This window comes from Hemiscyllium ocellatum, chromosome 7 (assembly GCF_020745735.1).
Source record: "Hemiscyllium ocellatum isolate sHemOce1 chromosome 7, sHemOce1.pat.X.cur, whole genome shotgun sequence".
Lineage (NCBI taxonomy): Eukaryota > Metazoa > Chordata > Chondrichthyes > Orectolobiformes > Hemiscylliidae > Hemiscyllium > Hemiscyllium ocellatum.
Genome location: NC_083407.1, coordinates 91,217,152 through 91,361,330, shown reverse-complemented (window position 1 = coordinate 91,361,330; position 144,179 = coordinate 91,217,152). Strand labels below are relative to the sequence as shown.

At 41.8% G+C, this 144,179-nt stretch overlaps 1 protein-coding gene across 4 annotated transcripts; it reads right to left on the bottom strand.

Moving 5' to 3' along the window:
* Positions 1-34,905: 34,905 nt before the first annotated feature.
* LOC132817207 (collagen alpha-3(VI) chain) lies at positions 34,906-117,838 on the bottom strand. Of its 4 annotated transcripts, XM_060827495.1 has the most exons (13): positions 117,321-117,838; positions 107,957-108,565; positions 105,879-106,496; positions 102,756-103,373; positions 95,358-95,975; positions 82,346-82,984; positions 78,255-78,893; positions 75,307-75,900; positions 66,986-67,615; positions 63,203-63,790; positions 55,753-56,391; positions 51,739-52,317; positions 34,906-35,637 (listed from the first exon to the last, which is right to left on the bottom strand). In XM_060827495.1, exons 1-13 carry the CDS (start codon positions 117,508-117,510, stop codon positions 35,624-35,626), a joined length of 6,975 nt encoding a protein of 2,324 aa, XP_060683478.1. In that variant the 5' UTR covers positions 117,511-117,838; the 3' UTR covers positions 34,906-35,623. The 4 variants fall into 4 exon arrangements, with proteins under 4 accessions (XP_060683478.1, XP_060683479.1, XP_060683481.1 ...); XM_060827496.1 differs by lacking the exon at positions 82,346-82,984; XM_060827498.1 differs by lacking the exons at positions 55,753-56,391; positions 63,203-63,790.
* Between the last annotated feature and the right edge of the window lie 26,341 nt (positions 117,839-144,179).

The following is a 144,179-nucleotide window of genomic DNA, read 5'->3' as shown; positions in this document are numbered from 1 at the left end:
ATCAAGACAGTATATGATCAACAAAAACTGCAATTAAATATCCTGAACCACAACAGTGGAACACTGGAAAAATGAAAATGGAATGAATAATGTCATGAGTCACACGGTAACTTCATGCATCTGACCAGGTAGTAAGTGTATTCCTGACATGGTACAAATATTTAATCTGGCTCTAAATATTCCAAATTAATTGAATGAATGCATTTAGTTCCATGAACTAATAAAATTCACAGTCTGCACTTCAAAAATGGAAAATGCCAACAAATGACACTATCACTCATATGTGCCCAAGAATGATTGGTGTGAAAATCCTCACAAATTTGATCTCTTCAATCTGATGGGCACATAGGTTAGCCCTGCCACCTCACAGCACCATGGACCTGAGTTCAATTCTACCCTCAGGCCACTGTCTGTGTGGAGTTTTAACATTCTCCTTCTGCCTGCGGGGTTTCCTCTAGGTGCTCAGGTTTCCACCCACAGTCCAAAGATGTGGAGGTTGGGTGGATTGGTCATGCTAAATTGCCCATAGTGTGTGGGAATATGCAGGCTAGGTGGATTAGCCATGGGAAATGCAGTGTTGCAGGGACATGTAGAGGGTTTTGTTCTGGGTGGGATGTTCTTTGGAGGGTCAGTGTAGATTCAATGGACCAAAATGCCTGCTACCACACTGTAGAGTTTCTATGAGTATGTTGTGGGGAAAATCACCAACCTTGGAGACAGAATCAGAGTTCAACAACAGAGTTTATTGTATATGGAAGTACTGGAGCTCCGGAGAGAGAAAGATACCAACAGCACAGTGGGGGAATTTACCCTCCCGGCCACCGCCACTACTCAAGTTCCACCATTCTCCCACTGACTGACAGGGTATCACAGTTACTCACAGTGTCCGTGCTCACCACCTTGTTAACATGCACTCCGCTGAGGTTTGGCTCTTGGTCAGACTGATCAGCTCCTCTTCCTCACCGCATTGAAATTACAAGTACAAACAGCACCCGACTTTTAACTAAACTCTAATTGGATTCTGCGTTGTTCACGCCTACAGAGTCCAGTGTTATCTGACTTTGTTACTTGTGCTTCACAACTCCTAGTGCCCTTAGGGCTTCAATTCCCACTTAAATCCTCAACCACCACGTTGGGGGGCTACCCATCTTAACAACCGGTTTAGGGCAGGGTTTGAGAGACAGGCGCTACCTTGTCCTCTGGCTGTTTCAGCACAAGCAGTAGTTTCTTACAATAGTTCTGTACTACATCCTCAGGAGAATTCATACTCTCAACAAATAGTATTTCAACTCCATCTCAAGCATCAAAAACTGTAAGTACAACAAACTTTTATCCACCCACCTCCATAATCAGCGCTCCTCAAATATTCTAGAAGATTCCCCTGGCCTCAGAAATGCCATTAGCCATGCGGCTGATGCAGCTTCCACCCCCACGCTGATTGATGATGTCACTTCCGCCCCCATCATGGCCACTCCCACAACCACTTCCGCCCCTCACAATTCCTCATGCATCACACGTGACATCACACTTCCGGCCCTCACATCATTGCTGATGTCACACGCTCAGTGACTTCTGCCACCCCTACTGCCGTGGTCACCACCACTTCCGCCCCCAACAGCGCCACTCACCTGCATTCTGCTGACACGCCCCCCCACAGACCCCACTGTCACTAACCCCTTCCCCCCAGAACCCTGAGGGGAACACTACTCCTGCTCATGACTCCAACCCCATTCCCCCCACCATCACACCCACTCCAGGTACTGGCTCAGACCCCACTCCCAGCTCCACACCCACACCAGATCCCAGTTCCCAGCCCTGCCGAGTTTTCACCATCCCTCCAGACCTCCCCCTGACTGAGGATGAATGATCAGTCCTCAGCAAAGGACTCACCTTCATCCCCCTCCGTCCACGCATCAATGAATTTAATACACACCGTGTCGTCGAACACTTCTTCCGTTGCCTCCACCTCCGAGCTTCCTTTCACAATCAGGTCTGCCGCCAACCTTCCGAGGACCCCTTCGCCCACCTCCAACACACTGCATCCACCTGGACACCCCACGCTGGCCTATTACCTGTCCTCGACCTCTTCATTTCCAACTGCCACCGGGACATTAACTGCCTCAACCTGTCTACCTCCTCCCCCACACTAACCTCCCACCCTCACAACACGCAGCCCTCCAATCCCTCTCCTCCAATCCCAACCTCACCATTAAGCCAGTGGATAAAGGGGGCGCAGTGGTAGTCTGGCGCACTGACCTCTACACCACTGAAGCTAAACGCCAACTCAAAGACACGTCTTCCTACTGCCCCCTCGACCATGACCCCACCCCCCATCACCAAACCATCATCTCCCAGACCATACAGAACCTCATCACCTCAGGAGATCTCCCACCCACAGCTTCCAACCTCATAGTCCGGGAACCCCGCACTGCCCGGTTTAACCTCCTTCCCAAGATCCACAAGCCTGACCACCCTGGCTGACCCATTGTCTCAGCATGCTCCTGCCCTACTGAACTCATCTCTACCTACCTCGACACTGTCCTATCCCCCCTAGTCCAGGAACTCCCCACATACGTTCAAGACACCACCCACGCCCTCCACCTCCTTCAAGACTTCCGTTTCCCCGGCCCCCAACGCCTCATCTTCACCACGGATATCCAATCCCTCTACACCTCCATCCGTCATGACCAGGGCCTCCAAGCCCTCTGTTTTTTCCTCTCCAGACGTTCCCAACAGTACCCTTCCACCGACACTCTCATTCGTCTGGCCGAACTGGTCCTCACCCTTAACAATTTCTCCTTTGAATCCTCCCACTTCTTCCAGACCAAAGGGGTAGCCATGGGCACACACATGGGCCCCAGCTATGCCTGACTCTTTGTTGGCTACGTAGAACAGTTGATCTTCCGTAATTACACCGGCACCACTCCGCTACATTGATGACTGCATTGGTGCCACCTCGTGCTCCCGCGAGGAGGTTGAGCAATTCATCAACTTCACTAACACATTCCACCCTGACCTTAAATTTACCTGGACCATCTCTGACACCTCCCTCCCCTTCCTGGACCTCTCCATCTCCATTAATGACGACCGACTTGACACTGACATTTTTTACAAACCCACCAACCTCCACAGCTACCTGGATTACACCTCTTCCCACCCTATCTCTTGCAAAAATGCCATCCCGTATTCCCAATTCCTCCGCCTCCACTGTATCTACTCCCAGGAGGACCAGTTCCACCATAGAACACACCATATGGCCTCCATCTTTAGAGACCACAATTTCCCTTCCCACGTGGTTAAAGATGCCCTCCAACGCATCTCATCCACGTCCCGCACCTCCGCCCTCAGACCACACCCCTCCAACCGTAACAAAGACAGAACGCCCCTGGTGCTCACCTTCCACCCTACAAAACCTTCGCATAAACCAAATCATCTGCGGACATTTCCGCCACCTCCAAAAAGACCCCACCACCAGGGATATATTTCCCTCCCCACCCCTTTCCGCCTTCCGCAAAGACCGTTCCCTCCGTGACTACCTGGTCAGGTCCACGCCCCCCTACGACCCACCCTCCCATTCTGGCACTTTCCCCTGCCACCACAGGAACTGTAAAACCTGCGCCCACACCTCCTCCCTCACCTCTATCCAAGGCCCTAAAGGAGCCTTCCACATCCATCAAAGTTTTACCTGCACATCCACTAATATCATTTATTGTATCCATTGCTCCCGATGCAGTTTCCTCTACACTGGGGAGATTGGGCGCCTCCTAGCAGAGCACTTCAGGGAACATCTCCAGGACACCAGCACCAATCAACCGCACCGCCCCGTGGCCCAACATTTCAACTCCCCCTCCCACTCTGCCGAGGACATGGAGGTCCTGGGCCTCCTTCACTGCCACTCCCTCACCACCAGACACCTGGAGGAAGAACGCCTCATCTTCCGCCACGGAACCCTTCAACCCCAGGGCATCAACGTAGAGTTCAACAGCCTCCTCATTTCCCCTTCCCCCACCTCATCCTAGTTTCAAACTTCCAGCTCAGCACTGTCCCCATGACTTGTCCGGACTTGTCCTACCTGCCTATCTCCTTTTCCACCTATCCACTCCACCCTCTCGTCCCTGACCTATCACCTTAATCTCCTCCCCACTCACCCATTGTACTCTATGCTACTCTCACCCCACCAACACCACCCCCGCCCCCCAACTTATCTCTCCATGCTTCCAGCTCACTGCCTTTATTCCTGATGAAGGGCTTTTGCCTGAAACGTCAATTTCGCTGCACTTTGGATGCTGCCTGAACTGCTGTGCTCTTCCAGCACCACTGATCCAGAATCTGGTTTCCAGCATCTGCAGTCATTGTTTTTACCTCTTACAATAGTTAATGCAAGTTAACACTTATTCTCCACAGACATGCAACAAAATTTTTTTAACTCAGTACTGTAGCAAGTTAGACATTACAATCAGTATAGCTTTTAAACTGTTTCTTTGGCCCGGTCTGACTCTTCCCATTTGCAGAGTCTAGATTAGAGTGGTGCTGGAAAAGCACAGCAGGTCAGGTAGCATCCGAGGAGCAGGAAAATCGATGTTTCGGGCATAAGCCCTTCATCAGGATTGAAGGCAGAGAGCCTCCAGAGAGGAGAGATAAATGGGAGGAGGGTGGGGCTGGGGAGAAGGTAACAAAGGGTACAATAGGTGGATGGGGGTGGGGATGAAGATGATAGGTCAGAGAAGAGGGTGGGGGAAGGTAGCAAAGAGTATAATGGGTGGATGAGGGTGGGAATGAAGGTGATGAGTCGGAGAGGAGAGTGGAGCGGATAGGTGGGAAGGGAGATTGACAGGTAGGACAGGTCATGGGGACAGTGTTGAGCTGGAAGGTTGGAACTGGGGTAAGGTGGGGGGAGGGGAAGTGAGGAAACTGGTCAAGTCCACATTGATGCCCTGGGGTTGAAGCGTTCCGAAGCGGAAGAAGAGGCGTTCTTCCTCCAGGCGTTGGGTGGTGAGGGAGCGGAGTGGAGGAGGCCCACTGGTTCTTATCCCGGCTCCCTGTTCGCGGCCTTTGACCAGGGCACCAGTAATAAGAACCCTGCTCACAATGCCAATTGTGAGGAAAATCACCAGCCTCGGAGTCAGAGTCGGGGTTCAACAACAGAGTTTATTGTACATGGAAATACCGGAGCACTGGAGAGAGAGAACGACACCAACAGCACAGTGGTCAGCTGCGAGTCCTCTCTCCATATTGTGATCTGTCAGCCATCTTGTGTGTCCGTGTGTCTCATGTCACCCTGCCCCATGCCATCTCCCACTTCAGGTAAAAACTGTATCTTGCAATCGCGAGCATAAGAGTGGTATTTCTTTGTTTCAAATATAGGACTGACTGTGTGTATATCCTACTGTCTCTCTTTCTGTCAGATTCTTGCAGTCTGGCTTAGGTCTGTTAGGTTCAATGAAACCTTCAGAATCCTTGTATCTGAAATTTGCATTGGCTAACTATGAACTCTTTTCTTCTCAAAGTCCATGCAATGTGAATAGCTGGGCCTTGTATCCAGGTGTAAGGGTCAATTTTCTGCCCTGCAAACACAGTGAGTGATTCAGGTCTGGAATACTCTGCCTGGAATTGTGGTGGAGACAGGTTCAATTGAAGCATTCAAGAAGGCATTGGATAATTGTTTCTGTTTAAATAACGTCCAAGAGTATGGGGAGAATGACAGTAAAGCACAATGCTCATGTGGAGAGCTGGTGCAGCCACATTGGGCTGAATGGCTTCTTTCTGTGATTCCCTCAGTCCCATTCAATCTTGGAATTAAACAGATAATTTAAAGTATAACTGTTTATAAAATATGACATTGCTAAAACGTCCTTATGATACTGGGAATTTTCTCATCTACCCTTTGTCAGCAATGATGCTGCTCATATTATTTACAGGTTTAAAGAATTTGTACCTTCTCAGCAAGTTTTTTGACTTGAGCCTCTCTTGTGAACAAAGGAACCAAGTTCCCAGGCTTGTTGCCAGGCAGAAATTAGAACAGCTTTGATGAGTCCCTTCATTCCTTCAATTTATACTAAATTCAAAAGATGACCTCAAAACATAACAACCATATAAATGTTGTACTTGGAGCATGAAAGGTACAGAAACTCAGCTCTGTGCCTCCAAATTATGCAGGTGGATAGAAAATTATGTGCAGGAAAGAAAACATACATTTATACCTGGATACAGGGCCCAGCTACGGTTACTTATGGCCCAACAATTCAAGTCTGAATGTTTTCATAGTTTGCTGCATATGGATACAAGTTTCTCCTGAGGGCTCCTGAATGGTACTGATCACTATCAGGAAACAGTCTAACCAATAATGGAGGTAGATCATGAAGCAGCTGAAGGTGTTCAGGCCTGCAATACTGTCCTGAGGAAATGAAGGTGCTCTTTTGATATGGTGTTAGTGTCTCCAACTCTGCACCAGGAGGTCTGGGTAATAACATCTCTGAACAGACTGATTAGACCATATGTATTCTGAGGAAATGTGATATCTTGGGACTGGGATGATTGGCCTCTAACAATCATAACCATCTTTCTTTGTGACATCAACTGTGGAGTTCTTACTCCCAAGTCACAATAACTTCAATTTTGCTTCCAATCCTTGATGTGACATTCAGACAGATGCTGCTTGATACCAGAGGCAATCACTCATACCTCATCAATTGAGTTTACCTGTTTTATTCATCTTTTCACAAAGGATGTAATGCATTCATGAGGAATGAGTGAACCTGACAGACCCCAAACCAAGCATTCTTGGAAATGATCTGTCTATGTTAAGTACTGCTTTATCACATGTTGATACCCATCACTTTGCTATTGATTAAGAGTAGAGATGTTACTGCATACCTCCAGAACAAGTAGCATTTGAAACTGGGTCTTCTGGCCCAGAGGTAGGGACGCTACCAGTGTGCTGCAAGAACATATAATTAAGAGCAGATGGGGTGCAATTGGATTTCTTTTACTGGGTCTTTAAAGGACATATCTGCGCAATTTTCCATATTGTCATGTAAACGCTGGTGTTGTAGCTGCATTGGAACAACTCATCTCAGGACACAAACCTTCAGCACTATTGCTGGGATGTTGACATATCCCAGAGCCCTTGTAATGCCTAGCATCTTCAACTATTCCTTGATTTCATGTGGAGTGAATTGAATTGGGTGAGAACTATCAGTCATTCAGGGGATCTTAGGTGGATCATCAACTTCTCACTTCTGCCCTAAGCTGTTTGCAAATGCCTTAGTTTTTTTTCCACTGATGTGCTGACTTGCCCATCTTTGAGGGTGGGGCTATCTGTGGAGCCTATTCTTCCCATTAAGTTGTTGAATAGTCAAGCATCATTCATATCGTGTTGTGGAAGAACTGCAGAGTTTTGGTCTCAACCAATGGTTGTGGGATCCCTTTGCTCTGACTGTTACACACTGCCTCTGCTGGCTTATGCCAGGCTGGGAAGTTATAGATTGTGTTGAATACAATGAGCATACTTTTTTTTATACAACAAACCATTGTGTGCACCCTCTGGTTACTCATCTGCTCTGGCTGCTGGTGTCTGCAGATTTGGATGTTGAACTAGATTATGGTTCTGAAATGGTTAATGTTAGAGCCTACATTAGACAACAACCAATCTGAAGATATCATATAGTCATGGGTGGAGATACAAGGAGTCCAGTTCAAATCCCAGTGGGGTTAGATGTGATATCAGTGGCTGTAATTATGCACAATTAGCCAATGCAACTTGTTATCGTAAGTAATAAGCTATGTCCTGTTATTCTGCTTATGTTGTCTCTTAACAGTCACCTGTGGTTCATCATCTACCACTGTTAACCCCAACAGGCCTCAGAGCCAGTAGAGAAAGGAGGATTGGGAACTCATGTGGTGCACTGGTAGTATCCCTAGCTCTGAGGCAGGAGAATTGGGTTCAAGTCTCAACTGCTCTGGAAGTGTGTGATAACATCTCTGAATAGGTTGAATAGAGGATATGTGAAACTGTAATTGAAAGATAGTCACGATAATGGCAACCATTAAACTGTCATCCAGAGAAGAGGAGAAAGGAGAATTAGTGTCAGCACTCTACCCCAACCATTGGCTGGTAGTGATTTGTCACACAGTTCATTCTTTATAACATGTGTTTCATCAATGCAAATTCACTGTAACGTGATTGACTAATTGGGGACACTGTTTCTTTAGCATAAACTTATAAAATGTGTTGGCTGTAACATGATTACATCACCAGCATTTTAAGACTGTTTCTAAAGCATAATTTTTCTACAATGGAGGGGTTGCACAAGAACGCAACCACCATATTACAGAAGAACTGACTGTACAACACAACAGGGATCTCATCTGAGCGTCAAATTGGACCCGCCTTGCTAGAAACAAGGAGGTTAAACTTCTGACACCTCTGCACTCAGGTCCTCCATACATTTGTTCTGCCATCACCAGCTGTAGATCAGCTTGCTTTGACTGGGTGACCCATTCCTTGAGAAGAATATGCTTCACTCTCTCTCTCTCTCACTATCATCTGCATCATCTCAGAGACGGCATAACTGAACGTTAGAGCTGCCTTGCAATGGATGGCTAGTCTCTGCCTTTCACACTCCTTCCTTCTTCTGGCTAAAGCCTTCCAAGGCAGCAGCCACAATAAGGATTGACAGCATGTGTTTGTATCGGGTCCATATCCCTTCGCCTCCCACCTCATTCTCACACTCATCACTACTAGCTGGATGCCAAACCCATGCTCTAGCCAATTCAGACTACGCAATGGGAAAACTGGATCTTATGACAGCTTCCCTCACACCTCTGTGGCTCAAGAAGAAAAATATCACTTTTTAAAATATTTTAAAAATACATGTTTATGTCGTTTGTTTTAATGCGAAAGTTTGTTTAAAGTGAGGCAACAAGTGTCTGCTTTTCACAGGGGTGCTTTTTTGATGGCGTATGGATCAGATCTAAATAAAGTGGGTAACGTTCTAACCTTCTGTCCAAGCATGAAACAAGCATTACAGATTAACAGTTCAATGGAAATCAAAACTGGAAATGGAAACCTGGCAGTTTATACATTAGCCATCAATTTGAAATGTCAGTTTTGTGCTCAGGCAGGTTGAGAAGTTGCTCAACAGGCTCACAGTGGAGACTTTGTAATGGTCATAATTTCCATATTCTCCACATGTCTCCTTCCAACTTCATTATCACAGATTTTAAATTCTGATACACATTCCTGAGTTTAAAAACTAGTCTTGCCTTAAGGAAGAAGCAAAGCCTGTTTTTAAATTTTATAGCCTGACAGGCACTTAGATTCTTTAAAAACTGACAATTTCATAAAAGGAGAAGCAAAGCTTTCTCATTCAGTGCTTATTTGTCAATGTTTTGTGACATATTAGACATCACACTTTGCTCCATTGACTTCGACCTGTGTGAGGTGGCTTACATCAAATTACCTGATTGACTCCTATTGGTATTTATATTCCATACAGATTTCAGATAACTTTAATACCATAATGTATTCTTCCACGGGGCGGCACAGAGGCTCACAGTGCCAAGGATCGGGTTCAATTCCAGTCCTAGGCGACTGTTTATGTGGAGTTTGCACATTCTCCCCATGTCTGCGTGGGTTTTCTCCGGACGCTCCGGTTTCCTCCCACAGCCCAAAGATGTGCAGGTCAGCTGAACTGGCCATGCAAAATTGCCCGTAGTGTTAGATACATTAGTCAGGGGGAAGTGGGTCTGTGTGGGTTACTCTTCGGAGGGTCAGTGTGGATTTATTGGGCTGAAGGGCCTGTCTCCACACTGTAGGAAATCTAATCTAATCTTTTTCTATTCAATGATTCTCCAACCTTCTCTTCAGTGCATCCATGCCATTCACCATAACTATTCCCTGAAGTAATAATTTGATCCATTGTGTGGGCAAAGAAATTTGTGTTAAATTCCTTATTCAAATTGTTTGCAATTATTTTAAATGTACAAGTCCTTGTTTTGATTGTCCCCATGAGTTAAAACGTGTTATCCAGGATTATTCTACCAAGCCTTTCATATTTTTGAAGACTTGGCCAACTATTAGATTAGATTACTTACAGTGTGGAAACAGGCCCTTCAGCCCAACAAGTCCACACCGACCCGCCGAAGCGCAACCCACCCATACCCCCACATTTACCCCTTACCTAACACTACGGGCAATTTAGCATGGCCAATTCACCTAACCCTAATTAGTCTTGTTATTTTGGATTTCCTACTGCCTGATCAAAGGAAAGCTTTAACACCGGCTAGGTGTACTGCTAGATTGTCTAGTGGAGTTAGGAGGTTGACTTGTTTACTTCCCTAACAGAAATGCTCTGGAGACAAGTGTCTTCCCAAAGTGACAAGTAACCTTTGAGGTGGGGGATTCTAATTGCACCAAGGAATAGTTTTGTAAGCATGCAATGGGTCAACTCTATCCCTTGGTCCAGATCATCAGAAATCCAGATCAAGAGAAACTGCAAAGTTTGAACTTCGGATTGTTCAGGGACCTCTGAAAAAGTCTCTAAATCTAAGTTAAAAAACAGATATTGGACAGTTCCAATATACCATGAAATGTTAGACAGAAGGAACCTAGTTGAACTCTTGCATAAGTATAGTGAGCAATGCGGCTGTGGCACTACTGATGAGTTGGTTGGGTCCTGAAAGACATACCTCCTAGACTGGGTCTGTGGCAGGTGGTGTGGGAACCAACAAGAAGAACAAACATATTTAACCTCATCCTCACCAATCTGCCGGCTGCAGATGCATCTGCCCATGACAGTGTCAGTCAGAGTGACCACCACGCATTCCTTGTGGTCCACGCAGTTCTACCTTCACATTGAGAATAAGCTCCACTGTGTTGTGTGGCACTATCACTGTGCTAAATGGGACAGAATTCAAACAGTTCTAGCAACTCAAGGCTGAGCATTCATGAGGTGCCATGGGCCACCAACAGCAGCAGAATTATATTCCAGCACAATCTGTAACCTCATGGCCTGGCATATCCATCAAGCCAGGAGATCAACTCTGGTTCAATGGAGAGTGCTGGAGGGCATGCCAGGAGTAGCACCGGGCATACCTGAAGATGAGGTGTCAACCTGGTGAAACTACCAAACAGAACTATGTGTGTGTCAAACGGCATGAGCAGCAAAAGATAGACAGAGCTAAGTGATCCCACAACCAATGGATCAGATCTAAGCTATGCAGTCCTATTACATCCAGTCGTGACACCAAACAATTAAACAATTCATTGGAGGAGGCTCCACAATTATCCCAACATATGGAAAATGATGGAAAAGCCCAACATATCAGTGCAAAAGATATGGCTGAAGCATTTACAGCAATCTTCTGCCGCAAGTACCAAGTGAATGATCTATCTCAACTTCCTCCAATAATCCCCAGTATTACAGATACCAGTCTTCAGTCAATTCAATCCACTCCACCTGATATCAAGCGATTGGAGACACTGGATACTGCAAATGCTATGGGCCCTGACAATATTCTGGCAATAGTACTGAAGACTTCTGCTATGGAACTCACCTCTCCCAAAGCCAAGCTGTTCCTGTACAGTTGCAACATTGACATCTATGTGACAATGTGGAAAATTGCCCACGTATGTCCTGTACAGAAAATGAAGGATAAATGCTGGGTGGATTGATGGCTCAGTGGTTAGCACTGCTGCCTCACAGCGCCAGGGATCCAAGTTTGATTCCAGCCTCGGGTGACTGTCTGTGTGAAGTTTGCACATTTTCCTCGTGTCTGTGTGGGTTTCCTCCAGGTGCTCTGGATTCCTTCCACAATCCAAAGAGGTGCAGGTTAGGTGAATTGGCTGTACTAAATTGCTCATAGTGTTCAGGGAAGTGTAGGTTAGGTCCATTAGTCAGACGTAAATGTAGAATAATAGGGTAGGGGAATGGATCTGGGTGGGTTATTCTTTGGAGGGTCAGTGTGGACTTGTTGGGCCAAATGATCTGTTTCCAAACAGTTGGAATTCTATGATTTCTATGAAATCCAACCTGGCCAAATACTGCCCCCTCAGTCTACTCTCAATTATTAGTAAAGTGATGGAAGGTGTCATTAGCAGTGCTATCAAGCAGCACCGCTTAGCAATAACCTGCTCAGTAACACCCAGTTTGGGTTCCACCAGGGCCACTCAACTCCTGACCTCATTACAGCCTTGGTTCAACACGGATAAAAGAGTTGAATTCCAGAGGTGAGGTGAGAGTGATAGTCCTTGACATCAAGTCTGCATTTGACTCAGTGTGACATCAAGGATCCCTAGCAAAACTGGAATCAATGGGAATCGGGGGGAAATTGTCCACTGGTTGGAGTCATACCTGAACACATAGGAAGATGGTTGTGGTTGCTGGAGGTCAGTCATCTCAGCTCCAGGACATCTCTGCAGGAATTCCTCAGGGTAGTGTCCTAGGCCCAACCATACTCAACAATGACCTTCCCTCAATGATAAGGTCAGAAGTGAGAATTTTCACTGATGATTGTACAATGTTCAGCACATTCACAACTTCTCAGACACTGAAGCAGCCCACATTCAATTGCAACAAGATTTGGACAACATTCAGGCTTGGGCTGACAAGTGGTATGCTACACCCATGCTACACAAACACCAGACCATGACCATCTCCAATAAGAACCACTGTTCCTTGGCATTAGGTGGTGTTGCCATCACTGATTCCCCACTATCAACATCCTGGGGATTGCCATTGACCAGAAACTCACCTGGATTCACCATATAAGCACAAGGGCAACAAGAGCAGGTCTGAGGCAAGAAATTCTGCAGCGAGCAACTCACCTTCTGACATCCAAAGCCTATCTACCATCCACAAGGCACAAGTTCACAGTGTGGTAGAATACTCCCCAGTTGTTCGGATAAGTGCAACTCGAACGACACTCAAGAAGTTGGACACCGTCCAGGAAAAAGCAGCTTACCTGATTCGCACCACATTCACAAGCATCCAGTCCCTCCACACTGACTCTCAGTAGCAGTAATGTGCTTATTTACAAGATGCACTGCAGCAATTCACTTAAAAATCCCAGGCAGCATCTTTCAGCCCTTGACATCAAGGCTACATTCAACCGAATGTGGCATCAAGACACAACTACTTCCATTTAGAAGGAAAAAGACAGCATATACAAGTGAATGCCATGGCCTGCAAGTTCCCTCCAAACCACTCACCATCCTGACTTGCTATTCCTTCACTGTCACTGGGTCAAAGTCTTGGAATTCCCTCCCTAAGAGCACTGTTGGTCAACCCAGAGCATGTGGACTACAGTGGTACAAGAAGGCAGTTCACCACATATTCGCAAGGGCAACTAACGATGGGCAATAAATACTGTTCCATCCAGCAATGCCCATGTCCCCATGAGTACTTTTAAAAAGATATGGGGTACACCAATCCCAATCACTCACACTGACCAACCAGAACTTCCCACTTGGTTTCCTGGCTGCCTCACTGAACCCTAAATACCTAACTCCCCCAAACTGACAAAATTACCCGGCCTACTCAATCCAACCATCCTTGACCTGACTATCCCTAATCTATCTACGTGCTTCTCCCCCATTCACTTCACACACCTACTCATGTCACCAACTCTCACCCTACTCATTCCTCTCATCTATCCCTGCCATTTAGTCACTTACTTCAACCGCCTAGTCATCCACTGCATTACCCCTTCATGAACATCCATATTGGACATTTAAATGTATCTTATATCAGGATACAGACTAAAACAAGAGCGTAATTTGTCTTTTCCCCCAGTGCTGTTTCATATTACAATGGACTGTCCATGAGAGTGATTGCTCCCTGTTCCTGAAGAAGCCAAGATCGGAGGGCTAAGCCAGAAATATGGAGAACCTTCAGGATAAAGAAAAGTAAGAGAAAAGTGGCAATCCAACAGTGATTGTTTCTTTGCAGAAGATCAGGGCCATTAGAAATGAGGATTCAGAATTAATTTTGATGTTTTCAAATCCTGTGATACCATATTACGAATCCAGAGGGCAGCAAACACATGACTACATCAAGTCTTCGACAGAATTAGAGATAGTTTCATCCAAACACTGAAATTGTGTCTTTATACTTTGCAGCACAATAGTTACTGGGAACAACAATGAGAAGGAGCTGCCGAAATGGCCAGCCTCTGGAAAGCTGATTCCGGATGGGATGATAGTCTCAGTGGGATGCTGAGTTGGTGCCTTTGGGTTGAAATGCAAATGAACCAAAGCCAGTGATGTTTTTATGACTGAAAGTGGGGTTTACACCCCTCAGTACGGGGCGGCTTAAAATTTGCAGCAGATACTGATGTTTTGGGTTTGCAAGTAGCAAATGATTTGCCATGTCATTCATGGATGACATGAAAATTGGCTTACATGGTTAACAGTGATGAAAAATGCTTCAGAGTTTTAAACTAAACAGAGTCTAACAGAAGAAGATACTATGAAGAATATTGGGGCTGTGATAAGAGTGAAATTCATAGCTGAAGCTGTGTCTCAGGCAGGAAGAATCTATTAAGGTCGTCATCATGAGGCTTTATTCACTGAAGTCCTGGAAAAGAATGGGGACTGTTTATTAGACCATCAGTTAAATGATCTGATTTGCCCAAATGCCTTTGTCTATATAAGTTGGAAACCTTTGTTTTACACATGCAAGATTGGGAGACCTCCATTTTGAATTTATCAATGTATAAAACATCTTTAAGTAATACAAAGGCGCTACAATGCTATGTCACAGTGTTTCAAAGACTTTAAGACAAATAAAATGAAGCAGCATTGCTGTACTGCAGTTTACAAGCTTTTAAAGCTAAAAATAAAAGCAACATACTGAAGAATTAATAACTTAGGAACTAAGTGGAATGAGTAATTACATTAGGGAGAAAAGGAAGGAGAAAGAGTACTTCTTGGCAGATATAATTTCAGATGTGGGTCATAAAGACCAAATAGACTACAGTTTTGAACATCTTGGAGAAAATGGTTCTTAAGATACAGAATTATTTCCAAATTAAGACAGTAAATCAGCTACACTACTATATTCAACATTTATCCATAGCTGATGACACTACAGCTTGTCAAAACATAAAGTGGACAGATATTTTTAATTAGGTTCTGTAAGCTTTTGACAATTACTTTCTTAATTGAGCTGGATTTAACTGAAGATTTCAGCATGCAGGGGAATCTACAAATAATTTCACTCACAGTCTCTACTGATTGGTGGAAAACTGACTACGGAGCTTTAAATCAGAATTCGTAAGAGGCAGAACGGTTGATGCATGCTGGTCAAGTAGATTCCAGTTCAAAGAAGAGCTGAAAGAGTTGCTGGAAATCAGCAGCCTTAGAATTCCCAAACAGAAAATAAGGTGTCGTTCTTCCAGCTTGCACTGAGCTTCCCTGGAGCACTGCTGCAAGCCTGAGACAGAGATGTTGGCCAGGGAACACGGTGCTGTGTTGAAGTGGCAGGGAACTGGAAGCTCAGGGTCCTTTTTGGAGACTGTAGGTGTTCTGTGAGGCCATCACCCAGTCTAGGCTTCATTTCCCCAATGTCAAGAGCACATTTGGAGCAGTGAATACAGTAAGCTAGATAGGGTGAAGTGCAGCCTTTTGGACTCAGGATAGAATTCAACAGTTTCAGGGTTTGAGGTGCCTTTTCCCATGTCCTTACCCCAACTCCCACACACCAGGCCTTGTTATCACAAGGTTTGTTATTACACTCAGCCCATTGTTAGCGATTAATTGACACCATTCGTAGCTATTCATTCTCTAAAGCTGATTTTTATCCACTCCTTTGTCTGTCCAACTGTTCTCTGTTTTTAGGCTCTCTCTCCACCTGTCATTTACTCCTTACTCCCTCCCCCACCCTATCTTCTGCATAAAAATCAGCTTTTTCCTTGCTACCATCAGTTCTGAGTAAGGGTGACTGGATCGGAAACGTTAACTTTGATTTCTCTCTTACAGACGTTGTCAGACTGGCTGAGCTTTTTCAATAATTTCTGGTTTTGTTCATGATTTCCAGCATCCTCAGTTCTTTTGGTTTTTATTAAAGAAGAGTTGACTTGGGGGAAACAAAAGTACAGAACAACCTTGATTAGCCAAACGAGACGGGCGGGGAGTATTTTGTGTGGATAACTGATTGTTCGGACAACTGATTGTGCTGCAAAGGTAGAGATAGAAGATGGAGAAAGGTTGAGAAGAGAGAGCTTCACGCGGCACACAGATCAGGATAATTAATGTCAGGAAACAAAACAAAAAGCAGGCACCAGGCAGGATTCAACGTTTCCTTAAATCGTGCAAGGATCAAAAGATGACCAGAGAACCGTGCAGCCGCAGTGCTTTGTGTGATGACATTGACATCCCACTTCCTGCCATCAGGCGGATGGAGGGCTTGCAGATCCAGAGTTGAGAGGGAGGGTGCACACGCATGAGCAGCCGGCAGCGGTGGCGGCTTTAGTTATAGCAAATGTTGCCTTGTAAATAAAGTGGAGTAGTCCTGGCGACTGTAACCCACCAACAACTGCTCACAACAACAGCACCGAGGTGAATATTGTTAGTATTATTATATATCTGTCACTCCTCTCAGCCCCAAACTGCTCTTTCTCCCTGCTTCATCCCACTCCATGAGAAGTCGCAAACCATCAATAGCTTCATTAATGAGGACTGAAGGAGGTGTCGGTATCACCATGTCACTAACACCTCTTTGATGTAAGTTTTACAGGACCTTGAGATTTTGTTTGGATAATCCAAAATGTGGATAATTGATGTTCTGTTAACCGAGGTTGTTCTGTATTCAAAATGTTCTGGAAGTAGAAAGCAGGGTAAATCACTGAGGAGAAGGTCAATTGTATCACAAGAGCAACAGAACGCATTTGGCTTATAAAGTATTAAAAATCCTAAAGGCACACATAACAGGCAACAAGAAGAGCAGGCCGGAGAGCAAATAATAGCAGTCAGTATTTATGCTGTGGAACAAAGAAACCTCACAGGCCTAATCAGTGCACAGTTATTAAAAAAGACTGCTATATCTGCAAAACTGTAGGTAACTTAGAGTCATACAGTCATAGAGATGTACAGCACAGAAACTGACCCTTCAGTCCAACTTGTCCATGACAACCAGATATCCCAATCCAATCTAATCCCACTTGCCAGCACCCAGCCCATATCCCTCCAAACCTTCCTATTTATATACCCATCCAGATGTCTTTTAAATGTTGCAATTCTACTAGCATCCACCACTTCCTCTGGCAGCTCATTCCATACACGGACCACCCTCTGAGTGAAAAAGTTGCCCCTTAGGTCTCTTTTATATCTTTCCCCTCTCACCCTAAATCTTTGCCCTCTAGTTCTGGGCTCCCCCACCCCAGGCAAAAAAAACTTTGTCTATTTATCCTATCCATGCCCCTCAAGATTTTATAAACCTCTATAAGGTCACCCCACAGCCTCCAAAGCTCCAGGAAAAACAGCCCTAGCCTATTCAACCTCTCCCTATAGCTCAAATCCTCCAACCCTGGCAACATCTTTGTAAATCTTTTCTGAACCATTTCAAATTTCACATCCTTTATTGGTCAGAGTATTGAATACAGAAGTTGGGATGTCATGTTGCAGCTGTACAGGACATTGGTTAGGCCACTGTTGGAATATTGTATGCAATTCTGGTCTCCTTCCTATTGGAAAGATGTTGTGAAACTTGACAGGGTTCAGAAAAGATTTACAAGGATGTTGCCAGGGTTGGAGGATTTGAGCTATTGGGAGAGGCTTAGGGTGAGAGGGGAAAGATATAAAAGAGACCTAAGGGGTAACTTTTTCATGCAGAGGGTGGTACGTGTTTGGAATGAGCTGCCAGAGGATGTGGTGGAGGCAGGTACAATTGCAACATTGAAAAGGCATTTGGATGGATATATGAATAGGAAGGGTTTGGAGGGATATGGGCCAGGTGCTGGTAGGTGGGACTTGATTGGGTTGGGATATCTGGTTGGCATGGACAGGTTGGACGGAAGGGACTGTTTTCATGCTGTACATCTCTATGACGCTATCTTTCCAATAGGAAGGAAACCAGAATTGCACACAATATTCCAGCAGTGGCCTAACCAATGTCATGTACAATTGCAACATGACCTCCCAACTCCTGTACTCAATACTCTGACCAATAAAGGAAAGCATACCAAATGCCTACTTCACTATCCTATCTATCTGTGACTCCACTTTTAAGGAGCTATGAATCGGGACTCGAATGTCTCTTTGTTCAGCAACACTCCCGAGGGGCTTACCATTAAGTGTATAAGTCCATCTAAGACTTGCTTTCCCAATATGCAGCACCTCATATTTATCTAAATTAAACTCCAACTGCTACTTCTCAGCCCATTGGCCCATCTGATCTAGATCCAGTTGTAACCTTCTTCACTTTCCACTCCACCTCCAATCTTGGTGTTATCACAAACTTACCAACTATACCTCTTATGTTCACATCCAAATCATTTATATAAATGCTGAAAAGTCGTGGACCCAGCACCGATCCTTGTGGCACTCCACTGGTCACAGGCCTCCAATCTGAAAAACAACCCTCCACCACCACCCTCTGTTTTCTATCTTTGAGCCAGTTCTGTATCCAAATGGCTACTTCTCCCAGTAATACATGAGATCTAATCTTGCTCACCAGTCTCCCATGGGGAACCTTGTCGAGCGCCTTACTGAAGTCCATATAAATCACATCTTCCACTCTGCCCTCATCAATCCTCTTTGTTATTTCTTCAAAAGCTCAATCAAGTTTGTGAGACATGATTTCCCATACACAAAATCATGTTGACTATTCTTAATCAGTCCTTGCCTTTCCAAATACATGTACATCTTGTCCCTCAGGATTCCCTCCAACAAATTGCCTACCACTGACGTTAGGCTCACTGGTCTATAGTTTCCTGGCTTGTCCTTACCACCTTTTCTAAACAGTGACACCACATTAGACAACCTCCAGTCTTCTGGCACCTCACCTGTGACTATCGATGATACAAATATCTCAGCAAGAGGCCCAGCAATCACTTCCCTAGCTTCCCACAGAATTCTGGGATACACCTGATCAGGTCCTGGGGATCTCTCCACTTTTATGCATTTCAAAACATCCAGCACTTCCTCCTCTGTAATATGGACATTTTTCAAGATGTTGCCATCTATTTCCCAACATTTTATATCTTCCATGTCCTTTTCCGCAGTAAATACTGATGCAAAATACTTGTTTAGTATCTGGCCCATCTCCTGTAGCTCCACACAATGGCTGATCTTTGAGGGGCCCTATTCTCTCCCTAGTTATCCTTTTGTCCTTAATGTATTTACAAAAATTCTTTGGATTCTCCTTAATTCTATTTGCCAAAGATATCTCATGTTCCCTTTTAGACCTCCTGATTTCCCTCTTAAGTATACTCCTACTGCCTTTATACTCTTCTAAGGATTCACTCGATCTATCCTGTCTATACCTGACATATGCTTCCTTCTTTTTCTTAACCAAACCCTCAATTTCTTTTGTCATCCAGCATTCCCTATACCTACTAGCCTTTTCTTTCACCCTAACAGGAATATACTGTCTCTGAACTTTCATTATCTCATTTGTGAAGACTTCCCATTTTCCAGCCATCCCTTTACCTGCGAACACATGTCCCCAATCAACTTTTGAAAGTTCTTGCCTAATATCATCAAAATTGGCCTTCCTCCAATTTAGAACTTCAACTTTCCAGAAAAGTTGTCGAAGTAGGACATAATTACAGAGCAACAATATGTCAAATGGCTACTTATACGAAGATGATAATGTGGTAGAACCACTGCTATTAGGAAAAAAATACATTATGCTTCTGAGGGGAAATTGGTGATGACAAATGATCTCGGTTTGATAGAACCTGTTTATGTCAATGGACATCTCATTCATGTTAAGCCTGATGGAGTGGATGTATCACTATCCCATGAGATCATTTGCCATGGGTGCTGAATCAGACGTTACAGCCTGCAGAGCTGAAACTACATAGGACAGGAATAGACCAGTAAGGCTGCCCAGCTTGCTCCATTATTCAAAATGATCATGGCTGATGAAATCATTCAATAGCTTTTATTCACCCTCTACTCATTGTGCTGTGCATCAATAGAGATGTATCAGTAGAATGAGCATAAAAATTTGCTGACAGAGATTGAAAACAAAATGCAAAGAAGTCCGTGAGATGACCAACGTTCGCACGTTCAAGAGACAGTGGGGCAGTGATAAATATCATTGACTGCATTAATAGCTATGGGGGATAAATAAAAACTCAGCAGAGGTGTATGAGTTGTGGTTGTGAAAGTGTTAATAGTACAGTTACATTAAGTTCCGACCTAATCCAGTAATGTCATTTGGACTTGGGGTAGGAAATAGGCAAAGATCTTCGAATTTTGTAGGATGAATGTTTACATCCACGGTCTCCTTATTGGGTGAAATGTGAAAGTGAGAGTCTATCTTCCTCCTAGGTAAAAATCAAAATTTCTAAGACACCAATCAAAGAGCAATGAGTGATTTATCCACCGTCTTGACCAATACATAGTCCTTAAACATCCTCAGTAAAACAGATTATCCGGTGGCTAATACATTTCTATTTGTGGGAGCTCACTGTCAGCAATTGGCAATCAATTTTCCTTCATGACAACATAAATAAAGCATGAAAAGTAAGTCATTAACTATAGCAACTTCCTGAGGCTGAGAAACTCACCAGATGATTCTAAGTCTTTACACTCCCTGCATTACAGGGCTCTGCTTGGATTGAAGAAATTGGCACTCAGGGTCTTTGCTGTCTTATTCCAAATGAATAAGAAGGTGAATGAGTTTCTTGCTGCCTAATCACTTATGCTGCCTTTCTCTGGCACATTAGTTTACTCTTGATCATTAGTAAATTCACATGATGTAAGGGCTCATTGACAAAGCTATTAAACAGCACTTCATCAACAATAAAATGCTCACTACCTTCTTTCAGGACCATTCAGCTCCTGATCCCATTATAGCCCTGATCTAAACATGAACAAAGGATCTGAAGTGTCTCCAACAGGAGAGAATGTAGTCATCTCCCATTGACAAGCAATGGCACTCCCATTGCTGAATACCCTTCCTATCAATATTAGGAGCTTGCCATTGCCTAGAAAGTAAACTGGACCAGCCATATAAATAGCTGTGTATACAAAGGTCGGAGAGGTTAGATATTCTGCTGTAACTAATCACCTAGTTTGTCAAAGCCTGTCCACATTTACATGATTATGGCTGTAAACAGTTTTGGGCCCCTAGTCTAAGGAAAAATATACTAGAATTCCAGGTGGCCTGTAAAAAGCTCAGTGGCCAATATTATGTATGGAGGAACCGCCTTGAATCGTTGAGTATATAAGGCCTGTACTCTTTGGAATTTAAAAGAATGAGAGGCGACCTATTTGAAACATATGAGGTTCTTAGAGGATGTGACTAGGTAGATGCAGAATGGTTGTTTCCCCTCATGGAAGTGTCTAGGACCAGAGGGCGTAATCTCAGAAAAAGGGGTCATACATTTAAGTGTGAGATAAGGAGGAACCTCAATTCAGTGTAATGAGTCTGTGCTGCAGAGAGTTATCAAGGCTGTGTTATAAAGTATATTCAAGGCTGAGACAGAGTTTGAATCATTAAGGGAATCGTGGGTTATAGGGAGAAGGCAGGAAAGTGGAGCTGAGGGTTATCTGATCAGCCATAATTTACATTGAATGGCTGAGTAGGTCCAATGGGTCAAACTGCTAACTTGTGTTTGTATCTCTAGCTCCTATAACCTTATCATCTTAAAAAATTTGACATCATCAAGGACAAAACAGCTCACTTGATAAGCAGCCCATTCTCAATCTTTAACATTTACTCCCTCGATAAGTATCACAACCGAACTGGCATGGAAATATATCCCTACACTTCCACCGTAACTGGGTCAAAATTGTGAACACTGTTACTGACAGCACTCTGGGTATCCTTGCCTCTGAAACACTGCAGCACTTCAAGAAGACAGCTCATCACCACCTTCTCAAGGGAAATTAGAGATGGCCATCAAAATGTAAATCCGGTTAACATGCAAAGTAAAGTTTACTTTGGAAATGTTTATTTAGTGTTATGAGTCAAGTGGGCTTGTTGCCATTGACATTGTGAGGTGTCGTTGGGTCTGTACACCCACATGTAGGTTTTGGGGTCACCTTCTATTTCTCTCTTCCAGCTCCCTCAAGCACTATGACTTGAATGTACAGGCAGATTGCAACCATAACAGCAGAGCTGTGCACGCCAATGGTAAAAATTTTCTCATCCTGCACTGATCAATAGAATTAACATTTGAATTAAAAGATGAAGAAGATTCCAAAGATGACATTGGAGGTAAAGGATTTACTCAGAAGCTAAAACTCCCAATACTGACCAATATCAACCAGGAACAACACCTGATAGGTTTTTGTTTAAAAATGACCCTTGGCTCACAACAAGGTTACACTGGAAATCTTTTTTGGCATCCTCAAATCAGTGATTCAACCACTTGAATCAATTGAGGAAATGTTGCAATGTAGCCCAGCCAAAAGTTCCAAAGTTTTGGTTCTGCTGCACTCAATGTGGAAGTCCGATTAATGGAGAGAAAGGGTGAAGAAAATCAGCAGAAAGTAGAAGGTGATGACAAGGCTGACCACAAGAGGGAGCAAGTGGCTGTACAATAAGTAGTTCAATCTTCCAGATAAATGCAATGACATTTCATCAGTCAAGATTTTAAGTGTTCTTATAATGCCAAGTTAAAAAATTGTCTCCAGAGGACCCAGTTGTACATCAATTCCCTTGAAAAGGACAACATTTTCCACCAACAAACTTAATGTGTTTCCTGTCAAAGGATACATTCCAGCATCAGTCCAGCAGCCCTATATTAATCCTCTGAGTACATAGTGCAGCTGTCTTTTTCCTTTGCTTCCTCTGAAGGAATGTAGTTTTCTGTTCATGTCCTCCTACACTGTAAGAAGGAATATCCATGGCAGAGCTCTGGAAAAAGCAATGTGGCACTAATGTTGTGGCTTTTGGTTGATGTTAATCTGATCTCAAACAAAATGAATTCAGATCACTTTAACGGCACTGGTGCTAAAACCGTCCTGAGCACCAGCTGAATGATTTGGGAGATGGTTGCATGCAGCTCCTGCAATTTCTATGATCTTGGCTGTCTATTTATAGCTTTGGAACAGGAGATTCAGAGGAGATTCTCCAGATAGCTCGGTCTGGAGTATCCATGGAAGTTGGTTAGTCTACTATGTAGTGCTGTATTAGATGTAGTAGCTGCCCCAAACTGAATCAAATGCCCGAGGTACTGTGCCTATCATATCAGTCTATATGTGTTTCTCCCAGTCGTTTGATTACTCACTGACACAAAAATTGGCAAAAAGAAGAGAAAATATGCAAAACAGAAGTTGCTGGAGAAACTCAGCAGATCTGACTGCATTCGTGGAGAGAGAAACAGAGATAACCTTGCAAGTCCAGCGTCCCTTCTTCAGAACTCATTCTGAACAGAGCTGTGAGGAAGGGTCACTGGATTAGGAAATGGTAACTCTGTTTGACCACTATGAGTGCCGCTGGATCTACTGAGCATTTTCTGGCTTTGTGTGTTTCAGATCTCCAGCAGCTGCTGTTCTTTGCTTCATTATATCTAAAAAGTAAGTTGCTTTTATGTCTCAAGAGACAGGTGAATGCACACTGCAACAGTTATGATCTGGCTCATTTCACTGTTGTCACAGACTGAGTTTACTCGTTCCTTCACTGCCTGTGACCCGAGTGTTTTGCGATGAGAGAGATATACATTTCCTTCATCTCAGCATGTGTGAAGCAATTAAATTTTTTGAGCAGGGGAATTTTGCAAAAATAAAAATAAAGAAAATTGTTCATTCCAATTCAGTTTCCCAACAGAAAAAAAACCCAACTCATTCACTGTTCATATTCTCACACACAAAAATGAGATACAGATGAAGGAATTAATCTGTTACAGATTTTAAGTATCTCAGTCTCTTTCATGGCAGGCCTGTTAGGCTGGATCTTAGGTTATCGAGGTTTGGTGGAGTAATTCTCGCTGTGGGCCTGAGTAGATTTTCTTGTAGTAACTTACCAAACTTACCAATGTTGTGAACTGGTACTTCAGCTTCATATGTGGTTTCTGGGCACTGCCAAGGTGGTCATTTACAGATCCAGGTTGCTGGTGTGCACCAGGGTGTGGCTGGTGTGGGAGGATGCGGTGTCTGTTAATATGTGGAGGCCTTCTGTACCCAGTGGGCGCTTCAGAAATATCATTTCAGTTTGAACCATGAAGCTTGTTGAAAGCTTTAGTTTGTTTTTTGTAGTAGTGAGCCTTTCCAAATGGGCCATTTTATTGCCTATGGAAGAGCAACAAAAACTTCACCGATCCCGAATCATGGATCCCACTGCAGTTTTCCATTTGATTATTATTCATTTGCTATTACCTCCATATTCAGGCATCACCACTTGCTATCATCTAACTTCTACCCTGTTCCTCGATAATGGTTAGGACTGCAGGATGTCTGATAACCATTGCTTTTCACTTTTTTTTATGCCTCTCTCGAGTTTAAAAATACTAATTTTGAGAAAACAAAACTCAGTGAGGCATTTCATTTTAGCCCATGTACTCAGTGTGGTGCATTTCTGAGTGCTCAAAACCGCATACTTAAATCATCAGGACCTTTTTTTTTGCTTTTTTTTCTACCGCCTACTGCAGTAGTGCCTATATTTTCCCCAGCGCCCATGTTGTGTGTTTGCGTGCGTGTGTGTTATGTGTGTAGGCGTGAGACACAGTGAAAGACAGCATGTGTACAAATCTTTATTCAAATTTCCACCACCAGGAAGAAAGGAAACACACGAGTGGCCAGTGACAAGCAGTGCCCTTCACATCAAACGGCGATGCTGCGTGAACAAAAACGTGAGGGGAAGGACAGGGATGAAATCAAAATAGAGATGGAAGGGGAAATAAAACACTCTGCTCCCTGCGGTGCCCACCTCTCCCTGAACAGCTTGAGGGAGTTGGTAGATACTGTGTGATCCTTCTCCAGGGACGCCTGGGCTCGGACGTAGAAGCGAGGCAGGCAATCGGCCTTAACGATCCCTTCCGTGGCCCACAGTCTGGACCTATTTATGGTCAGTTTGGCCAGGCCCAGGATCAGACCCATGAGGAGGCCCTCCGACCTACCTCTCCCCTTTGCATAGAGTTCCCAAAGATAAGGGGGTGGGACTGAAGTGCAACCAAAAACAGAGAATAAGGTTCTTAAGAAAATCAAAAGGGGAGTGCAGGCACCCACACCCAATATCCACATGGTCCACAGACTCCATAGCACGATAGAACAAGCAGTTGGGCTGGGAATCCGTGAACCACCGCAATCTGCAGTTGCAGGGGACTGCCGCATGCGGCACCCTCCACCCTAGATCCCTGAGAGAAAAGGGGAAGACTCCCACATAGAGAGCCCTCCACTAGGGATCTCCACAGGTCGGTTGCAGGACCTTGTTTTATGTGGGCAAAAGGAAGTTGTACATATATTACATGCTTTATGAGAAAAGGGATCATGAAGACAACCAATCGTTGTTGCATCCCCATGGCAATATCCTGACCAATCAGAATCTCTATACCTGGTCTGAGAATTAAGATTGACAGTTAACTGTTTGTGTTGCATCTCCATTCCAGTTGTGGCTCAACCAATCAGCACCCTCTTCTCATTCTCTATAAAATGGCTTCTTCCACCAACACCCTTGAGCACCTTGGTTCAGGGAGAGGTAGGAGCCGCAGGGGGTAGAGTGCATTATTCCCCCCCTCCCCCACCCCCCCCCCCCCCCCCTCCCCCCACCCTCCCCCCCACCCCCCAACTCTATTTTGATTTAGTCCCTGCCCTCCCCTTCACTGTTTGATCGCACAGCATTGCCCTTTGATGAGAAGGACACTGCTTGTCACTGGCCACTCGGGTATTTCTTTTCTTCCTGGTGGTGGAAATTTGAACAAAGATTCATGCACCTTGTGTCTTTCACTGTGTCTCACCTGCACACACACAACATTGGTGCAGGGGAAAAATAAGCACTACCACAGTTAGGTGGTAGTGTGGGGGCAATGAGAAAAAATAAATAGAAAAACATAAAATAAAATGGCGTCTTTTCCTTCAAATCTCTTCCTTGCATGTGAGTTCTGATGAGTGCAGGGTGAAAAACTTCACTGTCTAGTTTCCTTTGAGTAATTTTCTCTGACCAATCATTTATTTATAAAGTATACCTTCTTGATCTGCCTGAAAACAACTAAACTTTTGGCCACTTACTCAATGGAGTCTTGGTTGAGTATTTGCTGAGTCCGATCCATATGTTTGTTGGGGAGGTGTATAGGCTAGATTAGCCTGCTCCTTGTGAAATCGCTCATGAAAATTAAGACTTGGGGCTGTGGAGGGGAATAATATTACCACTGGCAATCTGCAATGTGGCCATCTCCAGGTCCACAGTGTGACAAATAATACCAGCTCACCAGTACATATTTGGAATACTACATTCAAATCTAGTCTCCCTGCTATAGGAAGGTTGTTGTGAAACTTGAAAGGGTTCAGAAAAGATTTACAAGGATGTTGCCAGGGTTGGAGGGTTTGACCTATAAGGAGAGGCTGAATAGACTGGGGCTGTTTTCCCTGGAGCATCAGAGGCTGAGGGTTTACTTTATGGAGGTTTATAAAATCATGAGGGGCATGGATAGGATAAATAGACAAGGTCTTTTCCCCAGGAGAAAGTGAGGGCTGCAGATGCTGGAGATCAGAGTCAAAAAGTGTGGTGCTGGAAAAGCACAGCCAGTCAGACAGCATCCGAGGAGCAGGAGAATCAACGTTTTGAGCAGAAGCTCGGTCTTTTCCCCAGGTTGGGGGAGTCCAAAACTAGAGTGCACAGGTTTAGGGTGAGAGGGGAAAGATTTAAAAGCAACCTATAGGGCAACTTTTTCATAGAGAGGTTGGTGCATGTATGGAATGAGCTGCCAGAGGAAGTGATGGAGGTTGGTACAACTACAGCATTTAAAATGCATCTGGATGGGTATATGAATAGGAAGGATTTAGAGGGATTTGGGCCAAGTGCTGGCAAATGGAACAAGATTAATTTATAATACCCCTCAGCATGTATGTGTTGGACTGAGGGGTCTGTTTCCGTGCTGTACATCTCTATGACTCTGATTCTAAATATGGGGTCATGGGAATAGGGAAGGGGTGGTCTGGGTAGGATGTTCTTTGAAGGGTCAATGTGGACTCAATGGGCTGAATGGCCTGTTTCCACACTGTAGGGATTCTATGATTACACATAGTGACAGTGTGAGGAGCTTGCCATGAGCCCATTCTGCAGCCTGCCTCATTCTGGAGCTTCCCAAATCACCTCGCAGGACACCCTGCCACTCTGGAGTAAAATTCCAACCTCTATGAGCTAGGTTTTCCCCTATGAGTCAGGTTTATGTAGCTAAGAAATGTCCCAACCCTATGTTCCCAAACCAGGAAGAAAAATCTAGGCCATGGAATCAATCCTCTGCTTCCCATTCCACCATTTCAAAGATGTGCTATCCCTCACCGCAATAGAATAGAAACAAAATTGACCCAATACTGTGACTGAAGTCTAAGGTTACACACATGGAGGAAATTATGTGTTTTACTTTCAGAGAATTGTCCGAGATCCCTGTTCAATTTAGTTACAGCTTTTCAAAGTTGCAGAACTAAACAAGCTGTTCTCTCTGGCTCAGTATTAATATTTAATATTTTCTTTTCCGTGTTGGGTGAATGTATTTTTAGTATTTTTGGCCCACCCACAACTTTTTGATGTTAAAAGCATGTTGTTAACACACGCCCAATCCCACTGCACATCCACATCTGCCTGGAGATGTTGAATGTTCTTAAAAGTTCATATTTTCACACATGCTTCGGTATCATACAGAAATCTTGTTGGTCATTCCAATTATACCTCTGTTCAGGTGCACAATGAAAGTAGTGGATAGCAAATATTAAAACACCAATTCCTCTTGGCAACCAGTCTATCAGCATATCCAAATTAGTTGGCAGCAACTTTCTACCAATGATTATTTAGTCAATTCTCAATTAATCAGTGATTACTATTAACTCCCCTCTCAATGTAGGTTGCCATTAATACCTCAAGCTTCTGTCCTGTAGAAAATCTTTTGTATGAAAGGTTTCTACATGGTCCAGGCAGACAATATCTATCAGGTTAATCTATCGAGGAATTTTCCTGCTCCTCGGATGTTGTTTAACCTGTTGTGCTTTTCCAGTACCACTCTAATCTTTACTCTAACCTCCAGCATCTGCAGTACCGCTTCTCCCCAGGTTGATCTTTTGCCAATCATTCACAAAAATAAAGCAACTTCAATCAAACCAAAGCATCACTTCAAATCCTTTGAGGTGAAAATTAACATGGCAAGAGCTTTTTTCTTTTCATCTGCGCACAGCTTTTAGTGGTATGTACATCAAAATCTCCTTGACCCTGCAAATACTTGTTTTGGGAATTTGTCAGAACTAAATTAAATGGCTCCACTCTTTCCCAGATTGAACTTCATCCATTTCTGATGAAGGGCTTATGCCCGAAACGTCGAATTTCCTGTTCCTTGGATGCTGCCTAACCTGCTGTGCTTTAACCAGCAACACATTTTCAGCTTCATCCATTTCAACCTTGTCCATTCAGCCCTACGCTGTCTTGTCACTTTCTGTTCCATTTACACAACATATTGACCTGGATTTTGTTTTGGGTGGGCGGGAACAGAGAGTATTTTATGCAATTTTCTTAAGAGTAGCTATTAACAAACCACCCACAAGTGGCAGGGTTAATCGGAGCACCAGGCAAGGTGGTCACTACTAATGTAGATTAGAGATTATGTGGATCCCTCAAATTAGAAGCACTCTTTCAAGACTTCTATAATTTTTTTTATTCAAGTGAGCAACAGCAGCAGAATCACACTCCAGCTGCAATCTGCAATCTCATGGCCCAACATCTCCCAGATTCAACCCTGTTTTAATGGGGTCTGCAGGAGGACAGGTCAGGGGGACCAACAGGTATGCCTAAAAATGAGCGCCAACCTGGTGAAGCTACCAGACAGGAGGAGAAAGTGAGGTCTGCAGATGCTGGAGATCAGAGCTGAAAATGTGTTGCTGGAAAAGCACAGCAGGTCAGGCAGCATCCAAGGAACAGGAGATTCGACGTTTCGGGCATAAGCCCTTCTTCAGGAATGAGGAAAGTGTGTCCAGCAGGCTAGGAAAAAATGTAGGGAAGAGGGACTTGGGGGAGAGGCGATGGAGATGTGATAGGTGGAAGGAGGTCAAGGTGAGGGTGAAAGGCCGGAGTGGGGTGGGGGCGGAGAGGTCAGGAAGAAGATTGCAGGTTAGGAGGGCGGTGCTGAGTTCGAGGGATTCGACTGAGACAAGGTGGGGGGAGGGGAAATGAGGAAACTGGAGAAATCTGAGTTCATCCCTTGTGGTTGGAGGGTTCCCAGGCGAAAGATGAGGAGCTCTTCCTCCAACCGTCGTGTTGTTATGTTCTGGCGATGGAGGAGTCCAAGGACCTGCATGTCCTTGGTGGAGTGGGAGGGAGAGTTAAAGTGTTGAGCCACGGGGTGGTTGGGTTGGTTGGTCCGGGTGTCCCAGAGGTGTTCTCTGAAACGTTCCGCAAGTAGGCGGCCTGTCTCCCCAATATAGAGGAGGCCACATCGGGTGCAGCGGATGCAATATATGATGTGTGGAGGTGCAGGTGAATTTGTGGCAGATATGGAAGGATCCCTTGGGGCCTTGGAGAGAGGTAAAGGAGGAGGTGTGGGCGCAAGTTTTGCATTTCTTGCGGTTGCAGGGGAAGGTGCCAGGAGTGGAGGTTGGGTTGGTGGGGGGTGTGGACCTGACGAGGGAGTCACAGAGGAAGTGGTCTTTTCGGAACGCTGATAGGGGAGGGGAGGGAAATATATCCCTGGTGGTGAGGTCTGTTTGGAGGTGGCGGAAATGACGGCGGATGATACGCTGTATATGGAGGTTGGTGGGGTGGTAGATGAGAACCAGTGGGGTTCTATCCTGGTGGCGGTTGGAGGGGCGGGACTCAAGGGCGGAGGAGCGGGAAGTGGAGGAGATATGGTGAGGGCATCGTCGATCACGTCTGAGGGGAATCTGCTGTCCTTGAAGAAGGAGGACATCTGGGCTGTACGGTACTGGAACTGGTCCTCCTGGGAGCAGATGCAGCAGAGACGAAGGAATTGGGAATATGGGATGGCATTTTTACAGGGTGCAGGGTGGGAAGAGGTGTAGTCTAGATAGCTGTGGGAGTCAGTCGGTTTATAGTAGATGTCCGTGTTGATTCAGTAGCCCGAGATAGAAATGGAAAGATCTAGGAAGGGGAGGGAGGAGTCTGAGACGGTCTAGGTGAATTTGAGGTCGGGGTGGAAGGTGTTGGTAAAGTGGATGAACTGTTCAACCTCCTCGTGGGAGCACGAGGCAGCTCCGATACAGTCATCGATGTAGTGGAGGAAAAGGTGGGGGGTGGTGCCAGTGTAGTTGCGGAAGGTGGACTGTTCCACATATCCCCTGAGGTGATGAGGTTATGGATGGTCTGGGAGATGATGGTTTGGTGGTGGGAGGTGGGGTCATAGTCAAGGGGGCAGTAGGAGGAGGTGTCTGCGAGCTGGCATTTGGCCTCAGCCGTGTAAAGGTCAGTGCACCAAACTACTACCGCGCCTCCCTTGTCTACCGGTTTGATGGTGAGGTTGGGGTTGGAGCGGAGGGAGTGGAGGCTGCACGTTCCGAGGGTGAGAGGTTGGAGTGGGTAAGAGGGGTGGACAGGTTGAGGCGGTTAATGTCACGGCGGCAGTTGGCTATAAAGCTACCAAACAGGACTATTTATAAGATAAACAACATAGACAACAAGTGATAGACAGATCTAAGCTCTGCAGTCCAGTCATGAGTAGTGGTGGACAATTAAACAACTCACTGGAGAAGTGAGCTCTGCATATCCACCTATTCTCAATGTTGGAAGAGTCCCACACATCAGTGCAAAAGATAAGGCTGAAGCAATTGCAACAATCTTCGGTCAGACGTGCCAAGTAAATGATCCATCTCGGCCTCCTCCAATGGTCCCCAGCATCACAGATGCCAGTCTTTAGCCAATTTGATTCACTCCATGTGATATCGGTTTGAGGCACTGGATACTGCAAATGTTATGGGCTCTGGCAACATTCTCACAATAATACTGAAGACTTATGCTCTAGAACTCATAGTTGTCAGAACCAAGTTCTTCCAGTACAGTTACTGGCATCTACCTGACAATGTGAAAAATTGTCCAGGTATGTCCTGTACATAAAAATCAAGACAAACCCAATCCAGTCAGTTACCATTAGTCCACTCTCAATCATCAGTACAGTGATGGAAGGTGTTACCAACGGGGTTATCAAGCAGGACCTGCTCAGCGACAACCTGTTCAGTGACTCCCAGTTTGGTTCTTCCAGGATCACTCAGCTCCTGACCTCATTACAGCCTTGGTTCAAACATGGACAAAAGAGCTGCATTCCAGAGGTGACGTAAGAGTGACAGCCCTTGACATCAAGACTGCATTCCACCAAGTGTGGCATCGCCGACCCTAGCAAAACTGGCATCATTGGGTATCAGGGGACAAACCCTTCACTGATTGGAGTCATACCTGACACATAGGAAGATGGTTGTGATTATTAGATGCCAGTCATCGCAGCTCCAGGACATCTCTGCAGAAGTTCCTCATCTTCAGCTGCTTCATCAATGACCTTCCCTCCATCACAAGGTCAGAAGTGGGACTGTTTGTCAATGTTTGCACAATGTTCAGCACCATTCATGACTCCTCACATACTGAAGCCACCCATGTTCAAATGCAACAAGCTCTGGACAATACCCAAGCTTGGGCTGACAAGTGGCAAGTAACATTCACACGACACAAACATCAGAGTATGACCATCACCAATAAGAGACAATCTAATCATCGCTCCTTGAAATACGATGGTGTTACCATCACTGAATCCCCCACTATTAACATTCTGAGGACTATCATTGACCAGAAACTCAACTGAACTTACCACACAAACACAGTGGCTAAAGAGCAGGTCAGAGGTTAGGAATACTACAGCAAGCAACTCACTTCCTGCCTCCCCAAAGCCTGTCCACAATCTATAAGGTATAAGTCAGGAGTGTAATGGAATACACTCCACTCACCTAGCTTAGTGCAGCTCCAACAACACTCAAGAAGTTTGACACCATCTAACAAACAACCGCTTTGTTGAAACCAAATCCACAAACATCCACTCCCTCCATCCACCGACATTCAGTAGCAGCAGTGTGTACTATTTACAAGCTGCAGTGCAGAAATTCACCAAATGTCCTTCGACAGCACTTTCCAAACCTGTGACAATTTCCATTTGAAGGACAAGACCAGAAGATAAATGGAAACATCATAATCTGCAAGTTCCACTCCATGCCACTCACCATTCAGTGGAAATATATCGCCACTCCTTCAACGTTGCTGGGTCAAAATCCTGGAATTGCCTTCCTCAGGCCATTGTGGGACAAATTGCAGCATGTGGACTGCAGCAGTTCAAAAAGGGAGTACATCGCCACCTTCTCAAGGGCAATTAAATATGGGAAATAAATATTGGTCCAACCAGTGACACCCATGTCCCATGAGTGAAAAAGAAATCAAACCAGTTGATGTTCCATCCTTTCACAAATCATTTTTTGAAAAATTGCTAAAAGGTTGTGCACATTGTGAATCCATCACACCTCACATCTGTGTAGAATTGCTGGCATTCTCACTTTCTAATGCGCCTGCCTAATAAAATCTAGCACTCTGACTCTCCCAGTGTAGTGCATTATGCTAAATGTGAAATCCAAATCTGTATTCCCTCATCCAAATATGTGTTGAAGTATGTGTTGAAGTATGTTGCCCTTGTCATATCCTGCAAAGTAAAAATGTTTTCTAGACACTTATTGCCAATCAATTAATCACCCAGATTCAAAGTTATATCCAATACTATAGGCTCTCATTTTTGTTAACTTTGTTTTGTGTGAGACCATTACAACTGAATTCTAGAAGTCTACATAGTGTAGGAGATATGTTTTCCAATTGGAAATTGAGTTCGAACATCTCTACTCAGAGTGTTCAGTATAAGGACCCCACAAAATGTAGCACAGGGGGATAACATAGACACATTTACAGGATGTTAACTAAATACTTGTGGGAGTGAAGCATAGTGAAGTGATGGGATTAGAGAAAGAAGGGTGGATAGAGGGTCATGTGAATCATAAACACATTTTGGACAAAATTATGCTGTTAATACTACGTGATAGACAACATCCATAGTTATTCTCCTGTCCAATATGACAGTGACCTTCTTAGGAAATGCTACTCAATTAACCAGACTTATAGAGCCATAGAGTCATAGAGATGTACAGCACGGAAACAGACCCCTTGGTCCAACTCATCCATGCCGACAAGATATCCTAACCCACTCTAGTCCTATTTGCCAGCACTTGTCCATATCCCTCCAAACTCTTCAAATTCATATACCCATTCAGATTACCCATTAAATGTTGTTATTGTACCAGCCTCCACCACTTCCTCTGACAGCTCATTCCATACATGCACCACCCTCTGTGTGAAAAAGTTACCCCTCATGTTCCTTTTAGATTTTTCCCCTCTCACCCTTAACCTAAACCTATGCCCTCTAGTTCTGGACTCCCCCATCCTACAGAAAAGACCTTGTCTATTTACACTATCCATGCCCCTCATGAAAATATAAACCTCTATGAGGTCACCCCTCAGCCTCCGACGGTCCAGGGAAAACAGCCCCAGACTGATCAGCCTCTCCCTATAGCTCAAATCCTGCAACCCTTCAACATCTTTGTAAATCTTTTCTGAACCCTTTCAAGTTTCACAACATCCTTCCAACTTTAGATTAGATTAGATTAGATGGAAACAGGCCCTTCGGCCCAACAAGTCCACACCAACCCTCCGATCACCTAACACTATGGCCAATTTAGCATGGCCAATTCACTATCTATTTAATATTGTTGCAGATCTGAATTTATCCACTAAAGCTGATTTATTTCTCTATGCCTTCATTATAATTAACAATGAATATGGCAATTTAAATAAGAACCTTGTGTGGGTGAAACTGATCGACTGGAATAATTGAGTTCTGTACATCCATAGGTATAGCGTTTTCTGATCTAAAATTGACTCTAATTCTGTTTCGTTGTGTCATTAAATTAAATTGCTCTCTCATTGGGTGCTTGTATCTTCAGTTGCCAAGACCCCAAGCTCTGGATTTCCATTCTTGTATTCCTGCCTCTCCATCTACCTCTCCGTCTCCTCTGTTAAGTCACTATTTGAAACCAACCTCTTCATGTAGTTAAAACGTGTTTTAATCCTCATGTTTTGCAAAATTAAAGACATTAAATAAATGCCAAGCAGCATCTGTACAGAGAGACAGAGTTAATGTTACAAGTCATTTGATGAAACATTCACTTTTCCACCTCTCCGGTCTGTCCCGTTGAGTATTTCAGGTATCTTCTGTTTTTATTTCAGGTTTTTAGCACCTGTAGCATTTTGCTTCTCTGTTGTTTGTTGCCTGCATGTATTACAACCTGTGTTTTTCCTGCCGGTCTGACAGCTTATATAACCTCATTTCTCCTGATAAGAAGGTGATCTATGACCTTTAACCTTGGCGGGTTTCCAGAGGCTTGTAGATGATTCAGATATAATCCAACATTATGCTGTCACAATTCCATATTCATATTCTCCACCGAAAACGCACAAGCAACGGAGCATTGAAATGATTAATTAATAAAAGTCAGAACTATTTCATTTTAAAATCAACTTTTATTTGTTACTTTAGAAATTCCTGATGGAATATAGAGGATTTAAACCCAGGTTGGTTTGTGAGAGCTACTTTCAAATTTTGATGGAACTTTGGCAGCCATGCAGTTAGAAAGAGATAATTTGGTGGGAACAAGAAATTCTGATCATTTCTTGAGTAGACAGATAGCTGAGAAAATTGGATTTGGAAATATACATACATACTAAGCAGTAGCTGATCAGAGTTGGTGTTTATATGCAACCCAAACAAAACAAAAAATGAGCGTAACAAAAAAAAATTGCTCATGATAGAGATAACTTAACATTCAATCATGCCCTGTCCCTGTTTAACCATAATCTCTCAAACTGCTAAAAGGTGCTGGAGTGTGGAGCAATGAAATTGAGTAAACAGCGCTGTCTAGTTCCTTTATATTCTGCCCATGTTTATCCCAGATAATTCTGTTGACTATAATTTGTAAATAATTTTATAAAATATGCCAGATATATAGATATAATTTTACACTGATAGTTGAACACACTAAGATAAATCAGAAAATTATTGTCAAAAGGATGGCTTCCAAAGATAGTCAGTCTTCATGTTGCTCTGATTGCAGTGATTTATTCATGACTATTGTTCTTCCTTATTCTTCTGTAGTTTTAATCTATGGAGAGGAACTTGAATGGTGCAATACAAAAATCCACAAGCACAACAATCATATCATTCATTGAGGCTGATCTGTGGGAAAACAAAAGAATAAATGCTTAAATCTTTAATGTCCTTCACAACAAAGTTAAATTCACAATGGTATATTACAAATTGTGATACGTACACAATTAAAAGTAACAACGCTTTTCTGTATTGGCAATCTTTTCAAAATCAATAACAAATTCATGAATACATTTCTATATTCAAAGTAGTGATTTTGCAACAAATAACAAAATAAAACCTCCCTCAGTCCATTTTGTCTTTATGTCATCTTCTGTCTATTTGAGAATTTATACCTATCTCTATTGTAGTAAGAATGCAAAACTGATCATTTGACAGGGAGCAGAGGATAATAGAGAACAACTGGTTTTCAGAGTGGATCAAGTTTTATGTGAATGTTCTATAGGGGTCAGTACTGGGAACATTGCATCACTAAGATGCAGACTGGCAGAATGGGTTAACATTGACAAAGGAAATTTGACAAAGGAAAGTTTGAAAAATGAGAAGAAGCAATTTAAACTCTATAATTCTACTCATTGGTTTACAAGTAGAGCGGCCAGGCAGTATGTGTGCATAAATTATTGAAGTTAACAGGACAAGATGAAAAAGATTTTTTTAAAAAGGGAACCAAGGCTCATATAGAATTTAAGTGTTCAAAGGCAAAATACGTCACAATGGATCCTTCTAGAATTAGAGTGTTGTAACCAAAGCTGGGAATTTTAACAGGTTATGATGGCCTTAGAAAGGGTTCAGCCAAGGATGATTTTCATTGTTGTCTTTTCAGGCTAGAGAATTGCATCTTAAAAAGCATAGTTCAAAGTCACTCAAGTTCCTGTATCACTCCAAAAGAAACAGTGTGAGCAAAGTCAGACAAAATCTTTGTTGAAATTCCTGTGTCCTTTGTTCTGGAGTCAAATGAGGTGATAACTTTGGCATTACTGCAACTAAAACCACCTCAAGCTTGTAATGCATTGGAACTTAAACTAGCTGAAACATTGATGTATCACTGATCACATATAACACTGCTGTCCATCAACAAAAGTCTGTTGATGTTACCTTGCTAAATAGAGAAACATAAAACAACAGAACACTTTTTAAAACAAAAAACTTGAATTCCATTGCAAGAATTTTGTATAAGATTTGCAAAGAAACATGAAGCAACCACAATCACCTAAATAATATTATTGGCTTTGTCGAAAGAGTTATTAGGCAAGGCATCAGAACTTTGGGTAGAGTGAATGTTCTGAGCCATTTCAGCAATGGGTTGAGAGACAAGAAGGCTAGCAATATGGTAGGTGTAGACTTCAAAGTAGTTTACCCTTGTTATGACAAATTGACAGAAGTAGCAATCTGGGTGTCGATTTGCCAGTTCAGCCATTTGAGCAACCAATCAATTGCCATTTCCACAGATAATTGCTCTATGTCAGAAAATCCAGGGGGAGATGCCAAGTAAACCCTGGAGGCCTCCCAACAGGTTTTTAGCTGAGAATCTTTTAGACGGGCATTTCCACAGAGGGAGCTCCTCAGGCAGCAACTGACAAACAGTGCTTCATTCGCCATGATTGAAATAATCCCCTCGTCACCTACCAGCTCATTCAGCCAGCTGGCTGAGCCACGGCCTGCCCCAGTCAAACAAACTAACCAATGGTTTTGCATTCCATTTACATACAGCTTAAGGGAGATAAGTGTGAGTCCAGGACTACTATTTTGAACTTAAAGAAGAGAATTCATGAGGATGTGAAAACTGAGCTAGCAAAACTGAACCGGCAATTAAAGCTATGGGATAGGTCAATAGAGGTACCGTGGCAAACATTTAAGGGGATATTCCAGGGAATCACAGAGAGGCTATTTTCCAAAAAATAAGAACATTTCTAAGGGACAGGCCTAAGGTTAACTAAAAAAGTCAAAGATGGTATCAAACTCAAAGACATATAATTCTGACTACATGAGTGGAAGGTCAGAGTATTGGACATAATCTGAAAAACTGTAAAGAATTACTAAAAGATTAATAAGGAGGGGGAATTAGAATATGACAGAAAGTATGGCAAAAGTATGAAAACAGACAGGAGACGTGTCTTCAGATATTTTAAAATAAGAGCTCACAAACTAAGTCTTAGTCCAATAGAAATGAGTCTGGGGAATTAAGACAAAGATAACGGAAAAAGAGATGACAGACGAATTGAACAGATTTTTGTGTTGGTCATCATGAGAACTGTAAATCAGGAATTGAAAGAGAAAATTAACTTGAGAAAATTACAATTGCTAGGGAAATGGTACTGAGTTAATAGTTAGAACTATGAGTTCACAAGTCCCCAGGTCCTGATGGATTTGATCCTAGTATCTTAAAAGAAATAGTTGATGCATTGGTTTTAATTTTCCAAAATTCAGGGAAAATTCCTTTGGATGGGAAAACAGCTAATGCAATCCCTTTCATCAAAAAGGGAGAGAGGCAGAAATCAGGAAATTATGGGCTGAGCATTTGCCATGGGTAAGATGTTAGAAACTATTAATCAAGACATTTTTAACAGAGCTTGGAAATGTTCGATGTAATCAGACAGAGCCAGCATGGCTATGTCAAAGGCAAATCATATTTAACTAATTTTTTTGAGTTCTTTTGAAGAAATAACTTGAGCTGCAGATAAAGGGGGACCAGTGGATGTATTGGGTTTGAATTTCCAAAAGCATTTGATATGGTCCATATTCATGGTCATTGTGGAAAATAAAAGTTCATGGTGTTGGGAATAACATTGGCATGGATAGAAGATTGGCTTGCTAACAGGAAGCAGAGAGTAGGAATAAGTGGACCTTTTTCAGGCTGATAGGAGGTCATGAATGGAGGGCCACATGGGTCAGTACTGGACACTCAACTCTTTCCAAATTATATAAATGATTTGGATGAAGGATCAAAGGTATGAGGGGTAAATTTGCTGATGAAATAAAATGGATGGGAAAGTGAGTTGTGAAGAGGAGTTAAGAGCCTGCAAGAGGGTATAGCTGGGTTAAGTGATCTGGCAAATAGAACACAATGTGAAACATAGGAAATTGTCCATTTTGGCAGAAAAAAAATGTTGTCTAAATGGTGACGGGTCGCAGAGCTCTGAGATGCAGGAAAATCTGGGTGTCCTAGTGCATGGAGCACAGCACGTTAGTATGTAGGTATAGCAAGTAATCAGGAAAGTTAATTAAATGGCATGTTAATTGTGAAAGGAATTAAAAGCAAGAATAGAGAGCTTAAGCTTCAGTTTTACAGAGCATTGGTGAGACCTCATCAGGGATATGATATACAGTAGTTGTCACTGTACTTATTGAAGGATGTTAATGCCTTGGAAGCAGTTCAGGGAAAGTTTAAATTAATAAATTGGCTTATGAAGAAAGGCTGGAAAGGCTAGACCTGCACCCTCAGGAATTTAGAAGTCAAGGATGAGAGAACTTGACAGGGTGGATATTGAAAGGATGTGGAAACTTTGTTTTCTCCCAAAATATTGTGAATTCCCTACCTAAAAAGGCAGCGGGTGCAGAATCTTTATATATTTTTAATATGGAGATAGATAGAACTTTGATTACCAAGGCAATGATAGATTATTGGGGATATGTGAGATTGTGGGGTTGAGGTTAAAATCGAATCAGCCATGGAGCAGGCTTGAAGTGCTGAGTAGCTGATCCTTGTTCATATCATCGTAATACTCAGCTCTAAGGTGCTGCCCCTTGACAATGAAGCCTTGGCACCATCCACTGCTGGCATAGTGGAGACTGCCAGGTGACTGTTAGAATTGCAGGCTAGTCTCAATTGAATGGCAGCCCTGGCAATAGCAGCAGCCTGTTACATTGCCACTGCCAACAAAATAGCGGGCAAGAAACCCATTGCCCTCTGGCGCAGGGTTGGATCATACTTTCAGCTCCCGCAAGAAGGTCTGACCATCCCCTGAAATATTTTTCCAAAGGAATTTGGGACAGTTAAGTGTGTTTCTGGACGGAGATATCATGAGCAATATTGTAACAAGGTGGCAGGTGCCGTTAAACCATCAAAGGGCATTTTCCTGCTTATAAAGATTTCCATGAATTTCCAGTTCTCGTTTCTTGACATTAGCATTTGTCTTTTCTCCATAAATGTGCGTGTTAAGCTGGTGGGTTATTTTAGTTCATAGTCTGGATGAGTTATAGCTGTTGGCTTTGAAGTTGGCAGTGTGCTATTATTTAAGTAAAATCAAAACAGCATCCCCTCCCCCATCCCTTTCAAGAATACATCTCCAATTCAGCGAGAGGCCCTTTCACTGGCTTTAATTAAAGGGACTGGCCTGTTACAGTCATTCCAATACTGTATAACTATGGGCAAGAGTTTTAAAGGAACATTGTTAATACTAATATACAAAACCCCCGCGGATAGCAAAAGACCAGCTGTGGTTCTTTATTGCTGGCAATGACAAATGTGTTTTTAACCAATTCACACCCTCACAACTTTCTCTCATGACAAAAAATTATGAGAATCTATATCAGCTGTTGCTGAAGATGTGTCACCCACTTATGAACAAAAAGAGGTATCAAGACAACCAGGAGATAACTGCCTTAATTAGCTAAAGTATAGAGGTAACATAAATTAGCCTGAACTCTGTGCACTTTAATCTTGTTTTCTAACTTACTGTATGCAATTTTATCAAAAGCCTTCTGAAAATCCAAATACACCACATCCACTGGTCCTGCCTTATCTCTTTCTCTCTTGTTCTTGCTTTCTCTCAAGCATTACAATGCATGACAGGATAAATGAAGTGCTTCTAACTAAAGATTCCTCTGTCTGTATAGGGTACCGCAGTGCACAGTTCCTCATCTAACCTAGTTCCATCCTTACAGAAGGATTAGTCCGTAACTTTATAAAATCAAAATCTGCAAGAAATAGGAACATGAGTAGGCTATTTGGTCCCTTAAGCCTGCTCCAACATTCAATATGACCATGGCTGATCCAACACTCCTCTTGTCCAATTTCTTGCTCATTCCCCAGAACCCTCGAATACTTTACTAATCAAGAATCCATCTCAGCTTTAAATATATACGATGATTCTGCCACATCAGCTTTCTGTGGCAACGAGTTCTAAAGACTCATAACCCTCGAGAAAAGAAATTCCTCCTCATGTCAGTCTTAAATTCACGTCCCTTTATTCTGAGACTATGCCCCTCTAGTCTGAGACTCTCCCATACATGGAAGCATCCTCTCAGTGCTTATTCTGTCAAGTCCCTTCAGAGTCCTATACTTTTCAATCAGATCACCTCTCAGTTTTCTGAGCTCTGGTGAGTAGGGTCCCAATCTGTTTAACCTTTGCTCATGCCACCATCTCTCCATACCAAGGTATCATCCCAGTGAACCTTCACTGAACTGCCTCCAATGACATGGGATCTATCCTTAAAGAAGGATTGCTCAGCTTGCTGAAATGATGGCAGATGGAAACAATCTGGATAAATGTGAGACATTTCATTTGGTACAATAAACAAGGGTAGGGCTTAGGCGAAAATGAGGACTGCAGATGCTGGAGATTAGAGTCAAGATTAGAGTGGTGCAGGTCAGGCAGCATCCAAGGAGCAGGTAAATCGACGTTTCAGGCAGAAGCCCTTGATCAAGAATGAGGCTGGGAGCCCTGGGGGGTGGAGAGATAAATGGGAGGGGGTGGGGCTGGAGACAAGGCAGTTGAGAGTGTAATAGGTGGATGGAGGAAGGGGTAAAGGTGATAGGTCGGAGAGGAGCGTGGAGCGGATAGGTGGGAAGGAAGATTGGCAGGTGGGACAGGTCAGGAGAGTGGTGCTGAGCTGGAAGTTTGGAACTGGGGTAAGGTGGGGGAAGGGGAAATGAGGAAACTGGTGAAGTCCACATTGATGCCCTGGGGTTGAAGGGTTCTCAGGCGAAAGGTGAGGCATTCTTCCTCCAGGCATTGGGTGGTGAGGGAGTGGCAATGGAGGAGGCCCAGGACCCACATGTCCTTGGCAGAGTGAGAGGGGGAATTGAAATGTTTGCCCACGGGGTGCTCCTGACCAGGTAGTCACGGAGGGAGCGGTCTTTACGGAAAGTGGATTGGTGTGGGGAGGGAAATATATCCCTGGTGGTGGGGGGTGGGGGGTTCTGTTTGTAGATGATGGAAATATTGGCAGATGATGCAGTTTATGTGGATGGTAGGTCCTTGTTGCGGTTGGAGGGGTGGCGTTTGAGGTCAGAGCAGTGGGACGTGAATGAGATGTATTGGAGGGCATCTTCAACCACGTGGAAAGGGCAATTACAGTCTTTAAAGAAGGAGGACATCTGGTGTGTTCTGTGGTGGAACTAGTCCTCCTGGGAGCAGATACGGCGAAGGCAGAGGAATTGGAAATATGGGATAGCATTTTTGCAGGAGGTAGGGTGGGAGGAGGCGTAATCCAGTTTGCTTTGGGAGTCGGTGGGTTTGTAAAAAATGTTAGTCGTCATTGATGGAGATGGAGAGGTCCAAGAAGGGGAGGGAGGTGACAGAGTGGTCCATGTGAATTTAAGGTCAGGGTGGAATGTGTTGGTGAAATTGATGAACTGCTCAACCTCCCTGTGGGAGCACGAGGTGGCGCCGATGTAGTCATCAATGTAGCGGAGGAAGAGGTGGGGAGTGGTGTTGGTGTATCTACGGAAGATGGACTGTTCTATGTAGCTGACAAAGAGATAGACATAGCTGGGGCCCCTGTGAGTGCCCAGGGCTACCCCTTTTGTCTGTAGGAAGTGGGAGGATGCAAAAGAGAAATTGTTGAGGGTGACGACCACTTCAGCCAAATGAATAAGAGTGTCAGTGGAAGGGTACTGGTGGGGGCATTGGGAAAGGAAGAAACGGAGGGCTTGGAGGCCCTGGTCATGACGAATGGAGGTGTAGAGGGATTGGATGTCCATGGTGAAGATGAGTAGTTGGGGGAGAAACGGAAGTCTTGGAGGAGGTGGAGGATGTGGATGGTATCCTGAATGCATGTAGGGAGTTCCTGGACAAGAGGGGATAGGACAGTATCCTCAGTATAAGGGACAGTATAATGGTAGGGCTTATACAATTAATGGTAGGGCCTTGAGTAGTGTTGTAGGACAGAGGCACCTAGGGGTGCAGGTACATAATTCATTGAAGTTTGTGTCACAAAGAGACAGGGTGGTTAAAAAGCCATTTGGCATACTCACCTTCATTGCTTGGTCCTTTGAGTATAGGAGTTGGGAAGTCACATTGAGATTGTAGAGGACATTGGTGACACCTCTCCTAGAATACTGTGTCCAGTTCTGGTCACCCAGTTATCGGAAGGATATTATCAGCTGGGGAGTGTTCGGAAGGGATTTATCAGCATGCTGCGAGGTATGGAAAGTTTGAGTTATAAAGAAAGGCTGGACTGGTTGGGACTTTGTTTCACTGGAATGTAGGAGGTTGAAAGGCAATCTGATAGAAGTGTATAAATTAAGGCGAGGTATAGATAGAATTAATGGTGGTTGTCTTTTCCCGAGGATGGAGAATTTCAAGACTAGGGGGTGCCTTTTTAAGGTGAGAGGAGTGAGATTTTCAATAAGACATCAGGCAACTTTTTTACATGGCGGTGGGGGGGGGGGGGGGGGGGGGGGGGGGGTGGTTCTTGTATGGAATGAATGTCCTGAGGAAATGATGGATGTGAGTACAATTACAACATTTAAAAGACATTTGGATAGATACAATAATAGGAAATGTTTGGAGGGATATGAGCCAGGAGAAGGCAGGTGGGACTAGTTTAGTTTGGGATTATGTTCAGCGTGGACTGGTTGGACCAAAGAGTCTGTTTTGTGCTGTATGACTCTATGCATTCCTTCAAAGGCATGGGGGATGGATTGCGTTTTTGTTGTTATTTAAATAATAGCACACTGCCAACTTCAAAGTCAGTAGCTTATAACTAATCAAGGCAATGATCTAAAATGACCCTTGACCTTAACACACACATTCATAGAGAAAATGAACAACTTCACATTTACTCACATTATACTCCATTGGGTAATGTTTTGCCCATTTTCTCAACCTATCAAAATCTCTCTAGAAAGTGTTTGTATCCCTCTCTCAACCTACCTTTTGTTTTTGTGCCATTTGTAAATTTGGCTACTGTACATTTGTTTACTTCCTCCAAGTTATTATTACACGTTGTAAACAGCTGCAATGTCAGCACTAATCTATGTGGAATCCCATTAGTCACAAGCTGTCAAGTTGAAAAAGAACTCTTTATCCCCAGTCAGTTAACTCCATGCCAATATACTACCTCCAACTCTGTGGGCTCTTATGACATAACCTTTCATCAGGTACTTTGTCAAACATCTTTTTGAAGTCCCAATGCAACACAACACGGTGGCTCAGTGGTTAGCACTGTTGCCTCACAGCGCTAGGGACCCAGGTTTGATTCCAGCCTCGGGCAACTGTCTGCGTGGAGGTTGTACATTCTCCCCGTGCGTGGGTTTCCTCCCATAGTCAAAAAATGTGCAGGTTAGGTGAATTAAACATGCTAAATTGCCCATAGTGTTCAAGGGTGTGTAAGCTCGGTGCATCATTCAGGGAAATGTAGGGTAGGGTAGGGGAATAGGTCTGGGTAGGGTCGGTGTGGATTTGTTTGGCCAAATGGGCTGCTTCCACACTGTAGGGATTTTATGACATCTTCTGGGTCCACTCTGGTTAAAATTTCCTTGAAAATCTCTACTAAATTTGTCAAATGTGATTTTCCTTTCATGAAGCCGTGCTGAATCAGCTTGTTCAGATTATGATTTTCAAAATGTTCTGCTATTACTGCCCTATTAATTGGTTCCTACACTTTTTCAACAATAGATATGAAAGTAATCAGCCTAACGTTGTGAGGTATACCAATAAGGATGGAAAAGCTAATAGAGAAATTCAGAGAAATTAATATTGGATACAAATGGAATAATTATGACTCTCAATGCAGGACAGATTATTTTTCATTTGATATCAGGCAGCATACAAACATTTGAGTGAAATCAATCTTGTGGACAAATTAACAGACGAAGTATGTCAAGTGGTTTTATTGGATGAGTTTTGAATTCATTAGGAAGAGCTGCTTAAATTGGCAAAGGGTAAATCCATTATTTACCAATGTCATTAAGAGTTGATAAGGTCTTTAGAGGCAACAGGTTTCTCAATTCACAAATGGCTAAACATTATAAGCAGGTTGTAACATTTGAGACTGCTCCAGGTTTACAAAAGCTTATGTTTCTGATACTGTATCATAATCATTAGACAGGGACAGCCAGATATTTGGAGAATAGAGTCAGGAAAGTTGCAATCTTTCATTTTTACTACAAAAATGGATTTTCCTCTTCCTTCCTGACATCATGCCATTTCATGAGTCGGGAAGGCCTTGGATTCTGATCACATATGTCTCTCCTGAAGTCAGGGTTGCCATTGTGAGTCGTAGAGCAGATTTGAACTTGCTCCTTCCAGATTTTGAAGGCTTAAAAACCTTATCCCATTGGGGAGTCTGTAACAATGAGAAAGCACCTGCAGGTGAGTCAAAAATATACAGACAAGTATTGGGAATGACAAATGTTGCTATTATATGTTGTATTGCATTGCAAATGTCTTTTAACTGCAGTAATTCATCATAGGCCTCTGTGCTGAAAAAGCTATGTTGGCCATTACATTGATCAGTGTTTTCCTAAGTGTTCAGATGCATTACAGTACCATTCCTTGTGTAGAAAGAGACTCAATATATTCAAAATAACAGAACAATATGTTTCCATGATTCCTATTTTGTTTTTGGCTGTCAGTTTAAATGCCAGGAGAACTTTGTCTTCAACTAAAATAGCTCAACTGTTCCAAATAAGCACATGCTCCACTCCATTGACTGAAGTGGAAATGAAATGCCATCTTATCTGGAAAAAATGGTGGAATTGCAATAAGCTCCATTGTTTAGATTTACCAGAGTTCTGTTATTATAGTGGAATATAACATGAATGATTTACTATCTTTCCAATGTTCCAGAGCCATTTATCTCAGCAAGTCACGTGCTCACGGTTTAACTGAAAGGTTTACATTGTTGTTAAAGAATTAGAGTTCTTTGATGTTGTTCATGTTTGTAACAAATTGACACTTTGACAGCATTTATGTTGTTTTGAATGGCTATTTGAAATGGGAGTTCTTTTCATTACGAAGCATTTGAGTGAAAGCCCTTCTGACTCGTTAAAGTTTATCATTTTACTGTCCATATCAAAGAGATTCTTTACCTACAAATAGTAGATACAGTGATACAAGGAGGGGCTACCCAGTCACTCAGGAGTTATTGAAGGGCATGTAGCAGGGTGATTTAAGGTGGCATAGGTTGTGTAAGGGAATGAAGAGTGAGGATTGTAGGGCATTAAGAATAATATTGAGAGCTCTGCTGCAGTCCTTTAGAGTGAAGGCAGCTTTCTGAATAGTTCAACTCCACATCCAAACTATAATACAGCTCATAAAGCATCAGTTTGCCTTATCCATGTCTCTCAGAGACAAAAATATGACAGGAAGTAGATTCGGAGGAGGGCTCAGTTTTTACAGAGCCAATGCTTTTCTTTGGCCGTCGAAGAAAATCCAGCTAAATGAGTCCTGAGATGTACATTTAAGGAAAAGTTGTCCTGATTGCAGTAATGAGTCAATAAGTAGATTTATATGAATTACTGAATCGTGCATGGCAGAAATGTGCTGGGTGAGATTATTGGTAATGGGAATGTTATAAATTATAAGATAATTAGATACTGGGGCCAAAATGAAGATTGTATTATATTCAATAAATACACTGTATATTATCAGTCTGAGATTTTGGTACTAGTGAAATGCTTTTTTTGTTTGCATTTTTTAAAAAATGGGATTTCTCTTTATGGCTCATTTTTTCCTTTGACAACTCGAAAAACAGCCATGATATACACACAACATCCAAGAGTGTTTCCTGCTTTTATCACACCCTCAATAAATTTTGCATTTATGTAAAACAACAAAAAAAAAGAAAGATCTGGTGAGTCCTGCCAGAAAGATAAATCATACAATTGAATTGAATGAGAAACCTGTTGTCCTGAAGTTATCTGTCACAGAAGTGGAAGCTTGGAGCAGAATTTTGAGTATCAGACATTAGATATTTTTCATTTTGTTTTTGTATCCAAGTTACTAGCACAGCAAACTATCTTTACTTTCAAGTTTCTTCCATATCATAATTAGCAAATGAACATTGAGAAACCTGTCAGTCATTAACACTGTTGGCCCTGTACTTAAATAGTTGTTAGTAGATTATGTGACTTGGAGATAAAATACTTTTCATTGAAAGGAAAGCTATTTGAAGGATTTGTCATATCCTTTGCCTTTTATTAGGAGTTAGCTGTGTTTAGCATGATCACCAGGGTCTTGTTGTTTTAGTTTTAATATTAATTCAGCCCAGAGACAAAAGAGATGTGTGTATATATGCCAGCACAACTGCATGTGTGTGTGGTCCAACTGGCTGGTTCCAGAGATCAGGCTTTCATCACCACCCCCCACCAATTTCAATGGAAATATCAATCTCATTCCCTCTTAAAATAAACTTGGCTTTGTATCAGGGCCAGTTATTGTGCCAAAGTTTTTTCAACTTGAAGCATATAATCAGATCAACAGCCTAAGTAAAACATAGTAGCAATCTAGAATAAGTTACTTAATTAACCTATAAAGTCATTGAATTACTAAAAGGTAAGATAATCACTGTTGTACCTGTCCTAGGAACTGAAATTAATGAATTAATTACAAATGTTTTCACATATCACGTTATGGAGTTCTAAGCTCTAAATCCAGCCAACTCACCACAGCATCTAAAACTCATTGTATTTTGAGGTATGTGATGGATTGGAAATGTTACAAATGTGTTTGAAGCAAGCAACATTGTATAATATGAAATTAGTGCTTTCAAGGAACACTTTTTCAGAATAGCTGGTATATTGCAGATTTCAGCTTTGAATCCGTGCAGTTCAAGCCACAAATCAATTTCTTGACATAAATATACATTCACCCAGTTATGTGTGACTTGTCTTTTAGGAGGACAGCAGCTGGAAAGCCAGCTGTTTTAAGTCAAAGTCAAAAATTACTGACATTGGCAGAATGACCCTGTGTCACCTAACATGTGGTTGCAAGATAATGGCTAAAACAAAGGGCTCGTTTTGGTACCTACACAAATTTAGAAGTATTTACTGTCAGGCTGCTATTCCTGTTTTCTAAAGTAGAATCCCTTTCTGCAACTGAGTCAGTCATGGCCCATTTAGTCGACCAATTGCCTCTAAACCATAAGGTTCTTGGGGAAGTGCAGTTTTACAGATGAAATATTCAACCTCAACCACATCTTGGTGAATGTTAAAGGGAATTATCTCAAACCAAAGCAGGGACATTACCCCACAGAGACCTGACGGATGTTTATCCCTCAGTCAATGGCACACAACTGCTTATCTGATCATTCCTACGATTTTGAATTTGGGGAGTTTAGTGAATGCAGTAGCTGTCATGATCACATTTCAAAAAGCACTACATTGCTTGTGAAGCACATTGAGGCATCTGCTGGTCACAAAAATTATTATGATATAAATGCAAGTCTTTCTATAACCTCAATGTATTGAAATGAAAATCGGATGTCATGCCTCCTAATTAGATTGATTCTCTTTCATGAACTGTATAATTGTTTTCTTCCTGTTGCATTCAAAAGTCTAGTCTTCCTTTTGCAATGATTTAATCAAGAGAGTACGCCAGGTATCAAAGTAACAAAGGATTGGGGTCGATGAATGGAAAGTCCTTATGACCAATTGAACTCAGCAGTCAGGAAATAGGTAGATAAAGCAGACAATACAGCAAATGACCAGATAGCAAAAAGAAAAGCCCAGCAGAATGGGAAAATAATTGGGCAATCTCTGGTCAATGCTACTCATTTGTGCCAACTGTGAAAGGAATCACCACTTAATTTGGCTTCTACAGCCACAACTGATGATGGTCAATCAAGAAATGACACACATACTGGTAGTAGTCCATCTCTTCAGAGTAGTGTGATCTAACATTCCTGCTTGTTGGAAGTACAGCAGATTCTACAGTGAAGCCAATAGTTGTCTCTCATTCAGGGCAATGAAGGGTTATTCAAGGATTAAGTTATTGTGTGGAGAGCAAACAACAAGGTAAGGGTAACCCAATCAATTTTGACATTGGTTTATATCCTAAATTTGCTTGCAGCTTATTGTTAAGGATAATTTTTTTAGTTAATAATTTTACCAAAGTAAACTCTGACCTACCTGGACAATGCTCCTTGGTCACCCGATGGCTTTTGAATGGTGTCAGTGAAAATAACAAGGTGATATACCCTACTAACTTCTTGTTTGCTTTTATTTTAATTCTGTGGATCAAGACTTGATTGCAAGGTCCATTATCAATGGAGAATTTTTATCGAACCATCAATTAAACTGAAGGTGATCATGCTCTTAGCCCAAGGGAGCTTTGAACAAATATAATATTGTTAAGAACATTGATCATCTCTATGGTTTGAAATGAGATTACCTCATCCACCACAAATGGTGGTCAGATTGCGTTACAGATGACAGCTCTCTGGGTTAAGAAAATCCAACAGGGGACTGTAGAAATGAACAAGTAAATTGGATGAGCTAAACAATGACAATGTTACAGAATTGTGTGAGGTTTTTCTAGAGGTTTGTCTACTAAGGAACTAAGAATAAGGGAATGAAGAGAAGTTGAACAATCAGCAAACACATTTAACTCACGATCACATGATGATGTCATGGAAAAGCTTCAAGATGCAACAGCCTCTATGATGAAGATCCCAGCACAGCACAGTTTAAGAGTGAACAGAAAGGCCAGCAATGAAGTCAATTGTCCTACGGAGTTCTCCAGAGAATATGAAGAAGAAATAGCCGCTAGAAAGATTCATTTAAAAGTCTACTGCAAAGAACCCTTCAAAGGATGCTGCAAAGAGTCTTGACGCTCTCCTCATAGTATCCTTTCCAGTAGCCCTCCAAACGTTCCTCCCAATCTCCAGTGAACCCACCTCCACAACCTCTCGTCCATGTGTGAGGAGAATGTGAGGCTTCATATTTGGTGAGATCCAAACCTTGTGTTTTCTTAGATTTCCCACATTAGGATTAATTTATTATTGATGTTTTCTAAGTTTTCTTAATATTACAATGTAACTGTGGATGCGTGGGATAGAATCTATTTCTGGGTCAAAAGTTCTGGATTTGAATCCCATGCCAGGATTTGTTGGCCATGGACAGTGTGGTCCAACAGGTTTATTATTAGCCTTTAAATCCTTCTCATATGCTTGATGGCAGATGGCAATAGCAGAGAGACTGCTGGTCAGCTAGCTTGGCTTACTCCAGAAGGTAAACAGCTGCAGTATATTGGGTATAATTATGGAAGTCCAGGGTACGACTCTCATAAACAAGGACAGGAGAAAAGATTTACAAGCAGAATGTGTATGTTCTGATAGAAACAGAAACCGCTGGGCGGCGCGGTGGCACAGTGGTTAGCACTGCTGCCTCACAGCGCCTGAGACCCGGGTTCAATTCCCGACTCAGGCGACTGACTGTGTGGAGTTTGCACGTTCTCCCCGTGTCAGCGTGGGTTTCCTCCGGGTGCTCCGGTTTCCTCCCACAGTCCAAAGATGTGCGGGTCAGGTGAATTGGCCATGCTAAATTGCCCGTAGTGTTAGGTAAGGGGTAAATGTAGGGGTATGGGTGGGTTTCGCTTCGGCGGGTCGGTGTGGACTTGTTGGGCCGAAGGGCCTGTTTCCACACTGTAAATCTAATCTAGTCTAATCTAATCTAAAAAATTGTGAGGTCGACAGTAGCACAGGTCATGTCAGCGAACCAGTAACCTAAAAGCCTGGGTCTAATGAGCATCTAAGGTTCAGGCTATATAGATGTTAAAAGGGATTGACAATGTAGACGTAACATGGACGTTTCTTGTGGTGGGACAATTTTGAGCAAGAGATCCTGGTTTTAGATTAAGCGGTGGCAAATTTAAAATAAACATGAGGAGAAATTACTTCTCTCATAGGATTTTGAATCTGTGGAAGTCTCTGCTCTAGAGTGTGGTGGAAGTCCAGACATAGAATAACTTTAAGGAGGAGATAGACAGATCTTTAAACAGTGACGGGCTGAAGGGTTGTGGGGAGCTGCAGGAAAGCAGAGTTAAGGCCAATATGAGATCACATTAGAAGATGGAGCAGGCTTGAGGAGCTGGATTGTCTACTCCCACTCCTAGTTCTTGTGCCCTGTAGTTCTGACTGCATGGCAGAGGCTGGAATTTAAATTCAATTAATTAAATCTGGAATTGAAAGCTAGTCTCACCATTTGAAAAACCCATCTGTTGCACTGATGTCCTTTATTAGGGCAGAAAATCTGCCTGCTTTGTCTGGCCTACATGTGATCCAGATTGACGTACTTGAGGTGACTCTTGATTGTTCTTCGAAAGGGCGCAGCAAGCCACTCAGTTCAAGAGAGTTCAGGGATGGACAAACAAATGCTGGCATTGTCAGCGCCCTCAACATGCCATGAAAATACTTTTTAAAAGTACATTCCAAAAGCCTTTCCCCCCCAGGAATGTTACCCTGCTTAAACATCTCATCTATGTTTTGCATCATGTTTCTTTTCTAGTAACCAACTAATGTTGTTAAGTGACGATTTTTGGTAATACTTTCTTTGACTTCTTTCCTTCTTCTTTCTCTAACTTTTGCTTACACATAGGTTATTGAGAGTATGGAGAAAAGTATAATTGAAATCACAATCCGATCAGCCATGGTATTATTGAGTGATGGATCAGGCTAGAGAAACAGAATGGTTTAGTAATGCTCCTAATTCATAGGTTTGTACGTTAGTACGTTCCACGTTTGTTGATGATGTGTACTATGGATATTAGGTTAGTTTTGTTTTGGTGACAATTATTGCACAACTCAAGAATGACCAATTGCTACCTGCAAAATACTACATTCTCATCTTTTGTGCTAAAACTTGAGATTGAATTTGCAAATGCACCATGTACTTGATTCTGTCTTTTCTATCAGCTTTAAACAAACATTCTTCTTATTTGATATTTTGAAAATTCTTTTCTGTTGCTATCAGCAAATTGTAATGTATTGTTAAATGATCCTTACCGTCAAGTGGTTCAAGAGAAACTGATTTCAGTATCGATATCAACTGTTGTTGGATTTGTGCTATAGTCTGAAAGGTCTTTTGTATAAAGATGAAATCAGGAGAATAAACTATCTGTTGTAGCTCTGCAGAATGGACAGCTTTGGCTCCAATAACAATGGGCACTATACCAGCTCTCTTTAAAGCATGTGCTGCCTGTCCGACATCATCCCTGGACTTGCCAGCAGTGATCAGCACCAGAATCTGTGTAGCTCCCATATCTTTTCTGCTCCCAGCAGATGCGATAAAGACATTTCTTGTAACATAGTTCAGTGCCGCGCCAGTGTTGAGGGCTCTTCCTGTTTTCCGTCTGAGCAATGTTGTTGCAGCCAATACTTCATCTTTACTTGCGTAAGTATTAAGTCTGAATTCAGTTTTTGAGTCATGACTATATTGCACCATAGCAATTTGATCTTTGTCAGGGCCAATGTCGAGTTCCTGGATTACTTTAAGCAGAAATGCACGAACTAGGGGAAATGCTTTACCCATTCCAAGTGTGCCATCAATAAGGAAGACAATATCTGTTTGCCTGGCTGCAGGAGCTAAATAGAAATGTAAGGAAAGAGCAGAAAATCATAATTTATATAATACAGCAAAAGATTTTATACTAATATAGCAACTTTAACACCACAAAACATCCCAAAGCATTTCACCAGAGCATAACCAGAACAGAAATATATTGAACAAGGTCTTTTTCAAAGGTTCTGTGAGAGGTGGAGAGGTTTAGGGAGGAAATTCCAGAGGTTCTGCCTCAATTCCTGGAGGCAAGGCTGAAAATAGAGCAACAAAGGAAGTACTCAATGCATAAGGCCAGATTAGAGAAGCACAGGGCTCTTAGAGGATTCTAGATCTGGAGAAGGTTACAAATGTGGGGGGGAGGAGTATGACATTATAAAGGGATTTCAACAGCAAAGTTAGAATTTTACAGGGAGCATAACTGTGAACAAAGGGTGATGAATTGACTCAAGGTTATAGAGCATGGAGGTTAATTTAATGGTTGCTAAAATTCAAAGCATTTCTCTTTCTACCCCAACAATTTGCTAATTAGTTTGTTAATTGCCACAACTTGTCACTTCACCATCATATTGAATATACGCATAACATAGAGAAGAATAAACCAACTCTTAGAATCTAAACCACTATTATTCAATTACCAGTTAGATAGGTTACCAATACTGAAAGTTTTCTTCACAACTTTAACATAAAATTCCATGTACAGTAGTAAGTTCCTAATACAATGATAGTCTATATGTTTGGATGAAATTGCTGGGGGGACATATTTAGACTCAGGAACTGATTACAAGAGTGCATAGTGAAATGGGAAATATACATTTTTAAATAATTAACTGTTCAATTATTTAATTACAGCTAATAGTAATTAGTAATTTGTGGAAGTCTTTCAGTGTTGAAACACATTTAGAATCATGTGGAATCTGTTGTGATTTTGAGGTTGATACACTTTCTTGGCTACAAAAACAATGGGCATTATATTGTCCTGATCGTATCAGCTAAACTCCAAGGAAGATTCACTGATTTTCCCAGGAGCGATGAGTGCAAAATTACTGAAGCTGCATCTGTGATCAATATATTTATCATATAGTTCCATGCACCATCTGTATTTAGGAATATTCTTGTTATAGTTGCACCTTTTTAAAAACAAAATTGTGTTCAAAGTCCAATCTTCAATCAAGAATATATTGAAACCAAATTCAATTATTGAATTGAAATTATATAATACCACAACAATCTGATCTTTGATCCAACATTGAGTTCTTGAATAATTTGAGTAATTCTTACTGTTAACTACTTACAGTTGAATTACTGTTTATTCTGCCTGTTCTATAATTTTTTGTTACTCATTCACAGTGATATTAGCTAGTCCAGCACTTATTGTTCATCCCTGATGGTCCTGGAGAAGATGGTGGTGTTCTTAAGTCATTTTCATGTTTCTTCACAAGTCCTACAAATGTTTAGTGTTTCTAATTGCAAATGTCTGCACAGAATAGACTTGGGCAGCAGGCACTTAAAGTTTATTTAGAAGCAAAAGGAGAAAATGCTCTAAAAGCTCAGCAGAGCTGGCAGGATCTGTGGAGAAAAATCAGAGTTAATGTTTTAGGCTGAGTGACCCTTCCTTAGAACTGATGGTAGCCAGGAAAATGTTGGGTTATACACAGAAGATACGGTAGGGTGAAGAGATTAAGGAGTAAACGTTCGATGTGGATAGGGCCCAAAGAGAGGGAGAACAGCCAGACTGACAAAGGGGTGGATATTGGTCTGGCTAGGAAGGTGAATAGTTATTAATGGGGACTGATAGTGGTTAACAATGCATTGTGTGTAATAGCAGACAGTGTGCTAACAAAGCAAGGGGTAAGGACATTGAAGTTCTCAAGCCTCTTGCATATAAATTTAATATTTTTCCAGCTACCATTAGTTCTGAGGAAGGGAAACTGGACCCGAAATGTTACCTCTAATTTCTCTCCACAGGTGCTGCCAGACCTACTGAGCTTTTCCAGCAATTTGTTTTCATTTCTGATTTCCAGCATCCACAGTTCTTTCGGTTTTTACTTAAGGTTTTTTTGCTGACTCCAAGACTTTGGAACAAACCACATCTGGCTTCATTAATAAGTAGTCCCCTTGAAATTCAGCATAATTGCGAGAATTGAAAGGGGCCATTAAGGTCTGACACTCTGCTGGGAAAGGAAGGAGCAGTAAGAGGAGGAGAGGTTCTAAGCTGTATGCTGTATCCAGCCAAGGATGTTGACGGATTAATTTCCCTACATGAAGCTCTCAGGCTAACAAAGTTTGCGACATCTGCACTTCAGTAAGGGTGTCTTCACGGAAATTGCAGCAACAACTGTAATTGCAATAAACTGTGGCAATATACATTTCTGTGCCCGCCAGTTTGGAGCTGAAGATATGCACATCATTGTTTGTAGTATTTCATCCATTGTTGTGTAAGGGAGGTCAATGCGCCTCTCTCGTCTCTGGAAGACAACTAGCTATATTTCACTCTCGCTTATCAGCAGAGAAAGCATGGTGTTTCACAAGGAATGCTGATCTCCCCATGAAGTAGAGTAGCATTGACTATATGTGTATCGCTCTGTAGGCGCTACCTATTAACTCTGTCCTGTGCCAAAACTGGATGTGATTCCACTCCCTCAATCTCCAACTGATTTCTGAGCACAGTCAGTGAATTACGCAGGTCAATGCCTGGCAGTAGTCATGAAGTCTTCCTCACCAGCTCTGTTTGGCCAATCAAGACAAAGCTCAAAGGTGAGTGCTGGGTGACAGTCGAGTTGATGACACTCATGGTGATCCTGGTGTTCAATCCATAATCATGTGTGCATGTCAAAGCATTGGCGCATCCAATCAGCATCTCTGTAATGAGAGGTCGCAACACAGCAGGCCGAATGGCAGATGGCACCACCCTTGACATTCCTATAGCACGTTCATAAAGCAATAGAACAGGAAAGAAAAAAAGCCTAACAATGCCTCAGAGAACGTTCTCTGTTATTCAGCAAATTTAAGAGAACAATGTTGCTCTACAGTAGGCCAATGATTACTGATGACAGATAACAGTGCTAACAGTCTCGGTTTCTTCCCTGCTAAAACAAGGAACCCTGAAGTTAACTGCCTCAAAGGAAAAATGGCTTCCAGGGTTAAACATTCACTGAGAGACAGAAGTGAGCTAAAATGTTGATTGCTGAAGGGAAATAAAGTGATTTACAGGCAATAAGGCAGACAACGCTACACCATGAGAAGCACACATTATGTGTCAAGAGGGTATAGTTGAATATTGCACTGCCACTCTGAGAGTATGGTGGCCTGCCTAGAAGAAAATACTCTTGATGTTTCAGGGTTTATAAATACCAACAAATGTCCAACTAATCTTGTATAATCTTCTTTCTAGAAGACTAAACATCCTAAGTATTAGAGAAATGCACAAATAAGTAAAGCACAAAACCCAGTTTGTGTACCTTCTTCACTCGTAACCGCTGATTCACCAGCAATTACATTTGACTCTTTAGTTGTTGCTGTTGGAGCAGTTAGTATCGACAATGGTGTCATCACCCTTTCCTGTACATGGGGTAGATTTCGGAATTCCTTGACACTGAAAACTAAATTGGGGCCAGTTGCAATTTCTTGTAACTCAGCTGAATCTGCGTGTCGTACTCCAACGGCAAATGTCGTTACGGCAGCTTGCTTTAGTTTATCTGCAAATGGTTTCACAGCATCCATTGATGTACCTCCAGTGAACAACACCAGAAATTGAGGAACCCCTTGCTCTTTTCTGCTTCCAGCACGACTAGTGAAGTGGTTCCTCAAGACAAAGTCCAGTGCTGTGCCAGTATTGAGCATTGTGCCACCTTTTAACTGGAGTCCTTTGACATGACGCAGAATGTCAGCTTTTGATGAGTAGGTGTTAAGATAGAATTCTGTTTCTGCATTGTGACTGAACTGTGCTAGACCCACTCGCACTCGGTCACTGCCAATATTTAGATTCTCAACTATATTTCTGATGAAATCATGGACAAGATGTAAATTTGTGTTTCCAACATTCTCTGATCCATCTATAAGGAACACAATATCTCTCTTGTTCACTTCTTCAGGTGAGACTGAAAAAAGAATATAAATGCAATTAGCAGCAGATCATGTAAGAACAGATAGCCATTATATACAATGAGTTGAATATTTTGCTCTTATTATGATAGATACATATCACCTCAGGTGCCATTAATTCAACAAACTTTAGGAGTTATGCAATAGACAGAGTGACAATAAATGAAACCATAGAATCACAGAATGCTTGCAGACAGAAGGAGACCATTTGTCCCATCAAGCATGGAGGGTTCCCTTTAACAGCCATTTTGCCAGATGCATTCTTCAATCTTTTCTCTCTAGTCCTACTTTTACCTTCCTTTGGACAGCCAGTCTATTTCATTTGAAAAGCCATGTTGAATTTGCCTCTGTTATTCTCAAACAATGCATCTGGATCCTAACCACTTGCTGCACAAAACATTTTCCTCAGGTCATCTTTGGTTCTTGAAACCTGAAACTCCTTCCTCTCAACCTTTCTGTCGCAAATTTCTCCCTATCTATGTAACTAGATGCCTCACAATTTCAACACCTCAATCATATCATATCTCAACTTGTTTTTTTTTAATCCAAATAAAGGACAACCCCAGATTCTTCAATTTATCTACAAAACCAAAGTCCCTCATTCACATATCCATTCTCAGAAATCTTATCTGCATGTTCCTCAAAGTCTTTGCATCCTTCTGACAGTGTGGCACTCAGAATTATACACATTACTCCAGTTGAGAACCAACCAATGTTTTATGAAGATAAGTCAGTAAGCTTCTTTGTAATCTGTACTACTGTTTATAAATCACAGCAACCATACACCATCTTAACATTTTTAAAAAAACTTTATTGCCATTTTCAACAATTCTTTAACAATTCTTTCTGTGTTCCGGAGCACCCCCTCCTCTCTACCACTCCTTCACAATTATACCCTTTAGTTTATAGTTCCTTACCCCAGTCATTTCACAAATCTCTGTTAAATTGCATTTGCCACAAGTCTGCCCATTCCACTAGGCTTTTTTTTTGAAGTCTAGAAGTCTATCATTAGCTCCTCACAACTCTCAATTATTTCAAAGTTCTGTTATCTGCAAGTTTTGAAATTTTAACCTGCACATCCAAGCCAAAGTCATGAGTAAATATGATGAAAAGCAGTGCATTGAATACTGACTCTAATGGGAACAACATTGCATATGTTCCTCCAGCTTGAAAAAAAAAGTCACCTCCACTCTATCTCTGTTACTCAGACCACTTTGTATGTTCCTGTCCTATAATTCAGCTGTTGGACTATAACCTGGTGTTGTGAGATTTTTAACTTTATAATTTAGCTGACAGCCTATTCTATCAAAAGCTCCTGGAAGTCCACATCAATCACATTATCATCATCTTTGTTCAATTCTTTGTCATTCACAACCTATATGAAATTTGACAATCTATATCTGTCTCTATCATTTCTCATTTGTAAAAAGAAAACTGAAATCGATCAACAAAATTAGATTCACAGCAAGTAATCCAGGAGGGAAACATAGTGGATCAAGGAAACGTGCGTAGACTTTAATTTAAAAGGCTTCCTCAAATGCTTTTCAATTGGACTCTAACCCTATGCAGATCATAGCATACAGGTGACATGAGATAAATGTTGTTGATGTATTTTCAATCTGAAAGAAACCCTTCTCAGATCAGTACATTCATGTTCTGTGGGGTTAATGCTTTCTCATTCCAGCAACTTTGAGATCAAGATAGTCATAATATTATCTTCATAGCATAACTGTAACCATTCCAACTCCCACAAAATAAAATCTTTGCAGCCTATAACCATTTCACTGAATACATTTAACTTAAGATCATTCAGTAAAGATTAGACTTTCATCCTCTTTGTCTAAATTGATAGTTGAAACCAGAGTGATGACAAGCAAAGACCTTAACTGACAAGATTTGTATAACTGAGCAAGTTAAAGCATTTTTCCAGACATATGTGTGATTTGATAAAACTGAGGATTTAATGAAAATATTATATAAGCATTTTGGATTCAGCTTCAGAAAGGAAGTGGATGTTGTAAAATTAACACTAAAAGTGGAAAATTTGTGAAGGAAAGATTTGCTATCTGAATTAGCATTACTGAAAATTGGGAAATCATCTGGTCCAGATGGAACACATTCTAGGTTGCTGAAAGATGCAGAATGTAGAAATTTCAGAGCCATCAGCCAAACTTGTTCAATATTTGTTGGCGTATGAATAATGTCAGAGGACTGGAGGATTGCAAATGTGATATTATTAATCAAGAAAGAGTCAGGAGAAAAGAACAGAAACTACAGACTACTATCAGCTTAACATTAGTGATGAGGAAATTACCAAAACCATTCTCAAAGACATAATAAACTTTAATTTGGAAAGGCATACATGAGTCAAAGAGATCCAATATGGATTTGCTAAAGACAGTTCGGAATTATTTAGTTGATTGAATTCTGCAGGAGGTATATAATAATAATAATAATGAGATGTTTTGGACATGTCTTTTTAATTCAGGGTAAAATGGTGGAGGTCACATGAACTTTCTGAGGGCTACTTCATCCAGATAGTTAATTATCAAAGACAGGCTCAGACAGTGTTGCTAGGTGATGCTATACAGTAATAAAAACTGAAAGAACTGCAGATGCTGTAAATCAGAAACAAATACAGAAGTTGCTGGAAAAGCTCAGAAGTTCAGGTGGTATCTATGAAGAGAAATCAGAGTTGGCATTTTGGGTTTTTCTGAGGAAGGGTAACCGGACCAGAAATGTCAACTCTGATTTAGAGTCATAGAGATGTACAGCATGGAGACAGATCCTTCGGTCCAACCTGTCCATGCCGACCAGATATCCCAACCCAATCTAGTCCCACCTGTCAGCACCCAGCCCATATCCCTCCAAATCCTTCCCAATCATACACCCATCCAAATGCCTCTTAAATGTTGCAATTGTACCAGCCTCGACCATATCCTCTGGCAGCTCATTCCGTACACATACCACCCTCTGTGTGAAAAAGTTGCCCCTTAGGCCTCTTTTATATCTTTTTCCTCTCATCCTAAACCTATGCCCTCTAGTTCTGGACTCCCTGACCCCAGGGAAAAGACTTTGTCTATTTATCCTGTCCATGTCCCTCATAATTTTGTAAACCTCTACAACGTCACCCCTCAGCCTCCGATGCTCCATGGAAAACAGCCCTAGCCTGTTCAGCTTCTCCCTGTAGCTCAGATCCTCCAACCCTGGCAACATCCTTGTAAATCTTTTCTGAACCCTTTCAAGTTTCACAACATCTTTCCGATAGGAAGGAGACCAGAATTGCACGCAATGTTCCAAGAGTGGGTTAACCAATGTCCTATACAGCTGCAACATGACCTCCCAACTCCTGTACTCAATACTCTGACCAATAAAGGAAAGCATATCAAACACCTTCTTCACTATCCTATCTACCTGCGACTCCTCTTTCAAGGAGGTATGAACCTGCACTCCAAGGTCTCTTTGTTCAGCAACACTCCCTAGAGCCTTGCCATTAAGTGTATAAGTCCTCCTAAGATTTGCTTTCCCAAAATGCAGCACCTCACATTTATCTGAATTAAACTCTGTCGGCCTCTTCTCAGCCCATTGACCCATCTTGTCCAGATCCTGTTGTAATCTGAGGTAACCCTCTTCACTGTCCACTACACCTCCAATTTTGGTGTCATCTGCAAACTTACTAACTGTACCTCCTTATGCTCGCATCCAGATAATTTATGTAAATGACAAAAAGTAAAGGGCCCTGCACCAATCCTTGTGGCACTCCACTAGTCACAGGCCTCTAGTCTGAAAAACAACACCACACTCTGTCTTCTATCTTTGAGCCAGTTCTATATCCAAATGGCCAGTTCTCCCTGTATTCCATGAGACCTAACTTTGCTAATCAGTCTCCCATGGGGAACCTTGTCAAACGCCTTACTGAAGTCCATATAGATCACATGTACTGCTCTGCCCTCATCAATCTTCTTTGTTACTTCTTCAAAAAACTCAATCAAGTTTGTGAGACATGATTTCCCACACACAAAGCCATGTTGACTATCCCTAATCAGTCATTGCCTTTCCAAATACATGTACATCCTGTCCCTCAGGATTCCCTCCAACAACTTGCCCACCACTGAGGTCAGGCTCACTGGTCTATAATTCCCTGGCTTGTCTTTACCACCCTTCTTAAACAGTGGCACCACGTTTGCCAACCTCCAGTCTTCCGGCACTTCACCTGTGACTATCTTTCTTTCTATCCACAGATGCTGCCAGACCTGCTGAGCTTTTCCAGCAACTTCTGTTTTCGATGCTCTATGGTGTTCAGGTTGAATTTATTATGCTAGTGTCTGCTTCTCAAACTTCTGGAAATCTGTTTAAGGTTTTGGCGGTCAAGATTAACTAATTGGCATTCCTACCTACAAACAAATCTAATGTGATGCTCATAGGGATGAATGCACAGGTGGCCATTTTTGAGATGAGGTTACAACAATTCAGAGCATTTCACTGCATATCACAAATAAGCAGCTATTTTTAAGTTGTTAACAAGTTGTCACTGCTTGGCTTAGTGAACTACCACAGCCAGATGTGGGAGAGAAATGATCTCTAGTCATAGAAATACATCCCACGGGCATCTAAGGCATCCAAGAGATTTATACTTTTGGTCAGAGGGGAAGAATCATCAGGACAGTCATTACTATGCTCGCGAATTTAGGAAATTCTTTGAAAATCAAGGGAAACACCTGAAGTGAATCATTCACTGAAATGGGGAATCATTAAAAATAACAGAATTAATGTGGCCCCTCAACTGTGCTCTGTCATTCAAATAAGGTCAAGTTTTTCCATTAAAAACCTGGTTAACTCAGCCTTGAATACATTCTACAATATTTAGCCTCTATTGCACCACTGTGAAAGACAATGCAAAACACTAGCAAACCATTGGTAGCTGGTAGAAACTGTGAACTGTTTGCAATACTGACTGTAAATCTGCAGAGAGAGTGATAAGAAGTCACCATAGGTTAGCTCTTTCATTAGAGACAGATGGCTAGTAGTGGTTTAACCTGAGAGTCACAACACCTCAAGCGAGGGGGAGAGGTCGAGAGGGAGAGCCCTTCATTATAAAGGCTGAGCAGGAACTGAACCCATGCTGTTAGTGTCCCTCTGCAATGCACACCAGCCAACTAAACTGACTGGCTCCACCGAGAGACTGATGCATGATCAATATGAAGGGAGCATGTCCCTTTCTGTAACTTAAAGTATATGTTGCCTACAAAAAGAAAGGTTGAGTTCATATTGTTCCTAGTCCTTTTTTTTAAACAATAAATGTTTAAAAAAGTGATATCTTGAAGTGTCATTATTTCAAGAATTAACTAGAAATTCATATTACTTCAAATTATTGTTTTCTGTGTTGATCATAATGAGTATCAAAGAATGTTGATCTTTTAAATTTATTTGTGGAATGTGGGCTGACCAATATTTATTGCCCGTCCCTAGTTGCCCTTGAGAGTGCCTCAAGGCCATGTCGTAAATGTTTTATACTTTGATATTCAGAAAGCATTTGAACAAGTGTTACACAGGCGATGTGTTAAGTTCAAAGTTCATGAAATTAAGGAGTCTGTTGGGGCATGGATAAAAATTTAGTGCAGTGCCCATATAGAACATAGAGGTTTAATTATTATAGACGGGGAGATGGATTGCAGAGCAATTCCCTGAAAGTCATTTGGGTCCGTTGTTATCCTTGATTTTTAAGCACAGCATAGACTTGGGCATAGGGAGCAGAATTACAATACTTCCTGATGATTCAAAAGTTTGCAATGCACTGGATAATTATGAGGATGGTTATGAATTTGTTATGAAATTGCCAAATATATTCCAGATGCCAATCAGTGTTAAAGTTTAATTCAACCTTTACTTTTATAAAGTGCTTTTCTTATCCTTGTGATCTGCTAAAGTGCTTTGTCACCAATTGTAATATAGGACCCCATCGAGCAGCCAATTGGTACACAGGAAGCTCCCACAAATAGAAATGTGATAATGACCAATCTGCTTTTGTGATGTTGATTGAAATCTAAATCTTGACCTGGACACCAGTAATAACTTCCTTGCTTTTCTTTGAAACAGTTATACCGAGTCTTTTTATGTCTATCTTAGAAAGTGCCTTAGAATGAGAGAGGTTTAACATTTTGCCCCAAGAAACATCACTTTCGACAATGCAGCAGATAATGGCTGGTATCTGGATTTCGTGTGACGCACTTTAGGAGAGCTAATATTGATAATACTAATAATAACTAATGCATCTGTGGAGAGAAACAGTCAACATTTCAGTTGAGGAGATTTCAGAAAAGTTGGAAGATTTCTCCCCCAAAAAAACAGGTTAAGACTTGGACATTTCCAAAGTATTGATCTGTTCAATAGTGTAATAAGAGAGAAATATTTCTCTCTGATGTGTGGCTCGGAAACAGAAGTCGTAAATGTTAAATCTTTGGAAAAAACCTAGAGGAGATATTTCACTGAGAATTATCAAGATGGGAACCATTGTACATGAACAGGTCATGAAAATTAAATGCACGAATGACTCTAAAAAAGGAGTTAATAAGGTATTTGAGGAAAGTTAACTCAGAGGATTACAGACAAGAAATGGTGAAATGAGACTCAGCATGGCTTGTTCTTTTAAAGTGCCAATACAGGCACACAGGATTTCTGGCTTCATTCAGGGTTTCTGGTTTCTATGAGTCTATGGTTTCACAGGTTCAACTTCTATTAACTTAAATTTAGAGCATGTTGTGTAAATTGATGGCACAGATTAAACATAATTGATCAAAGGCTTCTTACCTTCAGTATTAACAGTAGTTATTTCCTCAATAATGAAAACGGTTTTAACTTTAGCTACCAACTCCTTTTGAATACTTTGTAATTCCTTGAAATCTCCCAGTTTCAAAACAAAATTCGGTTCATAAACGATCTTATGAAGCTCTGCTGTTTCGGCCATCTTGGCTCCAATAGCAATGGGCACGATACCAGCCTGCTTCATTGCATCTGCTGCCTGTCCAACATCATCTTTGGATTTCCCAGCGGTGATGAGCACCAGGATTTGCGTAGCTCCAGCAATGCCTCTGCTCCCTGCAGATGGACTGAAGACATTCCTTGTGACATAGTTCAGTGCAGCACCGGTGTTGAGGGGTCTCCCTGTTTTCAGTCTCAGCTTTTGTACTGCATTGAATACCTCATCTTTGGTGGAATGAGTATTGAGGCCAAATTCAACTCTTGAGTCAGAACTGTATTGTACCACAGCAACTTGGTCTTTGTCAGGTCCAATTTCAAGCTCCTGAACTACTTTCTTAACAAAATCACGGACTAGAGGAAAGGATCTTCCCATTCCAGGAGACCCATCAATTAGGAAGACAATATCTCTCTTCCTGGCTGCAGAAATTGAGCAGAGATTTACATAAATATTATTTAGGTAGTTATCTTACAGAGTCAGCTAAGTAATCAGGAATCTGATGTGAACATTAAAGTATACAGTTTTTGTGGAGTACTCTATAGAGGACCTGAATGCTGGGTTGAGTATTTAGATTGATGAGATTCAACTGGAGTGCTTACCCAATTTTGAAACATGTGCACCCTCAGAGATCAGTGAAGTGCCAGCCCTGCTATAGGGCATGGAAAAGCACAGCAGGTTAGGCAGCATCCGAGGAGCAGGGTTCCACAATCCTCGTTCCTGATGAAGGACTCATGCCCGAAACGTTGATTTTCCTGCTCCTCGGATGCTGCCTGACCTGCTATGCTTTTCCAGTATCACACTCTTGATTGTGATCTCCAGCGTCTGCAGTCCTCACTTTCTCCTGCTATAGGTCATTTCAGCTTATCAACCTCAAGATGTTTCTTTCATCTTGGGGTCCAGCTGAGAGTTCTTTACTTGTGTTCCTACCTCACTACTGTGGGCAATGATAGGGAAGAAAAATCTATTCGAAATACACGAGCACAAAATTTGTCTCCATAATGCCTTATAGTGTTGAAGCTACAAATGCTTTTGCAGTACCAACATGGTGTCATATTGTGTGCACAAACATCGAGCACAGCCCGGTCTGGGTGCCATTTTAGTACGGGCATTAACATTGACATTAGGAATGTCCAGAGCAGACAGATTGTGATGTCAGGCAACATGCAAAGGTGATTTTTGAGACCGGTTCTGTATTTCTCTCCTTAGAGCTCCAGTTTTCTTTCTTAACTTCAAACAGCTTCATCTGTGCTCACCAGCAAGAAAAGAGGTCCACACCAACCAGCAGCTTTTTTTAAACAAAAGATCGTTAACTACATTCAAGTCATTTGCTGATTGAATTTTACGTGCATTTTAAAATTTTGTAGAAATGCTATGAGTTTTCTAACACTGTTTGAAGTTTATAAAGTTGATCTGAGATGGTGATGTGTGTGAGGAAGCCTTTGATTGTGACTTCAGTTGATGTGCATGAACTGACTCCTTACTTTCAATCATGGGTGCTGTAATGACCATCACCTTTTGCCTGCACATGAGAGGGAGATTGAGCAGCGACATTTCAGAAGAGGGCATGGAGCTGAGTGAGGAAAAGGAAGGGCAGAAAGCCGCTTAGCAGCAGCCTTTTCTCGCCAATGTCTTCAGGTGAGCTTTTCTCTCACTTCAGTCTGAGCAAGGAGGGGCTCAGTAATATCTGCCATCTCTCACAAGCAAATCTGCAGTGTCAGAGCACAACAAATGCAATGCTGTCAAAAATCATTATAGCAATGTATCAGGATCTTTTTGACCTGACACAGATACATTGCTAACATCAGCTTGTTTGTATTCCACTACGGCTTAAGAAATGCTTGTTATTCCAGGAGAGCAGAGTACATTGTTGTTCTCTCTGAATAGACAAAGCATACATGGGGCTTTTGCAGGATAGTCAGTTTCTGCGCAGGCCAGGCTGCCATTAAGCTGCACACACCCGATTCTTCTTTATGTCACATCTAAATGAAGAGATGTTTCATAGCCACAAAGGGTTCCACTCTCAGAATGTGCAGTTAGTCCTAATCACACCATGCACGTCAGTGGCCAATGTCCTGGCAGTGGTCACAATGTCATTACTCTGCTGTCTGTCTCTTCATTTTTGAGGCACCAGGTCAAGTCAGATTGTGGTTGTTGGGTGACAAGGGCTATCTGCTGGCTACCTGGCCAATGACACTGATGTATAACCTAACAACTACATGGTCAGTATGTACATAATGAGAGTCAAGCTCCCACATGAAACATCATTGAACAGACTTTCAAAATTCTCAAGTAATACTTTCATTGGTTATAGAATTGTGGAACAACTTTGCAGTCCTCAAAGTGTGTGTCAAAAATCACTGTGGTCTACGATATATTACTCGCCACACTGAAGGCACATTTTTGCCAGCAGACATAAAGCAAGCAGCATTTTCTAAATCTGCAACGTCTACTATCTAGAATAACACGAGCAGCAGATTCATGGGAACACTCCCACTTGGAAGTTCCCCTCCAAGCCAAATAATATCCTCACTTGGAAATATATCACCTCTCCTTCATTGTCACTGTGTCAAAATCCTGGATCTCCCTCCTTAATAACATTGAGGCATACCTGATCACAAAACTCACCACCTCAAGGTTAATTAGGAATGGGCAACAGATTCTGGCCTAACCTGTGAGCCCTCCATCCTGTAAAAGGATTTTTAAAATGTAGAACTATGAATATTACGCGCGTGTTGTGGTTCATAGAGAATATCTGTAGTTGAGTCAAGGTGAAGCGATGAAGTAAGCAGTGTGTAAGAGGCAGGTAGTTTCTTTATAAGGGTATTTATACATTTAAAGAAGCACTCATTGATCATGACCACCTGTGTGGGATCATTAAACTCCTTCATACACTCTATCTAGGTGCACCGCTGAAATTGACAGTAGTGGCTGTCTCCTCCCAGTGCCTTTGTAATGTACAGTTGGAGATCAAGGTATAGGTCAAGGATTTGTCTCTCCTCCTGTCCATCTCCTGTGCCAGAGTCTCTTATGCTCACTTTTTTTGTCCAGCCATATCATTTTCACTTTCCCTGCAGGTAATACAGTCTTCCTCAGCCACTTCCAGCAATCGGTTGCAGTCAGGAAGCACTTCATCCTTAAGAGGAAAGCAAAATACTGTGGATGCCAGAAATCTAAGATAATAAAAAGCAGAAATGCTGGAAAAGCTAAGCAGGCCAGGTAACATCTGTGAGAAGGGAAACATAGTTAACATTTTGGGTGAACATTCTTCAGATGCTGCTGAAACGGTTATTTCAGCATTTTCTCTTTACACTTCCCTTTAATGGTACAAGCTGCCTTTAAGTTGGACATGCTAACTATGAGCGGTGCTAATCTCACATGAATAAGGACCCCTGCAGAGCAATGTGTTTAGCACAGGTCTACACAATCATCTTTGTTTTTTAATTTACCGGCAGCCTAAAATCGATCTGTATGATGATGAACATTCCACAGATTAATCATGTGTTGTGACCCTCATGCTATTTTTTTTGGAATTCATCCAAATTTTCTTCCTATTGGTAACTCTACTGGGAATGCATTGATATCTGCAAAAAAAAGATAAAACTTGACTTGTGTACCTTCTGTTGTAACCACTTTGTCTTCAATAGTTATTGGTTCTTCGATAACTGTTGGAACTGCCAGTGTGGTCAGTGGTATTATCATCTGATTCAGTAAGTCTGGCAGAGAGTGGAAATCATTTACACTGAAGATCAAACTTGGGTCAATTGCCATCTCTTCTAACTGGGCTGGGTCTGTGTGACTGACTCCAACAGGAAAGGTCATTACTGCAGCTCGTTTCAAAGCATCTGATGGTGCTTCTACATCATCATCCGATCTTCCACTAGTAACAAGTATCAAAAACTGAGGGATGTTTTCTTTTATTCGACTTCCTGCAGAACTAGTGAAATAGTATTTACTGGCAAAATCCAATGCTGAACCAGTGTTGACCGTTGCCCCCCCTCTCAATGTGAAGCTTCTGATATGAGACAGAAGGTCAGCTTCCGAAGAGTATGTGTTTAGATAGAATTCAGCTTCGGTGTCGTCACTGTACTGTGCCAGACCTACTCGCACCCTGTCATTTCCAATGTCTAAGTTCCGAATTATTCTTGTGATGAAGTCCTTGACATAAGGTAAATTGGTGTTTCCAACATTGTCTGATCCATCGATAAGGAAGACAACATCTCTCTCACTCATTTCCCTTCGTACAACTGGAAATAAAAATAGACACCAAGTCAGACAAAGTCTCTGAAAAATCTGTTAAAGCTGCCAGATTGTAATATGATAAGTTCCCACAAAATATTCTAAATTCTACTGGACACTTTAATCAGTTTTGCATTTTTTGTGCTTCCTAAGACTCAAGGGAGGCCTACACTGTCCAGATACATTTGTCAATTAACAATAATTAATGAAAGGTTACCTCAGTGGAACCTCAAAGGGAATAATCTCAGGATTATTAAATGAGCCAAAAGCAAATTGCAGTGGAGTGAATGAAATTAATGAGAATTGGGCTTCAGTTCATAGTACACGTTCCAGTGCTAGAAAAGTGGGAGCTGTGCATTTTGGAGACACTTCACCTGTACCATGCTAAAAACATATACTGGTGAGTTGTGTAATGAAGTAAAGGTGCCAGTGTTGGACTGGGATGAACAAAGTTAAAAATCACACAATATCAGGTTATATACCAACAGGTTTATTTGGAAGCACTAGCTATTGACTGCTTGCAGACTGAGTGGTTTTTGAACCAAATAAAATGTATCTGCAATTACAATTCTGCAAATGCAAATTCATCCCATAGACGTGTGTATGTGTGTGTGTGTGTGTGTGTGTGTGTGTGTGTGAGAGAGGGTATGTGTGTTTGCGAGCGTGCACATGTCTATGTGTGTGCACATGTGAGTGTGAGTGAGTGTGAGATTGTGTGCATGCTTAGTAGAGTGTGTGCATGAGTGTGATGGAGTATAAGCCTGTAAGAAGATGTGTGCATGGGTATGAGACTGTGTAGTGTAGTGTGGTCACCTGTAGTGTGACGTGAACTCAAGGTCCCGGTTGAGGCCCTCCTCATGGGTACCAAACTTAGCTATCAGCCTCTGCTTTGCTACTTTGTGTTGTTGTGTATCCCGAAGTCCGTCTTGGAGAATGCTCACCCGAAGATCCAAGGCTGAATGTCCCTGACCTCTGACGTGTTCTCCGACTGGGAGGGAGCATCCATGTCTGGCGATTGTTGTGTGCTGTGCATTCATCCGTTGTCGTAGTGTCTCCTTGGTCTTGCCAATGTACCAGCCTCAGGGCATTGGGATGGCCTCAACCAGGACCTTGGGTTCATGTCACACTACAGGTGCTCCACCACACACACACACACACACACACACACACACACACACACAGTCTCTCTAACTCCCGCACGCGCACATATAAGTCTATGGGGTGAATTTGCATTGGCAGAATTGCAATTGCAGATACATTCTATTTTGTTCAAAGAGCAAACAATCTATCCATGTAACATTTATAAATTCCTACTTTGGAAATAGAACCAGTCTGGCTCAAGACTGGGATACAGACAGACTCTAACCTCACATCTTTAATACATTGTCTGAGCTGAGATGCCACTTTATTTTATAAAACCTTAAGTTATCTCAAGAATATGACTGGAATTAAGTTCTGGATTGACATATTAATAAACTGAAACCTTCAACTAATTCTAAAAGATGAAAGACTTAACAGCAATCTAGGTTTGTTTAATATATTGTTTCAGTTGCATGACACTGAGATCTTTTGCTATAAATTCTGTGTCTTATGATCCTGCTCCACAGCTACCTGATGAAGGAGCAGCACTCCGAAAGCTGGGACTTGCAAATAAACCTGTTGGACTATACCTGGTGTTATGGTGATTTTTAACTTTGTATAATGAGGACAGTGGAGAGGGCTTTAAACTATGTTGTGGGAATGAGGGAGAAAATGAGAGAAGATGTGATAAAATTAAAGAGAGAATGCAAGAGAGCAAGGAAGTAATAGGGAACCGATACCAGCCAATAAGGTCGGAGTGGTGGAAATAATGTAAAGGAAGAAATAATGGCACTTTATTTGAATTCAGGTATTGTTCACAATGGATGAGATAAATTGTCATTGAGGATACGTAAATGTGGGCTGACCAATATTAGGAACTGAATGGCAAAAAGAGAAAGGAGTTGTGGTTGTGCTGTAAATAATGTATGTGATCGCTACATTAGTGGGACACAATCCTAAATAAGAAGATCAAGGTGTAGATTCAATTTGGGTGCAGGTAAGAAATAGCAAGATTCAACAAAAAATGGTCGGTGTTGTTTAATTGTTTACCATTAAACAGTTATGGTAATATAAAGCACAGTATAAATGAGGGAATTAGAGGTCCGTACAACAAGATTAACGGAGCAATCATGGAGGTCTTCAATCTGACTAGGTAAATCTAATTCATAATAAAGCCATAGAGAACAAGCTGCTGGAATGTATATGTGATGGTCTTCTGGAACAATGTGTTGAGGAAATCTATTAAATATCTAGTATTAATGACTGAGAAGGGGATCGGTAATAACCGTAAAATAGCTCCTAGGAAATAGTAATAGTAATAGAATAGAAATTTGTACTATGTTTGAAAGGGATGTAAATTAACCTGAAAATAGAGTTTCCAATGGAAACAATGGAAGCATTGAAGGTGAGGGAGATGAATGGTCTTTAATGGATTGGGAAATTACATTAAAAGGTATGATAACAGACAGGTAATGATTTGCATTTAAAAAGTAAATACTTAACAACATTCTTTTGAAGCACAAAAATATAGAAGGAAAGCTGATGCGAACATGGCTAACAGGGTAAGTTAAAGATTGTCCCATATTAAAGGAAAGCTTATCAAGTTTCCAAATTAAGTAGTCAGTTTGAAAATGGGAGCTTTTAGAATTCAACAAAGGAGGGCCAATAATTTAAAAAGAGAAAAAATATCAAGTAACAAGGAATTGTAAATTGGACTGTGCAAGTTTTTGTAGATATATAAAAAGAAAAATATGAGCAAGAACAAATGTGGACAGATGCAGAAGAATCAGCAATGGGGAATAAAGAAATAGCAGGTAAACAATACAAAAGCTTTCTGTCTGCCTTTATGGTCAAAGATTAATCCAGCAATACTGCAAAACCTAGGAACAATTGAAAATGAGCAACTGTCATCTCCCACAATTATATAGATTTTGGAATGCTTCCTTCAGATTGGAAGGGAGCAAATGTAACCCCACTACTTTACAAGTGAGTGAGGGAGAAAAAAGGGAATGACCGACTAGTGAGCCTGTCATGTGTAGTGGAGACAATGCTAGAATCTGTTATAAAGGATGTGAAAACTAGTCACTTGGAAGGTAATGGTAGGATTACGAAAAAATCTACATGGATTTATAAAAGAGAAATAACGCGTTTGACAAACCTGTTAGGGATTTTGAAAGAATAACTGGCAGAATAGAGAAGGAGGTGACCAGTAGAATCGATGTTATGACCAGTGGGGAACTACAAGGCTTGGTAAACATAGGAACATAGAAAATAGGAGCAGGGCAGTATTTCAGCCCCCCAATTGTTCACAAACTGCATCAATGTTTTGGACGTTGTGATGAAATTTAATACTTCAACATTTTCCTATGACACAACACTGGGTGGGAATATGAGTTGTGTAGAGAAAGTAAAAAGGCTTCAGGGAGGTTAAGCTGGACCATGTAAGTGAGAAAGAACAAGGTAGATATTGGATAACATGGAAAAATATAAAGTTATCCTTTTTAATAGAAAAACAGAAATGCAGAGTATTTATTAAATGGTGAGAGTTTGAGAAGTGCTGATGTCCAAAGAGACCTGGGTATCTTTGTTCACAAGTCAGTGAAAGCAAGCATCCAGGTGCAGTAAGAAATTAGGAATGCAAATTATATATTGGCTAATATTGCAATAGGAGGTGACTACACAAATAAAGACGTTTTGCTGCAATTGTATAAAGTCTTACTGAAACCGATTTGGAATATTTTGTGCAGTTATAGTCTTCTTTCCGTTTGAGGATATGTAAGAAAAGTTTACCAGAATGGTCTCTGAGATATAAGGATTGTCCTACAGAGGGAGTTTTCCTACTATTTATTCATGGGATGTGGGTGCCACTAGCTAGGCCAGCATTCATTGGCCATCCTTAATTGCCTGTTAGCCAATTCTGGTAAGGGTGGCAGATTCAAAAGGTGTGGTGCTGGAAAAGCACAGCCAGTCAGGCAACATCTGAGGAGCAGGAGAGTCGACATTTCCAGCATAAGCCCTCGCTCAGGAATGTGGTGAAGAGCTTATGCTCGAAATGTTGTCTCTCCTGCTCCTCAGATGCTACCTGACCGGCTGTGCTTTTCCAGCACCACATTTTTTGACTCTGATCTCCAGCATCTGCAATCCTCACTTTTTCTCTAAGGGTGGCAGATTTCCTTCCCCAAAGGATATAGTGAACCATTTAGGTTTCCACAATTATCAACTGTGTTTAACTAGCTTTTTTGTACTATGCATAGTTTAGAAGAATAAGAGGGATCTCATTGAAGCACTAAACCTCATACAAGCTGAACAGGGCGTGATGCAGGAAGGATGTTTCTCCTGCCTAAGGGGTGGAAAGCCAGAGGGTGCAGTCACAACATAAACCAGAAGTCTTTCAGGATTGAGATGAGGTAGATATTTTTCACTCATACCTAGTTTCCTTTGTCTCACTACTATTGGCCATCTTCAGCTGTTTAGGCCCGAAGGTCTGTAACTACTTCCGTAAATATCTTTGACACTTGCACTCACTCGCTCTACTTTTAAAATACTCCTGAAATCTTGGCTCATTGATCAAGAAGTTTTTTTGTTTATTTGTGCTATTATCTCCTTTAAATGACCTGGTATCAAATTTTGTTTGATATTTCTCCTGTGAAGCACCATGGGACATTTCATGATCGCAACTAAATATGCTTAATGTCGAAGAATATATTATCTGAATCTAAACCTGTTTCCCAGGTCATTTTTTAAATTGAGTAAGTAAAGAAGCAATGTTTGTTTACTTCTGGGAAATGAAGTCTGGCAAATGACTATTGTGCATGTAGAAGAACAATAGAGAGATTGTGACAGCAGCATGGTTAGTTTCAATGAAATATTGGACAAGAGAACATTTTAGAATATATAATTAAACTTAAAATGAGTGATCGTTTCATCAGATGGGTTTATCATGTCCAGTGATCATATGGTCTTCTTGATGGACTGTAATGATGAACGTTTTATTTATTTATTTTCCAACTTATTCCCAAGGTATCTTAGTATCTAAGATGGCGCCATAAGTGGCAACTTTGTAAACTTTTCACTGTAATCGTAATGAATACATGTGACAATAAACCTAATTCTAATTCTATAGTATGAATAAGACAGATGCTTGATTATATAAATAACATTATATGAATAACAACAGAAATTGTATAATGAGCTTAACTAAAAATGAGACAGAATGTTGGTTGATAAACAAGAAATAAAAGGTTATATTTTTGACGGTTGATGCTGAGATTTGGGGTAAGTAAGTCAGGCGTCATTGTTAGGTCAACTTTTGATGTCTGGATGATTTGCACTTGGTCTTTGAAATTACATTATAGAGACTTGTAGTAACACAAAATATGAAAGTGCTGGCAAACACAGAAGTGGAATGCAAAAGACTTGGCGAGGACATGTACTAATTAGAGCATTGGGAGACAGACCACACATATGATCTGGAGAGTTTTACAAAGTACTTGTAATCCTGAAACAGATCATTCATCCCAAAAGGCAAGATTCACTCCAATCAAGCCTTCTTCGACTCTTCATCATCTAACCATAGCAATTTAGTCAAGTCCCTCATCAAACTCCTACTTGCAAGAGTTCATGGCAGCACTAACTGAGGCTTTTGTGGACATGGGCAATGGTGCATTAAACCTCATTGTGATCGTCTATGCAAACAGTTTGATTGATAAGGACTATTAAAGTGCAGTCATAGGTTCTTCGACACTAATCTTTATGTTTCTGACATTAAATTGCATTAGCTATTCGTTACGTGTTATCTTCAGATATGCTTTTCTGATCAGACTTTCACTTGTAACCAACTTGGGCTTATCTACCACCTATTCCAAAAGCAGTTTTAAAAGATAAAAAAATACTTATTGATCATTTGCCTCATTCCAGAACCTTTGCTATTTGGCTGTCACTCTGCTTCCCAGTGTCTACTGCACCATGTACTCTTGCTCAAGGAAAATACCAAAGTCATGGGCTGGTAATGGTAGCAAGAAGATTTTAAAATGGATGCTGAAACATATGTTAAACTAAAAAAAGTTACAAAGTCAATTCTAATTTTTACATGTTCACATTATTCCATCCAAATCTACACTTACTGAGAATGCTAACATGTCACCACACATGTGAAATAGTTATTTAGCAAACAGAGCTTAAGTATTGCTGAAGAAAAAAAACTGTTGATGTCATTCATCCTGCTCTCACAAAAGCAGACATAAGAAAGCAAACTTTTAAAAGAAACAACTATTTACATTGCATGAATCATAGGTAGATAGGATAGTGGAGAAGATGTTTGGCCTTTACTGGCCAGTACATGGAATATAGAGGTTGGGAGGCCGTGTTGCAGCTGTACAAGACATTCGTTGGGCCACTATTGGAATATTGCATGCAATTCTGGTCTCCCTGAAACTTGAAAGGGTTCAGAAAAGACTTAAAAGGATGTTGGAGGGTTTGAGCTATCGGGAGAGGCTGAATATACTGGGACTACTTTCCCTGGAGCATGGGAGGCTGAGGGGGTAACCTCATAGAGGTTTATAAAATCATAAGGGATATGGATAGGGAAAATAGACAAGGTCATTTCCCCAGGGTGCGGGAGTCCAATACTAGAAGGCATAGACTTAAGGTGAGAGGGCAAAGACTGAAAAGGAACCTAAGGGGCAATTTTTTCACAGAGATTGGTACGTGTATAAAATGATCTGCCGAAGGAAGTGGTGGAGGCTGTTACAATTACAACATTTAAAAGGCACCTGGATGGGTATATGAATAGAAAGGGTTTAGAGGGATATTGGTCAAACGCTGGCAAGTGGAATTAGAATAATTTAGGATACCTGGTCAGTATGGACAGTTTGGACCGAAGGGTCTGTATACCGTGCTATATACCTCTATCCCTCTATAACCCTACGCAAAAAGCAGAAAAAGTGTTTGTTGATTTGTAAGTAGAGAAAGACTGATCATGACATTACCAAACATCAGTGAATGTTTGACACAGGTTTTAGTGTTAGATGTGGTTAGACAAAACTTGCTGAACAATCCTAGGTACAGTAAGGATTACACTCATAATATATTTAAAGTTATCAATCAGGCTTGCATTGTGGCTTACTTTTATTTGTTAAAAGTTATGTATATTGATATTTAGGGATCCCTTCCTTGTAACAAAACTTTTCTTTTTGAATTTGCACAAATATTGGGACAATATTTCTTTGGTGACTTCTCCACAGCAACACAGTAATCATAGTGAGCTTGCAAAGAAATCAGCAGTGTCTTCTGTCTGCAGTATAAATGGTCATTTCTGTTGAAATTATATTTGTTCGTGCATCTATCCTGATGAGTGCAAGATGAAAAGCATCATTACCAATACTCAAAGGAAATTGTTGCGAAGTCTCTGATTTGTTAGCAGTATAAGTAAAAACCAATTTGGATCACCTTGCATTAACATTCTTCATAAATAATTTACTTTAGGAATTTGTCGTGTAGAACATCTTTGCAAGTTATAAATCTGTAATCTTGTTTACCTCTTTCAATATTAATTACTCCCATTCAGTATGTTTTTTTTTAACATATATTAAGTCACTAAGCAATTTAACAAGGGCTTTACCTTCAGTGGGAACTGTTGGTTCCACAACCACAAACACTGCTCTAACTTTCGACAATAACTCTTGTTGAATATTTGGCAATTCTTGGAAGTCTCCCAGTCTGAAAGCAGAGTCAGGATGAGACACTATCTGTTGTAGTTCTGCTGTATCTGCATTCTTGGCTCCAATAGCAATGGGCACGATACCAGCCTGTTTCATTGCATCTGCTGCCTGTCCAACATCATCGCTGGATTTCTCAACAGTGATGAGTACCAGGATTTGTGAAGCTCCATCAGCTCCTCTGCTCCCTGCGGATGGACTGAAGACATTCCTTGTGACATAGTCCAGTGCAGCACCAGTATTGAGGGGTCTTCCTGGTTTCAATCTCAGCTTTTTAATTGCATCTGAAACTGTATCTCTAGTTGAATGAGTGGTGAGGTCAAATTCAAGTTTTGGGTCAAAACTGTATTGTACCACGGCCACTTGATCTTTCTCCGGTCCAATATCAAGCTCCTGGATTATTTTCTTCAGAAACTCTCGGACTTGAACAAATGATCTTCCCATCCCAGACGATCCAGCAATTAGGAAGACGATATCTCTCTTTCTGACTGCAGGAACTGAACATTAATATACAACATCAAAACATTAAAACAATTCATGGAAAATAAATCTGTGTTTTTTTTTGGAATAGAATTAGGATCATTATAATAATCTGAAGGAAAGGTTTCAGTTTGCTATTATCACTGTGGTCTAATCTTGACTGTGTCTCAGTTCTTCCATTAAAGAAACATTCATATTTTCTATATGGAAATACCCCAAGTGAGTTCAACAAAATTGGATCAATGCATCTTAAGGGTATTATTTGAAATGATACAATTTGTTTTGTCCTTTCCTGTTATTTGTTTATTAAGATGCAAGATTGGGATCACGGGAGAAGAAATGCTTCCACACTTTTCCCAGATTAACTATGAATTTCTTTTTTTAGGTTGAGCTCACTTGTATGATTACACTTGGAGTCGACAGCACTTCTTTAGAGGAAGTCTCATTTCAAACACAATTTTAGTAATTGATAACTGCTTTTGATTAAATTAATTGTCACTGAGATTAAGGTATCATGGTAATAATGTTTAAAAACTTGTAGCAAATTTTGAAAACAGGATTTGCTGAATTGAAATGAGAGAGCATGCTTAGTTGCAATGGAGAATCTGTATTTAAAGTGTCAATAGTGATTAAAAATTTGTTATGAAATCAAGATAGGGCAAGACTAGATTTGCTTTTTAGTATCTCTAATCAGTGGTCTCTTAACAGGCAGTATTGGGGAGGTGATGGATGGTCAATGATGCTTCAGTAATCCCATAAATAGCAAAAGAATGCTGGAACTGGCAAATCAAGATTCACCAACATATTCAGCAAGTCCTCACATTTTAATCTTGTAAGTGGATGAGAACTCAAACTAGATATCAGAAATCTCCACATATATTCACAGAGTGACATGATCTTTCATTCTATTATACTTTATCCCACTGCTTAATCCCAAAGTTAATAGTAAGAAAAGTCTGATACTCAGCCTGCATCTAAACATATGATCATCATGCAGATAGCTAAATGAAATTAAACATTGAATCACTCAATTTCCCTTATTAAATTTGCAATCTATCTGTAAAATTTAATAAAATGTTACCCACAATCGGCAAGAAGCTGCCACAGAATGAAGAGTGGAAAAAGAAATGCCAAAATAATGGGAATAATAGTCACAATGTTTATACAGCACTGCCACAAGTAACACATTGCAGATTTTTGCAGGCTGCATATCAAGCTGCTATCTGAATGAATTTTCTTATTTGATTTGGTTTACACGTGGTATGGTAGCTCAATGGTTAGCAGTGCTACCTTACAACATTAGGGACTCAGATTCGATTCCTGTAATTGTCTGTAAGAAGTTTGTACATTCTCCCCATGTCTGCATGGGGTGCTCCAGTTTCCTCACTCAGTCCAACGATGCGGATGTTAGGTGGATTGGCCATGCTAAAATTTCCTTGCAGTGTCAAGGGATGTACAGGTTAGACGGATTACCCATGGAAACATGCAGGGTTATGAGAACAGGTTAGGGGGCTGTAACTGGGTGGGATGCTCTTCAGGGGGTTGGTGCAGACCCAATGGGTTGAATGGCCTCTTTTCATGATAGTGAAGACTATCATGTGGGAGACAAGTCCCAATCACCACCTCTCACTTTATGAGCATTTTGAACAAGTACTTCATTGAAAGGAGTTTTATACGACTGGTACATGTCCAATAAGAAACAGATTGAGGGGATTGTCAATACAACTTGTTTCTTTCCCTTTAATAATCTTAGTAATTCCTAATTCCTGTTAACTGGATTCCTCTGAATGGATGAGAATCTCGCCTGAAACTTATTCCTTACCCTCTTTTTGACTCCAATTTCCTGGAATCCACAATAACATGCCAAGCCTCTTTCTTAACTCACACAACAAACCTATGGAGACATTTTTCTGAACAGTAAGAACATTCTTTGGATTTCAAGAGCGTATTTGTCTACAGGGTAATTTTTAATCTTTGTGGGTTGGTTTCGCATATATGAGGTTTCTGATTAGTTCAAGAATAAGATAGTTCCAGAATTTAGAAATGATGACAATTTTCCTGTTACGATTTCCACAAATTCCGTACTAACAAACATACCAAATGGAGGACATTTATGATCTAATTTTAATAACATCTGTTGATATTTCCTCAGCTTTCATTCCCTAAACTGCACCACAATATTTTCAGTCTTCCACTTTCAAATGTTGCCTTATTCAGTCCCTGTTTTTGGACCATTTGTAGACCAGACATATTGCATTCAGTCTCATGGCGATGTGTTGGTAATATTAAAGATTTCTATTAAGTTGATGGATATGTCAACCTTAAAAGTAATACAATGAGCTCTTAACAACATAACATTTTAGTTAGATACCTTCTGTAGGTGTAACAGTCGGTTGTCGAATGTCTACTTTTAGCTCATCGATAATTATTTGTGGAACACGCAGCCTTTGTATTTGGGGCAATATTTTTTCTTGCACATCTGATAGTGAATAGAAATCCCTTAGATTGTAAACCAAACTGGGTTCAAATGCCATTTCATTTAGTTGAGCTGTGTCCATATTTCTGACTCCAATGGCAAAGGTCATTATAGCAGCTTGTTTCAATGCAGTTGCAGATGCTTTGATATCATCCCCAGACTTCCCACCAGTAATCAGCACTAAAAACTGAGGAACACCCTCCTCTTTTCTGCTGCCTGAAGACTTGGTAAAGTGGTATCTGAGGACAAAGTCCAATGCTTTGCCAGTGTTGGCTGTCCTGGCACCTTTAAATCTGAGCATTCTCAGTAGAGACAGCAGTTCATCCTTTCTTGTGTAGGAGTTAAGGTAAAACTCAGTTTCAGGATTATTACTGTACAGTACCAACCCAGCTTGCACTCTGTCACGTCCAATGTCCAGGTTCTCAATTATTCTTATGATAAAGTCACGCACATATGGTAGATTTGAATTCCCAATATTATCGGATTCATCAATCAGAAACACAATATCTTTCTTGTTCTCAGCTTCGGGTGTAACTAGAAAAAAAATACAAATAATAAACCAAGGAATATGATTACTTACAAAGAAAATTATCGGAATTAGATCAGAGATATGGAATAAAGCAGAGGATTCTTGCACCAGATTTAAGGCTGTTGCTGTCAGAAAAAAAGTATAAAGACAACAGTCAAAATGATCAATAGTCAGGCAATGGCAAAATTCAGCTAAAAAGAAGAGAGTGAGAGTGAAGGATTGAAATACATAAGGAAAATAGATCAAACATAATGTTTTAATTCTGTTATTGCAAATGCAAAAGGTACATAAGAGTATTTGATAAGTTCAATTCAGCTAAATAGAAGAGAGTGAGAGCGAAGGATTGAAATACATAAGGAAAATAGATCAAACATAATGTTTTAATTCTGTTATTGCAAATACAAAAGGTCCAGAAGAGTATTTGATAAGTTCAAGTTGTTGTTGCATGAGTCTTCAGAAATAAAGGTTGTAGCCAAAGTTTTGCTTCAGATAATCTATGTGCAGGGTTGTGAGGAATGGGAGGCTCTACCTTGCTTAAGATTTAACTATCATTGCATTTTGTCCTTTCAAATGCTTTTTTTCACAAGATCTACTTTTCCGTCCACAGGAGTTTTTAGGTTATTCCGTCATTCACATCAATGCCAGATGCCCTCTTAATCAAAAATAAAACAAAGAACTGCGGATGCTGGGAATCTCAAAAACAGAAATTCCTGGAGAAACTCAGCAGGTCTGGCAACATCTGTGGAGAGAAAGCAGAGTGAATGCTTCAAGTCTAGTGACCATTCAGAACTACAGATTTACCAGGATGTTGCCTGGGCTGGAGAGTTTCAGTTATGAAAAGAGATAGGATAGTCTAGATAGGACAGTCTACTTAGAACAAAGGAGATTGAGAGGGGACAGACTGAAATATATATAGATGGATTAGGTAGACAGGGAGAAACTTTCCCTCTTGATTGTGGGAATTCAATGATCAGGAGGCATTGATTTAAGATAAAGGCAGATAGTTTAGAGGAGATGAGAGGAAACTTGTTTTTCACTCAGGGTGATGGGAATATGGAACTCACTGCCTACTAGAGTGGAAGAGACAAAAACCCTTATGACATTTAACAAGTATTTAGATATTCACTCAATGCTACGGAACACAAGGCTATGTGCCAAATGTTGGAAAGTGAGGTTGGAAGAGTTAGGTGTTTGTTTTTGAAAGACGCGGAAGTGTTGGGCTGAAGACCCTTTCTCTGTGTTGTATATTTCTCTAAGACTATGATCAGAACCTCCTGTCAGAAATGCAGAATTCTTTCAGTATGGACAAAAAAAAACAAGGAGAGTGATGACAAGTGGCAATTCTTCAAAAATGTTGCTCCTTAACTTAAACATGGGCCACATTAACCAATATGAATTATCCAGGAATCCATATGAAGTAAAGTGAATGACTGTTTCTTTCATATACAGAGGAACCTCGATTATCTGAAGGACATGGGCGGGGAGTATTTTGTTCAGTTAATCGAATTCTGGATAATTGAATGCCAGATAACATAGTTTAGCCAAGCATAGAGACGTTGTAATCTAGCGAGATAATTCAATAGTCAGATAATGGAATGCCAGATAATTGAGGTTCCTCTGTAGTTGTTTCATGACCCTATTGATAGACTGTCAAGCAAAGTACTGAGAATGACAAATTACAACTTGCTCTGTTCATACCACCTAATGTTCTTTGTGAGGTGCACTTAGTTCAATAGAAACAATTTGTTTAACTAACTTGATTGAATTTTTGTGAAACTAAAACGTCTGATGAGGGTCATGTGATTTGTGTTACATATCAACTTTTCAAAAAACATTTCATCGTACATAATAGACTTGTCATCAATGTCAAAGCCACTGGAATAAAAGCGATAATGGCAGCAATGTTGGTTGAGTATCAAAAAACAGAATATTTGACAAAAAGTTTTCATACTGAAGGAAAGGTCTCCAAAGGTCAGTGCAAATGACTTGTGTGTACAGAGCACGATTTCAAACTCTGCTGATGAAAGAGAATTTGTAAGATTTGTAAATTGTGAGAAGGATGTTGATAGAATTCAAGAGAATATTTACAGGCTGGTGGAATGGTTAGACACATGAAAAATGCACATTAATGCAGAGAAGTATGAAGTAGTACACTTCAGTAAGAAAAATAAATATGGATACAATTCTGAAGGGACTGCAGGAACAGAAACTCATGATTAAATGTGCACTGATCATTATAGCTGATGTGACAGGTTGCCAGACTGCTAAAAAGGTATATGGTACCGTGGGGTTTATAGAGACACTGAGTACAAATATAAAGAAGTTGTGATGAATCTCTCTGAAAGAGTATTCCAATGTCAACTGAGTATTGTGTTCAATTCATGGACTGTGCTTTTGGAGGCAAATGCAGGCTTTCGAGAGTGTGCAGAAAATATTAACAGACATGAAATTCTTCAGTTCTATGTGTTGATTGGTCTCATTCTCCTTGGAAAAGAGTAACAAAGAGATGAAATTTGATGGAAATATTCAAAATAATGAGGAGTCTGGACAGAGTAGACAGACAGAATCTGTCGCTAAAAGATCAAGCAGCAGAACACAGGGGTGAAGTTAAGTGGCAAAAGAACCAAAAGTGATATCAGAAGATGTTATTGTTTAATGCAATAAGTTAGTTGTGCACTGCCTGAGATTATTGTCAACGCATATTTAATTGCGACTTTCAAAAGAGAGTTGGATAAACAACACCTGAGATTTAAAAAGAAAAATTTTATAGGGAAAGGGTGAGGAAATGAGAGAAGCAGAATTGCTTGAACAGATGCCTAGAGTGGATTTAACAGGTGGAATGGCCTCCTCCTTCAATTAGAGTCATTGAATCATAAAGATGTACAGCATGGTAACAGACCCTTCGGGCCAGCTTGTCTATGCCGACTACCAATCTAGTGCCATTTGCCAGGACTTGGCCCATATCCATCTAAACCCTTCCTATTCATATACCCGTCCAGATACCTTTCAAATGCTGTAATTGTACCAGCCTGCAGCTCATTCCTCTAGCTATACATCTGGCAAACAGCTGTCAGCTGTGGGGAGGATAGTTCAGCATCACTAATCTGGAGTGTAAATAAATATTATATTGAGTTAACCAAAACATTGTCTATCGAATCTACCACTTATAAACAAAGCATAATCCAGTCTAAGATGTCTACTTGATTCTTCCTGTGAACTGATAATGGTGACAAGTTTAAGATGTGAGATGAATTGATTTATTTTTGTTGATTTGCTTTGAAAATGGGTGGAAATTGTAAAGTCTTTATTTCAGGGCATGATCTGGAAAATATCAAACACATAGGACCATTTCAAAATCCTCACCTACCCTGATGATAAAGGTATTAGTTCTTCCCTTGCTAAGAATGAATGTTCTGTGAATAAGGTTGAAGTAAAGTCGAGAACAGAATCCTTTTACCTTCTGCAACAGTATCCGTTACTCTTTCAGCAATTACTTTTGTCTTGTCCTCAGTTATTGGTGGAGCAGCCAATGTCAGTAATGAGGATGTCACTTGTTCCTTTATGTCTGGTAGGGATTGGAATTCCTGTACGCTGAAGACCAGACCTGGGTTACTTGCAATTTCTTTCATCTGGGCTGGGTTAGCATTCCTGGCTCCTATAACAAAGGTTACCAAAGCATCTTGCTTCATTTTATCTGCAGGTGGTTTAACATCATCTCCAGAGCTTCCACTAGTGATGAGTACCAACACCTGAGGAACACCTTCATCTTTCCTACTTCCTGCAGATCTAGTGAAATGATAGCGGAGGACAGAGTCCAATGCTGCTCCTGTGTAAAGGGTCCTCCCGCCTCTTAGTCTGAGCCCTTTCACATGCGTTAGAATTTCATCTTCAGAAGAATACGTATTCAGATAGAATTCTGTTTCTGCGTAATTACTATACTGCGCCAGACCGATTCTCACTCTGTCACTTCCGATATCGAGGTGTTCCAATATACTTGACAGAAAGTCACGGACTAAAGGAAAATTTGTCCTTTCAACATTGTCTGATGCATCAACGAGGAACACAATGTCTCTCTTAATTCCTCCTTCTGGTGCAACTGGAAGAAATAGCATAATTTCTTGTAAAATGCATAAAATTAGGAGAAATTGAATAAAATTATAAAAATTCTCTTCTCTACCTATAAAATTAAGGAATGATCTAATTGGGGGGTGATTATGATAGTTAAATGAATTGATAGGAGAGTCCATAACAAAGGGGCATTAGAGCTAGGTTAATCCAAGATGATGTCAAGAAAGATTGTCTTCACACAAGGGCAAGGGAAGGCGAGAACTCACCCACACACACAAACAAACCTACTGAGATTGGTACGGTGGGGTTTGGCAGCCAATGAAATGTTCAAACTGTGGTTAGCAAAATTTTTTTTAGACAAGCCTAGTATAAATAAGAGAAACTAAGTGTAAAGATAAAGTTATGACATAAATGAGGCAGAATTTAGTTAGAGATAGTCCAACCCATCCATGCCGACCAGACATCCCAACGCAATCTAGTCCCATCTGCCAGCACCCGGGCCATATCCCTCCAAACCCTTCCTATTCATATACCTATCTAAATGCCTCTTTAATGTTGCAATTGTACCAGCCTCCACCACATCCTCTGGCAGCTCATTCCATACATATACCACCCTCTGTGTGAAAATGTTGCCCCTTAGGTCTCTTTTATATCTTTCCCCACTCACCCTAAACCTATGCCCACTAGTTCTAGACTCCCCCACCCCAGGGAAAAGACCTTGTCTATTTATCCAATCCATGCCCCTCATGATTTTGTAAACCTCTATAAGGTCACCCCTCAGCCTTCGACGCTCCAGAGAAAACAGACGTCGCCTATTCAACCTCGCCCTATAGCTTAAATCCTCCAACCCTGGCAACATCCTTGTAATTCTTTCCTGAATCCTTTCATGTTTCACAACATCTTTCCGATAGGAAAGACACTAGAATTGCACGCAATATTCCAACTGTGGCCTAACCAATCTTCTGTACAGCTGTAGCATGACCTCCCAACTCCTGCACTCAATACTCTGACCAATAGAGGAAAGCATACCAAACGCCTTCTTCACTATCCTATCTACCTGCGATTCCACTTTCAAGGAGCTCTGAACTTGCGCTCCAAGGTCTCTTTGTTCAGCAACACTCCCTAGGACCTTACCACTAAGTGTATAAGTCCTGCTAAGATTTGCTTTCCCAAAATGCAGCAGCTCACATTTATCTAAATTAAACTCTATCTGACACTTCTCAGCCCATTGACCCATCTGGTCAAGATCTCATTGTAATCTGAGATAACCTTCTTCACTGTCCACTACACCTCCAACTGTGGTGTCATCTGCAAACTTACTAACTATACCTGTTATGCTCACATCCAAATCATTAATATAAATGATAAAAATTAGTGGACGCAGCACCGATCCTTGTGGCACTCTACTGGTCACAGGCCTTCAGTCTGAAAAACAACATCTACCTTTGAGCCAAAGGCAAAGACTGATTAGGGATAGTAAACATGGTTTTGTGCATGAGAAATCATGTCTCACAAACTTGATTGAGTTTTTTGAAGAAATAACAAAGAGGATTGATGAGGGCAGAATGGTGGACATGATCTATATGGACTTCAGTAAGGTATTCGACAAGATTCTCCATGGGAGACTGGTTAACAAAGTTGATCTCATGGAATGCAGAGAGAACTAACCATTTGGATACAGAACTGGCTCAAAGGTAGAAGACACAGGGTGCTGGTGGAGGGTTGGTTTCTGTCCCTCAGGATTCCTTCCAATAACTTGCCCACCACTGACGTCAGGCTCACTGGTCTATAGTTCCCTGGCTTGTCCTTACCACTTTTCTTAAGCAGTGGCACCACATTAGACAACCTCCAGTCTTCCGGAACCTCACCTATGACTATCGATGATACAAATATCATAGTCAGAGGCCCAGCAATCACTTCCCTAGCTTCCCACAGAGTTCTAGCATACACCTGATCAGGACCTGGGGATTTCTCCACTTTAATGCATTTCAAGACATTCAGCACTTCCTCCTCTGTAACATGGACATTTTTCAAGCTGTCACTATCTGTTTCCCTACATTCTATATATTCCATGTCCTTTCCCACATTAAATAGTGATGCAAAATACTCGTTTAGTATCTCCCCCTTCTCCTGCGGCTCCACACAAAAGCCACCTTGATGATCTTTGAGGGGCTTTATTCTCTCCGTAGTTACCCTTTTGTTTTTGATGTGTTTGTAAAAACCATTTGGATTCTCCTTAACTCTATTTGCTAAAGCTATCGTGAATAGCAGAAAAGACCAGAGGGTCTGAATGGCCAGCGCTGCCTATTTTATATCCAAAGGAAATGTTGTGGATACATAATTTATTTGTGAATGACAGCCAAATCGCTGGATTTTTTTTAAGGGTCCAACAGTTTCTGCTCAGTTATTTACAGGAAACGTGTTAGTTTGAAAGTTGCAAGAGGTTCCTCAGGGGTAACCAAGCCAATGTCACACAATTGACAATATTGTCTAAAGTCAACATTTATAGCAAAAAAATCGCAGGGTCATGCAACTGATACGATATATTGAACAAACCTAGATTGCTATAAAGTCTTTCATCTTTTAGAATGTGTTGCAGGTTTCCTTTCATTAATATGTAATATGTAACTTAAAAGAAGTTCTAGGATTTGATATAAATTCTGTGTTTTATGGTTCTGCTCCACAGCTACCTGATGAAGGAGCAGCGCTCTGAAAGCTAGTGCTTCCAAATAAACCTGTTGGACTATAACCTGGTGTTGTGTGATCTTTAACTTTGTCCACTCCAGTCCAACAATGGCTCCTCCACATCATCGTGGAGAATGTGCTGTGCAGAGCAGTGCAAATGGAAAGGACTTCAGATCTCTTTGCAAGTATTCCTGCTCAATCCTGGCTGAGGGAGTGGAAATAGAAACATAAAAACACTATTGCATCAGCACTCAGTTAAGGATTTTGCTCTGACAGGAAATACTGACTGCAGAATAAATGGCAATAAAACTGTCAGATCCCCAAATTCCTACATCCCAACCAGGTTCCATCATTCATTAACCCTTGACAAGAATGGTGCCTCACAGTAATGCTGGGGGGAGTTATTCAGCCATTCAGGAGCATTCATAGGCCCATATACATGAAAGCTAAGGACATGGGATGTCAGCATTATGAAGGTTATAATACTATCTCCCAGGCGATGTTAAAGACCAGAGGACTTAGATTGAGCTAATTGCCGAATACATAGGAGGCAAAGTAATGATCAAAGCTACAAATATTCTCCACATGACAGCATTGAGAAGGGGAAAAGCAGTCATGAGTTATGGAGAATGTAAAGGTGGCTCTACGGCAAGCTTTCACACGAGACATGAGTAGTCTGATAAGGGCTGGAAGGTCTGATTGACTCTGTCAAGATCACAAATGAAAAATTTACACCTTAGCTCAGTACTCCCATGCCAAACATTTGACCACTCAACTCAGCAGCTTTTATTAGCTTCACTAAGGTCAAAAGGAAAAGGAGATGAAGGAACTAACAGTATGAGTGGAACAGCGACATGGTGCTCAGGGGTTAAAGCTGCAGACACTCAAGCAGTCAATGGAGAGAAGAACCAGTGTCTTCAGCACTGTAAAACAGTTTACCAAGGAATGTTATACCTGCAGATGAATGAAAGACAACACTGGAGGCATCTTTGTGTGGCCAGAGATACCATCACCTCCATCTTCCATCTTCTACAGACACATCTGCAGCATTGTGACTTGGGACTTGAAACTGAAGTTCCAGTATCAAAAGTCCAAGTCAACTGTTACTTTCCAACCTCAACCAGAGATATGTGGGACATTGCCCAATTGGCCTCCCACATTCATGAGTACACAGATGCCCTTTCCAGGAAAGGAATTCACTTCGTTTAGTTCGTCAATGACCCAGAGATTCAAGGTGTCCAAGCCATTTGTTGTGGAGCCACGGATGTGTTCCTTCAGGTATAAAGGACCATGGACTGCATACAAGTGGTACTGAGAGCTCTCTGGCATCATTCAGCTAGGTTCAATGATAGATGAGTTGATCAGTTATTTTGTATCAGTCTTCACTATGTTCAATCAACATTCTAGAAATATTTGTAAATCAGGAAATGGAAGGGTCTCAATATGATTACAGTCACCAGGAAAGTGGATCAGAACAAATTGTTGAAGCTGTGAGCTGATCGGTCCCCAAGTCCTGATGGACTTCATCATAGCATCTTAAGAGAAGTTATTTGAAAGATGCTTGATGCACATGTTTAATTTTCCTATATTTGTGGAAGATTCCTTCAGTTTGGAAAATAGTCAGTGTAAGTCCTTTATTCAAAAGGGAGGGAAAACAGAGAACAAGAAACTACAGGCTCGTTGGTTGAATGCCTGTTGTAAAGAACATGTTTAAAGTTATTAATGAATATGTAATAGCACAGCACTCAGAAAAATTCAAGGTAATCAAGCAGAAACTACATGGTCTTGTGAAAGAGAAATGATGTTCAACCAATTTATTTCAGGTTCTTTGAGGAAGGAACATTTGCCATGGATAACCGGGAACCAGTGGATGTATTGTAAATACATTTCCAGAAGGCATGCGATAAGGTGACAAATCAAATGGTTTTGCAGAAATAAACGATAAAAATATGTAAATGATATTGGTGAGAAGTTGTGAAGTTGTGAAGAGCACAAGGAGATTACAAAGGAATGTAGATAGATTAAATGAGTGATCAAGGAGCTGGCAAATGGAGAACAGTGTCGGAAAATGTGGAATTGTCCATTTTGGCAGGAAAAATAAAAATAAAACCATTTTATCTAAATGGTTAAAGATTGCAGCACTCTGAGATACAGAGAGACCTGCATATGCTTGTGCATGAACCAGTAAAGGTTAAAATGCAGTAAATAATTAGTAATTTAGTAAAACTAATAGAATATTGTAATTTATTGCAAGGGTATTTGAATATTTAAGAAAGGACACTGTGCTTTAGTAACATAGGTCACTGAGAACAGCAGATTTGGGTTACGGCTAGGTTTAGGGTGACTCTGGACTGTATTGGTCACCTTACTTTAGGAGGAATGTAAACACTGTGGAAACATTTCAGGGAAGTCTTTTTGGATTAATGTCTGGGCTGATTTATGCAGAATGACTGGGCAGGCTAGGCTTCTATCCAATGCAGTTTGGAAGAATAAGATGAAGATTGGTTGAAACACATCAGACTCTAATGGGTGCTGGCAGTGTAAATTTGAAAAAGACATATCATCAAAAAAAATGAATCTATAACTAGGGTCCCCAATTTAAGACAGGGAAAATATACTTCTTACAAAAGATTGAGAATCTTTTGAACTCTCTTTTTCAAAAAGCCTTGGGAACATTGTCTTTGGGCATTTCAAGGAATGGGTAGCTAAATATTAATAAGAAAGGGGTGAAACATTATCATGGGTAGATAGGAATGTGGCATAATTCAATCTTATGGTGCAGTTCCTTGACATTCAATGTTTTTTCCATCAGTGAATCAACATTCTCGAGGTTACATTGACCAGAAACCCAATGGACTTGCCACATAAACACAATGACCACAACAGCAGGTCAGAGGTCAGGAATACTTTTGCAAGTAACTTACCTCCTGACTCCCCAAAATCTGTCCATCACCAATAAGACATATGTCAAGAGTGTGATGGAATAATCCCCACTTGCCTGGATGAGTGCAGCCCCAACTACACTCAAGAAGCTTGACAATATCCAGAATAAATCGGTCCATTTGATCACTCCACAAGCATCCACTCCCTCCAACATCGATGCTCAGCAGTGGCACTGTGTACCATCTACAGGACGCACTGCAGAAATTCACTGAAGATCCTTCCAAACCCACCACCACTTTCATTGAAAAGGACAAGATTGGCTGATACACCACCACTTGCAAGTTCCTCTTAAAGCCACTCACCATCCTAACTGGGAAATATATCATTGTTCCTCCAGTATCACTGGGCCAATATCCTGAAATTCCTTCCCTAAGGGCATTGTGGGTCCACGTAAAACATACAGACTTCAACAGTTCAAGAAGGTACCTCACCACCATCTTCTCAAAAGTAGCTATGGCTTTAAATGCTGGCTAGGCAGCTGTAGTCATTGTAACAAGGTCAGCCAGATGGACCTCATAGATTAGGAGTTCCCTGATTGGGGATGTTAATCTGGACCAATCAGGGAGCCCCAGCTAACAGATGTAAACATGAGTGTCTAGGGTTCTGTTCACTCTGAGAGCTGGCTCTGAAGAAACTGGATCGATATCAAGGACTTTCCGTGTGTAAATAAAAGTGACTTGGTGACAGGATACCAGCCACCAAGGAGTTATTTCATTGGTGATGAGAGACAAAACTACGCTGCTGAATAAATTTGTTCGCAACTGTCATCTTTCAGTTGGGGTAAGCATTTCCAACATCATGCTTTTTATTTGGGAAGCTCAACTCATTCAATCCTGCAGTTCGAGACTGGCCCAGTATGTGGAAAGAATGCATTTTTTTTCCAGGCAAATGACACTGGGGCAGATGAAAAGTAATGAATTAATTTTCCTGAAAGCTCGTGGACCCAGACCTTTTTCAGTTATTAGAAGTCTGACATTTCCTAAGGCATCAAATACTAAAGTATCTGATGTTGACATATTTAGTTCAGGAATATTGTGACCCCAAGCTTCCTTTAATTTTGAGATGTTATTAGTTTTACTCAGCAGTTTGAGAACCGGGGAGTCCGTATCAGGATTTTTGGTGAGGTTATGATGACTAGCAAAGGCATGTGACTTTGGTTTAACCCTGAATGAGATGCTGAGAGACTGTTTGATATGTGGGATTAACGATGTAACAATGCAAAAGTGCCTACTACTAGCTGAAGCCCAACTGGTCTTCAAGCAGGCACTTCAGCTGGCTTTACCATTGGAAAATGTAGCAAGTGGAGCTTATGGGTTACAGTGTACACTGTTGAAAGTGGACACCCTCACCAGACCAACTGAGGTCGGGGGACACTAACTGAGTGAAGGCAATTGCACAGCCTCACTCAGGTCATATCCTGAACAGGGGAACTCTAGGTCAGCCCACAGCAAACCCCCGAAGCAAAGCCAAGCACTGGCCAAATGGTTAAGATTTTTTCAATATCTGGTCTGGCAAGCCATTGTAGTTGCTATAGATAAGCAGACTCAAGACAACAAGAGTATCAAACTGGGCCTGAAATGAGTAGGAAAGCTTATCGGCTGGTATCCAGGAGACTGCACACCCTTGGAAGCCCACCTACATCAGGCTTGGAACAGTTAAATTGCTCAGCAACATCCAGATCAGAACAAATCAAAATAAATGTCTGCATAAATGGTCACCCGGTGCTAATGGAAGTTGATAACGGTGTGACTGTACCAGTGATTACAGAACCTATCTTTAACAAAATTCGCTTTGGACTCCAACCCTTAAATTTGCATAAGGTCTCAAATAGACTGAGAACCTATCCGGAAGAACCACTCCAGATTAAGGATACAACTTTGGTTCGGGTCTTGCAGCCAGTTCAGTTACCACTGGTGGTACAAAAAGATCGATGGGGTAGAATTGGTTGAGAAAGATTCACCGAGATTGGCTGAACATTTAGATTAGAGAATGGCCGCCTGAGTGAAGTCGTAATGAAATACCTGGAAACTTTTCAGAAAGGGCTAGGTTCTATCAAAGGAGCCAAAGACACTTTACATGTTAAACAGGAAGCAATTCCATGATTTTGCAAGGCCCACCCAGTGTCAATTGTCTTACAGACAAAATGCGAGGGAGAAAGCAGAAGGCTGGCAAGCAAAGGAATCATCAAACCATGCAGTTTGAGGAACGGATAGAACCAGTTGTACTAATTGTGAAGCCTAGTGGGAAGTTCGCATTTAAGGGGATTTTAAACAAACAGTAAACCGCTCCTCACAGTGGATAATTACCCAATCCTTCGCCTAAAGGATTTATATGCAAAGCTTGCTGGGGAGCTGTCCTTCACAAAGCTGGACATGAGCCATGCGTCCCTGTAATTATGGTTAGCTGAGAATTCCAAGATGCATGCTACAATTAATATCCATAAGCATCTGTATCAATATATGAGACTGCTATTCATGTATCATCAACCTGTGCTATATTTCTTCAAACAATGGAGAACATTTTACAAGGTCAATTCCAGGTCACCATTTATCTGGAAGACATACTAATACCAGTGAATAAAAATAATGAGCACTTAGACAACTTGGACAGAGTCCTTAGAAATTTCTCCAAGGTGGGTGTATGGCTTAGAAGGGAAAAACATGAGTTCCAGGCATCCCAAGTGACCCTACTTGGGCCAGAGAGTCAATAAGACTGTGTTCTACATGTCTGAAAATAAGTAAGGGAGATCAAAAGTGCCCCAGCTCCCATGTCTGTACTGGAGCTTAGGTCTTTCCATGGATTGGTGCATTATTACATAATCTGGCCCCATCGTGACCCCCTCACATCTGCTATTGAAGAAAGGTCAGCCTTGGAAATGGTCTCATAGCAAAGACATGGCCTTTAGGGAAGTGAAAAAAAAAAAATTTTAAAAGGGCGGCACGGTGGCACAGTGGTTAGCACTGCTGCCTCACAGCGCCTGTAGACCCGGGTTCAATTCCCGACTCGGGCGACTGACTGTGTGGAGTTTGCACGTTCTCCCCGTGTCTGCGTGGGTTTCCTCCGGGTGCTCCGGTTTCCTCCCACAGTCCAAAGATGTGCGGGTCAGGTGAATTGGCTATGCTAAATTGCCCGTAGTGTTAGGTAAGGGGTAAATGTAGGGGTATGGGTGGGTTGCGCTTCGGCGGGTCGGTGTGGACTTGTTGGGCCGAAGGGCCTGTTTCCACACTGTAAGTCTAATCTAAAAAAAAAGCAGCTATCATCGACTAAGGTGTTGATCTGGTGCTGACAGGTGATGCCTCCCTGTACAGTATTAGGGTAGTGTTGGCTCACAGTGGGCCCAATGGAGAGGAACACACAATAGGGCTCCCTTCCCAGACTTTGGCAGATGTAGAGCACAAATATGCCCAGATAGAGAAGGACGGTTTGGCGGTCACCTTTGGTGTGAGAACATTTCACTAATACCTTTATGAACATAGATTTGTAATAGTAACACACCAGAAACCACTGCAAGGGCTACTTAAAGAGGCCAGGGCTGTGCCACCTACAGCTTCAGATCGAATTCAGTGGTGGGCTCTCATTCCTAGGTGCATACAATTACCATTTGGAACACCGTCCAGGAGGTCAAGTCGCAAACGCAGATGCCATGAGCCGCCTCCTACTGGCAGATGCATCAGTGGTGGCCGCTTGAAGACTCTGTTCTGATTTTAAACTATCTGGACACTCTTCTGGTCACCGCTGACAATATGAACTGTGGACACAAGAAGATCCAATCCTAGCAAAACTAAAACAACTGGTGGTGATGTGGGAAACAAAAGGGCCGTCACAACCAGAATTGAAACCTTTTATAGTCCCAGTTTGACCAGATCCCTATAGAGGACAGCATTTTATTCTGGGGAGCAAGAGTGATTGTTTTGAGCAAAGGTCACCGCTGGATAGTGGCTGGACTCCAGCAAGGTCATTCAGCTGTGTCCAAAATAAAGATGTTTTGGCAGGAGGCCAGGATTATATGCAGATATAGCCACGTTGGTGGGTAGTACCCATAGTGCCAAGAAGGACAAAAGCATTATTGCCAGCAGGTGCCCCACATTTATGGGAATGGCCCAAGTAAACCCTGGGTTCGGTTACACGTCGTGTAGGTCCTTTCATGGACTAAGCATTCTAAATCATTGTGAACTCCCACTCAAAGTGGCTGGACATTCATAGAGTTCAATCATCTGACAACAGAAAAGCTGCAAACAAACTTTACATTACACAGACTCCCAAGTGGTTGGTCACGACAACGAGCCATCATTTCCCAGCAAGGAACTCGAGTATTTCCTAAAGATGAATGGCACTCGTCATATAAGGACAGCTCCATACCTTCTACCATCCTTCTATCATGCAGAAAGAGTAATCCAAACTTTGAAAGCAAGTTTAAGAAACAACTTAAACTTCCCTCGAAACCAGACAGGCCCAGTACCTATTTGATTATTTCATAGAATCCCTACAGTGTGGAAAGAGGCCATTCAGCCCACCGAGTCCATACCGACCCTTCGAGGAGTAACCCACCCAGACCCATTCCCCTATGCTATTATTCTACATTTACCCCTGCCTAATGCACCTTACCTACACATCGCTCAGCACTAGGGGTGATTTAACATGGCCAATTCACCTAACCTGCACATCTTTGGATTGTGGGAGGACACCAGAGCACGCGGAGGAAACCCATGCAGACACGGGGAGAATGTGCAAACTCCACAACGACAGTCGCCGGAGGTTGAAATCGAACCCGGGTCCCTGATGCTATGAGGCAGCAGTGCTAACCACTGAGCCACCGTGCTGCCCCTCATGCCCACAGCAATAGCTCCAATGAAGTTGCTAATGGAGAGAAGATTCTGCACCAGGTTAAATCTGATCTTTCCAGACCTGAGCAGGGTGAGAGGTTGTGAAATGGCATTGGGAATGCCAATGCCAGACACAAGACTCCCCTAAATGAGACAGTTTACTTAAAGGGATGAAGGTTGGTGCTGAAAGCATGAAATGGCCCTGCATGGGTAGGAGGTATGGTCAACATGACATACAAGGTTTGGGTAGATGAGGTGGTCCTGAACCAGCATGTGAACCCCATGAAAGCTGCAAGCTAAAGAGCAGGGTGGGAGCAAAACATACCCAGCTGTTCAGAACAGAGGTAAAGTCTGTCTGAACCAATGGGTTCTCCTCCTCCATCTTGCGTCCTACAAACCTTGGAATTTGAGATGGACATGGAGGATGTTGCAGCCTTGGCACCTGAAGAAGAGGATGAATTTCTTCCAAGATGCTCTAGCCGCAAGAGGCAGGCTATCATTCAGTACATGCCGCCCAGATACAAAGCTGAGGCAGGTGAACAATACTCCGTGCGAAAATGCCCCAGGAGGGAGCTACAAGAGAGAGAGCTGGCCTATGTCCTTAGACTCTGAGGGGGGGAGGGATGTAATGATTGTAACGAGGTCAGCCAGAATATGAGTTCCCCAGATTGGGGCTGTTAATCTCTGTGGAGTTATTTCACCAGCAACATGCATGTCACACAAGCGAAATTTTTTTAAAAAGTCTAGCCAGGCCAATGGCCTACTCCTGCCTTTAACTTGTCTGTGTGCACTGGCTGTCCCCAGTGGCTCTGACCCAGACCAATGGCTGTGTGCTTGTGTATTGGAGATATGTTGTCAGACAGAATTGGGTAGCCTTCTCTACTGTTTGCTTCAGCCTATACATGAGCAGGAGGACAGGTATCGGGCATCAAGTTTGCAACAGCGGCAGTAGGCATGATCAAAATGGTCAATTTTGTAGAAGAGTTGGAAGATGGAAAGTAAAAAAGAATTAGGAAGAAAGTTTGAGGATGAGGTAGCTGCATAGTGTGAGACACAAATTATACAAACAAGGGAGGAGGAAGGTGCATATGTGACAAAAGTGACAGTGGTTGTACCGTACATTCAAAACAACTGTAAAGGTCATGTTTCAACACAGAGAAAGTAATTGTCCATGACATGGCAAAGTGAAAGGCGTGTGCAACAGACAATCATATGTGCACTAAGCTGCAGATCAAAAAAACTGTGCCACGGTGTGGTGGGAGTTGAAGAAAAATTTGGATTTTAAATTGGATGTGCCACCTGGCACCACTGCCTGACCTTCCCCCTTCTTGCTTGTGCTTCTCCGTTAGCAGACAACATACTCTAGTATACACCCTGCAGGAGTGCAGCTGGATCATTCATCTTAATGTGGAACTGGAGCCAGGTTCCCTTGAGCTGCTCAAGGACACAGACCTCCACAACCACCTTGGTCCGGGCTGCCTTTGTCAGTTAGGATGACCTTCTGTTGCCAATCCTATGGAAGAGCACTTGCCTTCTCTCCTGGACAACCTTCAGAAGAACCTTTAAGAAGGCATTGCTGAACGGTGGCACTAGTTTTTGCTTGCTCTCGCACACTGGGGATGGGGAGCAGGCTTTCCTGCCTTGTTGTCCATAAATTGTTGTGTTTACCCATGTATGGACATCCAATTAGCTGAACTGAGCTGAATGCACTTACATGAGAAAACCTGTCCCCAAGTGGATGTACTTCAAACACTTAATGTCAGAAAAACAACTCACTCCCCCCTTTCACTCACCCTTTCACAGTTTCACTATCACCTTTCATGTAATGAAAGCTTATACTTTCTGAACTACCATGATCGGCATTATGGATGATTTGCTAGTACTGAATATATTTTCACTGACAGTGACATCCTATACATCTTGACTTGAACCGAACAAAATATCAATTACCTGGTTCAATGACAACAGTTGGCTCTTCAGGTATTACCCGTGGAGAAGGCAGAGTTGACAATAGTGTTGTCACGTCCTCTTGTATATTTCGTAAAGAACGGAATTCACTTAAACTGAAGACTAAACTGGGATCAATGGCAATCTCATTCAGCTCTGCTAAAGCTGCATTCTTGACTCCGACTGCAAAGCTCATTATAGCAGCTCGTTTCAATGCAGCAGCAGCTCGATTAACATCATCGCTAGATGTTCCACCAGTGATGAGCACCAAAAACTGAGCAACGCCATTGCTTTTCCTACTTCCTGCAGAGTTGATGAAATGGTATCGATAGGCATGATCCATGGCTGCACCCGTATTCCGTCTGGCCCCACCTTTCAGCCTCAGTCTTCTCACATGAGACAGAATATCAGCCTTGGATAAGTAGGTGTTCAAGTAGAACTCAGTATCTGCGTATGTGCTGTACTGTATCAGACCTACTTGAACTCTGCCAAGTCCAATATCGAGATTCTCTATTATATTTATGAGAAAATCACGGACAAGAGCAAAATGTGTGCTTCCAACATTATCTGATCCATCGATAAGGAACACAATATCTCTCTTCATCCCTTCTTCAGAAGCAACTGGAATAAACATGCATTATAATTCACAATACATCACATAATGTTTGTGCAATTTGTAAGTAGTTTAATTTGCATTTATGCAGCCTGAATTATATAACAATATCTCAAGAGGCACTTTAAAATGCAAGCAGAAGGACATTTATCAGGAGTAAAAAGTGAGGTCTGCAGATGCTGGAGATCAGAGCTGAAAATGTGTTGCTGGTTAAAGCACAGCAGGTCAGGCAGCATCCAAGGAACAGGAAATTCGACGTTTCGGGCAAAAGCCCTTCATCAGGAAGGCTTTTGCCCGAAACGTCGAATTTCCTGTTCCTTGGATGCTGCCTGACCTGCTGCGCTTTAACCAGCAACACATTTTCAGCGACATTTATCAGGAGTCAAGTTTGCAACAGGGGCAGTAGGCATGATCAAAAGGGTCAATTTTGTAGAAGGGTTGGAGGATGGGAAGTAATAAAGAATGAGGAGAGGAATTTTCAGGATGAGGTAGCTGCATGGTGTGAGACACAAGTTGTGCAAATAAGGGAGGAGGAAAGTGCACGTGTGACAAAAGTAACAGGAGGTTGTACAATACATTAAAAAACAATTGTAAAGCTTACATTTCAACACAAGGAACCTAATTGCCTATGACGTGACAGAGTGAAGGGTGTCCACAACAGAAAATCACATATGCACTAAGCTGCAGATCAGAAAAACTGTGTCATGGTATGGTGGGAGGTGAAGAAAACTTAAGATCTTAAATTGGATCTGCTGTCTCGCATTGAAAAATGACAAGGACAAGATGTAATGGGAAAGGAGGTATGAGCTGAAAAGTTTTGAATTAATCAGAGTTTGTGTGGAGTGGAATTGGGGTGACCAGGAAGGAAAATGTAGTAGAAAGCAAACCTTATGAAAATGAAAAAAAAATCTTTTCTGCTTGATGATATAAAGTGCAAATACTCAACAAGCAGTAATGTACCATGTACCGGGTTACTGCTTTCCAAAACCTAGTGTAGCAAGAAAATTAAACTACAATTGAAATCAAGAAGGAATTAACCAAACTGAATGAAGCTGAGGGAAAACAATGCTGATGCTGAAAATGTGAAAGATCTGAAATAAGCCAGAGAAACGTAGATGATATTTCAGATCAATAAGACTTGTTGACTCTTGAATCTGAAAACTGCAATTATCATTCCAATGGAAAGTAACTCAAGTTGGGAAATTTCCCATCCCTGTGCTCCCACCTGGGAAAATTGTCCAAACAGAGCTACTTTCATTCTGGAAGTGTGGGTATGGGATAGAGTCTGCCCACCATCATTGGATGCAGATTATAGGCAGCTACATGAGCTGCTGAGTGCTTCAGTGGGCTTAAAAGACCAGCTGTCTTCTCTTGTCCCAGTTTCGTAAAATATTAAGCCTTCCAGCTCTGGCACCCAATAATTTCATCGCCTCTTTGCTGTGCATACAGAGTGTTGATATTTAGGGGTCAAATGAAGGTCAAAGGAAACATGCAAATTGCTTGTGTTTGCAAATTGCATGTAGGCATCACCATAATGTTCAAGAAAGCAGCAAACAATGCCACAAAAATGTCAATCCTGTCAGTGACAACTCATCCAACTTCCAAATGTTCTCTGTGAGCCTCACAACACTCCATCCTCATCTATTGCGTAAATGATACAATGGTCTGTAATGAAGGCAGTGTGAAGCTGAGTATGTGATGTACGCACTGGGGTGGTAGCCTCTGGGAGTGCAGGAGACACTCCTTTCCTGATGACATTGGGTGGTCACTCAGCTGGCACAACATCTTTACCAGGTTACCGCCCAGGCTGAGCCTGAATGTGCAAGGATGATGGGGTCATTTATCTTCATATGTGCCTCCGTAAGGGGAAACATACTCAGCCCCCATCTGCACAGTAAACCATCAGTGACTGCACTGAGATCTAAACTTTGTCACTTCTTCTCTTCCCTAATGAGGTCCTTTCCACAAAGCATCCTGTTCCCAGATGCTGCTGGGATGCTGGTCACTGTGGCTGCCTGCCTAAGAAGGCGAAGGAGATGGAGGAGGATCCAGGGATGAGAGAAGGCCAAGCAGCAGCAGCAGTAGAAGGCCAGAATGGAGGAAAGGTAGTACCCGGCTCACAGAGAATTTGCAGTCACATGGCCTCTCGGGACAGATAGGGTGCACATCTTGCCCAAGGCTTTCTGAGCCCAACTCCACTTCTTGGGAACAAGCAATGCGCTCTGTACATTGTAGGACATGGTGCTGGAACTGTGCTGGATACTGGAGCAGGCCCTGAAGGCCGTAGGAGTGGGAGGCTGTGAAAGTGACTGTTGTTCTGAACCTCTATGCAACTGGCTCCTTCCAGGAAGCAATGCATTTCCCAATGCTTTAGCATGGTCAGTGGGATTCGGGAACGTAGCAGGCACACCCAGCAGGGTGTTATTGACTGTACACATGTTGCACTGAGAGGGCTGTATCACAATGCTGCGGATTTCACCAATAGGAAGGAGTTCCATTTGATTAACGTCTAGGTGATCGGTGATCACCATTACTGCTTTCTGGAAGTTTGTGGAGAAAGTGAGGTCTGCAGATGATGGAGATCAAAGCTGAAAATGTATTGCTGGTTAAAGCGCAGCAGGTCAGGCAGCATTGAAGGAACAGGAAATTCGACGTTTCGGGCACAAGCCCTTCATCAGGAATGAGGAAAGTGTGTCCAGCAGGCTAAGATAAAAGGTAAGGAGGAGGGACTTGGGGGAGGGTTGATGGAGATGTGATAGGTGGAAGGAGGTCAAGGTGAGGGTGATAGGCCGGAGTGGGGTGGGGGCGGAGAGGTCAGGAAGAAGATTGCAGGTTAGGAAGGCAGTGCTGAGTTCGAGGGAATCGACTGAGACAAGGTGGGGGGAGGGGAAATGAGGAAACTGGAGAAATCTGAGTTCATCCCTTGTGGTTGGAGGGTTCCCAGGCGGAAGATGAGACGCTCTTTCTCCAACCGTCGTGTTGTTATGTTCTGGCGGTGGAGGAGTCCAAGGACCTGCATGTCCTTGGTGGAGTGGGAGGGAGAGTTAAAGCGTTGAGCCACAGGGTGGTTGGGTTGGTTGGTCCGGGCGTCCCAGAGGTGTTCCCTGAAGCATTCCGCAAGTAGGCGGCCCGTCTCCCCAATATAGAGGAGGCCACATCTGCTGCAGCTGATGCAATAGATGATGTGTGTGGCGGTGCAGGTGAATTTGTGGTGGATATGGAAGGATCCCTTGGGGCCTTGGAGAGAGGTAAGGGAGGAGGTGTGGGTTCAAGTCTATATTGGGGATACGGGCCGCCTACTTGCGGAACGCTTCAGGGAACACCTCTGAGACACCCGGACCAACCAACCCAACCACCCCGTGGCTCAACACTTTAACTCTCCCTCTCACTCCACCAAGGACATGCAGGTCCTTGGACTCCTCCATCGCCAGAACATAACAACACGACGGTTGGAGGAAGAGTGCCTCATCTTCCGCCTGGGAACCCTCCATCCACAAGGGATGAACTCAGATTTCTCCAGTTTCCTCATTTCCTCTCCCCCCCACCTTGTCTCAGTCGATTTCCTCAAACTCAGCACCACCCTCCTAACCTGCAATTTTCTTCCTGACCTCTCCGCCCCCACCCCACTCCGGGCTATCACCCTCACCTTGACCTCCTTCCACCTATCACATCTCCATCGCCCCTCCTCCAAGTCCCTCCTCCCTACCTTTTATCTTAGCCTGCTGGACACACTTTCCTCATTCCTGATGAAGGGCTTGTGCCGAAACGTCGAATTTCCTGTTCCTTCGATGCTGCCTGACCTGCTGCGCTTTAACCAGCAACACATTTTCAGTTCTGGAAGTTTGTGCCCACTACCCTAGCAACTGCTATGACTCCTCCAACTGGAGCACTCTCACATACCTGTCGCATTTGAGGGCACAGGCTCACAGCTGGCTATTGGGGTCAAGAGTTATCTTCTGTGACTATTGCTCATGATACCATCATGCAACTGCCTGATGATGCTATGCACAGGCACAATGTTGCTCATGCTTTGACCAGAAGCATGATAGAACAGATGCTGGGGGTGGTGAAGATATGGTTTCCGTTCTTCAACCAGCCCTCCAGTATAGTCCGGGCAGAGTGTGCCGCATTGTCCTGGTGTGTAACCGGAGCAGGTAACAAGGTAATGTGCTGGCTATGGAGAAACTGGAGAAATGGGAATAGTCTTCCAAGGTGGAGAATGGGAACACTGGGGGAAGAGGAAGCTGTTTTTGCCCACGATAGAACTCAGCTATGTTGGAAACTACAAACTAAAGCAAATCTCACTGACACCTGCCTCCAATAGTTGAGAGCTGGGTGCAGCAGACAATTGAAGAATGTGAATTAATTTTTGGTCATGATGCAGAAATCTGGTTTATATTGTTGAGATGAACCTCAATTGCTGTTCGATTTGTTTGTGTTTCCTTTTGCTGCCTGTAGTTAGATGCTCATGTTTGTTTTTGTCCAGTTGCTTGCCTGTACATGATGTCACCTTACTGAACAATACACGATATAGATTGACAGTTGGCACCAGGGACAAGGTAGCGGATGGTTAGAGGATGTTCAGATAGGAGGTAGGTACAGACGGCTGGATGGTGTGGCATGGTGGCTAAACAGTGACAAGGGTGGGAGACGGCGATGCCTGTGCAAGGAAGTATCAGCCATGCTGTCAGTGTGCCTTTGGTGCGTGCTGACGTTGGTGGGGAGAGGCAATGCCAGATTACCGGCTCTTGTCTATACTCACATCAGTCTTTCAGAGAAGGCATAGGCACAAGAGTTGCCAGTCAGTAGGTAGCCACTGAATTGCAAGTTGGCCCCAGATTGGTGCCTGGTGAGATGGGACAGACATTGGACTTGAACGACACCATAGAGACTTGTGGGCTAATACTCACAAGATACATGAGGAAACTTATTGGCCATGTGCCAAAAAGCCCTCCAAAAAACTCGATGCAACTTGTACCGAGCCGAAAAAAAAAACAAAAGTTCAGCTCAATGCTTTTATCTCTAAATGGGAAAAAGAATATCTTAGATTTATAAAATTATCTGGTGCTTTTAAAACCCACCAATGTGAATGGAAAAATGCAAATTGCCCATTTAAATACAACCGTAATAGTTGAGGTGTGAGAAGAAGAAATGTATGAGTCAGAGAGTGATAGAGATGTATAGCACAACAACAGACCCTTCAGTCCAACTCATCCATGCCGACCAGATATCCTAAATTAATCTATTCTTCTGCGCCAACATTTGGCCCATATCCCTCTAAACCCTTCCTATTCATGTACCCATCCAGATGCCTTTCCAATGTACCAGCCTCCACCACTTCCTTGGGCAGCTCATTCCATGTATGCACTACACTCTGCATGAACAAGTTGTCCCTTAGGTCCTTTTATATCTTTCCCCTCTCACTCTAAACATTTGCCCGCTAGTTTTGAACTCCACTATCCTCCACTAGGGTAAAAAGACTTGTCTATTCACTCTATCCATGTCTTTCAGGATTTTCCAAACCTCTGTAAGGTTGCCCCTCAGCCTTCAATGCTTCAGGGAAAATATCCTCAGCCTATTCTGCCTCTCCCTATAGTTCTAACACTGTAACCACGGCAACATCCTTGTAAATCTTTTCTGCACTCTTTCAAGTTTCACACTACCTTTCCTACAGCAAGGAGACCAGAATTGCAGGCTGTATTCCAAATGTGGCCTCACTAATGTCCGCAATATGACATTCCCCAACTCCTAAACACAATAGCATTGTCAGAGAATCTTAAAATATCCTTGGGCCATTCCTAAATGTTTCAGGACTAAGACATTACTTTTCCAATGCAATTTTGTGCAACTTAGACAAACACAGCAGCCATGTGCTACCAAAATAGTAAATGAGGTGAAATGGCATTAGTCAAGAGATGAATATTGGTTAAGACAGTGTCTTACATTAGGAAGGACAACCTGATTGTTGGTACCCCACTGAACAAGCTGATTAGACCTCAAGTTAACATTTCATTACAAAGATCATTTATGATTCAATTCTCCCTTAGTACTACACTCAAATATCAGCTTTGAACATATGCCCATATCCTGTATATTTGCATAATGCTTATTTGGTGCTGTTAAGTCAAACAAGAGCTGAATAATTACCTTCATGCTTCCTTCACAAAGTAATGATATTCGCATTTTAATGCTGAATGCATTAGGCGATAAATTTGATGAAACCAGATTACAAGTATTGGGGCTCATCTCTCAAACCTACTCTCAATTGTCTTCAATCCATTCATTTTTAATTTTGTAATCATTTAATTTCATACAATTAAAAAGTTAATTTGCTCCATGATCTTTGTAAACTGACCTGTCATGTAATAGTGAACATTTTTGATCCATGTATTTACTGCTCTCCGTTACATCAGTTCCCGGTTAAGCAAACCCCTCTGCGGCCTTGCCTCTATCTTTTTCCGTTCCACGTCTCTCTCTAAGACATCTGTACTCGTTAATTCTGAAATGTTGGTGGCTCTATCTTTCACTTCCAAGGCCCTAATCTCTGGAACACTCTCTAAAAACTTGCTTCTATCTCTCTACCTTGCTTTCCATCTCTAAGAAACTTCTTAAAACTTGTTTTGTTTTTAATCAATATTTTTTCATCCGACCAAACCTTTCTTTGAGTGGCTCATTGTCATATGTCGAAGCAGTTTAGAGTATTTTAAACTTATAAAGAGCCTTTACCTTAATTTGTAGTTGTTGTTGGCAAATATAGCACAACTGAGAAGAACAGAAAACATAAGTACCTTGTGTAACAGCAACAGTTGGCCTTTGAGTTGGTACTCTTGAGGCAGCCAGAGTTGATAATGGTGTCATTAACTGCTCCTGTATATTTGGCAGAGAGCTGAATTCTTGAATGCTGAAGACCAAACTAGGGTCAATTGCAATTTCTTTTAATTGTGCTGGGTCTACATCTTTGGTTCCTATGGCAAAGATAATGACTGCAGCTTGCTTCAATGCATCCGCAGGTAGTTTAAAATCATCACTAGATCTTCCAGCAGTGATGAGCACCAATAACTGAGGAACACCTTCCTCTTTTCTACTTCCTGAAGATCTGGTAAAGTGATTTCTAAGGACATAATCCAGTGCTGCTCCAGTATTAAGAGTATTCCTACCTCTCAGTCTTAGTCCTTCCACATGGGAAAGAATTTCATCTTCAGAAGAATAAGTGTTCAGATAGAATTCAGTTTCTGCAAAATTGCTGTACTGTACCAGTCCGACTTGCACTTTGTCACTGTCAATATCAAGATTTTCTATAATACTTGTGAGAAAATCACGGACAAAAGGAACATTTCTTTTCCCGACATTGTCAGATCCATCGATAAGGAACACAATGTCTCTCTTGCTTCCTCCGTCTGGCACACCTGGAAGAGACATACAGCATCGTTGCTTGCAATACATATACAATTACCATTGATACTCGTGTAAAAGACACATTTTTAGACTTTTTTGAAGTTAAATTTATGGGGTCAACTATTACATGGATAGTACTTTTGAAAGGCTGAAACTCATGCTACAGCCCAAAATCCCATATCATGAGCAGAAGCCCAACTGATCTCTAAACAAATAAAGAAAACAAAACACAACAAACCATAATAATTACCGGATAAAGACAATAGAAACAAAAATGCATGATAATATGTAGCCTTCCTTCTGCCAATTTCTGATTACAAACTGGTGAACCTGTAACATCTTGTCTTCTAGTTCAGCAGGCAGCTTTTGTGCAATCCTAGTTTTCTGCCAAAATAATTAGTTGTCACCTGAGTCTGACCTGATGAGTCTTAAGCTTTCATGCCAAATTGGTGTGAATTGTACATCAAAATATACAATATCATGAAAAAAGTATTAATTTCCTCATTGTAACATTTATGTACAGGATAGTACCTGACTCACAAATGTTGGTCTGTTATCTGTGAAGAACTAGGGTTGGCTTTTACAAAAGATAAATGGGAAATTCAAATTCTTTGCCAAAAATAGGGAGTTGACTTTTACATGAAATCAACTTTTATTCGAGTACATACAGTAATAGGAATTTTAAGAAGTCTGGGGAAATTCTCTCGCAAACGTTCACAAAATAGTTTCTGTTTTGGCTATCCTGATTCAAAGCACACTCACAATTGTATTAAATTTATGAAGCAAAGTTTCAGTTCAAGCTTACACATATTTTTATTTGCAAAACCACAAAGATTGAATAGAAGTTTACACAGAGGAGGAGGCTGAGATGATCTGAGCTGATTTGATGGCTGTTGGGCAATTAATTGGCTCAAAGCAAGACTTCCAACCCATAGCAGAGAAAAGACATGATTTATTTTATATCACAACATTGAGATGATACTCAATTAAACTTAGAATGGGTTCATTCTGTTGTATGCACTAGAAAGCTCCTTTGACCTTATTAATGAATTATGTCAATACACTATATCCCACAGGGAAATTGGGAAAGCTATCAATGTGATAGTGAACCATTGTTGAGTGAGTAGAGGGTTAGTCATTCTGTCATGGCTGCTTTCACCTCAAGGATAGAATATTTTAATCCAGTCACACTCACCAAGGAACTTATTTGATCAAATGAAACAATGGGTGAGAGTTTGTATGACAGCTTTGATTGGAAAAGATTGTTTTACTCTGTTCCTCTGGATGGGTATTTGAAACTAAGATACAGAACAAGTAGGAGCAAATTAATGCAGATACCAAATTCTGTACTGAAAGTGAGAAGTGCTGAAAATCACAGCAGGTCAGGCAGCATCCATGGCTCTCTCTATACAGATGCTGCCTGACCTCCAAGGTACGGAAGAATACTCTTTTATCAGTCAGTGATATTGAGATGTTTCAGGTCTGTATATGAGATCAGTCAGCAGAGAAAGCTGATCTGATGAGTCTGTATCTGTTCGGAAACAGTCACACTTCTGTTCACAGAGTTTTTGTATTTGATGGTGGATGTCCATATGCTAATACTCAGTCTCCTTCACTGTGAAAAGGCACATCAACAGCCACAAGGTTAAAGCCTCCAGACAATCTAACAAAAACTATTTAAAGTGGATTCTGGCATTTGGATGTTCCACACACCCTCAGCAAACAAAACATGGCAACATTAATCAAAAGCAATTTGCTTAAAGTGAATTACACAATCATTTCAAAGTAGAATTTCAATATAGTGGTGACAACAACAGTGATTATGTTAGGAGTCTACACAATGTTTAACTAATGTTCTCATTCAATAGGAGCTCATTTAAAGTTTAGCATTTATTGTTTCTTTAGTTTGGGAAACTTTGTGTCTACATTCTTACAATTTCAATTTGTTTCTTCACTTCACAATAAATTCAGTTTTTTTTAGATTACTTACAGTGTGGAAACAGGCCCTTCGGCCCAACAAGTCCACACCGACCCGCCGAAGCGCAATCCACCCATACCCCTACATATACCCCTTACCTTACACTATGGGCAATTTAGCATGGCCAATTCACCTGACCCGCACATCTTTGGACTGTGGGAGGAAACCGGAGCACCCGGAGGAAACCCACGCAGACACGGGGAGAACGTGCAAACTCCACACAGTCAGTCGCCTGAGGCGGGAATTGAACCCAGGTCCCTGGCGCTGTGAGGCAGCAGTGCTAACCACTGTGCCACCGTGCCGTTCCTGAGATGCTTAATACCTGTCAACTTATACCATCCAATACATCACTATATCCCCAAATTTTTTTTTTAATCTTGTCAGGTCTTTAGCCAGTGAGACATTTGTTAATTACTTTTACTGAGATGACAATGAAGCTGGCAACCAGTATTAAGGATTTTTGGTAAAGTGCACAACCTTGAAAATCCTTCATTGCTGTATTAACATTGAGGCTAAAGCAGTAAATGAATTAACATACCTGGATTTACGGGAACACTTGTGCGGTCTGTCGATTCTGGTGCTGCAGGTGGGTTTGACATTGAAATCATCAGCTGCTCCTGTGTATGAGGCAGAGAACGGAATTTGTCAATACTGAGAAGCAAACTAGGGTCACTTGCAATCTCTCTGAGTTGTGCTGAGTCTGCATTCCTGGTTCCAATAGCAAACATTGTTACTTCAGCTCGTTTCAGTGCATCCACAGATTGTTTGATATAATCTCTGGATCTCCCAGCAGTGATGAGCACCAGTAACTGAGGAACCCCTTCCTCTTTCCTACTTCCTGAAGACCTGGTGAAGTGATTTCTATAAACATAGTCGAGTGCTGCTCCAGTGTTTAATGGCGTCCCACCTCTCAATCGGAGTCCTTGCACATGAGGCAGAATTTCATCTTCAGAAGAATAAGTGTTCAGATAGAATTCAGATTCTGCGTAATTACTGAACTGTACCAGACCGACTCGCACTCTGTCACTTCCAATATCGAGGTTTTCGATGATACTTGAGAGAAAGTCACGTACAAAAGGAAAATCATCGTTTCCAACATAGTCTGACCCATCGATAAGGAACACAATGTCTCTCTTGCTTCCTCCATCTGGCACACCTGGAAGAAATACAAAGTGTCATTTCTTGCAGTACATATTCAATGAATAAGACAATAAGAAGTCTAGGGAAATTCTATCACAAACATGCACAGAATAGTTTATGCTTTGGTTATATTGATGCAAATCAAACTCAAGATTGTGCTAGATTTCTGAAATAAAGGTTTAGTTCAAACTTGCCTTTATATTTATTTGCAAAACCACAAACATTGGGTATAAGCACAGAGTAGGAGGTTAAGATGATCTGAGCTGATTTGATGGCAGTTGGACAACTAATTGGCTCAGAGCAAGACTTTCAACCCAGAGCAGAGAAAAGATTTGATTTATTTTAAGCAACAATATTGAGATGATAGCTGATTATGTTTACACAGGGTTCATTCTGTTGTATGCACTAGAAAGCTCCCTGTGACCCTAGTAATGAGTCATTTCAACAAGCCAAATCCCAAAAGGAAATGGGAAAGTTATCAGTGATAGTGAATCTGTACTGACAGAGTAGAGAGTTGGTGGCCATTCTGTCATAGCTGCTTTCACTCCAAGGATAGAATATTTTAGTCCAGTCACATTCACCAGGGAACCTATCAGATGAAATGAAACAATGGGTGAGAGTTTTCATGACAACTTTGATTGGAAGAGCTTGTTCTGATCTCTTCCACTGCATGGGGATTTGAAAACCAAGATTCAGAACATTACTCTCTTTTCAGAGATACTAAGAAGTTTTAGGTCTGTATATGAAATCAGTCAGCAGAGAGCTGATCCGATGACTTTGCATCTATTCTTAAACAGTCACACTTCTTTTCACAGCTTAATCATACTTCGTATTTGATGGTAGATGTCCATATGCTCAGAGAATACTCAGTCTCCTTCAGTCGGAAAAGACACATCAGCAGGTTAAAGCCTTGAGGCAATTAAATGATGTCTATTTAAAAAAGGATTCTGGCATTTGGATGTTCCACATAACCTCAACGAACAAAACGTAGGAACATTAATCAAAACCAATTTGGTTAAATTGTATTGCGCAATCACTTCAAAGTCAAAATTCAAAGTAGCAATGACCACAACAGTAATTATGTTGGGAGTCCCCACAATGTTTAACTGATGCTGCTCACTCAATAGGAGTTCATTTAAAGTTTAGCATTTATTGTTGTTTCATTTGGGAAACTTTGTAAAGAAGTGTCTATATTCTTAGAATTTCAATTTGTTTCATCACCTCACAATAAGTTTAACTCCTGAGATGCTTAATACCTCTCAATGTATACTATTCAATACATCACTAAATCCCCAATTGAATTATATTTTTCATCTTGGAAGACCTTTAGCCAGTGAAACATTTGTTAATTACTTTTACTGAGCCTACGATGAAGCTGGCAACCAGTATTAAGGATATTTAGTGCAGTGCACAATCTTGAAAATCCTTCATTGCTGTATGAACATTGAGACTAAAGCAGTAAATGAATTAACATACCTGGATTTACGGGAACACTTAGGCGGTCTGTCGATTCTGGTGCTGCAGGTGGGTTTGACATTGAAATCATCAACTGCTCCTGTGTATGAGGCAGAGAGCGGAATTCGTCAATACTGAGAAGCAAACTAGGGTCACTTGCAATCTCTCTGAGTTGTGCTGAGTCTGCATTCCTGGTTCCAACAGTAAACATTGTTACTTCAGCTCGTTTCAGTGCATCCACAGATTGTTTGATATAATCTCTGGATCTCCCAGCAGTGATGAGCACCAGTAACTGAGGAACCCCTTCCTCTTTCCTACTTCCAGAAGACCTGGTGAAGTGATTTCTATAAACATAGTCGAGTGCTGCTCCAGTGTTTAATGGCGTCCCACCTCTCAGTCGGAGTCCTTGCACATGAGGCAGAATTTCATCTTCAGAAGAATAAGTGTTCAGATAGAATTCAGTTTGTGCGTAATTACTGAACTGGACCAGACCGACTCGCACTCTGTCTCTTCCAATATCGAGGTTTTCGATGATACTTGAGAGAAAGTCACGTACAAAAGGAAAATCTCTGTTCCCAACATAGTCTGACCCATCGATAAGGAACACAATGTCTCGTTTGCTTATCTTTTCTGCAGAAGAGAAAGATAGTGTCACTTATTAACTGAGCGAAAATTTGTTGAAATATGTTTTGACTAATGTGGCTGTATCTAATCAAGGAAACCTGTCGCCGGTAAGTTATGAGATGACATCAAAGTTAAAGTCATATTCTTTTTTTCATATGAGGTGGAATTATGATTTTTGGCTACTTGCTATTGTTTAAGCTGAGCATTGTTTGTGGTCAAATATTAATATTGTAATGGACCAGATTTTCCAACCTCCAGAATTGCCATTGATTGAACATACAATCTAAGATGTCAATGAGGAACTGGGGAAGTCCTGACCTATCCACCCTCCCCAACTCCTACCTTATGCATTTAGCTGAACTGCTATAAACCCCTTAACCTGACCTAATCTATCCCTTTACCTCACCCATCCTACCCATTAACTGAGCTACAGATTCACCCTTTTCATTACATGTTCATTCACCAGTACCATGAGGAGCTTTGGAATATTAATAGCTCAGTTATCAGAATTTGGCTGCATGCCATGGATTGGAGGTATGGAATTCTCCCCACTACTTGAGACTTTCTGCATTGAAGCAATTTGATTAGGTTCTCCATTGGAAATGTGGCCAGAAAAATCAGGGGGAAGTTTAAGTGGGTAGGCTTTTTGCCTGGCTATCATCAGATACAGGGGTCCCAAAACTGATCAGAAGATTTGAGTCAATATTTTCACTCACTGTTGTAGGCAAATCCCACTAACTTTCAGGAGATTTACCCTTATCTGGATAGAGTCATAGAGTGATCAGCTTCATGAACAGTGAACCCTGGTATTTATTTATGTTCTTTTGTAAAATTTTCTCTATTTTTCGAAATGATAAATCATCTTAGTAGAGCTAACTTTAAGTTTCAAATTTTCACCCAAAATATGAAACAGTCGATCAGTTCCTGACTTGCACTGTGATGCAAAGCAATTAACTTTTGGTAACTTCTATGTTTCTTTCAAGTTCAGAAACTACCTTAGCCTATCTTTTCAAGTGAAGAGTTCAGTTAATTTGACTTAAATATGAAAAAAAAGAAAGTACTCACAGTTGTGTAGTGCCTTTTTAAGTCTCTAGGGCACACAACTGCAGTGTATCTAATGATGTACTTTTTGAAAGTGTGGTCACTGTCATAATGTCAAAAGGGCCACATTTGTACACATCATCATTCTAAAGCAACAATCAAATTTTGGCTGAGGCTTTGTGATAACTGTAACAGTAGGACTATTAACACTTACTGATATTAAGGGTACATTAGACAACAACTTTCAGCATGCAGTTGAACAGATGAATTAGTGTTACCTTGCTGCTTCAGAAGATTCATTACACTGCTACCTCACTGATAGACTCAGTGTTCCACTGCGTAGCAGGAGATGTATATACCAATATCCATTAAGTTGACAATGGCAGAAAGTAAGGGCTTCATCAGTCAAGGATAAGTTAATTTGTAATGATGTGAACAGTTTAAATTACTGTCAAATAACAGCTGTAACCCTGAAAATTTACTTTGGAAACTACATTTGACATTCCTTCAGGTTTTAATAATTGTTGACATAGATAAGAGTTGTGTATGGGGACAGTGCAGAATCCCCATTGAAACAATCTGTGAAGGAATTGCCTGGGAAATTGAGATGTCCACTGGGCAGTTCCAGTACGCATAGAACCTTCAAAAAGTGTTCATTTAAATCATACTATCAACATATTATGTTATATACATCAGCTAACTCCTGAATAACTGCTAAACTACCCTCTCCTCCCTACCCATTTGGTTCCCTAACTTTTCAGCACCCTAGCATCTCAATTACTAGATGAATTAGAATCACCACAGTGTGAAAACAGGTCATTTGACCCAACAAGTCCACACCAATCCACCGAAGAGCAACCCACCTAGACCCACTCCCCTACCCTGTATTTGCCCCTGACTAATGCACCTAACCTGCACATCCTTGAACACTATGGGCAAATTAGCACAGCCAATTTACATGACCTGCACACTTTTGGACTGTGAGAGGAAACCCACGCAGACACAGGGAGAATGTGCAAACTTCACACAGCCAGTTGCCCAAGGCTGGAATTGAACCCAGCTCCCTGGTGCTGTGATGCAGCAGTGCTAACCATTGAGCCACCGTGCCACTTCAAAATTTCATGTCTAGAACCCCTACAGTGTGGAACCAGGCCCTTCAGCCCAACAAGTCCACACCGACTCTCCGAAGAGTAACCCACCCAACCCAATCCCCCACCCTATTACTCTGTATTTGCCCCTTATTAATGCACCTAACCTACACATCCCTGAACACTATGGGCAATTTAGCACAGCCAATTCACCTGACCTGCACATCTTTTGGATCGTGGGAGGAAACCAGAGTACCTGGAGAAAACCCACGCAGACACGGGGGTATGTGCAAACTCCATGCAGTCACCCGAGGTTAGAATCAAACCTGGGTCTCTGGAGCTGTAAGGCAGCAGTGCTAACCACTGAGCCACCATGCCATTGTGTGTTTACCCTTTGGCAGCAGCTGTGACAGCGACTGTCAGGATTTGTACTTTTCAGAATACAGCAGCTGGCTGTTGTGAACAGGTGGCATGGTTTGCCTTCCCCCTGACATTTCAACACTACGAAAAACTGTCAGAATGGGAGTACAGCTCTGCACTTCTGTGGGTGTCATGAGCAGAGTCTCCTCTTAGAAATGTACAGCTCCCTTTCTTTGGAAAAATAGACCAAAATAGCAATCCGTGTTAGACTGGCATTCCTCAGAAAGTCCCAACTCATTATTTTTCTTTATTTTACACTTTGTCTCTTTATATCTCTATCTCGTTTATACATCTGTATTTCCTGTACACAATCTGAAATTGAGTTAATATTGTTATTTACATTTCCTGGTTTGCATTGCATGCGCAATAAGGATCTAATCATTTGACTTAACTACTTTTGGCCTGTTCACACAGGCCTTGGATCCGCTGTGCTGCTTTGACTGTCTGATCATCACAAATTGCACAGTTTAAGTGCACACGGAATGTTTGTTGGCAAGTGTTTGTAAAATGAGCAACAAACACCATTCATTCACCACTGACTGCTAAATCTGGACTTGGAATTTGCTTATAGATATTGATTGAGGGCTAAATACTAGCTGGAACACTAGGGAAAGTCTCTTGCTGTTCCTTGAACCATTGCCATGGCATCATAGTGCCACTTGAGGCGCAGATTGGGCTTCCACTTATTGTTTTTTCATTCTTTTCATTTCAGATTTGATAGCATGGGACTGTTGATATCAAAGTTGATGTCATCATGTACATCACCATCATCAGTAACATATCAATTATCAATCATACAACATATTTGTTGTTTACTATGCCAGATTTTCCATAAATTGTAGTTAGGCAGAAATTCTATGTTTAATTTTATTGACTTAAACGTAAAAACCTTTTGAACTCTAGACATTAATGACATGTGACTTCATATTGGCCATGGATGTTACGAAGTTAATAGTATTAATTATCATGGGGCTAAATTAGTGAGAGTGTTAGCAGTAATAGCCCTGAAGGTGGAAATACATGTTTTACTTCAGTTCTGGCAAACTGAGAAAACAATAGGACTGTTGCTTTTTTTTTCCATTGTGTTATTTTGTATGTTGAAAACTGCAAGGTATATTTTGTTCATTTAAGGTTACTGCACATACTAGAAGGATTCTGCAACAGGAGAAATGAACAAAAACAAAAAAATGGCTTGTGTGCGGTTTTAATTTTGGCTTTGCCATCCCAAAAACTTCACATTGACAAGGTGTATGACATAATATATGAAGCAATCCTTCCAACTATAAGTATTTTTGAAGGGTTTTTACTAGTTTCAGTAGACAAGACAGCATTTTGAGCTGTCTTCAGGCTGCATTAAATGTACACAATCCCAGATTTAACAAGGAGATGTGTTCCATCAATGTTCTCCTATTGGCTATGCCCAATCTACCACACTTTGATGCACCTTCAGACATTCCCATACTGGCAAGAATGGTTTTGAGGACATGATGAACAGTTTTGTAACACAAACGACAAAATAAAAAGAGTGGTGGATACATGGAATTAGCTGCCAGAGGAGGTGACTGGTGTTATACAATTGCAACATTTAAAAGACGTTTGGACAGATACATGTATAGGAAATTTTTAGAGGGACATGGCCCAAACACAGGCAAATGGGATTCGTTCAGTTTAGGAAAGCTGGTCAGCATGAAGAGGTTGGGTCAAAGGACCTGTTTCTGTGCTGTATGACTCTAAAGCATTGACTTCTCCACTGCTGCATTTAAGAATTGAAAGATACTTTTGAGGCACTAAGATCTGAACAAAATGACTAAACTCATGAAAAATGCAGAAACAATCTAGTTCATGACTAAGACAAATACAATCTATGAAACAATTGTCTTCTGACACACTAAGCAAGAAGCAAAAGGCAATGTTTGTCTGAGTGTAACATCAAGAAGCCCGAGCCAAACTGGAATCAATGGGAATCAGAAGACAACCTCTTTGCTGGTAACAGTCATATCTGGCACATAGAAAGATGGTTGTAGTTGTTGGAGGTCAGTCATATCAGCTCCAGAATATCTCTGCAAGAGTTCCTCAGGGTAGTGTCCTAGACCTACCCATTTTCAGCTGCTTCACTAGTGATCTTCCTTCTATCATAAGGTCAGAAGTGGGATGTTCGCTAATGATTGCACAATGTTCAGCGCCATTCATGACTCCTCAGATACTGAAGCCATCTATGCTCAACTGCAACAAGATCATGACAACATCCAGGCAATGTCGACCTCCAACAAGAGACAATCACCACCCCTTGACAGATAATGACTTTGCCATCACTGAATCCCACGTTGTCAACGGGTTACCATTGATCAGAAACTCAACTGGACTTTCCATACAAATACAGTGGCAATAAGAGCAAGTCAGAAGCTAGGACTTCTGTAGCAAAAAACCCATCTCCTGATTCTCAAAACCTGTCCACCATCGACAAGGTACAAGTCAGGAGTATAATGGAATTGCACCACATTTGACCAAATGAATGCAGATCTAACAACACTCAAGAAGCTTGACACCATTCAAGACAAAGTAATATGCTGATTGGGAGCACTCCCTCCATCACCAGTAGCAGCAGTACAAGATGGTTAGGTCTAGGACGCTAGCCTGAAGAACTCCTGCAGAGATATTCCCCTCCAAGCCACTCATCAACCTGATTTGGAAACATATTGCCATTACATCACTGTCACTGGGTCAAAATCCCGGAATTCGGTCTCAGTGGACATTGTGGGTCTACCTACAGCACGTGGACTGTTGCTGTTCAAAAAAGTAGCTCACTATCGCCTTCCCAAGACCAACAAGGGATGAGCATTAAATGCTGGCCAGCCAGTGATGCGCATGTTCCATGAATAAACATTTTTTTAAAAGCCAGTTGTAACCTCTCATACAATTGAGGCAATTAGTAACCAAATGTGATTTTGACAATGTTAAACTTGACAAATGGGAAATGAAACATAAATAACTGCAGGTGGTCTCTCTAATCAATAAAGCTGAAAGCACTCAAGCTAAGTTAAAACCAGTCAGAGTTGCTGGAGCTAGCAAGATCCCTATCACTTTCAGAGCCTAGAGCTACTGAACTTTAGGCTGCCAACTGTAATTCACAACACTTCATGTTCAACTCCTGTAAACACTACGCATCACTAACGTGCCAGGAATCAACCTGCAGAGTAACAACATCAGTCTCACAAAGAGGCCTGCAACTTATCCAAACATTGTTTCTGTTTTGGCAGTGCTTTCCCTTTAGAGCAATGTTCTGTGGAAAGCCAAACTACTTTCTTGTGTTTGCTGTGCATCAGAAAATCTGCTCCCAAGACCAATCCTGACAGAAGGGTGTGACAGAGAAAAGTCAAAGTGAACATTGTTGATGTAAGGATGAACTAAATAAAACTCAGCAGGTATGGCAATACCTATGGAAAGAGAAATAGCATAAATGTTTCAAGTACACTACGAAATTTCTTTGGAATTTTCTGTTGTCCCCCAGGGTCATGACCCCCACTGCTGAACATCAAGCTGTTGTTTACAGGACTGTCACTGACTTCATCTCCTCTGGAGATCTCTATTCCACAGCTTCTCACCTGATAGTCCCCCAGTGCTACATCGCCCACTTCTACCTCCTTCCCGAAATCACGAAACAGGACTACCCTGGTAGACTCAGCAGTTTACCCAATTGCTGCCTGTGGAATCCTTTTCTTCCTATCTTGATTCAACCATTTCCTCCCCTGTTCAGTCTCTTCCCTTTACATTCAAGATGCTTTACATCAGCTCAAAAGAGTTCTGAAAAAGTGTCATGCAGGACTCTACTTTCATTCTGTTGCTCTATCCCACACGTGTCTCCAGACTTGCTGAGTTACTCCACCACTTCCTGATATTAAGTCAGATTTCCAGCATCTGCAATATTTTGCTTTTATTAGAGATGGATAATCCTGAGTAGACTTTTTCAGACCTAACAAACCACCAGTGTAAAAGTAACTACTGAATGCTTGAATGAAGACATCTTCACAGCAATGTCCGAGGAGATAAAACCTTCAACAAACTTGAGGATTTCTCAATTCTCCACAGACCCTCTGCATGAAAAGGTTGTCCCTTAGGTCCCTTTTAAATATTTCCCCTCTCACCTTAAACCTATGCCCTCTAGTTTGGATTCCCCTAATCTGGAGAAAAGACCTTCATGATTCACCCTATGCATGCCCCTCATAATTTTGTCAACTTCTATAAGGTCACTCCTTAGCCTTTGACACTCCAGGGAAAGCAGCCCCAGCCTATTCAGCCTCTCCCAATAGCTCAAACCCTCCAACTCTGGCAACATCCATGTAAATCTTTTCTGAACCCTTCCAAGTTTCACAACATCTTTCCAATAGGAAGGAGACCAGAATTGCAGGCAATACTCCAAAAGTGGCCTAACCAATGTCCTGTATAGCCACAACATGACCTCTCAACTCCTATACTCAATGCACTGACCAATAAAGGCAAGCATACCAAACGCCGCTTTCACTATCCTTTTACTTATGACTCCGTTTTCAAGGAACTATGAACTTACACTCCAAGATCTCTTTGTTCAGCAACATTTCCCAGACCCTTACCATTAAGTGTATAAGTGTTGTCCTGATTTGCCTTTCCAAAATGCAACACCTCATACTTATCTAAATTAAGCTCCACCTGCCACTCCTCAGCCTGTTGGTCCATCTGATCAACGTCCCGTTGTACGCTGAAGTAACTTTCTTTACTCTCCATCACACCTCCCTGGAGCGTTGGAGGTAGAGAGGTTTATAAAATCATGAGGGGCATGCATAGGGTAAATAGGCAAGGTATTTTCCCTGGGATGGGTGAGTCCAAATGTAGTCAAAATAGGTTTAAGTTGAGAGGGGAAAGATTTAAAAGGGACCTAAGAGGCAACTTTTTCACGTAAAGGGTGGTGCGTGTATGGAATGAGCTACCAGAGGAAGTGGTGGAGGCTGGTACAATTACAGCATTTAAAGGTATCTGGGTGGGTATATGAATAGACAGGGTTTAGAGGGATATGGACCAAATGCTGCAAATGGGACTAGATTAGTCTAGGATATCTGGTCGGCAAGGACGAGTTGGACTGAAGAGTCCGTTTCCATGCTGTACATCTCTATGACTCTATGACTTTATAACGAAGTGTAATATCAGTAAAGACAGATTACAGGGCAATTTAAGTATTCATTCTGAGTAACATACAATGTTTGACCATGTATGTCCATAGCTCTGACGAAGAGGCATCTAGACTCGAAGCATCAGCTTACTCTCTCTCAGTTGTTCCTATCTGATCTGCTGTGAACTCCAGTAATTGTTGTTTTCAGTACAGATTTCAGCATCAGAGGTAATTTGCTCCTCCCTCTATCTATAGGGTGTACTCTCTCAGCCACCTACTTGAATGAGTCACTAAGTTTAAAGCCTTGTGGACACAGTGCAAGTGCACTTCAGCCTTTCTGATGTTCTGCAATCTCTGAATAAATTTAGATCTATTAATGTTACTTACCATTGCTCTATTTCGAATTGAATTTAGAATTTTATTGCAACTCCATTTTAAAATATAAACTCACTTCATGTTTGTGGTTATTGTGATGGATGTTTATGTATTTACGAAACAAATGCTTCCAAATGTATTGGGGGCAGAACGAATAGTTTAGCATCTCTTGCTTTTCTGTTTAAGGATTTTGTAAAGAAGAGAGATGATGGGCACTGGATTGCTTTGCATAATTTTACTTGCAGCAAAGGACTTGTGGCACTTCCAGACTGGATTTAATGGAAGTGATGAGGATCTTGGCACATCACCTCCTTTGGGGAAGGCCCATGAAATTATGTCTCATTCTGACTGGATAGCAGTGGGTCTTCCACACAATCCAGGATCCCAAGACAAAAGTCCCACCAGTTGAGATCTGCCAGATAATTAAAGCCCATCAACTTTATTAATTGGCAACAACACTAAGGAGGCATTAGTTGCATGCCTTCACTAAACCCATCACAGGCCAAGGATAGTCTTCTAGATATTTTAAAAACATACCAACAACAGAAATTTCCTGTTTGAAACAGTGATATCAGAATAAGTATCTTCCCCTTAGTCTAAAATCTGAAAAGTTTTCAAATACAGTGCACAATTTCAGATTAAAAGGAACTCTGCAGTTGTATTAGCATTCCTGTTAATGAAAAATGAAGTAAAATACCTGGGTTTACTGGAACACTTGGGCGGTCTGTCGATTCTGGTGGTGCAGGTGGATTTGACATTGAAATCATCAGCTGCTCCTGTGTATGAGGCAGGGAGCGGAATTCTTCAACACTGAGAAGCAAACTAGGGTCACTTGCAATCTCTCTGAGTTGTGCTGAGTCTGCATTCCTGGTTCCAATAGCAAACATTGTTACTTCAGCTCGTTTCAGTGCATCCACAGATTGTTTGATATAATCTCTGGATCTCCCAGCAGTGATGAGCACCAGTAACTGAGGAACCCCTTCCTCTTTCCTACTTCCTGAAGATCTGATGAAGTGATTTCTATAAACATAGTCGAGTGCTGCTCCAGTGTTTAATGGCGTCCCACCTCTCAATCGGAGTCCTTGCACATGAAGCAGAATTTTATCTTCAGAAGAATAAGTGTTCAGATAGAATTCAGTTTCTGCGTAATTACTGAACTGTACCAGACCGACTCGCACTCTGTCTCTTCCAATATCGAGGTTTCCAATGATACTTGAGAGAAAGTCACGTACGAAAGTAAAATCTGCATTCCCAACATAGTCTGATCCATCGATAAGGAAAACAATGTCTCGTTTGCTCGCTAATTTTGGCATTACTGCAAAGAAATACAGATTTTAATCTATTAGAATCATAGAGTCATAGAGATGTACGACATGGAAACAGACACTTCGGTCCAACTCTTCCATGCCGACCAGAAATCCCAACCTTGTGGGTGGCACAGTGGCACAGTAGTTAGCACTGCTGCCTCACAGCGCCTGCGACCCGGGTTCAATTCCCGACTCAGGCGACTGACCGTGTGGAGTTTGCACGTTCTCCCCGTGTCTGCGTGGGTTTCCTCCGGGTGCTCCGGTTTCCTCCCACAGTCCAAAGATGTGCGGGTCAGGTGAATTGGCCATGCTAAATTGCCCGTAGTGTTAGGTAAGGGGTAAAATGCAGGGGTATGGGTGGCTTGCGCTTCGACGCGTCGGTGTGGACTTGTTGGGCCGAAGGGCCTGATTCCACACTGTAAGTAATCTAATCTAATCTAGTCCCACCTGCCAGCACCCAGCCCATATCTCTCGAAACTCTTCCTATTCATATACCCATCCAGATGCCTTTTAAATGTTCCAATTGTACTAGCCTTCAGCACTTCCTCTGGTAGTCCATTCCACACGCACCACCCTCTGCATGAAATGGTTGTCCCTTAGCTCTATTTTATATCTTTCTCCTCTCACCCTAAATCTATACCCTCTAGTTCTGCACTCCCTACCCCAGGGAAATTACCTTTTCTATTTACACTATCTATGCCCCTAATGATTTTATAAACCTCTATAAGGTCATCCCTCGGCCTCTGACGCTCCAGGGAAAACAGCTGTTGCCTATTCAAACTCTTCCTATAGCTCAAATCCTCCAACCCTGGCAACATCCTTGTAAATCTCTTCTGAACCCTTTCAAGTTTCATAACATCCTTCCGATAGGAGGGAGACCAGAATTGCAGGCAATATTCCAATAGTGGCCGAACCAATGTTCTGTACAGCTGCAACATGACCTCCCAAATCCTGTATTCAATCCTCTGACCAATAAAGGAAAGCATACCAAATGCCTTCCTCACTATCCTATCTCCCTGCGACTCCACTTTCAAGTAGTAATGAACCTTTACTCCAACGTCTCTTTGATCAGCAACACTCCCTAAGCCCTTACCATTAAGTGTATAAGTCCTGCTAAGATTTGCTTTCCCAAAATACAGCACCTCACATTTCTCTAAATTAAACTCCATCTGCCACTCCTCAGCCTATTGGCCCATTTGATCAAGATCCCATTATAATTCGAGGTAATCTTTGCTGTCCATTACACCTCCAATTTTGGTGTCATCTACAAACTTACTAACTACACCTCTTATGCTCACATCCAAATCATTTATATAAATGATGAAAAGTAGAGGGCCCAGCACCGATTCTTGTGGCACTACAATGGTCACAGGCCTCCAATCTGAAAAACAATCCTCCACCACCACCCTCTGTCTTCTACCTTTGAGCCAGTTCTGTACTAAATGGCTTGTTTTCCTTGTGGTCCCTGAGATCTAACTTTGCTAACCAGTCTCCCATTTGGAATCTTGTCGAACACCTTCCTGAAGTCCATAGAGATCATGTCCACTGCTCTGCTCTCATCAATCCTCTTTGTTACTTCTTCAAAACCTCAATCACGTCTGTGAGACATGATTTCCCACACACAAAGCCATGTTGACTATCACTAGTCATTCCTTGCCTTTCCAAATACATGTACATCCTGTCCCTCAGGATTGCCTCCAACATCTTGCCCACCACCGATAACAGGCTCACTGGTTCCCTGGCTTGTCCTTATCATCTTTCTTAGATAGTGGCACCGCATTAGCCAAACTCCGGTCTTTTGGCACCTCACCTGTGACTATCGCTGATAGAAATATCTCAGCAAGGGGCCCAGCAATCACTTCCCTAGCATCCCACAGAATTTGAGGGTACACCTGATCGGGTCCTGGAGATTTATCCACTTCTATGCATTTCGAGACAACCAACATTTCCTCCTCTGTAATATGGACATTTTTCAATATGTCACCATCTATTTCCCTACATTCTATATCTTCTATGTCATTTTCCACAGTAAACACTGAGGCAAAATACTCATTTAGTATCTCGTCCATCTCCTGCAGCTCCTCACAAAGGCTGCCTTGCTGATCTTTGAGTAAGCCCTATTCTCTCCCTAGTTGTAAATAACCATCAATGGACTCTATACTACTATAGACATGAAACTCTGATTTTTCAAAGTATTAAATAAGATTGTAAGTATGCACTATCTTAAAGGAACCCTTGAGTTGCAAAGAAGTTTCTAAAACATCAAAAACTTTACTCACATTTCCCCTCCTGATTTGTTTTTTTCACTATAGATTTTGCATACTTTTCACTTTAAGATGTTGCCTAAAACTTCAAAAATGCTGTATTGATGGAGACTCTAATTTCATCAACAGGAAACTCAAATAACTGTAGCAGTGACATAGCTGTACACCAGTGAGGTGTACCAATATTAAGTGTAGTCGTTCCCTAATGCAGCCGGGCTGTGCAGGCTACCAGTCTACTATTTATGATAATGGTATGTATAGAATAAGAAGAGATTTGTCATGTTTCTCTATGTATCCTGACACCCAGTTCTAACTCCCACCAAACACTCTCTACTCTTCCATCTCACGCAGATATCAGACTGTTCATTCAACATCCATGTTGAGATGAGCAGAAATTTGCTAATGTTCTGAAGATTGAAGTTAAAAATCAGATAACTAGCTACCTGACAATCAAGCAGCACTCCAAAATCTTGTACTTTGAAGTAAACCAGTTGGACTATAACCTGTGATTTTTAACTTTGTGCACCCCAGTCCAACACAAGGAACTCCACATCCTGAAGATTGGAGGCATTGTCTTCCGATGCCATCAGAAACTCCATTCCCTGTCTACTGAGTCCCTGCAACTTTCTGGGATTGAAGCAGCGTGTTTGTAAGAGGAGTGACGCCTTAACCTCCCATTTCATATCCATGCTATTACTGAGACATCGATCTGCATTTCGATAATATAACCCAACTTCAGCTTTGCACCACCTCATCTACTTAAACTCTAAATCATGTTTCTGTTACTTCAAGACTTTGCTATTCCAATGCACCCAGCCTCAATAAACTTTAGATTATTCAAATCTCTGCTGACAAATCCTATTCATCCATTATCCTGCTGACTTACATTCACTTCTGGTTATAACCATACTTAGATTTTCAAAATCTAATCCCTCCATGACTTCATCTTCTTTATCTCTATAATTTTATGGTATCTGTCCTTTTCTAATTCTAGTCTCTTAATCACTCTCAGTTTTAATTGTTCCAGCATTGGCAGCTATGCCTTCTGCAACTAAGGCTCAGTGTTTAGGAATTCTATCCTGCATTTCATGTATCCCTCTTTCCTATTTTAAAACTTGAGAAACCGTGTCTGTTTAATATTTCCTATTATGGATTTGTATTGATTTTTGCTTTATGACAATCCTTTGAATAATCTTGACACATGAATTTTAAAGGCATTATATCAATACAAGCTAAGATTGTTCATGGGTTCTTTAGGCAAATGCAAATATTTAAATCATGCAAAAGCCCAATCCGGTAATCACCTTCATTTCTTGACATCGGTTGCTTCCTGTTTCTCCCTGATGTGGCATATTCATACATTTATTACTTCTGAGTGCCTAGGTAAATGTAAACTGATACATGCATGCAGTAACACCCCCTCTACACCACTAGAACACTCATGATCCCTCATAGAATTACTTTCAACCCTGAACTGTGTGTTAAAAGCACTGTCTTGCTGTTTAAAATACTAATAAGAAATACTATTGAACAAATTACCTGCGACTTAAGTAACAGAGGTGCAGAGAGGTGTAATCCCCCTACTTATGATGACATGAATCAACCCTGCCCCCCCACCCCACCCCTGCCTGCCCCACCAAATGCTGAAGCTTTAAAGCATTTTAATGTTCAGCAAAACTAGGCTGTTCTTTATAGGATGAAGCTTCCATGGAGGTCTGTGGGCTCTGAACACGTTGTTGGCTGATAGGATGGCAATGCAGGAACTGAGCATGACTTTCAACAAGTCAAAAGTCAGATTAAGCTAATTATGAAGACAGTGGTTTTGCAGCAAGTGTGACAACCAGAAGAGAAACAGCTGGAAGATGTACCAATAATAGAGCAAGTAAAGGCTTCCTGCAACATTGGCCCCAGAAATCTCTGACAGACTATACTCGCATGAAAATATTTGTGTTTTAAATCATTACTTTTTGGGTAATGTCATTTGAATATGTTTATCATGCACTAATATTACTAACAAAGCAACAATAAGTGCTTAGAGAAAATTAATTGAGATACCTTCATTAATGGTCACTATTGGCTTTTCAGTAGTTTGTGGTAAGGCCGGCAGTGTAGATAATTGTGTCAGCACCTGACTCTCTATGTCTGATAGAGAACGAAATTCCTTTAAATTGAAGGCCAAGTTGGAGTCACTCGAAATTTCTTTTAATTGTGCTGGGTTTGCTCTCTTGGCTCCTACAGTGAAGGTCTGTACAGCAGCTCGCTTCAGGGCATCTGCCGATGGTTTGATATCATCTCTGGACTTAGCACCAGTGAACAACATCAAAATCTGAGGAACACCCTGCTCTTTCCTACTTCCTGCAGATTTTGTGAAGTGGTTTTTAAGGACATAGTCCAGTGCTGCCCCAGTGTTAACAACTCGACCACCTTTCGCACTCAGCCCTTTCACACGAGACAAGAGATCAGCTTTCGATGAGTAGCTGTTTAGGTAGAATTCCGTTTTCACATCATCACTGTACTGCACCACAGCTACTTGTGCTCTGTCACTTCCAATATCCAAGGTGCCTATTAATCTTGTGATGAATTCACGTATACTAATAAAATTAATATTTCCAACATAAACTGATCCATCGATAAGGAAGACAGTGTCTCTCCTGTTCACTTCTTGTGGCACAACTGGAAAGAATAAAAGATTGTAATTATTGAGCTCACATGAAATTACTAGATATTCAAGAACAACAGTATGCATCATTGGAAGAGTGCACTGTGAGAATTTAATCAATTCTGCTTTATACAGTGCTGCCTATTATGGATGCACCCTACATTTCTAAAATTAGTTTAAGAAGGATTCTGAAAGAAGTTATTCTGGATTTAAAACGTTATGCATTTTTCTTTCTCAACAAATGCTGTCAAACCCGTTGAACTTCTTCTGTATTTCCTTTTCATTTTTCAGATACTCAGCGTCTACAGTAGTTTGCTTTTATAAACTTTTTTAAAGTTGTTGCCCTGGAAGTTCATTTGCAGCCTTTATTTCGTTTTCCCCAGTCATCTGTTCAAACTTGGTATTACACACCTCTGAAGCAGGTAGGACTTGAACCTGAGCTCCCAGTCATTATCACTGCACCACAAGGGGACCTCTCCCATACTCAGGATATCATCATGGCTATTTGACTCTCATGCGCTTTTCTATTTTGCTGCTTCACAACACTAGGGGGAGCACTTTCTTCCCATTCTCTTATTCCCTGATCTCCTGCCACAACACACATCAGTAAAGCACAAAGTGCATTATAGTTCCCTGTAATAAGCTAAGAGCACTCTTGCAGGCTACCAAGTTCCTCTACTGACTCTAAAGTTCACTTCCAGAACTTTGATACAGATATTTGCCTGGAGTATTGGAAAGGACCACAAACAATTACTATAATAGTGGTCATGAAAGCTGAGCTGCAATATACTGCCTTTTAATGCTGGATTTACATCGTGTGAGAGAGACTCTATGGAGATGTGATAAAATGCCGCCAGGACCCTTAAACCAGGAGCGCCCAGTTTTCACCAATGCAGGTTATGGCTGTAGTTGAAAATGTGTTGCTGGTTAAAGAACAGCAGGTCAGGCAGCATCCAAGGAATAGGAAATTCGACGTTTCGGGCATAAGCCCTTCATCAGGAATTGAGTTGTAAATCTGTGCTCCCTTCATTCCTAACCTTGTCAGCTCCATTTGGAGATTGGCATGTCCTGGTCCACCACAATTTTCATGGAGTCAGGCTCATGTTTAAAGGATTAATAAGTTCTTGATGCCAGGAACTATGGCATGAATGAGGTTACAATTTGAATAGTAATTTCAAAAAGTCTTACCTATGCCTCTGAGCTATGCTTCCCCACTAATTTCCCATGGACCCTCAATCATTCATTTATAGCATTCTGCTTTTGTTAAAAAGAAACTCATTTCACATCAAGCCAATAACACTGTCAATCATCAAGTCTCTTTTAAATAACAATATCACAAACTGCAAGGTTTTGAGATCCATTAGCTTTGGAGACAATAGGGACTGCAGATGCTGAAGAAATCAGAGTTGATAAAGTATGGCACAAGAAAAGGCACAACAGAGCAAAATATTACCATATATACTCATGTATGGGTCTTATTTTTGGCCAAAAATATCTGGTATTTTTCATTTACCTCGTGAGTAAGTCAATCTTAGTTTTTCAGAGGTATCTTCCTAACCATAAATTTTTACAGATACCTCCAGCAGATGGCCTGACCACCTGCTGATATGCTTATTAACTTTTGTACATACGTGTAGACCTACATGTACTTTACGGTGCAGGTAACTGGAATACAGTACAACAGTACTGTTTTGCATAGCAGGCAGAATGGGGAGATATTTTGTAGATAAATATTCAATAACGGCCATAATTCTGTTTCTGTTTGTTGTGTATTATTTTATATACAGTTCTGGCTTTGTCCAGTTTTTGACTCATGCCAAGCATGAATTTCATCCCCTCGATAACAGTACCTCGTGTATAAGTCGACCCTCTCATTTCAGCTTTAAAAGAAAACAGTCTTCAAAATTCAACCTACACACAAGTATATACAGTATGTAATTGGCAGAGTAAATCTAAGATCCAGAGATGTTAATCAAACAATATTTTCCCTGGGGCTGTGCTGGTGCAGCCCTCCAATGGATGTGCAGATTGTGCCTCTTCAATGCATCCTGGACGTCCCATTTCAGGAGCATGGTTTTAATTGGTTAGGCTGCAAAGATACATGAGAATGGGATAAAAGCCACTTAAACATTTCACGGACTACATTTTTTGTGCGTTTCAAATGTTCATATCTGTTGTTGAGTGAATTATATTTGTTTGCAAACACAGCCAAAGACAGGAGAATTGCAGTCTACTATCGGCTATAATCCTTTAACATGACAGCAACTTCTATTTACCGATGTGATCTGAATGGCCAGTTCGCAGAATTGTTCTGGTGCAAAGTGAGGCCATCTAGCCCATTGTGTCTGTATCCAGTTGCTCCAGAATTGGAATCAAAATACTGTACACGGGGAATATGTTCCAATGCAGTAATTTGTTGCATCACAATAAACTGAGATTAGAACATTTTTTATTCAGATTTGCAGTGTGAATGATTGACAAGATACATAGCAGCAACTCACCCAGGACCTTCGAAATACATAACATCTAGAGGGCTAAGGACAGTGGATGCATCACCTCCCCCAAAACTCCCTCTCAGCCAAACACCCTGTTACTATTCCTGCATTGTTATTTGGTCAAAATCCTGGAACTCCTTCTACAACATCATCATGGGTAAACTTACTCCATGCGGACTGTAGCAGTTCAGGGAGGTGGCTCAGCACCACCTTCTTGAGAGCTTAGGGATCAGCAATAAATGCTGACTAAGCCAGCAATACCTACTTTCCATGAAATGATAAGTTGAAAAACAAAAATTCCTTACAACAGCAAATGGGCAATTCAACTCTCATGCACTGCTAAGTATGTTTGTGTTATTCAAAAGCTTGTTCAACTCAACAATAAATGATTGTGCAAATGTGCATCATATCATTCTCTTCTAGGCACATAATGTTGTTGATGCTTAGGGTTAGAATTAGAATTCGGGATGCTAAGGTGCTGGAAAGTTAAGAGCGAATTGTCAGCTGACCAACAAATAATGGAGGAGCAGAAGAACTGTTGATTTATTTTCAACACAACATGTGATATTTTTGCAGAAGGGAGAGCTATCTAAAGGAAAGAAAACATAGAGTCAAGGACAATCGCTGGACTGCACTGCTTCCTTATGCAGTATGGTGACAATACAAACTTGACCTCCCAGGAAGCAGTGTGTGAAAAGGTCACGTCTCACCAAACAAATGTCAATGATGAATTGTGTCAAGACTTGGTCCCTAATATACTCTCTAGGGAGCAACAGGAGACATTATCAGGACTTGTAAAATGACAAGCACACCAAACTTTTTTCTTTTCCTTTCTCAGCAAGTTTCCTCCAGGCAACAGCAGGAATTTTGGCATTGATTGGTATATATTTCATTATAGTCTTACCTTGATAAGATGCTTGTGCATACAATCTTTGAAGGATTAGCCCAGTTGACATCATAATGGGAGTGGGTTTGCAGAGCTAATATATAATGCTGCACAAGAAATTGCTTGCAATCTGCAATTTAATGCTAAATCAACCTGCTTTTACAACAATTTTAGATTATATAGTAATCAATTAACTCAAAAACTTCACAGAAAAATCAGATTTTCAAACAAGTTGGCAGTATTGGCATAACACCCAATCTCTCTCTCTCTCTCTTAACAAATTAACAGTTGGCATCTAGCTTTTTTGAAGAAAACAAGATCATGGAATTCTCCATTCATAGAGTGAGAAAAAAAGTGCTCTTGTGAGGTCCTATTAGTTCCTGTGCAATTTAATTGGCAAATAACAATGTATGAGTATATGATACCAGACATGGTCTGTGATGACAAGATATTAATTTTGACAAAACCATATGTATTTGCTAAACAATTATACCTTCAGTAGGAGGGATTTGTTCCTCTTCAGTAGGAGGGATTGGTTCCTTCTCAGTAGGAGGGATTGGTTCCTCCTCAGTAGGAGGGATTGGTTCTTTCTCAGTAGGAGGGATTGGTTCCTCAATCACAGACACAACTCCAACTTTAGAGAATAACCCTTGTTGAATGGTTTCCAACTCTTTGAAGTCACCCAGTCTGAAAGCAGAGTCAGGATGAGACACTATCTGCTGTAGTTCCGTTGTATCGGCATACTTGGCTCCAATAGCAATGGGCATGATACCAGCCTGTTTCATTGCATCTGCTGCCTGTCCAACATCATCTTTCGATTTCCCAGTGGTGATGAGCACCAGGATTTGTGAAGCTCCAGCAAGGCCTCTGCTCCCTGCAGATGGACTGAAGACATTCCTTGTGACATAGTCTAGTGCAGCACCGGTGTTGAGGGGTCTCCCTCTTTTCAGTCTCAGCTTTTTAATTCTATCTAAAACTGCATTTTTAGTTGAATGAGTGTTGAGGCCAAATTCAAGTCTTGGGCCGGAACTGTATTGTACCACTGCCACTTGATCTTTGTCAGGTCCGATATCGAGCTCCTGGATTACATTACTGAGAAACTCACGGACTTGAACAAATGATCTTCCCATCCCAGGAGAGCCATCGATTAGGAAGACAATGTCTCTCTTTCTGACTGCAGGAACTGAATAAATTTAAAGTAGGTTTAGTATACAAAAGGAAAATATAGAGTTTTACATTGAGGAAATACTAAGTGAATAATAATCTGCACCTTACCCTTATTAGAATCTTATGCTGTTATTTTGAGACCCTAACATTATATCATAGTAATATTAATTGCTTATGAGTGACTAAAGTATTGACCTATTTATGAGGTTCCTTTCATTGATAGTAATCTGTAAATAATAATCAGTGGATTCCTGCCCATTTTAAAACATTAAAGAACATAAGAAATGGGAACAGGAGTAGGCCATCTGGCCCATCAAGTCTGCTCTACCATTCAATAAGATCATAAATGAACCTTTTGTGGACTCAGACCCACTTACCATCCACTCACCTTAACCCTTATTTCCTTTAATGTTCAAACATCTATCTATCTTTGCCTTAAAGACATTCAACCAGGTAGCCTCAACTGTTTCACTGGGCAGGGAATTCCACAGATACACATCTCTTTGGTTGAAGAAGTTCTTCCTCAACTCAGTCCTAAACCTGCTCTCCCTTATTTTGAGGCTATGCCTCAAAATTTTACCAGCTAGTGGAAACACTGCTTCGATCTTATGTATTTCCTTCATGATTGTATATATTTCTGTAAGATCCCCCCTCATTCTTCTAAATTCCAATGTGTAAAATCCCAGTCTACTCAATCGCTCCCCATAAGCCAAACCCCTCAACTCCAGAATCAACCGAGTGAAGCTCCTCTGTGTCCTATGCCAGTACATCCTTTCTCACATAAAACCAAAACTGTACACAGTATTCCAGATATGGCCTTACCAGTGTCCTATATAGCTGCAGCATAACCTTCCTATTTTTAAACTCTGTCCCTCTTGCAATGAAGGGGGCAAAACTCCATTTGTCTTCTTAATTGCCTGTTACACCTGCAAAACAACTTTTTATGATTCGTGCATAAGGACACCCAGGTCCTTCTGCACAGCAGCTTGCTGCAAATTTTCATCATTTAATAATAGGCTGTTTTGCTATTATTCCTATCAAAATGGATGACCTCACATTTACCAATATTGTACTTCATCTGCCAGCCCATTGCCTACTCACTTAACCTATCTATATCCCTCTGCAGACATTCAGTGTCCTCTGCACACTTTGCTCTACAAGAGAGAGTGACTTCCCATGTATAGGTTCACATTCTTTCTGCCATTATTTCCAAAGCAATTTCTGAGATTATCACTTTTTAAGTGGATTTGGAAGATTCAAATATTAATTGAACGATATATGCAAATGTGGATGCCTTAGCCTTAAATTTCTCATAAGTTTGTCCTGACATCTCAGTACAGATACACATTCCTTTATCTAAAATCCTTGGGGCCAGTTATTGTTCGGATTTCAGAATGTTTCAGATTTCAGAATAAATGACATTTTTACAGTGAATATTTTTAAAAATTACTTAACAGCAGACACACGTGTAAGTAGTACAAGTGCTGAGACACAATTGACACCTGCTAGTGCTGGGCCATGCCGCCACATCACTTCTGAGTGATATGGGTTGAGTGCGTGTGGAGTTGGGTCACCTGTTCTCATGCCAAACAACCATGTTGTACAGAAAAAAAATCACAAAATAACTTCGGATTTTGGAACTTTACGGATTTCAGAATTTTGGATAAAGTATTACGTACCTGTATAAGGTAGGCAGTAGAACACTCCGTTCTTGGAGATACTAAAGGATAGCCAGTGTGGATTAGTAAAATGCACTTTATACAATTCAATGCATTTCTTTGAGGATGTAATGGTTTTGCACCCATGTCATATAAACTATAGAACTGTTGTGCTTGATATTTTTGAATAAAGTGCAACTGGACCTTTGTACATACAAACAAGCCATAATAAAGACCAGTGAACCCATTACACCTTTTACTAATAATCTGTGTTTACTAGTAATCTGTGTGCCTGAGAATTAATTCACTGCAACTGTCCTTGAAGCTGTTCACCAATAGGGACTCATCACGAATCCTCTAGTGAAGAGAATTAATGGAGAGTTACTGAAAAGTGTGCCACAAACTAGCAGCCTCGGATTAAACTTTCAAATATCTGTTATCATGGTTAGTGACTCACTGTTCATGGTGGTGAGCTAGTATTCCATTTCTTTCATATTGAGATCATCCATAATTCTGAGCATCCTAGAGTCAGACAACAAGTCATTGAACCTAGACCCAATATCCTGACTCTCTAGTCTTCTGTGCTACTTTTGACAGACATTGGAATAAGAATGTAAAACAGTTATACATTTACAAAATCCATAACATTTCAGTTTTATATGAAAAAAGGATAATTCAGGTACCTTCTGTAGTAGGAATGGGTTCCTCCACAGGTTTAATTGTTGGTTCTTCAATTATTATTGTTGGAACTGCCAGTGTGGTCAGTGGTATTATCATCTGATTCAGTAAGTCTGGCAGAGAGTGGAAATCATTTACACTGAAGATCAAACTTGGGTCAATTGCCATCTCTTCTAACTGGGCTGGGTCTGTGTGACTGACTCCAACTGCAAATGTCATTACTGCAGCTCGTTTCAATGCATCTGATGGTGCTTCTACATCATCATCGGACCTTCCACTAGTAACAAGTATCAAAAACTGAGGGATGTTTTCTTTTATTCGACTTCCTGCAGAACTAGTGAAATAGTATTTACTGGCAAAATCCAATGCTGAACCAGTGTTGACCGTTGCCCCCCCTCTCAATGTGAAGCTTCTGATATGAGACAGAAGGTCAGCTTCCGAAGAGTATGTGTTTAGATAGAATTCGGCTTCGGTGTCGTCACTGTACTGTGCCAGACCTACTCGCACCCTGTCACTTCCAATATCCAAGTTCCGAATTATTTTTGTGATGAAGTCCTTGACATAAGGTAAATTGGTGTTTCCAACATTGTCTGATCCATCGATAAGGAAGACAACATCTCTCTCACTCATTTCCCTTCGTACAACTGGAACTAAAAATAGACACCAAGTCAGACAAAATCTTTCAATGTGAAATAAAACCTGGTAAATCTGTCCTAACAAAGTTTCCTGAATTCTACAACTAATAGAACTTTAATAACTGATGTCCTCTCTAGGCTTCTCCAGCATACCGGGGAGAGCTGTGTCGAACTATATCCATTAATCACAAAGAGAATGTGTTTTAAGTTACAGACCTGAGGAAAACTTACACTACATTTTGAAAAGGAAACTATGACTAATGCTATAGTCACAGGTTTCTGGTATATATCCAAACAGGCCTGGTAAAATCCAGAGAATGGAGCTATGAGATGTAACTAAGCTCAATATGAGAAACATTTTCACAGATGTCCAAACTATAAAGCATTCTGAGATTTTTTAAACTGCTTAAACACTGATTGTGAGTGTCCTCACAACAGCACATGCTCCTGCTGACTGTCTAGTATTCACATTAAATATGCATTTGCTGGAATGGTACTTGCTAAGCCAGCAGCCTTTAAACCTTCAAACTTGTCATGTCTCGGATATAACCATCCTTTTTCCTAATTTCAGGATAGGTTAAATCTGAAAAAGCAAAGTTTAGTAGTTGACTCAAGTCACAGGGAAATATGAGGTGGAATGTTTTTATCCAGTGAATGATTTGGATTTGGAATTTTCTCCTCACTCGTATGATGGAGATGGAGGCAATTGCATACTTCAAAATGAACTTAAAAGAGCTACGGGGTTAGATAAGAGAATGAAACTGACTGGATTGCTGCATGGAGAGTCAATATATCCTTGATGGGTTGAATGGCCTTCATCTGCAATGGAAATGTCTCCATGACGGGAAAAAGATTAATATTTTGCAAAAGCAGGTGTTGAGACAAAGAGAGAGGTGAACGGCTAAGTCACATCTCTGTTCTATTTGAAAGAGTTATATTCACGCCTATCAGCATTAACAAAATTATGCCATGTTAGGGAGTATACGATGCATTCCTGTACTAATGTACTGACACGGCAGTGAGATATGCACTCATAATTTAATCAGTGAAGTGATTTGAAAGTACAAAGTGCAGATTGCATCACCTCAGTCTTTGTGACGTCCCTCTTACAATTAGAAAAATGTTCTTTAGCTTCTCTTCCACAGCTTTGAGTTTGTTTTAATTCACTCATGGTGTGTGGGCATCTTTGACTAGGCCATCATTTATTTGCCCGTGAGAAGCTGGTGTTGAGATACCTACTTGAACCACTGCACTCCATGTGTTGTAGATAGACCCACATGTTGTTAGAAAGGGAGTTTCAAGATTTTGGACCAGCAACACTGAAGAATTGGCGATATATTTCCAGGTCAGGGTGGAAAGTGACTTGAAAGGGAACTTGCTGTTGGGGGTGTAGACTGAACCATTCATCATTTGCCAAAAAAGAATTTACCTTCAGTTGGAGAAGCTGGCTCATCAACCACAAATGTTGCTCTAACTTTAGACAATAACTCTTGTTGAATAGTTTTCAATTCATCGAAGTCTCCCAGTTTCAAAACAGAGTCAGGATTAGACACTATCTCTTGTAGTTCTGCTGCATCTGCATGTTTGGCTCCAATAGCAATGGGCACGATACCAGCCTGTTTCACTGTATCTGCAGCCTGTCTAAAATCATCTTTGGATTTCCCAGCGGTGATGAGCACCAGGATTTGTGAAGCTCCAGCATCTCCTCTGCTCCCTGCGGATGGACTGAAGACATTCTTTGTGATATAGTCCAGGGCAGCACCGGTGTTGAGGGGTCTCCCTGTTTTCAGTCTCAGCTTTTTGACTACATCCAAAATTGCATTTTTTGATGAATGAGTATTGAGGCCAAATTCAAGTCTTGGGCTGAAACTGTATTGTACCACAGCAACCTGATCTCTGTCAGGTCCGATATCGAGCTCCTGGATTATGTTACTGAGAAACTCACGAACATGAACAAGTGATCTCCCCATCCCAGGAGAGCCATCGATTAGGAAAACGATATCTCTCTTCATGATTGGTGAAGCTGAATATAAATATAAAAATGTAAGATCAGTGTGCATCTATAACTTTATCATGTCACGGTCCATATGGAAATTTCCAACGATAACATGCTGTTTTTTTTTAACTGGGTACACATGGGTTTCCTGTTCTCTATTTCCATTTCAGCTCTTATTTTCACCATTACCTTGCTCCTATAATAATATCTATGCCTTCTCATTACCTTCTCAGCACCCTTTACCCTACTCCATCTCTTTAATGTTCATCCTTGTCCTCACCTCTTCCCTTCCTAACCCCATCTCTTCATCGCTAGTCTATCAACTCAACCATTACATCCATTTCCAATATTGCTGACAGCCCAATCCACCTAAAATCTGTGTCCCTGTTGAAACATTTTGTTTCAGCTAAGTAGGAAAAGATAAGCTTCCATCTCATTCATTTCATCCCCCTGTTCCCCTCATTCTTCCAGTTCCCTGTAAAGGAATTATGTTTACAAAATAAAGCTTGCTTTTTCTTTGGGAGGCATCTAAAATAGGATGGAGAGAGCATCCTTTTTTTAAATAGAATCCCTACTGTGTAGATACAGGCCCTACAGCCCAACAAATCCACACCAACCCGCTGAAGAGTACCCCACGCAATCATTACCCATTCATCCCTAATGCATCTAACCTACATACCTTTGAACACTGTGGGCAAGTTAGCGTGGCCAATTCATCTAACCTGCACATCTTTGGATTGTGGGAGGAAACCCATGCAGACACAGGGAGAACGTGCAAACTCCACATAGACAGTCACCTGAGGCAGAAATTGAATCCCGGTCTCTGTCATTATGAGGCAACATTGCTAACCACTGAGCCAGCGTGCCACCCCGTTATTTGACTGTTCCATCTCTGACTCTTTTCTCACTCTTTCGGTGTCAGAGGCAAGAAACATCAGCAATTAGAAAGTTTTCTTTTCGACAAAACACAAGTATGACAATTAGAATTGTTAAGTTTGCTTCGATATTAAGCACTTTTTGAAAAGAAAATAGACACAACTTTGGATGAGCTAAGACACTGGCTAGAGTTTTCCCAATCAGGCGGGATCTGCTTCTGGTGCTTGTGCGGTGGGAAAATCTTAGAAAATTACTCAGGTTAGAATCCCAATGTCAGCCTGGCCTTTGTCTGGCTTTCCCACTCATAATTTATGAGTACTGCAGGAAGCCCCTGTGATTCCGATGGGAAAGCAATTGAAGTGATTTAAGAAGCAATTTATAAATGTTTTAACCGTGAATAATTTAACTCCCAACAATGCACAGCTTCAACTTTGTGTGGGAAGATCACAAACATCACTTTGTGCACCTTAAAGAGTATCTTCAGTGGAACTGACAGGTTGGGAAGGCTCTGACCAGCTGCATTAAAAAACACACACAAACATAGAATATTGATTCAGGAGGAGGTCATTTAGTTTTTCAAGGCTGCTCTGCCATTCAATATGATCATGGCTGATTATCCAACTCTGTACTCTGTTCCTGATTTCTCCCTATACCTTTTCATTGAGTCATTGAGATGTACAGCATGGTAATAGACTCTTCAGTCCAACTCGTCCGCGCTGACTAGGTATCCTAAATTGATCGTGTCCCATTTGCCAGCACTTGGCCCATATCCCTCTCCACCCTTCCTATTCACGTATCCATCCAGATGTCTTTTAAATGTTGTAATTGGACCAGCCTCCACCACTTCCTCTGGCAGCTCATTACATATATACATGCACCACACTCTGTGTGTAAAAGCAGCCCCTTAGGTTCCTTTTAAGTCCTTCCCCTCTCAACCTAAACCTATGCCATCTAGTTCTGCTCTCCCCCACCCAGGGGAAAAGACCTTGTCTATTTATCCTATCCATGCCTCTCATGATTTTACAATCCTCTAAGGTCACCCCTTCAGCCTCCAATGCTCCAGGAAAAACAGCCCCAGCCTATTCAGCCTTTCCCTATAGATCAAGACCCCCTCCCCTGGCAACAGCCTTGTAAATCTTTTCTGAACGGTTTCAAGTTTCATAACATCCTTCCAATAGCAGGGAGACCAGAATTACACACAGTATTCCAAAAGCGGCCTAACCAATGCTCTGTATAGCAGCAACATGACCTCCAACTCCTTTACTCAGTGCTCTGACCAATAAAGGCAAGCGTTACCAAACGTCTTATTCTCTATCCTGTTTACCTCTGACTCCACTTTCAAGGAACTGTGGACCTGCACTCCAAGGACTCTTTGTTCAACAACACTCCCAAGACCCTTCCACCTAAGAACATTCTTGAAAGTCTTCAATGTTTTGGCCTCAACAGTTTGAGTTCTTGCCACAACTGTTCATATATTAATACATTTATACTCCAAGTAGTGCTATCATTGATTGTCTGGCGAGAGCACCTTCTTGGAAGACACTTCACCTGCCCAGGATTTTTCTCACTTTCACCTTCATTTCACTGCTGCTAACCTTCAGCACAGCATAGGAGCCATTTCTGCAGCTCTAACTGCTAAGGTGCAAGAGCATAGACCATACCACTGTCAACCATGTCAGCAACAGCAGCACAGACCACACCAACATCTCTTCAGATGCATACCTTCAATTGGGGAAATGGGTGAAACCTTGAGTATCAGCTTAATGAAGCAAGATCACCAACATAGTGTCTCTAGTCAAAGGATCGGCTCTGTTGAGATGTCTTAACATCAGTACCTCTGATGGTTCATGAAGATCACCACAGTTTCCCGGAGTAATAGCTCCTTTCCCAGTGGAGCAGTTGGACATTTAGTGGCTGTAGCTGATAAAGTACCTGTCAATAGAAGACCATTTCCCTGGGTCTCTGACTTTTGCCAATTGTGTGCTGTCTTCTCCTCAGGAGGAGAGAAAGCAGAGAGCTCAGAAGTCATCATGCCAGTGCTAAGATGAAAAATGAGCACCATTTGTGGAGCTGGAATGTGAGGAATGTATGAAAGAGGATAATTGGATGAGGGAAAGTCTGACCATTGACAGTTCTGGAGATGTGAGGTACCTGCACAGACAGGAGTGAACAGAACTTGAGGCTGCAATGCTGCACAGGAGAATTCTGGGGAAGTGCAAGAATAGGGTTTGGCCCTAACATTGTTATACCGCTCACTGTGATACCCTCTAACTCCTGGGTCCAGGAGTTGTCTCCAAGTTGAAGACAGTACTCTCCTTTGGCTAGATTCTTCCACAACTGGTCAGCTTGAGGATATTGCCTTATATTCTGTGATTCAAACATGGGAGGTGGTCCTCCTGGCAGGACCAGCATTTGTTGCCATCCCTAGTTGTCCCTGAGAAGGTGGTGATGAGTTGCCTTTTTGAACCAATCCAGACCATGGGGATGGGTGCACTGACATTGCTGTAAGGAAGGGAGCTCCAGGGTTTTGATCCAGTGACATTGATGATACAGAGACAATATTCCAAGTCAGGGAAGTGAGTGACTTTGAGGGTATTCTGGAGGTGATGGTGCTTCCATTCATATGCTGCTCCTGCCCTTCTAGGTGGTAGAGATTGCTGAAAAAGAAGCCTTTGCACATTGCCTCAGTGCATCTTGTTGATGGTACTTACACTGGCACTGTATGTCAAGTGGTTAAGGGAATGAATGTTTCAGGTTGCCTAGCAAGCAGGTTGCTTTGTCCTGGATGGTATCAAGGTTGTTGAGTATCGTTGGAGCTGCAGTCATCTTACAAGATGCACTGCAACCTTTCACAAAAGCTCCTTTGACAGCTCCTTTCGAAACCTGAAAACTCCACCAGCTAGAAAGACAAGGGTAGCAGTTACATCTGCAAATTCCCCTCTGCATTTCCCATCCTGACTTGGAAATATATCACAATTTTTTCAGTGTCACTGGGTCAAAGTCCTGGAATTCCTTCCCTAACAGCTCTCTGTTACTGACATCCTTCCCTATCAACATCAGAGATCGTAGTAGTTAAAGAAGGTAGTCCACAATTAACCTCTCAAGGGCAATTAGAGATAGGCAATAAATGCTGGCCGGGCCAGGAATGTACAACATCTGTTAATGAATTAAAAACAAACAAGGCCCACCCATTAATGAATTGGGTTCCTGCTCAAAAACATAATGGGACCATTGCAGCAATGATCAACCATTATTTCTGTCAGACGATTAAACTTTCTAGAAATGTGTAAATGTACAATCGGAGTAGAATCAGAGCACTAACATTTCTCTCTCTCTGTCTCCCCCATTCACATTTCTACAAATGGGTGGCACTGTGGGCGGCACGGTGGCACAGTGGTTAGCACTGCTGCCTCACAGTGCCAGAGACCCAGGTTCAATTCCCACCTCAGGCGACTGTGTGGAGTTTGCACATTCTCCCCGTGTCTGCGTGGGTTTCCTCCGGGTGCTCCGGTTTCCTCCCACAGTCCAAAGATGTGCAGGTTAGGTGAATTGGCCATGCTAAATTGCCCGTAGTGTTTGGTAAGGGGTAAATGTAGGGGTATGGGTGGGTTACGCTTCGGTGGGTCGGTGTGGACTTGTTGGGCCGAAGGGCCTGTTTCCACACTGTAATGAAATCCAAAAAAAATACAACCAGAAGTAACCACACAGGTCAAATCTTACATTCTTTGACTCAGAGCGATTTGCAAAAAGTGTTTTGGAGTAAATTTCCTTGCCATATTTCACCAAATACACCCTATTAATGACCTATCCCACACCCATGGTTCCCCTCAAACCCGATTTCATCCCATCTTACTATGCGCCAACATCAGAACAACATGCCACTGTTGGGATGTCTTAGAATTGATCAGTATTCCCCACACCAGTGCTACCTTAAAACTGCCATTGTGCACCCAGGAGCATTGCTAGTCTGGAGCTTCCCTGTAAAGTTCCTGAAGTTGCCTCAGTTATGCAAACAAGGAAAATAATGTCCCCCATTTTGGGTGCAGGGACCTGATAGACTTGCTGGATGGGGTAATGCAGAGGAGGAACTTTCTCTTCCCTCAGGACTCATAGAGGAGGCCACAACACAAGGCCATGCCAATCTAGTCCAAGGGTCAGTGCAGTCTCTGCCATCCAGGAAAATGCATAGCTATGTGGGAAGAAGGTTTATAACCTTCTCCACTTCACTATAGTAAGTACCACTAACCTCTGCTGGATACGTTTCACTCATTTATCTCTGCTCCACCAACTTTCAACCAAGGCTCATTCTCTATCACTTTCACAACTATCTACAACACCATCCCTCACTTATTGTCACCTACCCAGCCCCTGACACCATTAATATTCTGTGTGCTCTGTGCCGCCCATTCATTCAAGGCACCTCCACTACCTGCATCTGTGCCACTGATATCTATCTTCCATACTACCCGCTTTTCCTTTATTCCAGACAGAAGCAGTCCACAATAGGGCAGAAAGAGTCAAGATGGGTGGTTGGATCCTAATATTTGCCTCCTCATCCATCTCTGGATAGCTCCATGACTGCATTTGTTCCAAGTGACTTACTGACTATTTCCAAACCCCTAGACTGTTGACAAAGTCTGCCCTGAATTTCTGCGCTGGGACCCCTGACCAAAAGCACTCTCTTTTGAGTGAACTGAAGACTGTTAACAACACTAATAAATTTCCTGGCTTTATGTCTGTTCCTGGAGAGAAGGTACATCACAGACAGGCCTGGGGAGAAGGGACATGACAGACAGGCCTGGGGAGAAGATACATCACAGTCAGACCTGGGGAGAAGGTACAACACAGACAGGCCTGGGGAGGAGGTACATCACGGACAGGCCTGGGGAGAAGGTATATCACAGACAGGCCTGGGAGGAAGGTACAACACAGACAGGCCTGGGGAGGAGGTACAACACAGACAGGCCTGGGGAGAAGGAACATCACAGACAGGCCTGGGGAGAAGGTACATCACAGACAGGCCTTGGGAGAAGGTACAACACAGACAGGCCTGGGGAGAAGGTACATCACAGACAGGCCTGGGGAGAAGGCACAACACAGACAGGCCTGGGGAGAAGGTACAACACAGACAGGCTGGGGAGAAGGTACATCACAGACAGACCTGGGGAGAAGGTACATCACAGACAGGTCTGGGGAGAAGATACATCACAGACAGGCCTAGGGAGAAGGTATATCACAGACAGGCCTGGGAGGAAGGTACAACACAGACAGGCCTGGGGAGGAGGTACAACACAGACAGGCCTGGGGAGAAGGAACATCACAGACAGGCCTGGGGAGAAGGTACATCACAGACAGGCCTTGGGAGAAGGTACAACACAGACAGGCCTGGGGAGAAGGTACATCACAGACAGGCCTGGGGAGAAGGCACAACACAGACAGGCCTGGGGAGAAGGTACAACACAGACAGGCTGGGGAGAAGGTACATCACAGACAGACCTGGGGAGAAGGTACATCACAGACAGGTCTGGGGAGAAGATACATCACAGACAGGCCTAGGGAGAAGGTACAATGGAGGCAGGCCTGGGGAGAAGGTACAACACAGTCAGGCCTGGGGAGAAGGTACATCACAGACAGGCCTAGGGAGAAGGTACAACACAGACAGGCCTAGGGAGAAGGTACAACACAGACAGGCCTAGGGAGAAGGTACAACACAGACAGGCCTGGGGAGAAGGTACAACACAGACAGGCCTGGGGAGAAGGTATATCACAGACAGGCCTGGGGAGAAGGTACAACACAGACAGGCCTGGGGAGGAGGTACATCACAGACAGGCCTTGGGAGAAGGTACAACACAGACAGGGCTGGGGAGAAGGTACAACACAGACAGGCCTGGGGAGAAGGTATATCACAGACAGGCCTGGGAGGAAGGTACAACACAGACAGGCCTGGGGAGGAGGTACAACACAGACAGGCCTGGGGAGAAGGAACATCACAGACAGGCCTGGGGAGAAGGTACAACACAGACAGGCCTGGGAGAAGGTACAACACAGACAGGCCTGGGGAGAAGGTACATCACAGACAGGCCTGGGGAGAAGGTACATCACAGACAGGCCTGGGGAGAAGGTACATCACAGACAGACCTGGGGAGAAGGTACATCACAGACAGGCCTAGGGAGAAGGTACAACACAGACAGGCCTGGGGAGAAGGTACAACACAGTCAGACCTGGGGAGAAGGTACAATGGAGGCAGGCCTGGGGAGAAGGTACAACACAGACAGGCCTGGGGAGAAGGTACAACACAGACAGGCCTGGGGAGAAGGTACATCACAGACAGGCCTGGGGAGAAGGTACAACACAGACAGGCCTGGGGAGAAGGTACATCACAGACAGGCCTGGGGAGAAGGTATATCACAGACAGGCCTGGGAGGAAGGTACAACACAGACAGGCCTGGGGAGGAGGTACATCACAGACAGGCCTTGGGAGAAGGTACAACACAGACAGGCCTGGGGAGAAGGTACATCACAGACAGGCCTGGGGAGAAGGTATATCACAGACAGGCCTGGGAGAAAGGTACAACACAGACAGGCCTGGGGAGGAGGTACATCACAGACAGGCCTTGGGAGAAGGTAAAACACAGACAGGGCTGGGGAGAAGGTACATCACAGACAGGCCTGGGGAGAAGGTACAACACAGTCAGACCTGGGGAGAAGGTACATCACAGACAGGCCTGGGGAGAAGGTACAACACAGACAGGCCTGGGGAGAAGGTACATCACGGACAGGCCTGGGGAGAAGGTATATCACAGACAGGCCTGGGAGGAAGGTACAACACAGACAGGCCTGGGGAGGAGGTACAACACAGACTGGCCTGGGGAGAAGGAACATCACAGACAGGCCTGGGGAGAAGGTACATCACAGACAGGCCTGGGGAGAAGGTACATCACAGACAGACCTGGGGAGAAGGTACATCACAGACAGGCCTAGGGAGAAGGTACAACACAGACAGGCCTGGGGAGAAGGTACAACACAATTCTTATATTGAGCCTGATATTTCTGGCTGAGGGGTGCAAAGTGCAAAAATGCAAGGCAAGGCAGGAATGCCTTGTGCATTCAGGTAGGTCCAGAGGGAGCCAATGCTATGAGAAGAAGCCCTCAAGCTGGAGATCTGGGTACATATCCCTGAGAGCAATGTCTTTGCTTAGTATTATAGTGATAGTTACAGCCTGAGGTGTAGCATTGAAATACAGAAGCATGCTGTAAGTGGATCAGAGATGTACTATCCGGGTTCTCAGATACTCGCTCACTTTGGGCGCCAACATCTGCAGATGTGCATTGGATGTGTGGCCTATGTCCATGGAGCATGCCTTGAGATTTTCATTCCTGGTGCCCAACACAAAGCTCTATTGGAGCAAGTGGCAATCTGAAATCACCAGGTACCCACTCTGACTTCGATGTTGAGAATTCTCAATGTCTAGTTTGTTCAGCATGTTTGGCAAGATAGGAAGTTAAATATTAATGATGAGAATAAAGCCATTAATAATGTACTTAACAAATTATAATACCCTTCAATTTGCAACTCACCAGTGTCTATGAAGTATTACACTTCATCCCCCTACTGGTCTTAGAAAATACATAAAATATGCAGCAAGTTGTTCCCAATGTCACTATAGGTCTTGTTGGACTTTTCTGTCATGTGGAACTGGCCTCTATAATACTCCACACACACACATCCTGTCTCTAGTTTTTTTTTTCAAACAATCTTTGGCAATACTGAGCAGAACTGCTTGATCTGCAGAGGATTGGTGATATTTGATAACTGATTAAATGACATATGTTCAGACTGTCCATTTTCCATTTACCAGTTCCTTCTCAGCTTTGAGATAATGTGAACGGCTTTATTTAATCGATCAAACCTTTTGTGACATCGAAGATCATGGAGTCAGAGAATGGGGACAGCAAAGCAAACTTTTCATGTCCTGGGGGGAGTAACCCCACACCATGCCCACAATGAATGATAGTGTAAATGGTCAGATGGGGGGAGTGGCTTCTTGAATCCTTGACTCTTCTTCCCTATTTGTAAAAGGGCTGCATAGTGAACACCCTTGAGTGCTGTCTTATCTTAGGAGCACTAACTAGGTCAAGCTCAAGAATGATTCCTGATGAAGGGCTTTTGCCTGAAACATCGATTTTACTGCTCCTCAGATGCTGCCTTACCTGCTGAGCTTTTCTAGCACCACTCTAATCTTGACTCTAGTTTCCAGCATCTGCAGTACTCACTTTTCAGGATCAGTGGTGCTGGAAGAGCACAGCAGTTCAGGCAGCATCCAATGAGCAGCGAGATCGACGTTTTGGGCAAAAGCCCTTTAGCTTTATTCCTGATGAAGGGCTTTTGCCCGAAACATCTATTTCGCTGCTCGTTAGATGCTGCCTGAACTGCTGTGCTCTTCCAGCACCACTGATCCAGAATCTGGTTTCCAGCATCTGCAGTCATTGTTTTTACCTTAGTACTCACTTTTGCCTAGCTCAAAAATATCCTGCCCACAGTTCCATTTCATTCTTCACCTTAATCAGATTTTTGAAAATAAACAAAGTTATCTTTCTTTTAGGCTTTAAATGGCAGAAGATTCCCCAACATATGGGTTCTCCCCCACCTCCTCCAGATCCTTTTCCCTTCCCTTTTATGCCATCTCTTCTTCAAGTCTTATCCATTACCATAGACTTTTGATATTCTTTCCAGCGTGAATAACCTATTTCATGCACTTTTGCTCTCACCCCTTCCCCTCCCTCACAGAACAATAATAGGATTCCTCATGTCCTCACCCTTCAGTCCTCCAGCCACAGTATTCCTTCACCAATTCCACCATTTTTCCCTTTTCAGCATTTCAAAGAGAGTGTTGACCCTTCCTCAGTCCCGGTCCACTCCAAATGATCTCTTTCATTCCCAAGGCACCTTTCCATGCAAAGAGAGGAAATATGATAACTGTCCTTTTCAGCTTGTCCCTTCTCACCATCCAAGGTGCCGAACACTCCTTCCAGGTGAACTGGAGACTTAGTTGTACTTCTTTCAATGTAATAGAGTGTATTCACCGCTCACAATGTGATCTCCTCTACAGTGGGTAGATCAAATTCAGACTTTGCAACTACTTTGTGGAACACTTCCACTGAAAAGTGACCCTGAGCCTCCAATTGCTTGTCATTTTTATTTTGCATCCTGCTCCCACTCTGATCTCTCTTGTCCTCAGCCTGCTGACTGTTCCAATGGCACTTGCTGCAGGCATGAGGGGACAGAACCTTATCGTTCATCTTCACACTCCAAAGCAATGGTTCACGTAGGGAACTGTGTACACCTCCTCCTCCAAGATTATATCCCTTATAGGTACTAAGGCCTAGAAAGCATCCCATCCTATGCTTGCCTTCCTCATTTCACCATCACGGGAGTTTTGTTTTCTTCTCAAGCTAATTTAGACACCATCGGAGCTGCTACATCATCCTGTTGGCTGACCTGGCATGGCATTGGTTGTGGGAGAGACGGACTGATTACAGTGTGTGGGGAAAGGAGACTGATTACAGTGCATTTGGATCAGTTGCGGATTACAGTGTTTGGGAGAAGAGGGAGTGATTGCAATGGATGAGGAGTGGGAGGAAGGGTTGATTACACAGTGTCAGAGAAAGGTGGATTACAGTGTGTGCGGGGGGAGTGGGATTAATTAAAATGAAGAGGAGTTAGGGAGAAAATGCTGATTAGAGTGCATGGGTCATCAATGGTTCATAGCATCATTCAGAAGCATTCCACTTTCCTCATAAAACCCAGTCTGGCAGTCAGAGGGGCCTGGCTTCACAATCAGGGAAGTTAATTTTATTTCTCTTCACTTTTTGGTGGAAGTATCCATCGGTGATGAGGCTAGCTTTTGTTGCTCATCCCCTCACTTGGGGAACCTTGTTGTGATATTGGGGTACGTCAACATGTTGAATACTAATACAAAATTCAATAACGCTTGCTATTTCTTAACTAAGATTCATGAACAAAAGTGGCTCAGTAAAGGACAGTGGAAGACATAAAATATAAATATGCCACTTGAACTATAATTTCTATACATTAATAATGACATATTAAATCTTACTATGCTGCTTAATGGCTGCTTTGTATTTATTGGCATCTGGGTTCTTGACTAAATTCCAAACATGTAAAAGCAGTCACATTGGGAAATAACTTGGGAAGTATTGGTCTACAACCTTCTGGATTCAATGCCGAGTGCAGCAGTTTGAAATCATAATCGCTACTTCCAACTTGTGCCTTTGTTTTAACTGGCCCATTTCCTGTCATTTCTCTTCTTATTCTTTCACTTTGCTGCTATCTAGTCATTTGCACCTCATCTGGACACATTATTTTTTTAAATTGATTATTAACACTGAACCTTTTGTCATTTAATCGCTCCTGTAATTTTACAGAAATTTTATTTCCTTCTTCCTAGCCATTACCTTTCCAATTCTACTTCTCTCAGTTCTGGTGAAGGGATACCATCAACCTCAAAGAGTAACTTTGTTTCTCTGTTGCCTGCCCTGCAGTGTATGTGCGTGCTTTTATTGGAGCGAGAATTGCATAAATAGAGCACACATTCTACAGACAAAATGAAACCTTGCAAAACATCTTTTGTGGTTGATTGAATATATTATTGTGATAGAGTGCTTGGGGACAAAAGGAATATATAATTGGCATATTTTTAAAACCAGATATGGTGTATAGTTAAAAATGGAGGGAAATTGTTTTTGAAATTGAAACCGTTTAAAAATAAGCTGAAATTACGTACAACGATATTTTTGCACAGCTACAAGTTTATGAAAAAAAGGCAATAGAAGTTAAAATAAATCAGCAATACTCCAGAAAGCAGGAAAATTCAGGGACATTATGCATTTCATGTGTATGTGGAGGATTTCA

What these genes read in the sequence shown, in the direction of transcription:
- LOC132817207 (XM_060827495.1), bottom strand. Translation starts at nt 117,510, where the DNA reads ATGTTTGCTATTGGAACCAGGAATGCAGACTCAGCACAACTCAGAGAG. An exon ending in GACTGTTACACCTACAGAAG is followed by an intron (nt 75,901 to 78,254) that starts GTATCTAACTAA and finishes ATTAATGTTCAG; the next exon opens with TTCCTGCAGTCAGAAAGAGA. An exon ending in AACTACTGTTAATACTGAAG is followed by an intron (nt 56,392 to 63,202) that starts GTAAGAAGCCTT and finishes TTCTTTTTTCAG; the next exon opens with TCTCACCTGAAGAAGTGAAC.